The sequence below is a fragment of the Pinus tabuliformis genome, chromosome 5_1, assembly GCF_031772625.1.
Source record: "Pinus tabuliformis cultivar Carrire ecotype Pingquan chromosome 5_1, CPIR1, whole genome shotgun sequence".
Taxonomy (NCBI): domain Eukaryota; kingdom Viridiplantae; phylum Streptophyta; class Pinopsida; order Pinales; family Pinaceae; genus Pinus; species Pinus tabuliformis.
The window spans coordinates 237,234,633-237,378,811 of record NC_142305.1 but is presented as its reverse complement, the minus strand read 5'-3'; positions in this window follow the sequence as shown (position 1 = coordinate 237,378,811).

The window sequence follows — 144,179 nt, the reverse complement described above, 5'->3', positions numbered from 1 at the left end:
CTCCATTTCCCGTTACTTGTGGGGCCTTCTCTTTGTTCGATGTAGGACACGCTTTTGGTGAGGTGGAGAATGTGACGTGTCTTCAATTATTTAAGTTCCCAATGAGGCCATTCGACCCAAATGATGTGGCCCAAGAATTCACAACGAACGTCAAGATAAGAGTGTTCTCTGGAAGGAAAGATCCATTTGATGATCTATTCCAGAGTAAAAGCTCGCTCAAAGAAATCTTGCGGGAAGCTCAGTCGAGGCTATCTCCAGATGACCTCCAAAAATTCAAGTTATATAGAGAGAGAAGGCTTGCCAGTATTCCACTAGAGAGGCTGCGTCTACCTACCAGAGAACCAACTCCAAGCATCAGCCTCAGTGAAAACTCCAGCACTTCCAAATCCAAGTCCAACGCCGCGCAAGAAGCATCTGAGCATCCTGAAGAGTCTGTTCGCGACCAAGGAAAAAACGAAGAAACAACCAAAGACACAGCTCAGTCAAGTGCGATGTCTCAGCAGCAAGTTATCACCTCACCACCAAGAGATGTCCCCCCTCCTGTCATCGAAGCACCACTTGTCACGACAGAGCTAGATAAAGAGTGGGAAACCTTCAATGAATTGATCAATCTTGAAGGGACAGTCCCGAAAACACCTGTGAATAATACACAGGTGGTGCAAGAAGTCGTTTCGACCATGGTCAGTAGTGCCACAGAAGCTGAACACCTTCCTATCGCTCCAGCTTCAGAACTTCTACTTAACGTAGAAGAAATCCCCCCACTGGATGTATTCTATAGTCCCCAACACAAAGCAGTTGTAAGAAGACAGAGAAAGAAAAGAAAGCTTGAAAACACACTGTCTCAAGGAGCTGAACACTTGGACGTCTTATGGAAAGACCCCAATAATAATCCGACGGAAAATCTTACGAAGCTGTCTCAGATTGCAGGAGCGTATGCTTCTGCAACTATTGATAAGGCCTCTGAAGTTCAGCAACTATTAAAGGAACAAGAAAATCATATACAGCTGCTACAACAACAGTTGCAACAAGCCAACGCGAACACTGAAGCTTCCAGACAGCTAGAAAAGCTACAGGAAGACTTTCAACGGATGCAGGTAGGCTATCAAACGAGTCTCGAAGAAAAAGAGAAACAATTGCAGACTTTGCAAGAAGCGCACAAAGATGAACCTAAGCTGGCAGAGTTTATCTCAGAGTCTATCGGCCTGAACGAGCAACTACTGCAGCAACAGGAAGAGTTGGGACGTAAAATATCACAGTGGAGCCACTATTGTGCGCTGAGCGACAAAATCACCAGTCAAGTAGTGGATCTGCGGAGCGACTATGACCAGAAAGACAAGAGGGTGACAGAATATTTGACTTGGCAAGATGATGAGGAAGGGAAGAGAGCAGGTGCACCCAGGATTAACGAAAATCATAAAGAGTTGCTCTTTAATAAATGGGACGATCAAATCACAAGGGCAGAGCAGGCAGCAGAGACAGCAGCGACACAGGCAAGCACTCTTATCGACTGTGTAAATGAGAATTTACACAGGGCAAATTTAATTGCAGAGACCACCCCGGGGTACCTACCAAACAAGTTGCAACTGGAAACAGAATGGAGGCAGAAAGCACAGGCAAAAGGGAAGGCAATCCAAGCATTGGCCAGACTGAATTGGGAATGTTACTGGACGTATTTGGTTAAACCACACAGCCAATGGATGACGGTGAAGTGCATTACAAACGCAGCCGAGAAGTTAGCGCCAGCTCTTATAGATGTCGTTTTCGCAGCCCAGCTCAGCACAGAAATCAGTCAGCCGACTCTCCTCAAGCCTATGCTGGATACTTGCAACTTTAAAGATCAAGTCCATAAGTGATTTCATTTAGAATGTTGTTTTTTCTCTGTTTTAACTAGATTAGAAAAAGGACGGTCATTTGAAAACCGTATCCTGAAATTTTGTAATGATACTATTATTAGAATTAGGAAGTAGTATTTCAACCCTTCTCATGCATTTAGAGAAGGGTCCAGAAATTTGTCAAAAACTTGTCCTCGGAACATGCACTTCTGCACCCTCAGAGGAGGTTTTGATGAATGGAAGGATCGAGATTTATTTATGTTTGCATTTTAATGTCTGCTACTGATGTTGCACTTTTGTACTCTTGGTAGATGTTAGAAGTAAGTAGAGATAAATCGCCATTGCTTGAAGTTTGTGAGTGAAATCAGTCATAAATGGTACTTTTATCTCTTGACCAATTTCTGCTTATATTCTTAGAGTGATATTCAGTTTTAGTTGTTTATATGTTGATGTATGAATGTCTGGGTTACCATTTGGCACTTCTGTACAGTGGAATCATTTGTTTATGCTTGACATATGAATGACTTATTATGCGATATGTTGTTCACAACTGTTTTGCCTAACTTCTTATGCAAAATGGTTTATCTTAAATGGTTCATATTCTTATGATAGCTGAATGATCTTTATTACCAGTTATTGTTCGAAATCTTTTTAGATCGCATAATAGAAGAGATATATCCCGGGTTAGCGTAGATTAGATGTGTTGTTTTCATTAGATTACAGTAGTATAGAGTCTGTTTACTAATTAGATTAAGTTAGCTCTAAAAATACTTCCAGAATCAGCATAATCAAAATCTACACACACACACATAACCTTTAGATTGGGAAGCTGGTCCCATTATCCCCAGTCGGACCCGCTACACCAAACGGGCAAGGAGCTACCAACCAGGTTCCCGACCGGGTGGGTATCCCCCTTGTTGTTGACCTGATTTCGGGGCCCTCAACAACTGCACAAATTGACAAGTATGAAATGTATCAAGTAATCCTAGATCTCATATCGGACGTGAATTTATTTCCAAAACAAACATGGGAACACATGGGCAGATTCGTGCTACAGTGGTCTCCTATTCAGTTACGAATGGTGAACCAACAGAAGATCTTGCCCATGGGAAGATTGCAAGGGGTAACAGTAGATATTGAATGTGTGAGCGCGTGGGTAGATTTTGAAGTGATAGAGATAGTCAATGATAGTAATCCCTATCCCATGTAACTAGGAATAGACTAGGCCACTGATATGAATGGAGTCATAAATCTGAAGAAGCGCAAAATGATCTTTGAAAAAAAGTCACTACGCATAGTAGTACCGCTAGATCCAGTCGAAGGAGCGCGATACACTGAACCAGTGCGCGACGATGATAGTGATGACGATCTCGATTATATTTACAAGATAACCGCATGAGAAGAGGATTGGGTGAATCCAACTATGGATGGAAGGATTTCGTCGGAGCATGAAAGCTCCTACACTTCAGATTCAGACGAAGAGATAAAGCAATGGCAGAATAGATTGCACGAAGTAACAACGCTTAATTGCAACATGATGGTTAGATCACTGCACTATGTGACAATAGAGGCAAGGGATCTGCCTTCATATTATGGGTTGACAGCGGTGGATTGATTCTTGAACAAATTTGAAAGTGCAGTACCAGAACAGAAGCGGTTTGATGCTCTGAAGTGTGCACTGTGCACAACACCCGCACAACGGTGGGGTATGCATCAGGGAAGTTTTGAGGACTGGTGCGGATGTAGAAGAATGATGCACCTATGATTTGGGAAACCATAGATATAGCTAGTAGACAAATATGACAGACGAGATGATCTGCGTACACACCTTGCGAAATGGACCAAGGTCTACGGGGAAGAGCCACAGCCTGAATGGGTATATTTATTCTGTCATACCATGGATGTCATACCCATGAATTGGTATACTAAGACGGAGCTCTTCCATGGTACGAGTGAATAGGATGTCTTACGCAAGGGATTTCTGTTAACTTTCACGTTTGAAGATCGTTGGTCAGATACTGTTGATGATGCACTATAGGGAGTAAAAGTAGCTATCTTCAAAATACCCCAGGAGTCAATGGAAGTACTTCAACCAGAATGGACAACACAGTTGAGCTACGCGCTAGAGTGTTACAACGTAAATGTTGAGGAGGATGATGAGGACCCACGAAATATTAACATTTCAGAAACGAAGGTTGTCGCGAGATTCGAGGACCATCACTTGAAGACCCCGACATCACCACGCCGCTAAAGACAAAGCAGGTCAACATTGGAATGGAGGCGGAGCTGAAGTACACAATGCTTGGGGACTATTGGGATGATGCCATGGTGGATAAGGTTGCTGAGTTACTCCGCAAATACCAAGACTTGTTCCTGACCAAAATTACGAACTTAAAAGGGATCGTTGGCGACTTAGGGATGATGAAGATCACCCTGAAACCCGACGCGAAGCCAGTTAAGCAGTGGCCTTACCGCTTGAATCTGAAGTATAAAGAAAAGGTCCATGACGAATTAGACAAAATTCTTGCATCCGAAATTATTGAACCAGTGGAAGAATCCAACTGGGTGAGTCCTATGGTAATACAGGAGAAAAAACAGAAGGGCAAAATAAGAATATGTTTGGGTCTCAGAAAGCTGAACAACGCCTGTGTACACGATCCATTCCCAACACCATTCAAAGATGAAGTATTGGAGAATGTTTCCGGTCAAGAATCATACTCATTCACGGATGGGTTCTCAGGGTATCATCAGATCAAGATTGCACCGGAAGATAGGAGCAAAACAACCTTCGCAACAGAATGGGGCTGCTTTCAATACACCGTTATGCTGTTTGGACTAAAGAATGCGCCAGCTATATTTTCGTGCATCGTTGTGGCTGCGTTCAAAGAATACATCCACAAGTTCTTGGAGGTCTATCTAGGTGATTGGACTATCTTTGGATTAGTTAGGCACCATGTAGCGAGCTTACGCTTGATGCTAGATACTTGCCGCTGACACCATATTGCGTTGAACCTTAAGAAGTGCACATTCCTCGTTCCCTTTGGAAACCTGCTGGGACATGTGGTCTGCAAACAAGGCCTGATGGTGGACCCTGCAAAGATTGTCGTTATTCTAAATTTGGAAGCACCGTGAAGTGTTAAACAATTGCGCGCTACTTTGGGGCACATTGGATACTATAGGAAGTTCATCAAAAGTTATGCCCAAATAATAGTGTTGATGGAAAAGCTATTGAAAAAGGATGTTACATATTGATAGAATGAAGATTGCATGAAGAGTTTGGATGTCCTAAAGGGGAAACTGGCCTCCGCACCAATCCTGGTCTTCCCAAAATGGGATGTGGAATTTCATGTACATGTTGATGCGTCATGTATTGCGCTGGCAGATGTACTCACACATAAGGGCATGGAGGGCGTGGATCACTCGATCGCATTTGCAAGTTAGAGATTGTCCAAAGCAGAAAAGAACTATTCTACCATTGAACGCGAGGGGTTGGCAATGGTGTACGCGCTCCAAAAATACTGACACTATTTACTTGGAGGACATTTCAAGATGTACACTGACCATTCTGCGTTGAAATACCTGGTGAATAAGCCTGTGTTGGGGAGAGCATATGCAGATGGCTCTTACTATTTAAAGAATATGATTTTGAGGTCATAGTCAAGCTGGGACACTTAAACGCAGGACTAGATCACTTGTCACGAATTGAGACAGGTGAGGAACCAACGAATTTGGAGGAGGGACTACCTGATGCACAACTCTTTGCACTGCGCATCACGGATGAACACTTCAAAGATATAATCCATTTTCTAACAATAGGGATTGCACCAAAGGAATACTTAGTCCAACAGAAGAAGGAATCGATGGTGCGTGTGGTGGACTTTTCTGTCATCATGGGGCACCTCTACAAAATGGGAAATGATGTGATATTGTGAAGATACGTACCTGAATTTGAACGAGGTCAAATCCTTGCAGAAGCATGTGGGGGTGCTGCAGGAGGACACTATGCAGGACGCGCGACCGCACAGAAGATTCTTTGCATAGGGTTATGGTGGCCAACCCTGCACCAGGATTCAAAAGCACGCCGTAAGGCCTATGATATGTGTCAAAGGACTGGAAAACCATCACGAAGGGACGAGATGCCATTAAATCAACAAATGACATTGTAGCCATTTGAAAAATGGGAAATCGACTTTGTGGGACCGATCAAACCTTAGCGAAAGACAGGCGCGTGTTACATCATCACCGCGACAGAGTACCTAACATGATGGGTGGAAGCATAGCTGGTCAAGGACTGCAAGACCACTACGGCTACAAAGTTTTTGTTTGAAAACATGTTGAAACGATTTGGCTGTTCGAAAATCTTAATGAGTGATCGCAGAACACATTTCCTGAATGAAACCATCAGCGTGCTCACAAAAGAGTTCCAGGTGTATCATTAGAAAAGTACACCATACCATCCACAAGCTAATGGGACAGTAGAGGCATTCAACAAAATACTGGAGATTGTGCTGACCAAAGTATGTAACACGCAGTGAAATGATTGGGACCTACGTGTACCTATTGTATTATGGGCTTACAGGACAACATGCAAGAAATTGACAGGACAAACACCTTTTCGGTTAGTCTATGGCACGGAAGCTGTCATGCCGATGGAATACATCGTACCTAGTCTGTGAATAGTAGCACTCTCAAGCATGACGAACCCCAAAGCCCTAGAAGAAAGGCTCACAAAATTATAAGAACTTGAGGAAGAATGGTTTTTGGCTGGATTTCATCAGTAGGTACAAAAACATCGTGAAAAGGCCTGGCAAGACCACCATATCAAGTTGCGCACCTTCAAGGTAAACGACTTAGTGATGTTGTATGACAGTAAGTTTGAAAAAATTTCGAGAAAGTTTACTACATGGTTAAGGAGGTCACAGACAAAGGCGCGGTCCAGCTAGCCAAACTAAATGGAGAACCCTTCCCAAGCAAAGTAAACGACAGTCACTTGAAGCGCTACACGGGTGGGTCGACTATCTGACTAACCGGCCAAAACGCAGTCTTCGTGACCCGAGGAGCCGGACAAGGACATGGGACTATAAACACACACAGCAGATGCCAGTACCAAGGTAAGGACACAATTCACACATAGATGATTCAGAAGCAAGAATGCAACAAGTACAGCAGGCAGTAGCTCAGTGCGCTGCTAACATTCAGGCTGTTCGGGACTAGTTGGAGGGACTCCATGCCAAGATCACCGCGCCAACTGAGTGACTCAGGGATGAGTCATGATGTTTGTGTTGGGGGCCTGTTGGGCATCAGATCCCCCCACAGCATGTTTTGGGGCTCAAAGCCCAAGTTTTGGTCAAATGTATTGTAAGACTCCACGAATTACGGGCGCGGAGCGTGAAGTGTAGGTTGAATCATAGGGTTGTCCTATTAGGTTGTGTTATATTCTTTCCACGTGATTAACAGGGGGTTTGAAGGGCACCCGTAACCCCACTTTATGGGGTCTAGGGCAGCGCCCCGGAAAATTTTGGTTTTGGACCCTATGTTAGGTTGGGCGGACCCACCTATGGTTTTGTGCATGATTTTCGCACATGTTTTTTGGACGCGATGGTTTTTCGGTCCATGGTATTGGACGCGATGGTTTTTGGTCCATGGTATTGGATGCTTCAGCATGTATAAATATGTATTGTAACATTGAAAGGAACATAATGAAAAATCAAGCCGGTAGTCTCGGTTTTGGGATCGAGGAGAAAATCTCTGTGTATATGTATTTTATGTGTTCTTCTCTCGCATTATTTATTTTCTGTGTTTTAGAATTCGTATGCAGGTAATTTCTGTATGGGGTTAAAACCTACATTTGGTATTGGAGCAAATTTGGCTTCAAGGGGATGCCTTTGTTGCTGAGGGGTTTCGCTCGGGCCTGTGGTAGACCCTGTTCAGTGGGAGATCTGCGAGATCGATTCTGGTGGTAAAAGAAGATTGCGAGTAGTGGAAAGATAGAGATCGAGAAATTTAATGGTCAGAGTTTTGAGTTGTGGAAACTCAAGATGGAGAATCTATTGGTGGATCACGATAGATCCAGGTATTAAACCAACGGGAGCGTCCGATGAAGAATGGAAGAAGTTGGATCGGAAGGCAAAGAGCACAATACAATTATGTGTCTCAGATTCAGTATTGCTGAATGTACAAGGGAAGCTATGATGAAGGCTTTGTGGGACAAGTTAGGGATTTTGTACCAATCTAAGTCTCTGGTGAATACACTGTTCCTGCAGAAAAAGCTATATAACTTGAGGATGAAGGATGGAGACTTGGTGACAGAGTATCTAAACGCATTTAATACTGTAATAAATCAGTGAGCATCTGTTGATATTCAAATTCTAGATGAAGATAAGTGCATCAGTTTGTTGTGTTCTCTACCAGATTTGTGGGATAGTCTGGTTATTGCAATAGCTAGCAATGCAACTGCTTTGCAGTTTGATGAAATAGTCTCGGCCTTGTTGACGGAGGAGATGAGACGAAAAAATATGGAGAGCCAAAATGGTGATGCCTTGTCTGTACGAGGATGGTCCCAGAACAGAAAAAAAAATAAGTCATCGAGTGGGAGATCTAAATCTCTAGGAAAACATGTAAAGGTGGTATGTTGGAAATGCGAAAGGAAGGCCACTTTAAAAGGGACTGTAAATCTAAAGTTCCTGAAAAAGAAAAGGGATCTGATGAGGCTCCTTCTGCAGAGGCGAAAACCACCTCAGATGAAGGTGGGGATGTGTGCTTGGCTTCTTCAAGTACACATGTAGATCATCAGGCATGGTTGATTGACTCATGTGCATCCTTTCACTTCACTCCCCATAGAGAGTGGTTCTGCAAGTATGAGAAATATGATGGTGGTGATGTCTTCTTGGGGGATGACAGGAAGGCTAGAATCATTGGTCGTGGAAAAGTAAAGTTGAAGCAGCAAGGTGGAAGGGTTAGAACACTTCCGGGTGTTCTGTATATTCCTGCATTTGCCAAAAATCTGATTTCTGTTAGTAAGCTGGATGATGCAGGTGTAAAAATAGTGTTCGAGAAGGATACCTGCAAGATGGTTCAGGGAGCACTGGTATTGATGCGGGGAGTTCAAATTGGAACCCTGTACAAGTTGCAAGGTAGCAATGTTGTTTATGAGTGCAACAGTTCTGTAGTTCCTGAAAATGGAGCAGAAAATCTAGTGGTCTCTGGAGAAAATACCATGTTGTGGCATCAAAGGCTTGGACATATTGGAGAGAAGGGCCTTCGAATACTTCATGGTAAAGATATGGTAGAAGGTATGAGTAATAGCTCTCTAGATTTTGATTTCTGTGAAAATTGTGTATGTGGGAAGCAGAATCAAGTGAGTTTCCCCTCTGGTGGTAAGAGGGCGAAATATATATTAGAGCTTGTGCACAGTGATGTGTTTGGACCTGTGAAGGTTCCATCACTGGGTAAGTCTATGTACTATGTATCATTTATAGATGACTTCTCAAGGAATACATGGATATATTTCCTTAAGAAAAAATCTGAAGTCTTTGATAGGTTTAAAGAATTTAAGGCTTTAGTGGAAAAGCAGACAGAGAAGAATATAAAGGTGTTGAGGATAGATAATGGTGGAGAGTTTTGTAGTAAGGAATTTGAAGAATTCTGCAAGAAGTGTGGTATAACATGGCAGAAGACTAATCCATATACACCTTAGCAGAATGGAGTTGTAGAAAGAATGAACATGACATTGATGGAAAGGACAAGAAGCATGCTTAGTGGTGCCGGGTTAGGACAGGAATTCTGGGCAGAGGCAGTGGATACTGCATGTTACCTGGTCAATAGGTCACCTTCATCAGCGTTGGAGGATAATACTCCACAAGAGGTATGGACTGGTAAGAAACCCTCTCTTTCACATCTGGGGGTATTTGGATGTGATGCATATGTACATGTTCCAAAGGAGAAAAGAACAAAGTTGGATAGTAAATCTGAAAAGTGCATCTTTATTGGGTATAAGGATGGTTTAGAGGGTTATAAGCTTTGGAACCTAGTAACAAGGAAGGTTATGTACAGCCGAGATGTGGTGTTCAGAGAGGTGAAAGATGTTATTAAACATGAAGTCCAACCAAAGGAACCTGAGAAGATAGAGTTTGAGTTAAAGGAGGAAGAATCAAACTCTACAGTAGAGGATGAATCAGAAGATGAAGAGCCACAAAATCTGGCTGCGAGAAGATTAGTTCAAGAAAGAAGGCAGCCAGAAAGGTATAGTCCATCTACTTTCTGTTCAAATTTTGCTTTGTCTATTACTGATGATGATCCCAGAACTGTGAAGGAAGCAGTGGATTCAAAGGATGGAAAACTTTGGAAAGAGGCCATGGTTGATGAAATGGCATCTTTGCACAAAAGTGAGGCTTGGGATCTGGTGGAGTTTCCGGCTAGAAGGAAACCCATTGGTAGCAAATGGGTGTTCGAAAAGAAGACAAATGCAGAAGGAAAAGTGGAGAAATACAAAGCTCAGTTGGTAGCAAAAGGTTATTCCCAGGTGCCAGGAATTGATTTTGGTGATATTTTTTCTCCTGTTGCCAAGGTAACTTCTATTAGATTACTTTTATCTGTTGTTGCTGCTTTTGATTTTGAGGTAGAACAAGTGGATGTAAAGACAACATTTCTTCATGGGGATCTGGAAGAGGAAATCTACATGAAGCAACCTGAAGGCTTTGCGGTGAAGGGTAAGAAAGAACTGGTATGCAAGTTAAAGAAGTCTCTGTATGGGTTAAAACAGTCACCAAGGATGTGGTATCAGAAATTTGATACATTTATATGGGGACTTCGCTTCACCAGAAGCAAAGCAGATCACTGTGTGTATTTTAAATTAATTGGTGACCATGTTATTTTTCTGGTCTTGTATGTGAATGATATGTTGTTGGTTGGAAATGACAAAGAAATTATCCAGGATTTGAAGACCTAATTGTCCTCCAAATTCGACATGAAATATCTTGGTGCTGCAAACTATATTTTGGCAATGGAAATTAAAAGAGATAGGGAAAAGAGGAAGCTCTGGTTAAACCAGAGGAAGTATGTCAAGACAATACTGCAGAGGTTTAATATGCAGGATAGTAAATCGATGAAGGTTCCTATTCCTGTAGGTGTGAGGTTATCTGTTGAACAATGTCCCAAGACACAAGAAGAGGAAGAGGACATGTCTCGTGTTCCATATGCAAGTGTAGTCAGTAGCCTGATGTATGAAATGGTCTGTACTAGACTAGACATTGCACATGTAGTGGGAGTATTGAGCAGGTTTATGTCAAAACCAAGAAAGGAGCATTGGACAGCAGTGAAGCAGGTTTTCAGGTATTTGCGTGGCACTAGTGATTATGGTCTGTGCTACCAAGGAAGACCAGGATTGGATAGAGTGTTGTATATTTGTGGCTTTTTTGATGCAGACTGGGCAGGAGATCTAGATCAGAGAAGATCTACAAGTGGGTATGCGTTTAACCTATTTGGAGGTGCAGTTAGTTGGATGAGTAAAAAACGATCTATAGTGGCACTATCAACTACAAAGGCAGAATACATGGCAGCCACTCATGCAAGCAAGGAAGCAGTTTGGTTGCAGAGATTGTGTTCAAGTATGGGGTTAATACAGGAAGCTATAAGGATAGACTGTGATAGCCAAAGTGCAATTTTTTTGGCAAAGAACCCTGCATATCATTCAAAGACAAAGCACATTGATATTCAGTATCACTTTGTGAGGGATATGATAGAAGACAAAAGGGTGTTGCTGGTAAAGCTGGACACTTTGAAGAATACTGCAGATGCATTGACAAAATCTGTGAGCTCTGAGAAGTTCTCTTGGTGTAGAGAGACAATGGGCATTTCAGGGTTGGGAAAATGACTGAGCTCTCTTGTGGCCCCCTGTGGAAAGAAAACAACAAGTGAGAGAATGTTGGGTTATGTTATATTCTTTCCACATAGTTAATAGGGGGTTTGAAGGGCACCCATAACCCCACTTTATGGGGTCTGGGGCAGCGCCCCAGAAAATTTTGGTTTTGGACCCTATGTTAGGTTGGGCAGACCCACCTATGGTTTTGTGCATGATTTTCACACATGTTTTTTGGACGCAATGGTTTTTCGGTCCATGGTATTGGACGCGATGGTTTTCGGTCCATGGTATTGAACACGATGGTTTTTAGTCCATGGTATTGGATGCTTCGGCATGTATAAATATGTATTGTAACATTGAAAGGAAATAATGAAAAATCAAACTAGTAGTCCCGTTTTGGGATCCATGGGAAAATCTCTGTGTATATGTGTTTTATGTGTTCTGCTCTTGCAATATTTATTTTCTGTGTTTTAGAATTCTTATGTAGGTAATTTCTGTATGGGGTTAAAACCTACATGTCCACCCTAAGTGTTGTAATGTAATGTAATGTCATGTCGGCCTACCCATGGTCTGCGGACCAAGGGATTGTATAAACAGAGTGAGGCTCTAAGTTGTAAAGATAGCAAACTGGAGATAGATGAATACGAATGGTTTGAGCATAGAGTAAGAGTCTAAGTGTATTGGGTCATAGTAGCAGGAAGAGGCTATATAGTTGAGTGCGCAGAGCCCTAGTAGAGTCCGCAGCTGAATGTGCGAACCCCTACAACTGAGTGCGTAGGGTGGTGTCAAGTCTGTAACCTTGAATGAAGAATAATAAATAGAAGTTGATTCCAATTTCTATGCATCTGCTGGTATATTGCATTCTATACATTTATACTATTTTGTTTATCATGCACACTTATATGAATGTTGGATATATTGTTAATCATCACTAGTCTTATAGAGATAAGTTATGTAATCACATAATAACGGGTTAATAGTAAGGAACTTTGGTAATAATACGGATCGCGCCCGAGTAGGGCTACGCAAAGGCAACATCACAGGTTTCAAGGGGCTAATAGATACGCATAGCGACTTGCGCGCAGGGTCAAACCGCGGACCACCAGAGCTCATCAAACATCCCCGGGGTGCGAAAACCTAGTTCTAGCACCCTCCCATACTACTTCGGGTGAGACCTCAGTCCGCGCTCCACGGACTGTTGTTGAAAGGGCCAATAGTACTGATTTTTTTTGGCTAAATCACCTTTGAACCTGGGTCAGACCCATACAAGTTAACACCTCAATCTGGCCTGGTCATTGAGCCTTTCCCCTTGACCTACTGCTAGTTCCATCTCATTCAATGGATTATCATGCAACATCTTACACTAGGGGTTTATCATATTGATTTCGTCTTGTCATGAATGGATTACAGATACAAGAATTCTACCATGTTATGGAAAGATGATGAAGATGGAGATGAATAAGGAGGACATGCTAGATGAAACTTAAGGAGCTGAGGAGAAATTATAATCATCAGATAAGACGAGCAAGTAACCCTAAGGTATGATAGAAGAATAAAGATCAAGATCACATGAAGACTCCATTTGATTCACAACCCTTTGGAGGGTAGGTACAAATAAAAAAGCACATCTTTCATAAAGTTGAAATGCACCTCTTAGTGTAGTATGAAGGTGTTGTAGGGAAACCCAACACCCCCCCATTACTTAAAATAATGGGGACCCTTTCCATTAATTTTTGGCTAAGCATCTTTTATGATTTTAATTTAAGTTAATTGTATTAAAATTTTGTCATTTTTTCATTTTCATCGGATTTCTTTTTTTATTGTTTCATTGAATTAGAATTTCACTAACTTTCCATTGATACTTGTTTCACCTCATTTGGTCAACCGGTTTGTAATAGCACTCCTTTGAAGTCTGATCATTTTCTCGTGTGGACTAAAAAATGTAAATAAATGTATGATATTTCAATTTTTCCAATTAAAATCATCATTCATTGTGAATATTAACTCTCAGTTAATTTTTACTAGTTCTTTCATTTTTCATTAACAGTCCTACAAAATGACCCAACTAAATTGTACAACAGATGAAAACATGTTTTGGGATCTTGGTAATTTACTCCAATTTGTTATTTTAAAACAAATTGCCAAACCCAAAACCCCAAAATTGCAAAGTGGCTATAGTCCAATTTGTAGGACTATTAATTCACGTGGGCCCCACTTCACATATCTTCTCTTCCTTCCAAAAAAAATGTGATCTAAAAAAAATTGCAATAAAAATTGTGATATGCAATATTGCGATATCGTGTATCACAATTTCATTAAACACCTCAATTATTAACTTGTGACTCTGCGATTTGTTTTCATGCGATGGGGTTAAAATATATATATATATATATATATAAAGTTTTTTTGAACTCCTTCTACCTCCCGACTCACCTGCCTTACTTCACCTTCACGTCACCTGTCCTCCTCCTCACTTCATCCCTTATCCCTTTGTTGACTTACCTTATCCCTCCATAACCCTCCACTCCTTATAACTCCATACTCTCCACCCTCACATATATGTTATGGATAATGAATTATATAATATACTATTATATTAATATTATAATATTATTATAAAATATAATAATATAAAGTTTTTTTTAACTCCTTAGACCCCCTGACTCACCCGCCTTACTTTACCCTCACGTCACCTTTCCTCCCCACGCCTCATCCCTTATCCCTCTGTTGACTTACCTTATCCCTCCATAACCCTCCACTCCTTATAACTCCATACTCCCCACGCTCCTCACATATATGTTATGGGTAATGAATTATATAATATTATATTATATTAATATTATAATATTATTATATAATAATTATATTATTATATATTAATTATAATATTATATTATAATTATTATATAATAATATTTTGATTAATTATTTAATTTTGTTTTCAATAAATTTCATAACTTTAATTAATTAATTTTTGTAATTAAGTGATAATTGGAATTTAATTTAAGATTAGATTATAACTAAAAAAAAATTCTGATTTTTACTCCAAGCAACAAAATTTCCAAAATTTTGGTAGGTTTAACTCCCCAACTTTGGAAGCTCATAAATGGAGTTGTACTTGGCCAAATGAAACCCTCAACGGCTCATTGGAAAGATAAAATTATGGAGAAAATTTTTGAAGTAGTTTCATTTCCATATTTGATCATTTAATGTGTCTAAAATTCAGTAGAAGATCAAGCTTTGAATTTTTAAACAAAACTAATTTTTTGAGTTTAATTTTCTAGATTATCATTTGCCCATAGGTTCTTTTGAGTGCAGATCTATTCATCTGTGTTCCCCTTGACCAATTAAATCTTCACAGGCACCAATAAAAAACTCATATTTCTGTTATTTTAATTATGTAATTAAGTTTTGATTGGATTTGTTTTAATTCCAGATTTGGTATTTTGATTTTATTTTTCCATTTTAATTTAGTTTTGATTTGTTTTTGCAGGAAAACAGTTGAAGAGATGAGGAGAAGAAGATCTCAATCAATGAGAATGCTCCAGCAATAGAAGAATGAAATTTTGAGCCAATGAAAATTGATGGACAAATTTATTCTTCAACAAACTTTCTTGTTGAGAATTCTTTTGTAAATATTATAAATAACAGATTGTAGAATGTATAAAGAAGACTTCTCTTCTTTGCAATTCTAGGATTTTTAAAGCACTTATGTAATAGGAATTTAGAGTTGTAGGTGAGAGGAGAAAATCTCAAATTTAGGGGATTATTGAGGGTTTTTCTTTTGAATTTTGAATTATGTATGATGGGAAGAGCTTGCACTACTGCAACTCTTGTTGTAACAATAGAAGTTCAAAGATTGTAGAGGATTGTTGGAGACTAGAGCCAGAGTAAAGAATTCAATAAATTGGTATTTCTAATACTATTGTTTTAAATACTAGTTTCATTTTATGATGACAGGAATATGTCATTTTATTCATATTTGTGCACTATTATCGATATGAGTAATTTGTCTCAATTATATGTTATTATTTATTTATGCTTTTATGGGTTGAATTTTAATTTCTGAATAACTATTTACTCAGAAATCTCTCTTTTAATACTTATTTAACACATAGTGATATGTTGTGAACTATTTCCTCATATTATTTTTTAATTATTCGAATCACTGATTTAACAATCAATATCATTTCGTGAACTACTTCCTAAATGTTGTTGGTTGATTATTTTAGTTAAGAGGTCTCTAAATAGAATGTGTTTTGGTAATCATAATGTCAGTTAATTGAACTACTTCGTTAGCTTGATATTTATTATAAGCTAAACATATTTAAATCTCAATCATTTAAATATCTTGCTCTTGGTTGGGTTAGATCTATATCTTCTTAATTGAGATAGGTTTAGGATTTAGTTCCTTTTGCTTGCATTTTCAGATTAATTTAACATTTAGATTAATTCTACATTCCTAGAAGTCCTCTTCCCAAAGAGGTAAACTTTAGTTGTGGCGTGGATGAGCCCTAAATCAAATTAAGGATCACGTTCTTTCCTAATCAATAAGAAGACTAATATGATGTCTCTTCTCTATTGGTAGATGAAAGTCATAAAGTGAAGGTAATTGGACCTAGTTAAACTAGTCAGAACCACCATTCCAAACGGAAAAGGAACTACTTTAAGGTCTGGACTGGGTGGTCTACCCTATAGTGTTGTAGGTAGGGAATTTCTAGCCTTCAACATTTTTGGCACTAGAAGGAGGGCTTGAAACTTGTTGTCTGTTGGTGTCTTTGTGTTCTAACATTTTATTTTTCACAATGGCTACTCTTAAACTTCAAATTTGGAGTTGTAGTTCTAGATGTGCATCTACTAATACTCCACCAGAAGTGGTAAGACTCCTATATTAGAAAAAGTTTAATGGTAAGAGCAATTCTTCTACTTTTGATCATGCCTTTCAATTTATTAAAAGGTTTTCAACTCTTGATTTTCAATGAATCGATGAAGGTATTTTATGCAGAATCTTTACTCTTACATTCGCGAAACTGGTGTCAAACTCTGCCAGTTGCCTAAATTCACAGTTGGGATTAATTTATTACAATGTTCCTTCATAAATTTGACTACTATAACTACGAACATGTATGTGACGAAATTGAAGATTTACGAAGGTTTGAAAATGAATCTTTGATTGATTTTTCCATTCGATTTCGTTTAAATTGCTTGAGATTTAAAATTAAAGAAAAACCTTCGAAAGATGAATTATTAGATTGGTTTTAACATATTTACTCTCTTCATCCCATTCATAATCCATGTGAAATTATCTCAAAATATGCTCAAACTCCTTCAAATTCTATTAACATAATTGAAAATTCCAACATAGAGGTGCATACCAATCATGATGAAGTGGCCTCAGCCATGTATGATAAATTCTTAAATTTAGTACACACCTCTTACAATATTAATGATAATCATGTTAATGAACGAATATCACAAAGCTTGGAAAATTTCACTAATAAACCGCAAGAAGATACTAGCAACAATCTTGAAGAAAATACCACTTTGAAACCTGAAAATTAGTGTGCGTTAGAATCAGAAAATCAGAGCCTAAATCAGCAAGTACAAGAAGCCATTAAAGTTTCCAATAAATCACAATCTGTTGTACAAATTTCTGAATATTTTCATAATGATCAAATGTCAAATTCAGGGTAGCCAATTAACAATCTTCAAGAAAGCACAAGTACACAAATGAATGATCTAGAATCTAAAATTTTCAATGAACAAAATTTACATGCATCTACAAATAGAGACATTTTCAAATGCATTGTTTTGGATTCTCATTTCTACCTCTATCCTGGTATTTGTGCTGATAGCAATTTATCCCCTCTTCACTTTAATTTTATTTTAGAAAACAGACAGGTTGCTATAAATGATTTTCCTATTAGTTTTTATTAAGATAGAGCATCATTTAATGATCATTCTTCTAGCATAAATGAAAATGTGTTCCACATTCCTTCTTGTTTTGATACATTGGATAAAATTCAAGCGAACTCTAATGAATGTTGAGAAGTCATTTATGATAATTACTCTGATATTGCAGATTTTGATTTGTCTTGTTCTCAAGAGAATCCTCATAAGAAAGTTAAAATCACATGTGAAAATGAAGAACACTCTAACTCAGAAATTGTTTCAAATAGTTCTCATTTTCAAACAATTAATCATACTCATGATTTCAACATTCAAGAAACCATTCCAATCTATGATTTATATGATGATCAAGCTATCATTCATATTTGTAGTCATGATTCTCTTTCTAATTCACAAGTTGGTATTGAAAATCATTCTAATTGCATTATTCTGCCCAATCCTTGTGAAAAGGAAAACATTTCAAATCAACACCAATTGTGTTTTAACATTAATTTTATCAATTATGATTTAAATTCAAATTTGTTTTCTGTTTTCAGTTTTCGATTTTTAGATACTTTGTGTTGGCATATTGAGTTGTTCAATATTGAACACTCAATTGATGCATTGCCTTGATGGAAAAATGAAGATTCAAATTATAATCGTGAACATCAAGAGTTATTTCTCTTCTGATTCCAATTGATGTTAATTTCTTATCAATTACTTTTTTCTTCTCAAAAGCGGTGCTAAGAAGAGAGTGTATTTTCAAAATATTACCAGCAATCTAATTCAATTAATAATCTTCCATTATATCTAACAGATTTCCATCCATATTTCATAGACCCCTTTGAAAGACATTTGGAGAATTCTTCTACACTGAAGATTGTTACTAATTTAACACTTGCACATAACACTAACAAATTTATACAGGCCATCGTATCTAAAAGCTCATTTCCATGATCTGGCATGTCATCTTTTCTTTTTAACCTCTCCCAATGAATTATGGAAATCCATCTAGGTTTCTATGATCCAATTGAAATTCAGTTGGAAAGGACATTCCAAGAGAAGATGATTGTAAATAAGTTTCTTCCTATAAATATAATAGCAATGAATATACATTCTGCTTTCATATTTAGTTTTCATAGTTTAATTATATTTGTATTTTTGTTACTAATGTTTGACCTGTACATACATGTAGGAATTAAAATAACATAGTGGTTACATTGGAAGTATGACTATATCTAGTCATGTTTCCTTTATTAAGTTAGAAATAGGAATAGATTAATTTAAATTAGATTTGTTTTGTGTTTTTATTTATTTCATTATTGCAGGTTTTTAATAAGCAAGTAATGAATCCGTTTTCTTTTAGGCATCCCCTTTTCATTTTTGAAAAATCAGCTTAGAATATTTTAGAAGCTCTTGAATATTCAGATCATACATATTTGTGAAAGTACTTGATTTTTTTGTTTTGTAAAAAAATCGATTACATTGATCATATATATGAAAAAATTTCAATAATTTGCTACAGACTGACAATTTTTTTATTCACAAGTATTTATGAAAAAAGAGCTCATTTTCACCACTCTTGTCCTCCGATGTAAATTTCAGGTGGGTGAAATTTGAAAAGTCATTACTTAGCATTCTAGATTAAATAAGTAGGTGATGTTGAACATATGCAAATTTTGAGAAAATTTGGGAGAACTTGAAAATTCATGAGGTAAAGTTACAATCAAAATTCTTCCAGGTATGTGTTTATAGGTTCATCATCATCTATTGTTAGTTTACTTTTCAAAGGTTATTTCTTATTTCTGTTTTGTTTCATTTGCAGGTCTTCATTGACTTGATTGTGTAGACCTGAGATAAGCAAGCAACCAACCCTTTTTTAAAATCTGCAACATGTTCAGGGAAGTATTTATGATTTCGTCTAAATTTGAGGATTATCTAATTTTGCTTCTATTCATTGAAATCCTGATAAGTCTTAATAAATTCTCAGAAGAGTCATATCAGATCATTATATTTCATAACTCTCTTCATAAGAAAGTTCTGATAAAATTACTTTCCGATTAGATATTCTGACAGTTAATTAAATTATTAAAGGGTTATTTATTTAAAAGAAAGTTAAATTAGTCACTTTCTTTTTTAATTGAATACTTTAAGAAATCATCGGCCCCACAAAATGACACATCTCATATCACATTTTGCATATCGGAGGTTCTCAAATGAGCATACTCCAAATTTCTCCGATATCTCGAATCAACAATTTCCGATAAATGACTTCGCCAATATTATGATATCCATAAAACTCTGGACCCGATATGACATTTAAATTCAGTTTTAAAAGATATCGCATCTGCTCATAAATCATAATTTTGGTTGGGGAATATGCTTAAAAGTTTCAATGTCTCAGATCTGATATGAAATTAAATACGTATAATAAAACTATTGGGTTTGTACTTCATGACACATCGACATATCAACAATGTTACATCTCGTACTAAAATCTTTCGATCACTGATTTCTTATAAAATCCAAAGCCTGTCCCACCAATGAGCCACGTCATCTATCGCATTCCCACTATTGCAAAAAATAATATCGAAATCTCCGATATGCTATGTGACTATTCTCTGATATAGCAATCACTCCATTGCATATGCTCATATCACAATCCCGCTATCCCAACTCTTGTATCGCATTGCAAATCTCAAATGACACCTTGCCTTGACATCTTCCGGTGCGATAAACTCCGTTATATGCCTCTCTGCCATTATCTTTTAACCATTATATAACACTCAATCGCATATCAGAAAAAGGTGAATCTCGAAGCTTGGAAATTATGTATAAGAAAGAAATTTGTGATGCGAAACATCCAATGAGGCATTGTGTTGTATAAAAGAATTTAAGGCACTCTTGGGCAACCATTGTGGTAATTTAGAAATTGATAAGAAATTTGGAACAGGTAAATCTAATCGACCATGGTTAAATCATTTTTTATTTCTCTTATATTTAAGTTTTAGATATATCACTCTATATTTAATATATGAAATTCAAGACCTCTCCATCTTCACATCTGTATTACATTGTCTTGGATTTGGTCTTGATTCTGAATAATTTACAAAAAATCATGGAGTCGATATGAAACTTGTAGTATTAAGAGAAAATTCATCGTTGTGATTCATTAAGAAGCATATATTCGTTCTTATTTCTCATGGATTTGGTATACTTATGATTCCATAGACATAAAGAATTTCATTATTATAGTTTATTGCTTGCTTTAGTATAGATTTAATAAATGATGATTTTGGGTTAATAAGATTACAGTTAGTTCAAACTTCTTCATGCTTTTAATTCTAATTAAAGGAAGAAGTTATATTTTGTTGGAGAAAATGATACCTCTCAAGTAATATTAGATGCAATTCTCCAATGATAAGTTTCATGTGCCCACTTTCATTTATTTTCATTTATTTACTTTTGGTTTCAATTTTGTGTTTAGTTTTTGTTGATCTTGAACTCTGTTTTTACATGTCTTCATGAACCTTTCACACCTCTACCAGATCAGTTTTGAAGTTCATTATCTTTTGTTTAGTTTATTTTGAAAAGAAGTAATGATTCTCATCAAATTAGCTAAACTAGGGAGTTTCTGAACCTTTAGTTTGTTCCTTTAAGCATTACTTTTGTCAGAAAATGGTTAAAATGCTTTTTGCAGGTTTTTGCTTCAAAACAAGAAAGTTTGCAACAGACAGAGACTTCTCATTTAGCATATTATCTATCATCACTGTTATTCACCCTCTCCATTTTGAGAGCCTCATTTCTTATAACTTTGCAAGGGAAACAAATTTTAATCTCTTTTTTTTTGCTAAAGCAAGAGACGTGCCTTCTATATCATTAAATCAAACAAAATTTACAATATGTACACCACTCCACCAAACTGAGTGGGTAATGCCAAAAAGGAGAATTTTCGATAGAATCCAAGCCTACAAACCCCAACAGAAAACTCTTCCCACCCTTATGAGTACAAACAAAAATTTGCAATGGGAAATTTCGAGCACGTGAACTCTCCCCCAACAAAATTGCACCAACAAAAACCAAACTTGCCTTTTAATCATTGCCGTTCATTTCTTTTATCTAATCTAAAGTTGGAGATACATATCGCGTCAAGAAGAAGCAAGATAGTTAACCTCTAGACCCCACCAAACTGCTCGCTCAATCTAGATCGTCGATCTGCCTTGCAAAATTGTACGGCGGAACTGAAAATCGCACGATTGAAATGATCGACCTTTAGTGTGCGATGAGGGTGGTTTTTGGACCCAACCCTCATCCACATGTCTAGAGATGTATGGTATCGCTGCCAAATCTTAGAATCTTCCTTCGGTTGGGAAGTGGTGCGATCGTTCCGAAACCACTCTGGAAGTGGTTTTGAATCTCGCCACTGAAAAATTGGGAAATGATACCTCCCCAACGGATGTCGTCGATTCTTGCTTTCAACCTCTCTTCTTCCCAAGAAAACCTTGTGCCCGACTCCGGGGAATTTCAGGGAGGTGCTTGCCATGGCTACTGAGGCCGCCCCTGACCAGTCTTCCACCGAAGGCCTGACTGTCCAAAAAAGTGGTACTTGCAGAAATCTGCTCATTGAGAATTGGCTTCCTCCATCTTATTCTTATACACTTCTTTGTCCTCTTCTGCCTAATGATGGAAAAGTTCTCTTAGTTTGTTATGCGGCATAGCTAGCCATTCGTCGAGATTCTGTTGTCCTTACAACTGACACCTTGGTTGGCAAGAATATCTGCCAACTTGTTGGCCTTTCTACACACATGGATAAATCTGAGAGTGCGTAGTCCTTGAAGATGTCCTTGAATTTTATGGAGAACCCGAATTAACCTCCAATGTTTTGTGACTTTTTCCGGCCCTATTCCATTACTAATTCTCTTGGCCGCATTGATGACTAACTCTGAATCAGCTTCTATTATCACATTTTGGCAATTGTTCTATTTCAGAAATTCAAGGCTTTGCTCCAATGCCATTAATTCCGCCATGTTGTTGGTGGCTTTTCCTAGATGACCATGGAAGAGGGAGATAATGTTTCCTGTATCATCCCTAAGAACTCCTCCATAGCCTGCCATTCCTAGGTTACCTTTTGAAGCTCCATCGATGTTATACTTCAAAAAACCTTCCTAGGGAGGATTCCATAAATCTTTAACCTTTTCCCTCATAATTGTTTTCCTATCTAGTCCTTGTGGAATTAGCCCCTGCATGCCTAACTGCCTAATCATAGTTAACTCTGCTTCTGAGGGATGATTTTTGGGGAGATCCCTTACTGTAGTACTAATTGTTTTTGTAAGTTGTTTTAAGATCTGCTCCAATAGGCTCTGATAGGAATTCTTCTCTTTTTTGAAGATTCTTTTATTTCTTTCTTTCCACACATTCTAGATAATGAAGCTTGGCAAAAGATCCCAGGCTGAGTTAAGAACTTCATAATCCGAAAAATTATTCCTCCAATTGTTGAGGGTATTTGTGATACTTTCTTTGTCTCTGTCAGACTGTTTAAAGATGGTGGCAAAAAAATCCCATACCTTGGAGGTGAAAATGTAGCTATTGAGAAGATGCTCAATGGTCTCCTCTTGGGTTTCACAAAGCTGGCATCTGGAGGATCCCGGCATACCCCTTTTTCTAATATTATCCCAGGTTAATATTTTTCTTTGAAGAACCAACCACATAAAGAGTTTGATCTTCATCCAACCCTTATGCCTCCATAGCTTTTGCCAAGTACTATCCGGAGCTTGGGAATCCAGCCCAAGGAGAATACCTTTTGCTTCCTTAATATTAAAGTTGCCCTCTTTGTTGTTACCCCATCTTAGTTGATCCTACCCTTCAGTAACTAAAATCATCCTCTGATCCAGCATGTTCTTAAGGGTCTCTGCTTTGCTGTTAAGGGTTCTATCCTCTCTGCCATCTAGTTTCCTCCAGGTTCTCCATTTTCCTGTATTGTGAGAATGCTCCCAAAAGTCTTTTACCTTTACTAATCCTTGGTTTTCTATCTCATGTTTGAGGCCCAAAAATTCCTCTCTCAATAGTGTTGGTTCTTGTTGCCATTTTTCCTCCCAGAATAGTGCCAGATCTCCCTCTCTAATTTCCCAAAAACTGTTTTTTTGAACAACCCCTCTGTTCTCCCAGGCCTTGTTCCATATGGGAGAGCCCTTCATGTTTCCAGACATTCTTATGATATCAGAAGAAGGCCAAGAGCTGGCATATTTTTCCTTCCATATGCTAGCCCATTGAGCCTTAGGGTCCTTAACCCACCGCCACCAAAGTTTGGCCCCCAAAACCTTATCTAGGATCTCTGGATCATCCAATCCTAGTCCTCCTTGGTTCTTGGGTTTACAGATCTTTTCCCATGAGACTAAAGCCCATTTTTTCCTTGTTTCCTCTTTTCCCCAAAGAAAATCTCTTTGGATATTTCTAAACTACTGTAAAACACCTTTTGGAGCTACGAGAGCTGAAAGCATGAAGATTGGGATAGCTTGGAGCACTGCCTTTGCAAGAACCAGACTGCCTCCCATATTTAATGACCTGATTGCCCATTTCCTGACCTTATCTTGCATCTTAATGATTAACGGTTCCCAGATGTTTTTGAGTAAAGGTTTAGCTATTAGAGGGACTCCAAAATACTTAGAGGGGAGGGAGTCTCTTTGAAAGCCCAAAATTTGGAGACATTTCTCTGAATTGCTATATGGGTGTTAAAGAAAAATATTTTTGATTTGGAAAGATTAACTTCCATACCTGATGCCAAAGAAAAATCCTTCAAAATTTGTTTGTAGGCTAGTGCTTCCTTGACTATGGGAATTCCCTATAATATGGCATCATCCACAAATTGTTAATGAGTCAAAACTTGTCCATTCTCCGAAAGTTGGAGTCCTTGAATTTTTCCCGCTACTCTAGCATGCTTAATGGACCATCCCAACCCTTCCATCATGAGGATGAAGAGAAAAGGAGAAAGCAGATCTCCTTGTCTTAGTCCTCTAGAAGGAAGAAAAATTTCTGAGGGAGAGCCATTAACTAGAATAGAAAAGCTGGAGGAAGTCACTAGGGCCATGACCCATCTGACCCAATTATAATCAAAACCAAATGTTGTGAGCACTTTCTTGATGTATGTCCAATTCACTTTATCATAGGCTTTGGCTATGTCCAGTTGCATGATCATACCCACTTTCCTTTTACTGGTTAACGAGTGGACCACCTCGTGAGCTTGAATGATGTTATCTAGAATTTGTCTACCTTCCACATAACCCGACTGTTCCCCCGAAACAAGTGTAGGAAGCAAAGGTTTGATTCTATTGGCTACAACCTTGGAAATTATCTTGTAAACTACATTGCATAAAGCAATGGACCTATACCTCTCCAGCATTTGAGCATTATCCTGTTTTGGAATTAGGGAGATGAAGGAGGTATTGAGAGCTTTCAAAACAGTTCTGTTTAGCCTGGAATCTTCCACTACCCTAACAATATCCTCTTTGACAATATTCCAACAAGCTTTGAAGAAATCCACATTGAATCCATCCAGACCCGGAGCCTTGCCATTTTGCATTTCCTTGAGGACCTCACTGACTTCCTTTTCAGTTACAGGTCTGTTGAGATTACAGTTATCCTCTCTGGATACCAACCTAGGGATATGTTTAATGAGGTCCTTGATGAAAGGTTCCCTTACTGAAGTGTTTTCCTGAGCAATACCTCGGAAGTGCTTAACTAACATTGCTTCTATCTTTTCATGGGATTGATGTATCTGCCCATCCTCGTCCTTGATCGAAGAGATCCTGTTGTGAGTCCTATTTGCTATGGTTGATCTATGAAAAAATTTAGTGTTACGCTCTCCTTCTTTTAGCCATTGAACTCTTGATTTTTGTTTCCAAAAAATTTCCTCTTGATTACACAACTTTTCCCATTCTTGTTGATGTTTTTCTACTTGATCATTTCTGTTCTTATCAAAGCCTTCCTTGATCAAGGCTTGGTTAAGCTCCAAAATTTTATTTTCCACCGCTTTCTTTCCTGCAAAAATGTTACCAAATTCATTCTTGTTCCAGGCTTTCAACTTCAGCTTGATGTGCTTTAATCTCTTGTGTAGCAGGAACATTGTTGATCCCTGAGTCTGCAAATCCTCCGCCCACCATTTTTCAATGTTGCTAGTGAATTCTGGGTGAGAAAGCCAAATATTTTCAAATCTGAACAGTCTATTCCTTGGGGTACCAACACCCTTTATCTCCATTTGAATCGGCCAATGATTTGAGCCTCCAAAGGGAAGAATTCCTGCTATTAAATCCTTGTCAAGAAGCATGAGATCCTCAGAGATCATAAATCTATCTAACTTGGAGGCTACCTGTGAATCCCCTCCTCTTTTGTTGTTCCATGTGCAGAGGCCATTGTTTGTCTCAACATCAACAAGCTTCATGTCTTTTGAAAAGATTTGAAAGGCAAAGGAATCTTTATTTAAAGCTCTTGTACCCCCCTTTTTCTCCGAGAGAGATCTTATCATATTGAAATCCCCTCCTAAGACCCAAGGTATTCCTGCATGTCTGACTCGGAGATCCACCAAGGATTCTATGAACTTGATTTTGTCATCTAACCTTTGAGGGCCATAAACATTCGTAATTAGATAAGTGTCCCTATCTCCTACTAGCTGTATAACCACTGATAAATAATTTCTTGATGCCTCCGCATCAATTATTCCAATTTTTTGGGGATTCCAGAGAGTTAGGATACCCCCTGCTGTATTTTCTGCTTTAACTTCTAGAAACTCAAATCTACTGAGCCATTTACTATGTATTTGCCTTATTTTTTGAATGGAGCATTTCGTTTCTTGGACAAAAATTATATCCGGAGCTGCCTGTTTCATTCTATTACTCAGCATTCTCTGTTTTCTCTTGCTTCCTAGACCTCTAATATTCCAAGTTGTGAACTTCATAATTAAAGATTGGTAAAGGAGTAACTGGTTAGATCTTTCATCTTACTTGAGTCTACCATGAGCTTTCCACATTCCATCAATAGCTCGTTATGCTTCTTCCTTCCTCTCTTTTTCCCAGGATTTCTCGGTGCTAACCCCGGAGTCGTCTTTACGGCTTTCACCCCTTCAATACTTTTCCTTTCAATGTTGTTTCCTCCCTTCATACCCTTTACCTGAGTTTTCCATAAGAATAACTGCTATATTCAATTGAACTCCTCTTGTGGTAGTGATTCTACCCCGCCAGTTGCTCCCTGAATCAATAAGCCTTCTAAATCCAGGTTTTCTCTGTCAAGAATATCCTGTAGCTCAATATCCTCCATTTCCATCTCACTCTGGGTCATTTCCTGATCCATTTCCAGCTCTGATTCACTCAGCATGATCCCTTTCTGTTTTTTGTTTTCCTATGTCTGATCTTGTTCTTCTTCCTTCTCCTTATTCTCGTAACCTTCGTTCATTACTTGATCTTCTACTGATAATTCTTCCTCCTCTTCAAGAACTTGGAACTGGTTCTGACTAATCTTTTGTCCTTCCTTTTGGTGTTGCTTTATCCCTTTTCTGCCACTCTTTCCTTTATGAACAACTTTTTGAAAGCTATCTGCGTCTTTCATTGTGTTAGTTTTGCTTTTGTTCTCTGCTTTGCTGAGAGGGTAGCCTCTAAGAAGATGTCTATGCTCATGGAATTTATGACATCTAAATGGAATATGTTCATAGTCAACAGTCTGCACCCATTCCTCATCCAAAACCTCCAAGATGACTTCATCCGAAAGGGCTCCGGATAGATCCATCTCCACACAGATCCTAGCAAAGGAGGTATATTTTCCCCTCCTTGTGGCTTCAGAAGCTTTGACAAATCGTCCTAGTTTATTGCCTATGGCAGCTAGCGATTTTGTTTGCCAATAGTCCAGAGGTAGAGAATAGAGTCTAACCCAAACCAGGACTGAAGTGAAAGTTTCCTGCTCTGGTACGAAGTTCATCATCCATGGCCGCATATATAGCCCTGCTGCATAGAAGTAGGGCCCACCTTCAAATACTCTGTCTTTGTCTTCAATATTCACGAACACCACAGTAAAGAATCCCTTTGACCCCAGATGAAGATCAATGCTACCTTTTGTTGAGTCTTGAAAATGTCATTCATTTGCATTACACTTTCACTATTATGTCCATTATATCACCTCCATTTCACCTCCATTTCACTACTATGTCACCACATTCATCCCACTTTCATTATCATTGGGCCACCTTTATGTTTTTCCAATCTTTATTATTTCTAAGCCTTTTAAGTGAATTTGTGGTTAAACATTAGAAAATAATGTGCATATGCTTATACCTAACAAATGGGTTGAGGTTGTTGACATGTGTAGGTTGAAAGGAGACTTCTAGAAGACCCTTATGTGGCACCCCAAGGCCAAATTCGAATTTGGTTGGAAAGAATCATGGGATCATGAGGATATGTGTCACATCTCCTAATTGTATTGTAACTCTAAGAAGACATGTGTCTTATCAGTTCCTATTTTGATTAGGACTCTAGAGGTAGAGGGAGAGATTCATGGACTATCATTAATGAGATGGCTCTCATATTTTTGTATAAATAGGAGATCTCTCTCCTTCATTTGTTAGTCTTCCCTTTTAGTCTTTTCTTAGTCCTTTTAGCTTGTTAGTCCCATGGCTTTTGAAAGCTTTTGTACTTTGTACTTTTGAAGAAATTGAATAAAGCTTTGATGTTCTCAACATGGAAGGAGATGTGAAGTAGATGTCATGGAGCATATTAGGATGTAAGTAGAGTAGATTTCATTTTGTAAATATTGCTTTGTAGAATGTAAGGTAGATTAGATTTTTCATTCATGCAATTTTAATTCATGCAAGTGTGTTTAATTTTGCTTTGATTTCATGACTAATGGCATATGTGATCATCTTGTCTATGTTGCTGACCTTTATTTTTCTAGTTTGATTTTCATTAGTATCATTTCTTTAACTTGCACTTTACTTTCTGCTCTTAGATATCAAGTTGTTCATCTATTGATGGTTCTTTTTTCATAATCAAATAACTTTATTGGAGCCAAAATATCACTTAGTACAGCTTGGTTTAGTTTGCTTTAAGACTCACATTGCTGACTTGTTCATAACTGTTATCACATGATAAATCTAGCTGAAAGGCAAAAAGGTTAAGAAAAGGTTAAAGTAGTGTGATTTGTCTCCTTTATGTAGTGTCACTTAGATTTCACATTTCATTTTCATTTTAAATCAGCAGCATAGATACTGGGCCGATGTCATTTAGTCCTTTATTTGATGTTTTTATTTTCCTTTAAGCATTTGATTTCATAGGTGGAAGGGGGCCCCTGCCTTGTATAGTTGTCACTTTAATTTCTTGCATTTCTTTTTCTGATTTTCATGTATATTAATGTACAGTTTGAATTACTGCATTTTATTTTCTTTTTAACATGTATATTATTGTACATAAATTGCTTTCAAGTTGATTGTAGATTAGTGATGCACATAGCGTTTTAATGAACTAATGACGTGATAGAATCATCTTGTCCTTTTGCTGAAGCAGCAAGGATACTGGGTCTCATAGTCATTCTCTCATTATTTGATTATTGCATTTTATTTTGATTGAACTAGTTGTATATTTACACTTTTGTTTAAATACTAACTCCATCAATAACATGTTTTAAGTTCTTTTGAAGTGCTAAGTTTTGGAAGTTACCATTAAGGACATAGGCCTTGTCTTGAAATCTTTATCCATACTTGTCCTTTAAAAGTATTCTTAAGACCTTAGAAAACTAGCAAGAACAAAACCCCAAAAACAAAATAAACTATAAAACAACGAAGTAAGAGAAAGGTTAACTAAGCACATATTGTGCACCACACTTCATCAGTTTACGATACCCGGATTGATAATTTATGTAGAGCAATTTAAGACATTAAATTGACTAGACATTTTGGCGCCGTTGCCGGGGAAGTGTAATTAGGAGACCTTATTTCTTACATCTGAAAAAAAAAAATTAACAATTCTTGAATATGCTCTCCTCTTGCACTTTGTGTGATCTGGAGGATCAGAAAAAGGATTGTTATGTAAAAAAAAAAAAAGAGACAAAATAAACTTCAACACTTCAATTGATTCAAAAAAAAAAAAAGGAATAAAAAAATGAAACTCAACTACTTTGATAGGTTCAAATTGTCCAAAATTGTCTGGTTATGGTTTGTAGTGGTCTTTAAAACACTGTATCCTGTTTTAATAGGGTTTTGCAACTTAGCTGCGGAAACTGCCCTGATTCCGCAGCTAGCTGAGAATTCCACAGCTGTTTCAAGGTCTAGCAGGTTACAGGCATCCAATGAAAAAACCAACCACATGGGCATCTCCAGAATTGTCCCGACATGGATCCTATCCTAGTCACTCAGCTCAGATCGATGAAAAACCAGCCTAGGACCTCAGTCAAAGTCTTGTTTTTAGCATGTTTTTATTGAAGTATTTGCTGAAATTGAAAATCATTAATCCTTTTTATAAAATTTTACAATTTCAGAGAAGAAAAAAAAAGAAAAACAATCTATGGCTATCTCCATTCCTAGTTTTCGTTGTGGCTTCAATAAGAAATCTGCCTCCCTGATCAAGCTTTGGCCTTAAAACGAACCTGCAAAAGCATTACGTTCCCTTTAGTTTTTTTCATGTCTCTTGCAAACAGCAGCATCAAATCAATTTCATCTCTGTGTAGGCTCTAAAATTAGAGAGAGAGCAGCGGTATGCAACAACATTGCATACTGTTTATCCCTATACATGTGTTTTTTTTTTTTGGTTTGTTTGTTGAGTAGACAAAAATTGGCAGAATTGTCAATTGTCGTTGGTAGTGGGAATGTTTGGACTTTTGATGATTGCACCTCCGCCTCTTATCTCCATCGCTGACCCAACTATTGAATCGAATTCTGGATCTGCTTTATATTAGCAGCAGCCTCTTTGAATATCTTGACGGTCTTTTTGACTCTCTCTATGCTCGATGCTACTATCAACTTATGAAACATGGCTATAGCTGCTTCCTTTGCTGGCTACTGGTCTTTGCTCCCACCCGCACTTGACTGGCGACGCTTAGGCTGCTAGAGATATAACTGGAGCTTGCTTTAGACCGGGAAAGTGGAAGTTGCACGATATCTAATCGTAGCTGGCATGTTAACTGGCAATGCTTAAGCTGTAATAAAGTAACCTGGTGTTTGTGTCCTGGCTAAGCTGCTGATGCGGTTGGAGAGAGACCTGTTGATGTCGATAATGCTGCATGGCGTGAGGTTCTAATAAAACCACCATTTCAAAGGCCGAATGCAACAATTTAGAACAGTAAAAATTGATAACTCAGAAAAAACGTAAACACAGAAAAAACGTCAAACTTAGAACGTTCGATTTGCCCAAATGGAGATGAATTTCAAAAAACTAAAACATGGGTTTTTTTGCCAGGTGGGTTAATTAGATAACCCAAAAACCGTTTGAGGAAATTCGTGGCAGTCTCGGAGAAATCTTTGGTTCTTTGGAGCCTCTTTCTTGCTGCCGCGTGAAAAAAAAACTGGAGTTGAATTGATTAACAGATAATTTGAATGTGTTCCACATGCCTGAGGAGGAGAAATCCAAATAGGAATCTCATGTGCTGTTATTCAAGCTTGATTGCATGTGTTTAATAACTAACAGTCCCAGGCAACGTGTGACTGTGTTTCAGTTTCAGCCATCAATAAAGACGTGTTTTAAATTCATACGGCTCTTCATAGCCGCATAACTCCCGCTGCAAACTCCACGCTTCAAACCTTGATTACAGTCCGTTTACCAATAGTTTTTCAGAGGACTTCTTTTCATTCGTTTGAATGCGTGGGAGTGGAAGATTGTGTGTGCCTCACATCCTACCAATGTATGGATTTTGCCGTTTACAATTTAAAGGAAGATACATGGAGTTGGCTTCCCACTATAGATGCAGGGGACGGATGTCCGTGTCTCATGAAGTTTAAACCCAGGCCCGATATGAAGGGGGTTTTTTTTTTTTTTTTTTTTGGGAAAATTGTTTACCGGGGCCTGTTTGGGAGGGCTATTTTGCATTTATCGGTGAAGACAGCCAATTCCAAGATTGAAGACTCAACAAAACATGGCAGTTTTCCAAACAAAGCTTGGCAGAGCTGAACCGTGAATTGCACTAGTTAAGTTAGTTGTCTTGAAGGGGCACATTTTTTTTTTCTCTTCCACGCACACAGCCACTCCATTTCACAGTACTTTCTACACTCTGCACTTTCCGCAGCCAATACAGCATTTTCGCAGCCAATACAGCGTTTCCGCAGCCAATCCCAGATTCCGCAGCTGTTTTGTTAAACTCTAGGTTGCAGGTGTCATCAGGCAAAACAAGTCACATGGGTAGCTAGGGAAATGTCAGTACATGGATGGTGTCCTATTCATTCGATCAAATTTGATGAAAAAGACCCCGGTCAAAGGGAAGTCAAATTGTGTGTTATCACAAAGTTGCCACACTGAGTCGCCACACAAGTCGCTGCATGTCAAGAAAAAAATAATAATTTTGAATCAATGAAATGAACAAGTTATTTTCTCACTTTTCTGAAGGTATTGATTAATTTTGGACTGATAATGAAAGATGAATGGCTAACTTTTTATTCAAGATTTTTAGCTACAGAGCTGTTCCCCAATTCCGCAGCCAGAAAAACCTCATTGTTCAAATCAGCCTATCTTTCTCATACAAAATCAGATTTTGATGATTTAAGTACCATTGGAAAGATCTCAACAAGATCTATACAATGAGAAATATATCATTAGAGTTTGAAATGGCAAATAATGAAATAAATTGCTGAAAAGAAGCAACATCAACTTGAGGCACTAATTCCAAAGCAGGTATAAATTCTTTTGATTTTTCCTTTGAGAACTTGTTTCATTAATACAAATTCTTAGTTTTGTGTGTAAATATCATAACTAGAGAGATTGATCACCTCTCTCCTTTGATAATCTTACATTCCATTGCAGAAGAAGTATTAGTTTTTTTGCAGGTTTCAGGAGGAAGGACAAATGACTACAAGAGAATGGTGTCTCTCTAAGAGACCAATTTGTTTCATAAGAGGATGATCAGCAACAAAGAGGAAATATGTTGATGCAAAATCAGATCCAAACACTTGAAAAACTTTCAGATACTATTGTCTCCATCACATCCATCCATCACATCCATACTTCATAATAAACCATTCACCTCATTCCACTCCATACTTTTCACTTACATTCACATACACTTTCCATCTCTTTTGTCCATTCATAACCCACAAATAAAAGCAAGAGGCTCATTCACATGCTTATTGCCATTGCCATTTCTGTTCTCCATTGCCATTTTCCATTCCTTGTCATTTTCATTCCGCAAATAAGCCCTGCTTCAATGCAAATTATTGAGTCCATAGTCTTTTGAGTCTAAGTTCTTTGTAAAAACACCTTGAGGCTTGCATGCCTTAATGGCAAGTCCTCATGCTGACAAACAATGGGAATACATTAATGTCCCTTGTTCGTTAGATCTTCTAGGTGACTCGACATCAGCAAATTCATTCGTACCTAGCAAGATGTGTTTGGGCATCTTGACTCTCATTGTCATCAATGGTGAGAGTTCTCGTGTTGACTAGTGGCATCCATTAATGGCCACTAAGCCAACAATTTCCTACTATGTTCGACATCAGAACATCTTTTCACATAGTAGGAATTGTGCCAATGAGTTTTGAAGACATGAAGACTATTATTTTCAGCATTTTGGAGCAGATTCAGCAAGTTTTAGTAGAAGCAATAAAAAGTCATCTTATCTCTCTATACATGACTCCTCTTGTTCAGCCACTTGAAGAAGAATATGATCAGAAGTTTTCAGCCACCACACATACAACTCATCCATTCCAAAGGGTAAGTGAAGGTACGTCATTTTCTAACTTTTGACCATAGAATTCCATAAAAAGCTAGAATGATAATTGTTGGAAAAACATTTCTCTTCCTCATTTCATAAAATTGCCAATACCATCAGTTGGGGGGGGGGATACATTCATACTCATATTTTTCCATGTCCATATCATATTCAGGAGCTCACATACTTCCAACATATATTAATTATTACATTGCTATTATGAGCATACAATGGCTTTTGAAAAAGTGCTTAAAGGATAAATTGGATACAAACAAAATCATGGTTGTCACACAAGAACCAACCATCATGCAATCCAATAAAGATATACTTTGCAACAATAATCAAAATATCATTATGCAAAGTTCAAAGATCAAAATAGAAGGCAACAAAAGAAAGAAAAAAAAAAAAAAATGGTTGTAACACAAGAACCAACCATGTTGCAATTCAAGTGAAACACTTTGCAGAAATATGAAGTTATCAAATGATATCATGCAAAGTTAAGCCAAAGCTCAAGGATCAAAAGAGAATGTAATATATATTGTATGAGGACATGCAATAGCTTCAGTTGGGGGGTATGTTGAGTCTTGAAAATGTCATTCATTTGCATTACACTTTCACTATTATGTCCATTATATCACCTCCATTTCACCTCCATTTCACTACTATGTCACCACATTCATCCCACTTTCACTATCATTGGGCCACCTTTATGTTTTTCCAATCTTTATTATTTCTAAGCCTTTTAAGTTAATTTGTGGTTAAACATTAGAAAATAATGTGCATATGCTTATACCTAACAAATGGGTTGAGGTTGTTGACATGTGTAGGTTGAAAGGAGACTTCTAGAAGACCCTTATGTGGCACCCCAAGGCCAAATTCGAATTTGGTTGGAAAGAATCATGGGATCATGAGGATATGTGTCACATCTCCTAATTGTATTGTAACTCTAAGAAGACATGTGTCTTATCAGTTCCTATTTTGATTAGGACTCTAGAGGTAGAGGGAGAGATTCATGGACTATCATTAATGAGATGGCTCTCATCTTTTTGTATAAATAGGAGATCTCTCTCCTTCATTTGTTAGTCTTCCCTTTTAGTCTTTTCTTAGTCCTTTTAGCTTGTTAGTCCCATGGCTTTTGAAAGCTTTTGTACTTTGTACTTTTGAAGAAATTGAATAAAGCTTTGATGTTCTCAACATGGAAGGAGATGTGAAGTAGATGTCATGGAGCATATTAGGATGTAAGTAGAGTAGATTTCATTTTGTAAATATTGCTTTGTAGAATGTAAGGTAGATTAGATTTTTCATTCATGCAATTTTAATTCATGCAAGTGTGTTTAATTTTGCTTTGATTTCATGACTAATGGCATATGTGATCATCTTGTCTATGTTGCTGACCTTTATTTTTCTAGTTTGATTTTCATTAGTATCATTTCTTTAACTTGCACTTTACTTTCTGCTCTTAGATATCAAGTTGTTCATTTATTGATGGTTCTTTTTCCATAATCAAATAACTTTATTGGAGCCAAAATATCACTTAGTACAGCTTGGTTTAGTTTGCTTTAAGACTCACATTGCTGACTTGTTCATAACTGTTATCACATGATAAATCTAGCTGAAAGGCAAAAAGGTTAAGAAAAGGTTAAAGTAGTGTGATTTGTCTCCTTTATGTAGTGTCACTTAGATTTCACATTTCATTTTCATTTTAAATCAGCAGCATAGATACTGGGCCGATGTCATTTAGTCCTTTATTTGATGTTTTTATTTTCCTTTAAGCATTTGATTTCATAGGTGGAAGGGGGCCCCTGCCTTGTATAGTTGTCACTTTAATTTCTTGCATTTCTTTTTCTGATTTTCATGTATATTAATGTACAGTTTGAATTACTGCATTTTATTTTCTTTTTAACATGTATATTATTGTACATAAATTGCTTTCAAGTTGATTGTAGATTAGTGATGCACATAGCCTTTTAATGAACTAATGACGTGATAGAATCATCTTGTCCTTTTGCTGAAGCAGCAAGGATACTGGGTCTCATAGTCATTCTCTCATTATTTGATTATTGCATTTTATTTTGATTGAACTAGTTGTATATTTACACTTTTGTTTAAATACTAACTCCATCAATAACATGTTTTAAGTTCTTTTGAAGTGCTAAGTTTTGGAAGTTACCATTAAGGACATAGGCCTTGTCTTGAAATCTTTATCCATACTTGTCCTTTAAAAGTATTCTTAAGACCTTAGAAAACTAACAAGAACAAAACCCCAAAAACAAAATAAACTATAAAACAACGAAGTAAGATAAAGGTTAACTAAGCACATATGGTGCACCACACTTCATCAGTTTACGATACCCGGATTGATAATTTATGTAGAGCAATTTAAGACATTAAATTGACTAGACACCTTTAGGTTTCCAGTGGTATCTGATCCAAGTTTGTAAAGCTTTTTCAGTGGGCCATAGCCCCATGAATTTGCATATTATTGCGTAAGTCCACATGTGATCCCTGTGCGCCTGTAGCATTGGATCATTTTAAACTACTCTAGGAGTGATTTCAGCTTTGGGTTTGCACAGACCCTTCTGATTTTTGTCTTTTATTCCCTGTTTTTTGTCATTTTCCTCCTTGTCTTTTGCGCCCTCATTCTCCTTCAATTTGGTGCTTTATGTTTCCTCCTCCCTGTTTTTTCTTCCTTCCTCCGCATTACCTCTGCCTTTTTCTGGAGGTTTCTTACCCTTGTTGGCCACCACCTCTTTGTAGGAGGGAGTGGAGCTCCCTCCTCTGTGCCCATCCATGGAGAAAAAACGCTTCAGAAACCTGAAACCCTAGTCTCCTTCGCTGCTCTCGTAATCCCAACTTCTTTACCCTCGAAACAAATTTTAATCTCAACATAGGAAGGAAAGTACATATACTTATTTTCTTTTATCTCTTTTGTTGAGACATTTGTATAAGTAGTCTTGTTGGAATTTATCTTTTAAATTTGATTTTTTCTTTGAGTTTTTTCTTTCTTCATTTTTATTTTCATTTATTGATTTCTTTTCTTACTTTAGTTTATGCATTCTTTTCTTATCACTTTCTATTTTGTTTTGATTTTGGTGACTCTACCATGATTTATGCGAAATACCTTCTTCTTACCAACAATGATTGGCATACATAGGAAAATCTCTTAACTCTATCTATTTCAGTGGGTTTCATTTATCATTAAAGGCATATCATGTTGGAAATATTGGAATTGATGTCAAGTTAAGTTGATTGATTAATGTTGATAAATGTTTTTTATGTCACTAAGCACATTAGTGATAATTTATGTTGAATGGAAAGTGTACATAAATGTTGAATGATGAATATAAAAGGCTGAAAGTGATGTGAAGTGCAAAGGCTATGCTAATCAATGAGAAAGATAAACATTAACACAAAAGATGGAATACATATAATTGTTTGAACAAAAAATGTAGATAATCTAAATCTATTTTGTCTCCTATAATTATTTCTGAATGAGTTGTTAATTCAACTCTATTCTTTTTTACAAACAATTTTCTAAACTGAAAATGAAATGAAAATCTTTTGAGTAGTTTTGGAAGTCCAAGAGACTATGTTTCATTTCATATTCCTCCAAAGAATACAAACAACCAAGAGGGTTTACTTATAAAATAGATAATGTGGAATGAAACAAGGTTGGTTTTTTTTTTTTTTTTGGTTTTATGGATGGAAGTGGTCTACATCAGAGAAAGGATGAGAAGTAGTAGAAGAGAAGAAGAGTGAAGAGAATGACCAGTTCAACAGAAAAATTGACAGTAGAATTAGATATGAGGTAACCATAACTTGTGACTTGAGAAATTTATATTCTTTCCTATGTTGTAGTTTGAAAAAGAACATGTTGTAGCATGTTGAGGTAGGAGCCTCCTGTGGGTTGTATCCTGCAGAAAACTAGTGGGAGTCAAGCTTTTGTTGAGTAGGAGCCTCTTATAGGTTGGAGCCTACAAAATTTTTGATGTAAAAAGTAGTAGCAGCTTGCCTTCACATCACTTTCAGCCTAAAGTTTGGGGTCTTCTCCCTTCAGGGTTTCCATTTATATCAGGTGCCTTCATGTGTTTGATTCTTGCATGTTGTATGAATGCATTGAAGTCTTGATAAACATATCAGCAAACCACTCTCCTTGAAATCTGCAAAAGAAATTCAATAACTATTGAGCACAAACATAAATCATTAACTACATAAGAAGAAGATTAAGTTGAGAAAAAATAAATAATTAAATTACTCATTCACCCCCCCCCCCAGTAATTTCCAATCTTAAATATCAATTGGTATTAGAGCCAAGTTCCTTCAGTAGTAGTCTAACAACTAGAAGGAGGTCCTAAGTAAGTAAAATGGCTAGCCAAGAAGGATGTTCAACAAATAAGGCCCCTCTATTTACTGGTACAAACTATGCCTTCTAGAAAGTAAGAACGAAGACATATTTAATGTCTCTAGGAATAGAAGTCTAGTCTATTGTGTTGATGGGGTATGAAGAACCAAAGGAAACCACTAGTGATAAAGATGCCAAACTGAAATTTATAGCTAATGCAAAAGCTATGAATGCACTTCTAAGTGGTCTATGTGAGTTTGAATTTATCAAAGTAATGCATTGTGAGACAGCTAGAGGTATTTGGGATAAATTAGAAAATATTCATGAAGGAGATAAAAAGGTGAAGATGGCCAAATTACATAAATTCAATCCTAAGGTTTCAACTATAGAAGAAACAACAAACTTTGATATCTTGAACTGAGATCAATTACATGGCTCTTTGACATCATATGAGATGAGAATTCCAAAAGGAAAGACAACCAATAGAGAGGCAACTTTCAAGGCAAACAAGCCCACAGAAGAAAAGGAGCGGTCGTGCTCAGGTTCTGATGAGGAAGAAGCAAAATTCATCAGAAGGTTGAAGAAAGGCACAGGTAAGTATAAAGGAAAACTTCCATTTAATTGTTTTAATTGTGGAAGAGTGGAATACTATGAATCAAAATTCCCTTTTAAGAAAGAGGAAAATTACTTTAAAGGGAAAGAGAAAAACAAGTCTAACAAATGTAGAAAGAGAGGCAATTCAAAAAGAAAAATTTCTATGCTCAAGAAAATAGCAGTGGATCTGAAAGCTCTAATGAATCCTCTACTGAAGATGTAACAAGTGACTAATTGCCTTGGAAGAACTTGAAAAGGATTGACACGAATATGAAGAAAAAGAAGAAGGTGAGGTAGACCTTGAGGGGGAGTTAATCAATGACCTAGATGAAATAGAAAGGCTTAAACTAAAGAATACAAAGTAGAAAGAGATCCTATTAAAATATGTAAAGGAAGAATCAAATCCATAAGACATTATCAAGTTGAAAGTTGAACTTGAAGAAGCAAATAAGGTGGAAGACATTTTACTGCAACAAATAAAAGAGTAAAACCTAGAGTGTGAAAAATTGGAGGAAGAGGTGGTATGTCTAAAGAAAAAACTAGAGAAAGCTCAGAATGAAATAAACATAAATATTCAGCAGATAAAGGGATCTGAAAAATTGGGTGTGATATTGAATTCTCAAAGGTCTCCACTCATAAAAATAGGTTTATGTTATGAAGGAGAATACAGTAAGTCTAAGGTAGAGGATAAAAGGACAATCACATTTGTAAAAGCTACTAGGAGAGAGGATGACAACTCACATAAATCTAAGAATAAAAATTTGAGAAATGTTTACACATCAAGTGAACAACTGCAAAGGGACATTGTCAATGTAGTACAGAAAGAAAAAGAAATGGACAATCAATACACAACCTATTAGAAACCTCACTTCTTCAGAAGACAGGGTTATCAAATGTCAAGTTGGTTAGATTCACAAACAACATCCTCTACCAGGTACATATATTTGTTTTATGGATATTGTTATTACTATAAAAATTTTGGACATAAAGCCATAAATTGTAGAGCTTATGTCAGAAGAATTGATTTTGGAAATTTTAAGATGAGAAAGAATGGATTCATGAATGTTAAAAAAAATATGAATCTAGACAAAAATGCATTTGCTCCATTCCTTGATATCACTAAATGTTTCTATTGTCACAACTTTGGGCACAAGACATATGAATGTAAGCTTAAAAACAATAGATTAACATCTCAGAATATGCATAAAACAATTGGATGCATGCAATGGAGAAAAAAGGTAGAAGAAAAGAAACTTGACAAGTGTGACTTAGTTTTGTACACTAAAGATCAAAATAATAAATGGTATGTGGATAGTGGCTACTCTAGACATATGGCAGGAGATAAAACCAAGAATGTTTCCCTGAATGAAAATAAAACTAGAAATGTCACATTCGGTAATGATGGAGCAGGTAGAAGTAAAGGAAAGGGTATAGTCTGTCTAAACAACGGAAGAGGAAAGGCTCAAGATGTATTGTTTGTAGACGGTCTAAAACATAATTTATTGAGTGTAAGTCAGATGTGTGACAAAAGTTGTGATGTTCTTTTTAGAGCTCAAGACTATGAAATCAGGTCAACATATATATGGAAGGTTTTGGCTAAAGGAGTTCGAATTGAGAATAATGTATATATCTTGAAAGAAGAGAATGAGGAATGCTACATCAGCGAACAAGATGAGTCTTGGCTATGGCATAGGAGATTGGGGCATATCAACTTTGATCACATCATCAAGCTCAGCAAGAAGAAAACAGTGAGAGATCTACCAACAATAAAAAGGCCTCAAAACACTATCTACAAGTCCTATCAAATGGGAAAACAAACACTGCAAGACATGAAGGTAAATTTTAATGAAACTATATCTATCAAGTGCGACAATACAAGTGCAATAATCATTTCAAAAAATCTTGTGCTCCATTCAAAGACTAAACATATCCCTATAAAGTACCACTTTCTTAGAGAATAAGTGGTTGAGCGAACAGTGAAGATGGAGTACATACCCACAAGGGAACAAATAGCAAACATATTTACAAAACCCCTTGCTAAAGAACCATGTGAATATTTGAGTAACAAGCTAGGGATAGTACCTACAAGACTGCAAAGTATATGAAATCGAGCACAATCTAAGGGGGAGATTATAGGAGCAAGAAGGAATAATGAAGAGGAACACAAAGCTTATGATCATGACAAGAATTTGGAGGAAAGAACAAAATCATCATCAAAGTGGGAAATCAAGTCACGTTCTCTAGGATCTATCAACATCAATTAGGTTCACCATTCAAAAGTCCACTTTTCAATGAATTTTCTTTTCGCTTGTATATATCCAATGCATAAACATGTAAATAAATTTCTACAAGTAAACACAGTACTAGTACTTCTAAGAAAAATTCATATCTATTCAGATCATAGTGAAAGTTCAGCATAAACTATTGTATAATTGCATCATCATTTTTTCTCAGAAATTATTCATTATCTAAACGAATCAATGTACATTATGATGATCCCAACTAAATATTTGGTGTATAAAATCCTGAGAGCCATCCAAGATATTATCATCAAATGGAGAAGAAGAAACTATATACTTTTATGTTTGGTTTAGAGATGCATTCACCATGAAACATCATGTGATCTACATCAAAACCTAGTCATTGGAAATCTCCATGTGAAGTCTTCTATTCCAGCAACTAATCAAATTTTGTGCCAATTTCACTGCATCACTAGGATTTATTTAAATCCTTCAGCACTGTCTTTGTGATCACTACTATGAATGCTCAAAGAAGAAAAATGAGTTTATCAACAAAAGATGAAAGGTTAGAGAAATTGTAGTGAAATAATTTTCCATCCCAAAAGGAAAATTTGGAAATCATCCTGGCTCATCAATCTCATTTCAAGCAGCCACAGACGGTTGAAGAAAATGAGACTCTGCAATGTGAAATTCCTTAGGAGAGAATTCTTTCAAATTAACACATTGAAGAACTCAATGTGGAAGTCGGTATTCAAACTTATTGTATTGCAATTATTTTTATGAAAATGACTCTACAATTGAAGGCCATGAGTGATTGAAACACTATGCCTCATTTAAATTGTAGCACTTCATCTTTACTGTTATTGTCGTAATAAGTTAAACAATATTGATGCTACCTGATCAAAGTGAATCTATGGAGGATTTTTTTTTCAAAAAGCATCATCTGAATTGAGGCATTGAGATGCAATTTTTAGTCATTCAACTCCAAGAGAATTTAGAAAATAATAAAATGTCGAAGAGGAGACTTCCAGTGCATGCCATTGAAAAAGGAATCACTAAGCATTGATCATCCTCTTGCTCTAAAATCATTAAAAGAAAAATGGGGAAGGGAGAAATACAATAAGGAAGGTAAAAAAAAATTAAGTATAAAGAAGAAAATTGGCATCCATCAAAGAGAAAGGAGAACCAAGCACTCAAAATGATTCTTATATATCACTATAATATACCAACAGTAAGAAGGATAGAAACGCAAGGACAAATAAGAGTAATGGTTAATTGCAATTATGAAGGTCAAATTCTAACTGGAGCAGATATGTCAAGGTCAGAAAGACATGACCATACTTAGTATTGACAAGCAACAAATTGAAGCAGCGTTAAAATTACCTGAGATATTATGAAATCTAATGAGCCAATGGAACAATTATGTGTAGGAGGCTAATAATGAACATTGAAATAATTATTTGCAACGGTCATATATTCCATGACAACATTTTCTATTGGAGATTTAATGACACACACAATGGTGGTTAATGAACAATGAAATAATTATTTGCAGCGCATGACAGAGAAATATTTATTTGCAGCACTCATATATTCCATGACAAAAAGTTTATTGGAGAAGTTAATGACATAGACAACATTGGTTGGTGAGAGTTTTTATGCCCTAATCCGAACAATATTGGAATAAAAGGAAATATTAATGAGTTGAGATATCACTTTGAAACATTAAAAGAATTAAAAGTTGAGTTGAACATTAGCGTTGAAGTTTAATAGGTTGAATAAATGCGTTATTTTAATGGATGCTGGGGAAATTGCTATATTAAGGAAAATGTATTTACTACATTGAAAATGAAGCGACATTAATGTATTTAATACATTGAAAATGAAGTAGCGTAAATGAATTTACTAAATTGAATATGAAGCAGCATTAATGTATTTAATACATTGTAAATGTTGAAGCAGCATTAATGTATTTAATACATTGTAAATGTTGAGATATTAAAGAAGTCGATTTAGGGTTTTGAGCCCTAACCTGTAATAGGCAAGATGGTGCGCTAGTTAAGCTTAAGCCATGATTGACAGAATTATATAAATATGAATTGGCATAGTCCAATTGAAGGTGTCTTTCAATAATGTTGGAAGGATAGGATGCTGCAGTAGCACTGGAGTTTGCCTAGAATTTTGTAACAGGTCTTTCTTGAAAGTAATAAGAGAAATCTGAAAAAGAATGTTATTGCGTGCTGGGTATTTACAAACATAGTTTACATATGGTCCCCAGATTCTAGTTGTTGATAGATGTTGGGGAATTTGCAGAATTTTTTTTACTAGTTTACGGGTTTATTTGGATGTCCAGAAATAATTTCTTCTACCAGCGAAGTTTTCATCTTGAAACAGTGGAAATACTCAAATATCGAACTTCTTATTTGAAAGCAGCTCACTGTATCTTATTTGTAGCCTCCACCAAGAGAAAAATAGTATTATTTTCTCTAACTTTATTTTTGCAGCAAAAGAAAAATGCAAATTTTACACCCAGAAAAACCTATTAGTTGCTGTCAGAAAACGTATCATTTGCTCAACCTGAAAGTTTACTCCTCCAACCTATATTACTCCATCTTTGTGCTTCAACGTATAATATTTCACCTACTTTGCTCTAGCAATTATCATTTCAACTTGTATGCTTCAATGATTATCATTTCAAGGTATATCTGAATCCTCTTTCTTTGAAATCGAATATGAGAACAATATTATCATCCATTAGTGTTTAATATTATCATGTTGGACAGAGCGCTCAAAATTATTATTGGAGAGTGTTAATATTGGAGTATGGCTTCATGAATATATATATATTTTGGAAGGAGAGCTTATATATATTGGAATGGATATTTATTGAACTATTTATGATATATTGAATGGATATGTAATTGATTGGAGTTAACAAAATCATGAATGGTTTGGAGGAGTACACAGTTTTTTGAACATTTGGTTTGCAATATAAATGGCTATCAAGAAAAACCATGAGTTATCTCTATAAACCATGGGTTCATTTAATGATGAGTGGAATTTACATATGGGTATAATATAAATGGTTATTAAGAAAAACCATGAGTTGTCTCTATAAACTATGGGTTGATTTAATGATGATTGGAATTTACATATGGGTATAATATAAATGGTTATCAAGAAAAACCATGAGTTGTCTCTATAAACCATGGGTTGATTTAATGATGAGTGGAATTTACATATGGGTATATTTGGTGTTTTTTTACCATGGTGCATGAGATCTTATTTTACATATAAATCATTATTGGAATTACTCAAGCACGATCAAGCAATTGCAAGTGAATATTACCATAGTAAATAGCTTTGGTGAATATTATCTTGATGAATATGTTGGTGCTCTGTGTTGCTATATGGCTGAGAATAGACTATGGGACATATTGCATTGGTATTTGTTGCCTATTTGTTGGGGTTGTTGATTGATGTATTACAATACATGGAGCATTGGAGCAGCATTAATACAAACTTTGGAGCAGCGTTAATACAAACTTGGAGCAATGTTAATACAATACATTGTTGGCCATACTTTTGTTGGTAGCTACAACAAAATCCAACCATGGGAAAAGGTCTATCCAAGCATTGAACACTATATTCATGATGCCCCTTCCAGCCATTAAAACATCTGCTTTAGATGTTGACAATGAATGCAACAAATGTTGGTGTACTACAAGAGAAGATCTTTGTAAGCCAGCACAAAGAGTGAGGGAGTTCCACAAAAATTATATTTGTAAGAAGAGTTCCACAAGCAAAATATAGATCCATTGTTCACAACTATGAAGAGGAGAATCATTTACATGTTGAAGTTATTGGCATCAATTGTCCCCTAGATGTTGTCAGACTATTGGAAAAATGAATTGATAATGCATGCAAGCCTGTGCAAGCACAAAGCGAAATTGCAGCTCATGTGATCATATCCTAATTTGTAGATTGTGCATTTGAAGTCCATGCTAGAACATTTGTCTCAGCTTCTATTGACAGGTCTAAAGAAGGCTTATCTCAAGGAGTACTGCTATGTGATATTTCACATTGAAAGTTCATCTATTATGTCTGCAATAAGAACAAATGTTATCAACAGTCAAACCATATGCAGTTCGTATTAGTTATAATGAAGCCTACCTTCAGATGCATTTATACCTAATAGTCTATGTGTTTATATTCTCTCACAACAATATGTGATGCACTTCTTATTTGGAGAGTTGTGGCTATCTAGTTGATACAGTAACCATAAACATGATCCTCAGTTATTATGGTACTTAACAGGAGTTCAAAAGCATTAAGACATGGCTTAGAAGAATGCAAGTTGATAACAATGGTTTGTCCATCAGGAGATGTAATGCAGTTTCCAATTATTTCCCTATTCTTATATTATTTACGCTTTTGCAAGAGGACATTTCTCAATATAATGTATTTCTCATGCATGCCATGCTTTCCTTACAAAGTGTTCTCTCAACAGTATTCTTGCAACATTTTACAGAGTGTTCTCACAACAATATTTTGCAGCGCTCTTACAATGTTAAAAATTTATGAAGCATATTTGGAGCAATATTTATATGTCATATGGAGTGGCATTCATTCAATGATAGTGTCAACATTGTTTATGCAAAACAAGACATTGCAGGTTATAGAGCATTAATGCAATGATGACAGCTACACTAAGGATTTTTTTTAGGCTACAAGGCATCTGTAACCCCCTTTCCATTGATTTCAAAGGGGGAGGAAATCAGAGGAAGGAAGACACTTCGCAGCATGAAAAGGAGGAAGACAAATGAGTGGAGTTGCCATCAATGGAAAAGGGGGAGATTGTTGGTAATATTGGAATTGATGTCAAGTTAAGTTGATTGATTATTGTTGATAAATGTTATTGATGTCACTAAGCACATTAGTGATAATTTATGTTGAATGGAAAGTGTACATAAATGTTGAGTGATGAATATAAAAGGTTGAAAGTGATGTGAAGTGCAAAGGCTATGATTATCAATGAGAAAAACATTAACACAAAAGTTGGAATACATATAATTATTTGAACAGAAAATGTAGATAATCCAAATCTCATTTTTCTCTTGTAATTATTTATGAATGAGTTGTTAATTCAACTCTATTTCTTTTTACAAACAAATTTCTGAACTGAAAATGAAAGGACAAGCTTGTGAGCATTTTTGGAAGTCCAAGAGACTATTTTTCATTTCATATTCCTGCAAAGAATACAAATAGCCAAGAGGGATTTCTTATAAAATAGATAATGTGGAATGAAATAAGGGTTCTTTTTTTTTTATGGATGGAAGTGGTCTGCATCAAAGAAAGGATGAGTAGTAGCAGAAGATAATAAGAGTGAAGAGAAAGAGCATTTCAGTAGAAAAATTAACAACAGAAATTGGATATGAGGTAACCAACACTTGTGACTTGAGAAATTTATGTTCTTTCTTATGTTGTAGCTTGAAAAAGAACATGTTCTAGCATGATGAGGTAGGAGCCTCTTGTGGTTTGTCGGTTACAGAAAACTAGTGGAAGTTGAAGCTTCCTTTTAGGTAGGAGCCTCTTGTAGGTTGGAGCCTACAAAAATTTTGATGTAAAAAGGAGTAACAACTTGCCTTCACATCACTTTCAACCTTAAGTTCGCGGTTCTCCCTTCGGGGTTTCCACTTATATCTAGTGTCTTCATGTGTTTGATTCTTGTATGTTGTATGAATGCATTGAAGTCTTAATAAATATATTAGCAAACCGCTCTTCTTAAAATCTGCAAAAGAAATACAATAACCATTGAGCACAAACATAAATCATTAACTACATAAGAAGAAGATTAAGTTGAGCAGAAATAAATTACAGATTCATTCCCCCCTCCCCGCCCTCTCAGTAATTTCCCATCTTAAATATCATATCTTTATGGAACCATAATACCATCTTGCTTCAAATCTTTTTCATGGAGGAACTCACATCATTACTAAGTGATTGAGTTTGCTTTTTGAAAAGAAAAACTGATTTGAGTTTAACACAATGAATCCTTCCCATCCCTCCACATAAAAGCCTCTGATTTATAGTTCTAGGAAAATAATTTGGAGTTAACATTAAGAAAGTATTGTGTCCATTAAACATAAATATCTATTATCATCCCACCTCTTTCGCTCAAATACATCATAAACTAAAAGCTTGCAAAATGCGCTTATCAAAAGGGTGACTAAAAGAGGAAGCATGGGAAGTACAAGTAAACCAATCAGGGCTATGAACGCTTGCTGACACCGGGACTAGGCTTGTATGGCATAAAAGACAACTTCTCCAGGGTACTTCTCAAGCTCACTTGCAGTGAAGTGATGTCAAAGACCAATCATAAAATGGATATATGCTTTATCAAAATCTCCTACCTCTACCTTCTTCTATATTTCATATGAGGTAGTTTTAAAACAAATTTTCCCAAATTTGGATTCACGACTTTTGCTTGAATTTTTTTTAGTACTTATCTTTATAAACTAATATTGCTTAATTTATTTATGTGGGACCTAAGGAAATGTTTTATGGTTAGAATATTTCATGAACTCCATTATTTTTAACCTTTAGGTAAATTAAAGTTCATTATCCTTAACGAGAGATAACTAGTTCTTCTCAGTGTGTCACCATTGTTTTAGGGAAAACCCAACACCCCTTTCCATTAATTTTTGGCTACGCATCTTTCATGATTTTAATTTAAGTTATTTGTCTTACAATTTTGTCATTTTTTTGTTTTCATCGGATTCCTATTTTGCTTGTTTCATTGAATTCGAATTTTCACTAGATTTTCATCGATACTTGTTTCCCTGCATTTGGTCAACCAATTTGTAAATAGAACTTCTTTGAAATCTGACCATTTTCTCGCTTGGACTAAAAAATGAAATAAATGTATGATATTTAAATTTTTGCAATTAAAATTGTCATTCATTGTGAATATTAAATCTCAACTAATTTTTACTAATTCTTTCATTTTTCACTATCAGTCCTACAAAATGACCCAACTAAATTGTACAATAGATGAAAACACATTTCAGGATCTTGATAATTTATTCAAATTTGTTATTTTGAAACAAATTGCCAAACCCAAAACCCCAAAATTGAAAAGTCTATATAATCCAATTTGTAGGATTGGTAATTCACATAGCCCCACTTCACATCCCTTCTCCTCCTTAAAAAAAAAGCGATCAAAAAAAATTTGCGATTGCGATATTGCATATGGCAATTTCATTAAACACCTCAATTATTAACTTGCGACTCTGCGATTTGTTTTCATGCAATGGGGTTAAAAAAATATTAATATAAAACTTTTTAAACTCCTTATACCTCCCGACTCACCTGCCTTACTTCCCCCTCACATCACCTTTCCTCCACCTCACCTCACTTCATCCCTTATCCCTCCATAACTCTTCATTCCTTGTAACTCCATACTCTCCACCCTCCTCACATATATGTTATGGGTAATTAATTATATAATATAATATAATATTAATATTATAATATGATATAATAATAATAATATAATAATATTTTGACTAATTATTTAATTTTGTTTACAATTAATTTAATTTTGTTTTCAATTAACTTCAAAAATTACTTAATTAATTTTTTTAATTAAGTGATAATTGGAATTTAATTTAAGATTAGATTATAACTAAAAAAATTCTGATTTTTAGCTTAAGCAACAGAATTTTGACGGTTTTAACTCCCCAACTTTCATAAATGGAGTTTTACTTTGCCAAATGAATCATAGGATAGCTCATTGGAAAGATAAAGTTATGGAGAATATTTCTGAAGTAGTTTCATTTCCATATTTGATCATTTAACGGATCTAAAATTCATCAAAAGATCAAGATCCGAATTTTTAAACAAAACTAATTTTTTGAGTTTAATTTTCTACATTCTCATTTGCCCACAACTTCTTATGAGTGTAGATCCATTCGTCTATGTTCCCCTTGCCAATTAAATCTTCACATGTATCAATAAAAGCTCATATTTCTGTTATTTTAATCATGTAATTAATTTTTGATTGGATTTGTTTTAATTCCAAATTTTGTATTTTGATTTTATTTTTCCATTTTAATTTAATTTTGATTTGCTTTTGCAAGAAAATAGTTGAAGAGATGAGAAGATCTCAATCAATGAGATTGCTCCAACAATAGAAGAATGGAATTTTGAGCCAATGAAATTTGATGGAGCAAATTATTCTTCAACAAACTTTCTTGTTGAGAATTATTTTGTAAATATTATAAATAGCGGATTGTAGAAGGTATAAAAAAGACTTCTCTTCTCTGCAATTCTAGGATTCTTAAAGCACTACTGTAATAGTAATTTAGAGTTGTAGGTGAGAGGAGAGAGAATCTCAGATCTGGGGGATTATTGAAGGTTTTTCTTTTGCATTCTGAATTATGTATGATGGGCAGAGATTGCACCATTGTAGATCCTGTTGTAGCAACAAACGTTCAAAGATTGTAGAGGACTGTTGGAGACCAAAGCTAGAGTAACAGATTCAATAAATTGGTATTTCTAATACTATTGTTTTAAATACTAGTTTCATTTTATGATGGCAGGAATGCCTCATTGTATTCATATTTGTGCACTATTGTCGATATGAGTAATTTGTCTCAGTTATATGTTATTATTTATTTATTATCTTATGGGTTGAATTCTGATTTCCAAGTAACTATTTACTCAGAAATCTGTCTTTTAATATTAATTTAACAAATAGTGATATGTTGTGAACTATTTCTTCATATTATTGTTTAATTATTCGAATTACTGATTTAACAATCAATACCATTTTGTGAACTACTTCCTAAATGTTGTTGGTTGATTATTTCAGTTAAGAGGTCTCTAAATAGAATTTGTTTTGGTATTCATAATGTCAGTTAATTGAACTATTTCGTTAGCTTGATATTCATTATAAGCCAAACATATTTAAATCCCAATCATTTAAATATCTTGCTCTTGGTTGGGTTAGATCTATATCTTCTTAATTGAGATAGGATTAGGATTTAGTTCATTTTTCTTGCATTTTAGGATTAATTTGACATTTAGATTAATTCTACATTCCTAGAAGTCATCTTCCCAAAGAGGTAAACTTTAGTTGTGGCTTGGTTGAGCCCCAGATCAACTTAAGGATCACTTTCTTGCCTGATCAACAAGAAGGTTGATCTGATGTCTCTTCTCTATTGGTAGATGAAAGTCATATTTTAAACCATTAGAGATAGAGAGAAGGTAATTGGACCTAGTTAAACCAGTCGGAACCACCATTCCAAACAGAAAAGGAACTGCTTTAAGGTATGGACCGAGTGGTCTCCCCTACAGTGTTGTAGGCAGGGTAACTTATCACTATCATATCATTATGTCTTCAATGACGTGTATGGTCGTAAACACTAAAAGTCATTTCATGTGTTTTCTCTAAGTGTTTTTCTCCCTTTTGCCAGATAGGCACAATGTCATCTTTTTTGCATGTTGGTTGTCGCACTTTATGCATAAGCTCATTCTGATGGTTTCAAGGGCCCATATTTGTGTTTACAAGTTGTATTAACCATATAAACACCTATCACACTTATTCACAAAGTTTTGAGCATTGTTGCACAAGTGTCGTCACAGTCGTCATAAAGTATATCTTAGGTGTTTCTCTTGTCGTAGTTGGTCATGAAGCAGTCACACACAAGAAAGAGTTATTTTCATGTGTCATGGTTGATCATTGTTGTTGAGTCATCAAGTATTATAAGTGTTAGGAAACAATCGAAGCTTCATCACTCCACATATCAGTCTCACTAGTCCAACACTTAGCCTTTTTCGAAGAAGCTCCCCGACCCTTCCACTTGGCTTCACCTAGCCTACCTAGACCACACATTGCATAGCTCCAATCAATAGGATGTGACCTTGACCCCTAGATTTGTGCAATGTGTAGTTATTGTCTCCCAGGACTGCTGCATTGCACAATTCCTAAGCCCAAGACTAGCCTTCCCTTCCAGAATTGCGCAATATTTTCAGTCAACCTTCCCTTCCAGAACCGCACAGAAGATTCCTTTAGTGGTCCTCCCATCATCCTGACCCATTGTCTCCCAAAACTACGTAGAAGTAAGTCATCCTTTCTCTCCAAAACTGTGCATAAATCATCCGCAGTGGCCCCTCCTTCAGTCAGACTCACTCATCTCAAAAATTGCGTAGAACACAACCTCTCAACCTATCCTAAACTACACATTACACAGTTCCAAACCTCAGGCCTCATCCCTAGCTAATAGTACTGCGTAATACACAGTCCCTAAGCCCCCCTTCCAAACTTGCAACTCAGTTTTGGCTCAGTACCTGTACTATAATGCACCATGTTAGGCTAGGAAGTTTTCAGGCTGATGGCATCTCGTCATGAGTGAATTATAGATACATGAACTTGGTGGGATGATTAATAAGGAGATGAAGGAGGAAGACATGCAAAGGACATTATTGTAGTTGAGCATGCAAGCTGATCTATCAAGGCAAAAGGACACCAACTTGTGACCACAACCCAAGACTTGAGATCATTGAAGATTCCTATCACCAAGCCATGAGGAGGTGGAAGATAAGAGTATTCTCAAGCAAACATCATTCACAGCAGCAACAATGACTTGACATTGCCACATCACCAAGCAGTCCATGTCAATAGTGTCATGTCATGTCATGTCATGAGTGGTCATATGCCACATCACTATTGTGGACCATGTACATTATATTCAAATGTATTGTAAAGTGGAAGTCCAAAGGACACACATGAATATGGAGAGTCATGTAAGTTGAAAAGTCATGAGGGTAGTCAAAGAGTCACAAAGGGGAAGCATCACCCCTTGGTTATATATACCCCCTCATTGCATGATAAAAGTAATTTTTCACCTTGGCTCCTCCTGTAAGGAATTAGAGAGATCAGCTAGTTCTTTGAGGAGCAAGGAGCGGCTCAAATGTTCCACTATTGGGGCTAGTGATGTACATTTTAAACATGTGTCTTGGGACCCTTACTTAATAATAGAATCCTCTTATTGCCAACACGTTCTTCATACATGGATTATGAATTTTTGTAATACTATTCTGTGGATGCTTGTATTTCATGTTTTCTTTCACATGTACTAAGATAGTTGAACTATTTCGATTATTTTAGTGCTTATCTTATTGAGAATGTATTGTAATAGTTGTTATTGTTGTCCCATCCTTGTGAACTATTCTGCGAGATACTAGACATATATCTTTCCTTGTTTATTGGTTGTAATGACCGCCACATCCACAGTGGACTATTCCGCTAGATTTTAGACAAAGCCTTTTGGTTCATGTGTGTCTCTTCCTGGGTGGTACTATTACCTGTCACTTAGAGGCTCACTTTTCTCCTCCCCTTGGCAGTAGAGGAACCTTGACACAAATGCAACTGCACACTCACCAGCCACATCTCCCTTGCTTTTCGAGAACATAATTGCATCACTCTCTTGTGCTGATAGCTAGAGCCAAGGCAACTCTTTAATGATTTGGGAACCAAGCCTTTATACCAGATGGAACTCCTACACCAAATGATGTGAGCTCTGATTGGGACTTCATATCGAGGAGATCCCATTGGTTGATAGATTTCCATCACCATCAACAAAATGATGTTAGAATGAGGGCTAGACAATAGGCTATTCCTGTTGAGTCTAGATTGAATCTCTTATTTAAAATGGTTGTTCCTAAAATCATAATACCAGGATGTTTTTCTAAAGAGCTTAATTGTATTGATATGTAGTTATTCATAATTTGTCTAAATTTAAGTTTGATGGTGAGGGTGAATCAACTTTTCATGAACATCTATTTCAATTTGTTCATCTTTGTCTTTCTAACAAAATACATGCAAATATGTCATGTCTAGATTACTAACCGTCACATTCCAACTTCGTGTTAGTCAATGGTGGCATACATTACCCATTTCTTCTATCCATTCATTCAACCAGCTTTCCAAGAATCTTCATAAAGCCTTCAATAAGTATAACTGTCGATATGTTTGTGGAAGAATCAATCTTTTAAGAATGAAGCCTGATGAATCAGTTGAGGGTTTTTCTGATCGATTCCTTCACCTATGCTATGTTATTCCTGAAAAGAACATGAAATGGGATTTCTTGAAACAAGAGTTTGAGTGCTTGGTTATTATATCTTCATACAGTGAACCTGAACCCCCTGATTTTTCTACTTCCCCAACTCTTGTGAATCATGCGACACCTCTAATTTGAGAGGAGGGATTTACTAGTCCTTTTGTTATTTTTCCTCCTCCTTTTCCAATTTCAATAGGGGTGCCTCTCTAAGATAAATATCCAAATCAAATTCCCAATCCATATTATCATTATTCTTCCATTTTTCATGACTTAGATTCAATGGAGGAAACTCTCGAATGGCTTATGAGGCCTATGGTGAAGATTAACTCCTCTGTTCCACAAGATGATATCACTGTTCACAACTCTAGTCTCAAAGCTAACCCAGATTTTTATTATCCTCTATCATCTACATATCCTGACTCTTTGTACCATGACCCACTTGAGAAATCTGTTCCACCAGTTAGTCTTCCACACTCTTGATTTTCACATTGTTGGTTCAAATTGCGGTCAAGTATAAGGCAGTCACTCTACATAGGTAGAGGAGTAGGAAGGTGAAGGTGATTTGAATATTTCATATGCATTTAAAGATCCTTCATGTCAATATGATGTGCTTCTGTTCTTGGATGATTGTCAATCTACCAATATTGGTAGTGAATCAAATATAATCAATTATTTTGAGCAATCTGTAGCCTTGGGCAACAATCATTTTGATGAAGATAATTTTACGGGTGTACTTAGTAATGAATGTTGAAGTGCATCATCTGATTTGTTGGTTTCTTATGAAGATCTTACATTTGATCCAAAATTTGATTCGGTTAAAGAAGGTGTGTTTATTGAAACTTCCTCTTCATCTCACTAGCCCTTGTGCTCTACCATCCACGATACATCTACTTGTGATGGAGGTACTCTATGTTCTTCAAGTCCATCATCCGATGAGTTAACCTCCAAATTAGCTGAGTTTATCCATGGCACAAATGAAAACAATCAAAACATAGAGTACCCTTCCCATCCCTCATCATCTCTTTTCTTTCACAAATACAACTCTTCAAATAAAATTTCTCATGAAATTTCCCTGATTCATTTATATTTGAATTTTCTATCAGAAGAGCCACTCCACTTGAGTAATATGATTGTTGAAGTTGAAAAATCCACTGAAACCTGTGACAAAGATGGCTGCCATCCAGTGAGAAGAATTGAAACCAACAACAACAGTTATCCTCAAACCATGCATGATTTGGTTCAAGCTTCAAAATGCGATTCTACAATCCAGGAAAGATTCGGGACCTGTCATGGAGTCGAGGCACTTCAACTTCCATTAATGGTTATGTCAGGATCTTGCAACTCTAGTAAGCGCCCCAAACTAAGTCAAATATGGTTTCTCTGGTGCAATCGGTCTCTATGCATCATTTCACTTTATGTAAATTTCCTTGTGAAAAATGTTTGGTATTTTGGGTGTGACCTTTCAAATTTTTAATATTTTTCTTATGACTAAATTCAAGAATCTGTTACAGTTCATTCATCTTCATGAAAATATCTCACATCAAACTCAGGTTGGGAATGTGCATCTCTCATAGAGTCATGGAATTGTGAAGTTGATCATTCCAAGGACTATCTTTTCTTGAAGGAATCATGCTTATCAAATTTATCCCTTAATGGTCAGCTCTTAGGTCTTCTTGCAAATTTGATGTTGCAAATTTGTCCTCTCATCACACCAGAAATCCTCTTGAGTGATAATGAATGCAAAATTTGTCTCATGAATCAAGTTCTTCTTTGTTCACCATGTCCCAACTGGTCTCATGTATTTGTGGTGTTGGCATCCTTTTTAAACTCTTTTGATGACTACGATGCTTGTACAATTTGTCACCAGTTGCAGGAAAATGGTTTGTCATATTTGGCTCGCAAGGAACTTGGTTTGATTATTCATATTGATTTGTCTTTGTTTATTGCAAACTGGGAATCTAATGCTTTAATCAACTCATCTGATCATTTTTATGTCTTTGGTGACTGTAATTCAGCTTCTCATTTTCCCATCACCACTTCTATTGACAATTGTTTCACATCTCTTGACCTTCATCGTTCAATATCTCACTATTCAGATTTATGCCGAGTAGTTGAAACACTTCAACCTTCGTTGATAGTTATGTTGGATCCTCACTATCTCAATGTGACTATTGAAAATTATCAGATATATTCTCCCATGAAAGGTTCTCATTATAATCCCATGCTTCTACTTGAAAACTCATATTTTTAAATATTTCAAGAGGGTTGTCATGAATTGTATGATCCTATCGCTGAATGGTTGGAACAATCTTACCTGGCAAGCTCTGTTGCAAACAAAACGTTTTGATCTTCCCTTGCACTTGCTAAAGAGTTCAATGTAGATGGAGACACATCAGCGATAAGCCTCCAAGGTTTTTTGAAATATGGTATTCATTGTGAAGGTAAGAATGAAAATTGGATGAAAATAGTGGTTGTGAAACATCTTTCTACCCGCAAGAAAGACCTTCATTTTCTTGTTCAAGTTATTCTAGTTCTTATCTTTTTTGTTGCACATTTCTTTATATCAGCTTTAACTTTTCGTATCTATGTGAATGCAAGTCAGGAGAGACTACGGTGGATTCACTAGAAATTTCATTATACGTGACCCCGGCCTTCTACTTGTTAGGTTAGGAGTAGGATTAGCTGCATCCTAGGTTTCCCTCTCTTGCACTCATTCTACACTCCTTCCCTGTATTATGTCCTCGTTTCGTTATTCTAGTTCTACATCATGTTTCTCTAGCCATTTTGTTCTCTTGTCTTCTGGTTTTGTTCCTTGTGGTGTGTTTCCTTTCTTTTCGCCTTGTTTTCTTTCTTTTTGAGTTTCTCCTTTTGTTTTTATCATGCGAATAAGTATTCTGCCTGGACATGTTGTGGCTTCTTAGTATGTGTGTGGTTGAAGTCTAAAGAGTCTTGTGAAACTTCATCATTTGGCTAGCCTTATTTTTATCTTCCTTGTGTTGGTTACATATTTTGGTTGATGAAGTCCTGACGGAAAATATGATCCATCTGTAAGGAGAGTTTTAGTCCAACCATGAACCCACATCTAGTCCGGAAACCTCATGCCTATACTTGGTTTTCTCCTTTGGTGTTCTAGAGCTTATCCAACTAGTAGAAATAGAGAAGGGGAAAAATATAAATGAGAAAACCTAAATCAAAGATCTTTATATGCTTGTCTGAAGGAACAACCTCTTATGTTCTCAATAAGTCGAGATCCCTCTTCTTCCCCAAAATAAATAAATGCCAATGTATAGTTCTCTTCAAATAAATAAGCAAACAAAGGTGAAAGAAGAGAAAGGTTTCTTGGGCAGAGAGGTGAAGCAAGAAAATTCGGTGTGGTACTGTCTAGGCTTGCTGGCAGTGGAGCAATGTTTGTGTTCCTGCGTGACTCCACTGGGGTACTATTTAGGCCTGCCGACAGTGGAGCAACATCAGCGATGAAAAATTATACTCTGAAAATCTTAAGCTTCCAACTCAAAACATTACGATTATGTTGAATCTTATGTTGTGTTCGACCGAAAAGGTATATAGGGGACAATGTATAGTCATGGGGTGAGAGGAAAAGGCTGAATTTATCTACATTATGAATCAATACTCCCTAAAGAGCCAAGGCCTTGCACGAAAGAGTTAACCAAAACAAAGAACCTAGATTATGCTAGTGTGTCACCAAGTGTTGTAGCGATTGCAACACCCTCCAAAATTTTGGCCTACACTAAAATTTTGGAGCCTACTGTTGATCCTGTGATTGGTCGTTCCTTATTCAATTATTGGTTAGCTGATGATTTCAAGCTCCCTTCTTGGATCTCAAGTGTCGTCTTCAGGCATGGGAATTATCGCGCATCATGCAAAGGGGAGTTTTGGTTTGCTTCAAGGGAAAATCTTTGTCAAAATGATTTTTTCTCATCATATAGACATGTTTCACACACACTTCCAAATTTTCACACACTATTACACAAGTGTCATCATTATTATCAAAAAGTCTATCTTCAGTGCCACACTTGTCGTACGCTGCCAGAAATATCATTGAACTAAGGGAAGTATGTTTTCATATGTTTTGTATGATCTATGTGATGCCACCAAGTGTCCAAGTGTGTGGTCACTACCAATTTCTATCACTGTTCATATCAGTTCCAATAATCCCACACTTAGCCAAATTACAAAGGATTCCTAGCAACCTAGCCTCATCCATCCTTCCTAAACTTCACACTTCACATCTTCAACTCTCAAGCTTTTCCATTTTCTGATGGGACTACGCAATGCACAAATCCCAACCTTCCTTGCCACCCAAAACTACATAGATGCCTCTCTCAGTTGCCCAATCCCCCTTTCCTCCTGAAACTGCACATGTTGTCCTCCCAAGACCATATCCCACCTCCTCGACTCCATACTTTAACTGCACAATTTTTTCACCCAGTGGGAATTATGTAATCTTATCCCTTAGTCTAGCCCAGCAAATGAGCCTTCCCCCTTGACCTACTACCAATTCCAGCTCAGTAAATGGATTATCATGCAACATCTTAGACTATGGGTTTATCAGACTGATGTCGTCTTGTCATGAATGGAGTGTAGATACAAGAATTCTACCATATTATGGAAATATGATGAAGAAGGAGGACATGGTAGATGACACTTAAGGAGTTGAGGAGAAAAGATAATCATCAAATAAGAAGACCATGGAACCCTGGGTATGATAGAATATCAAATATTAAGAACGCATGAAAACTCCAACTGATTCACAAGCCTTTGGAGGGTAGGTACGAAGAAGAAAACACATATTTCATGAAGTTGAAATGAACCTCTTATTATAGTATGAAGGAAAACTTATCATTTTCATATCATTATTTCTTCAATGACATGTCTGGTTGCAAACACTTAAAGTCATTCCATGTGTTTTCTCTAAGTGTTTTTCTCCCTTTCACTAGATAGGAAAGATGTCATCTTTTTTTGCATGTTGGATGTCACACTTTATACATAAGCTCATTCTGGTGGTTTCAAGGGCCCATATTTCTGTTTAAAAATTTCTATAACCATATAAACACCTGTCACACTCATTCACAATGTTTTGAGCACTGTTGCACAAGTGTCATCACGGTCATCATAAAGTCTATATTAGGTGTCACACTTGTCGTAGTTGGTCATGAAGCAGTCACACACAAACGAGAGTGTTGTTCATGTGTCATGTGTTAGCCTCCTATACCAATAGGTTCTCATCTCTCATGATTGACAGTGGAAGTGCCAAAAATGCTCACCTTTATTGCCATTAAGGTTCCATTTTTGTGAAGAAAGCAGACATGTTAAAAAATGTAAAGAGGGTATGCCTTAAAAGAAAAATCAAAGGGCAAGAAAATGAATTGGTCAAAGAAAAAATAAAAGAAATGAACCCCAAACAAAGACCATGAAAGTGGCTAGTCCAAATTGCCACTACTACTTTGATGGGTGGCCCAACAGCTCAAGCTGGGCCTCACCATGTTTTAAATTGCATGTTGTAGACTAGAGAGGAAGTACCTGTTCAAACAGTTCAAGCTTGACAGATGACTAGGTGGATAGAGAAAGAAAGGAGCCCAACTGCTTAATCTGGGCCCTTGGAAGTCATAAGGGTAGACTTAGATAGGAGGGCAACAAAAAGAAAAGAGAATTATCAGGGTTTGCAAGGCTAAGTGCACCCATACAAAGGAAGAAAAAATACAAAGGAAGAAAAAATGTTAGGCATAATAGGCAGTGTAGGCAGTTGAAGGTTGCAGAAAGCAAGATCCAAGCATATCACTTGGAATAAATCACAAGATGTCACCATCAGGAGAAAGGCAAGAGCAGTGGCCTATTTGGCATACTACTAAAACCATCACTAACTTCCCTCCTCCCCTTCAAAAGGTTCTTACTAACCTCCCCATGAGCACTGCAGGATCTGCCTGATCAGTCCTCTTTACACCCTTCATTTGTACAAATTTCATGTCATAAATGACTTCTTTCTTTGAGAAGAAGCCACATTTCTTGTGTAAAAATTCTTTTCATTTTGATCTACTTCCTAACTAAGTTTGACTCCTGAAAAGCTTAGTAACTATCACTTCCCATTCTCATTCCCCTCCAAGTACTAACTACTAACTCTATCTACACTAAATCCCCTATGTTCCCCTTTCCCTATTATTATAACACCATGGTGTATAAACCCCTAACATGTATAAATATCCCCCCTTCAGCATTATAGCTGAATAGCAGGTCTAAGGGAGACATTAGTCCACCAGGGACTATGGTCAACCCTGCTTTGGGAATTACTCTAACCCCTGGTTAGACTAATAGCCCACCCTTAACCCTCATCTATACCCTTTGTTTCGAAAAAATTCATAAACTACCCATGCAAACCCTTTCCCCCCACTCAAACCTAAGCCTAACCCTTTGTTGACCCCCCGAAAGATTAATTCATACCCCATCAAAACCCACAGAAAATCACTTAACCAAAGTTCCGACCCCAAATATTAAACTGAATATTTAAATCCGTCGGCGGGTGCCCCCACCCCAACATGCACGACAGGTCGGGGCGCCCGCCAGCCGTCCATCTCCCACCCCCCTTCATCCAACGATGGGCAGGCATTTTCAAATCTCGACATGCCTCCCTTTAACGTCCGGGGAGATGGCGGTATTGGTACCCGTACATGGGATGCGTGGCAGCCGGCGGGGTTGTTCGGAGCCCCCCTCCCCGATACCGCCTTCGCCCAAAAGCGGTGCGGGGAGACCGCTTACCACTTTCCCCGATACCGCCCCTCTGATGGCGCGTCACCTCCACGTCGTCATGACGTCACGTCACCGACCCCCGCCCCCACGCCTCATAGCCCTCCACGTAACCTTGCCACCCCACACCGCCCGCCACCGTGTCCCGCCACGCTGGCCTCCAGCTCAGCGCCCACGTCACCCTCCGTACCCCAGGCCCGCCATGACGTCATGCTGACGTCATCGGCGGAAAAGCGCCAATGACCTATTTTGTCCAAATTTGTCGTTAAAACGCGCGTTTTCGACCATTTTATGTCATTTTCAAGCGAAAAAGACAGAGCCGTTGTAAGCCTGTTCAATGCGAAATTACCTCTGAACCGCCAAATTCAAAGTTGCAGCTGCCACAACTTATCAATTCAGCTACATTGTGCACCCGTTGTTCAACCCGAAGGTTTTCCACACTGTTCATCCAGGTATTCACCACAATTCTCTTATTTTGCCACTGTGCATGCCGTTTCTCTGCAAATTCTCCATTAAGCACCTGTTAAATCCCAAATTGAAGATTGTCTACTACTTAATTTGGAACTAAAGCAACCCACATTGCCCCAGCTCCATAATTTGATATTGAAACGATAAATTCACGGTCTGAAATCTACAAATCCATCCGCGAGCTGCCCGGCATTGTTCCCTTTTGCCAGGTGCATGCCCAAAGCTGCATTTCACCAATTTGAATCCTGCACACCCTTTGCTTTCCATCTCCAGTAGTCACCATTCCTGTAAATTTACCAAAAGAACAGCAGAGGCAAGTCTGCCTAGCCTACCTATTCCACTTTGAAGAAATTTTCCAGCATTATCTACACTGAGTCTGCCAATTGAGCTTTGAGGAACCTTGCAAGCTATTACACTTACCTTGTTCAATTCAGAAATTACATAATGGCTGCTCCTGCACCCACAGCTCTCAGTGTTGCCCCCATAAATGCACCAAATAAAGACCTGGAGTCCTTACCTCTTGCTGACAGAGATTTTCTCATTCAAGACTTTGTAGGTGATAGGAATCACTTGCAGACTTTCAGGGAGTTGAGAGATGACTACCTAAACAATAATGACATATATGGGATATGGGAATCCAATCTCCCTTACTACTTCCTCACCTCTATCAATATCTTTCCAGAGATTATCCGCCTTTGTGCTGAGAATTATGATGCCAGTCAAAGAGCTGTCAAGTCTCCATCTGGGAGCATCCTCTTTCACATTAATGCTGAGTCCATCAACCAGATGCTCAATTTCAAACAAACTCAGCTGTTGTTCCCTTTCTCCATGAACTATCTGCTAGATACAGGTGCCAAGATGTCCACTGCTGACATTCAGAAAATCACCCAGACATTTATGAGGCCAGACCGCCAACCCACAGGGCCACCTCCCTATTTGTATGTTCACTTTACCGAGGTAGGCAAGCTCTTGTTGGACATGATTGCTTATGTGCTGGGGTCCAAAACTAGCGAATTTGTTGATGAGACAGTGCTGGTATTACTAGCTACCTATAGCCCAGGCCAACCTCCTGCCTACAAATACAATTTTGCCAAGTTCATAGCCAACAGGATACATGAGCAGCTTTTTAAAGTAGACAGGGAGGACATCTTCAAGTATTCATCTTATATCTACCACCTGTTCATGTACTATCAGTCCGAGGCTTTTCCATGCCACATTAAAAAGCTGGATTCTAAAGGAGAAAGAAGATCTGTTATCTTCTGGACATCTGTATTCCACCGAGTGCAAGGTTCACCTTATTCATATTGTGAATTCATTGATCAATTTGTTTACCCAGTCTCTTGTTTGTTGATGAGGTCCCCTCCTTCCAGAGTGTCATTTGAAATGCAGAAAATCCTGCAGCTCTCCAAGAATTTTAAAATAGGTGATTGGTACCTATACCAGGATCATATAGTCATCAGAATCTATGGCTGTGAGCTCTGTCCATACAGGCTCCCAAAATATGTGCCCATGAGACTGTTTGCCTTGGAGTATTATAGGCAGCTCATTCACTCTGACCTCACTCACTTTCACAGCTCCAAAAAGAAAGCCCATCTCAAGTTCAAACACCACCTGGGCCCCTTTATTATGAATAAAAAAGAGGGATGGCAAGATGCTGAACTAATCCTCGAAGACAAGTACAAGCTCTCAAAAAGCTTCCGGTGGGTCCCTTATGACCCTGAAGGCTTCATCACTGCTAGAAGAGTCAAGTACAGGCTGCTAGGCTATGAGCATTGCAAATATCCACACATTGAACAGTATGCCAATCAGCAAGAATGGAAACTAGATACATTAATTGAAAAATTGACTGAGGAAGAGATAATGCAAAAGAATGTCAAGGATTTGGAAAAGACTCTTGACTTAGATTCTGTGCAGCAGGTACCCTTCAAGCGACCGCACCCAGTAGGAGAAGGGACCTCGGCCACAACAACTGCACCAACCACACAGGCACCTTCTACAGCAGCACCAGATACAGATAAAGGTAAAGGAATAATGGGTGCTGAAGAGGAAGCACTAAAAGAATAGCCTGCCCCCTCAAGTGGGCAGCAACAAGAGCAGACCCCCCCTCCACAAACTGAGCCACCAGCAGCTCCAATCTTGCACACTCCAGCACATGAGGAGAGGAGTAAGAAAAGAGACAGAGAAGAGTCCACTCCTGCAAGTGGATCCTCCCAGCAACCTGAGGCCAAGAGGCAAAGGGTTGATTCCCCAGAAGTAGAAGAAATCAGTGAAGAAGTCCTTGACAGCTCAAGGAAAGATGGGGAAGCCAGCCAGCAAACAGGTACGAGCTCCTTTCAGCAGGAGCAGGGAGTGCAGCTTGGCTTGGAGGTGTCATCCTCCACTCAGCAGAGCAAGAACCCTACAAGCACTAAGGCTTCTTTCAGGGAAAATTTTAAGAACCCCCCCCCTAAATTTATAAATATAATAAATGGGCGAATCTCCATGGTATATAGGAAAAATGGAAGGCGATTTGATCAATAATATAATATGTATATATAATTTTTTGGCGAATCTCTCACCAGGCATGGCGAATATTTTACTCAATTATAAAATCTTGTACGATCTTGGCAAGTCTTTCACTAAATAATAAAACTTTGTATGGATTTTCCCCTTTAAATAGTCTATGCTCACATGAATACCATGGTATTACCATGGGTCAATACCATGGGTTATCATAAACCTGGAGCTTAAAAATTACTATTTGTAATTTATAAAAATTAATAAAATTAATAGTTGATTTTTATTTTATTTTTTATTTTAACCAAGCTAAAATGTTTAACCTACATTAAATTACAACATCCATTTTTACTCTTGACCAAGCCCCAAGAGGATCAAATATTTTTTCACTCTATGCTAGTTTGCATATCACGATATTTGATACCTCTCGGGGGTTAGTAGATCCAGAGTAAAGATGGATCTATGCTGGTTTAATTCCCCATTTAAATAGGCTACATTCCAGGTGAATACCATGGGTCAATACCATGTGCCATTTTTATTTTTATTAATTCTAATATGAGGGTTAATAATGGTTTTTTGCATGGTATTAATAACAATCTAGTCCATGGTATTTGTCCCATAGTATTTTGCCCATAGGTTTCACCTAAATATAACCCATTTTTTTGAGTGTTTGTAAATATAAGGTGACTTATGGAGTAAATATAATAAATGTTTTATTTGTTTACCATACCTCTCGTTTATTTATATTTTTATTAATTTACCATACCTCTGTTACAAATATGGTATTTGGCCCATAGGATTCACTTAAATAAAACCTCTTTCTTGAGCCTTCATAAATAGAATGAGGGTTACAGACTAAATATAAAAAGAGGTTTTATTTATTTACCATACATCTAGTTTATTTATATTTTTATTTATTTACCATACCTTTTGATTAAGTATAAAAAGATGTTTTATTTATTTACCATACCTCCACTTTACTTATATTTTTATTTGTTTACACCAGGTGACTTATGGAGTAAATATAAAAAATGTTTTATTTATTTACCATACCTCTCATTTTTTTATATTTTTATTAATTTACCATACCTCTTTTATAAATATGGTATTTGGCCCATAGGATTCACTTAAATAAAACCTATTCTTGAAAATGGGCGAATGGATTCACTTAAATAAAACCTTTTCTTGAAAATGGGCGAATGGAAGGTTGTAACTCCTAATATCAAGGGCTAAATTTACCTTTTTTACCCTCTCCCTTAAAATAAGGTGGGCTATTTGAGGTGATTTGTAAAAATGTACTATGATACAAAATATTCGCCCACTAAAAATTTAAAACCCCTTAATTTCGCCAAAGGGCGAACATTCGCCCCTAAAATTATCCTTGGCTTCTTTCAAACAAATAAAGGCACAAAATGACTTACTGAGGGTAGAAGTGTATAAACAATTTCTAAATGCAACACCAGCCCAGCAAGAAAGGCTGATGTCTGTTTACGACCTTCAAGAGGAGAAAATGATCCTCAGTCACTTTAAGCCTAAGGTACCGCAGCCGAAATCAGCTGCAGATTTTGTAAGGACAAGGGTGGAGGTCATGGCCAAGGACATTCATCCCATGGACCAAATAGAACTCCACAAGCAAACTGGAGAAATGGTCTATGCCACCTTGGTGGACAAGGCAACCATGGCCCATGAATTAAAGGAATCACTGAGAAATACCAACATTCAGTTGGATTTTGAGAGAATGTCCTCCATGGCCAAGGACAATAGAATAAAATCACTGGAGGACATCATCATCGACCTAGGACATGATCCTAAGGATCCAAAGGGCGTAAGGGCCCTCCTGAAGAAAAGAGAAGATGACCTTAATGCACTAAAGAAAAGGTTAAAGCTACTGCCCAGAGAGCACCCTCAAACAGCTGAATTACAGAAGGAAAAGGAGGCTAATGAGCAACTGGATCTTATAATGCAGCTCAACCAGAAGGTCCTTGATTTGGAGAAGGAACTTGAAGGAGCACTACAAGATAAGCAGGGAGAATCCACATCCCAAGCTCCTCCAACTACTTCAACCACTGCAACAACAACAGAGGCAGCAGTAGCCCCTGTGACAACCACAGCCACAACAGAAGCAGCAACAACAACAGCTCCAGACTCCAGTACAAGCATGGAAGAATTGACTAGGGCTATTAAAGAAATGGAGCTCCAGGCCACTGAGATAAAGCAAGCCAAGGAAAAGTTGGCAGAGATAGAGACCAAATATGATAAATCAAAGATGACTGTGGCAGAGCAAGGAAGAGAAATAAAGGCCCTCAAAGAAAAGATAAAGGCCTTGGAGAAGGAGCTTAATCTAGAAAGTGCCATGGCTGAAATAAAAAGAATTCTGTGGGCCAGAATTGACCAATCCATCACTAGACAATGGAAGTCAATTAAAACTGTACATGAACAAATAGATTTAATTGGCCAAGCACAGATAGAGATTCAGAAGGCCAAAACGGTGCTGGGAAACAGGCCTGAGTAGGCCAATAGAATGATTGATTTTTTGAATAACCAGACTAAGGAAGAACTGGCAGCCTTCGGCATTATCAACAGAATAGAGGCTGTCCTTACAGCTAAAAAGGTGCTAACTCTCAGGAATTTTGTACAAACCGTGGAGAGGAAATGCTATGAGATACAGGGTGAGGTGGATGAGTACAAACTCAAAATGGGAGCACTGCAACAAAAGGGAATGCCCAGCCTACTAAACGGTGCAGGAAGACTGATCCCCCGAGAGCAATATGCCACCAGAATGTCGAATTATATTGAAAATCCAATCACTGCATCTGGCAATACTTCTGAGGAAACAGGGCCTCCAACAGGGCAGAGCCTATATAATAAACTTGAAGGTCTATTTTTCATTGAAAATGAAGTAAATCACCTTTTTGAGATTCCTCCAAATTTTTACAGATATACAGAGGCAGATGAAACTTTAGTGAAGATTCGAAGACATCAAATGCCCAAGGAGGATTGGTGGCAGGCAATGCTTCAAATTTTACCACAATAGCCTCAAGTCCTCGGTCATTGCCAGCTCCAACTCAGCAAAAGTCAAAACAGCAGAATAAAGACAGCATTTAAGGCAGCTGAAAGGTGACTCAGCATATGGACAACGACAGCAAGCCAAGAGATAAATACGCAATTTTTGGACAGCATGTCCCCAGCTGACTCCAACAGCCACAAAGTCAACAGTTTTTGACCATTTTGGACAGCTAAGGCACTGAAGAGTTACTACAGCATTTACTTTCTCAGCTACCATGCTCCAGGAGTTGGCCCGATATTAATGGAACATTTACTCATCAGCTAGATATTTTCTTATGTAAATTATGTATATATACCTCCCCTGGCAACGTATAAGGGGTTGGTGATTTTCATTCTGAGGCAAATGTATTGTATACTTTCAGATTATCTAATGAAAAAGGCTAGAAAAGCTCAGTGATTTCCTGAATGTTTGATGTCTTGGTGATGCTATGCGCGCTGTTCCAGAATTCCTGTGCTGTCTGATGGAACAATAAGTTTTCTCAATCCATGTTTTGTTTTCCTATGTTTATTTAAATCATATACATGTTTCATTAAACTAGCAATAGAGAAAAGGAATAGTACAGGAAATGTTTGGTTACACCCTGTACTCAATCTCTATTGCTGAGAATGTTTTCTTCAGAATTGATCATGAACATGAATTCTTAACTGCTCATGTTTTCATTAATTCTATAAATATGAATGTTATCTAGAAATTCTTCACTGCTTCTAAATAATATTCTCACTTTCTCTCCATACCAGTTTGTTGAAAGATCCTTAATTGCCTTTCATACCCTGGTTACATCACACTTAAATCACAGATTTAAAGAATTGTTTCTCAGACACCTATCTGGCTCTGCAGCATCACTATGGTAACAACACAGACATATCAAGTAGATCAAGCACCACTGACTCCATGCCCAATGGCCTAGAACACCCTGATAAGCACATATATATCTTGACTGAAGTCACCATCCAGCAAATTCCTAAACAAAACCTCGAGCATCATAACTAGCCTAAAATCTCATACAAACAAAGTTAAACCATAAAGAGAGAGCCCTCTCTAGTCACAGGTAGGCTAGAACCTATGACCAAAAGATTGGTTAGTGGTTACCTCGGTCGCATTCCCTTGGGAGTCAAAGGGAACAACCTGAGTGATAACATTATTGGCGACTCCACTGGGGAAGAGCGTATTTTCAGCTGCTGTCTATTCTTAGACAGTGGTTCAAAAAGCTTAAGCAGTCCCTTAAAATAGTTCTAAAATAGCCCCAAAAAATACCAAAAACAAGTTCAGAAGCTGGCTCCTAAGAAGAGAACTAGGCACACCAGGTCAAACCCTGACCCAAATCCCCCACCTGTTTTCGATAATCCAAATCTGATCCCTAAAAATCTTAGGAACCAAAAGGAACCAGAACAATCTCCGGAAGCTAGCCCTGAGGCAGGTCAACGGAGTTTTATTCCAACCCCTGCTAAGCCATCTGTTCACCCTCATACAACTCATTCTCCCCCCTCTTCATCATCCACTTCTCAAAACATATTGTCCACACCCAACACACAAACTGGTGTTGTTACCCCTGTTGTCCCAGTTGTTCCATTTCTACCAGTTGTTCCATTTATTCCCCCAAATATGGCTAACCGTTATGCACCACTTCAGTTACCGGGCAATCCTAGGGCTATGCCTCAGGACTACCAAAGCAAGGTTACTTATTTTGATGGAACCAGTACATACACGGCCTTACAGCATACTAAGAAAATGCAAGATTACTTTGAAAACTATGAGATAGATGATGATGATGTAAGGATGAAAATTTTTGTCCAAAGTCTGACAGGTGAAGTAAGGACCTGGTTCAGGGCCCTCACCCCAAATTCAATAGCTGATTCATGTGCCCTTTATCAGTCCTTTTTAAACCGATGGGAAAAGAAAAAGGACCCTCTACACATTCTATCTAAATATGACACCATAAGAAGAGGCCCACAAGACACTGTCCTGGACTATTGCACTAGATTCAACACTATTTATAATTCCATTCCTCAAAACCTTAGACCTCCACCTGATTTAGCATTGATTAAATTCCCTGATGGCTTTGATGCTGATATGGCATATCAACTGAGAGAAAGAGCCCCTGCAACTCTAGCAGACATGCAAAATATAGCTGTTAGTGTAGAGGCAAATCTAATTGCCAAAAGAAACCGGGCCAGAACCGAAAGGAGAACTACTTTCAAAGAAGAACCCTCATCATTCGAGCAAAAGCTAGATGCAATCATCAAGGGGATGGATAGACTTGGAGACAGGGTAGAAACCATAGAAAGAAAATCATCATGGGAAGGTCAAACAAGCAATATTAGAAACCCAAATTTCAGAAAGAATCAAAATCCTAATGTTGGTAGGACTGATCCTGACCAGCATGTCAGACCTCCTTTTCAAGAGAATTATGCTGAGGCTTCAACATCTAGTGAACCTAGTGAGGACCCTCACATCAACCTAATGGGGTTGGACAGTGAAAATCAAGTCTTTTTGACACAAGAAGACCAAGAGGTTTACAATGACAATCAATTCCACACTAAATCAGGAGAATCCTTCGACTATAAAGAAGGATATGATGCAGCTGTGTATGAGGTACACAAACAGTACAAACTAAGGAGTAGAACAATAGATGTACCTACACCCCTCAAACCAAAGGATAACAAACAACCAAAAAAGATCAATGAAAATACTACTCTCCACAAATCACTTGATAGCTCAAACTCACCTGCCACAGAAGTAACTGTGGAGGACATTTCAGAGCAGCAGTCCTCCCAAATTTACCCAGGTCTATCCCATCCATCAAAGACAAAGGCAGATACTCCTCTGGGAAACAAACAGGGCACCAGTTTCACTCAAAATGAACCTAACTATGAGCAAAAGACACCTGATAACTCAGCTGAAAAGGAAAAATGTGTTGCGCTAAATACCAAAATTCAAATGGAAAAACCTTTTAACTTAGAAACAGAGATAAGTAAGCTAAAAATATCAGTGCCTCTTTCAGAACTAGCCAAACATGACATATACAGACAACAGATTAACAAATCACTCCAAATATCAGACAATAAAGATGTTGTGAATGTCCTAGATGATCAACCAGAGTTGTTGTTCGGACCTGAGGTTAATGGAAAAACAGAGAATGGAGGGGTGCCACCCTTTTATGTCAGTCTAAACATTCATGATAAGGTCCTACATAATGCAATGTTTGATTCTGGGGCCTCACACAACTTAATGCCCAAATCTGTGATGGAAAAACTTGACTTGGACATCACAAGACCCTACAAGGATCTATTCTCATTTGATTCAAGCCAAGTCAGGTGTTTAGGCCTAATTAAAGACTTATGTGTCTCCCTAGTTCAATACCCAACCAAAACTATCTTGATGGATGTAGTGGTAGCTGACATACCCCCTAAGTATGGCATGCTCTTGTCCAGATCTTGGGGGGCCAAACTTCAAGGATCTCTACAATTAGATATGTCCTATGCAACTATCTCAGTCTTTGGGCAGCCAAAGAGATTATACCGGGAGACTTTGATGAAATATGTGGTAAGCAGTCAAGACAAGCCCCAAAACTTCCCAATCTACTCATTACACTCTGACATGGATTCATTTATTCTCTACAATGCCGACATCTGTCACAAGGCCTATTCTGAACTATTAATGACAGTAGAGACCGAGGAGTTAGATGAGCAATATATTTGCAAAGACCAAGGGACCATGGGCATAGCTGATAAAAAGAGTGAAGAACTTGATGTTCCAAGTAACTTGCAAGAAACCAACCTACCCATGATCCAACTTTCTAGTGATCCCAATCTAAATCTTGATCATGAAACCTTATGGTATCTAGAATTTGATGGCTCTGTAAACAAGCTAGGAGCTGGGGCAGGAGTCTGGATCCATAACATGCACAATGACCAAGTTGAGGGCCATGCATACAGACTAAACTTTCGATGCACCAACAACATGGCTGAATATGAGGCCCTTCTGTTAGGTCTGAAACTTATAAAAAATCTAGGTGCAACTAAAGTTTCAATCTTAGGAGATTCGGACTTGGTCATACAACAGATGAAGGGGAATTTCACCACAAATGATCTGAGGTTGAAAGCATACAAGGGAGCAGCTATCCAAGTACTTGAGAGCTTCTCACATTCACAATTAACCAAAATTTCCAGAGAACTCAATCTACATGCTCACAGTTTGGCAACTTTTGCCAGCACTTGTAAGTTGCCTTTCAAAACCAATCATACATTTACTGCTGAAATCAAACACAGACCTTCAGTTCCAGATAATATCAAGAATTGGCAAGTCTTTGAGAATAATACACAGATAAATAACTTTCTCACTTTAAAGGAAGAATTTTCTGGTATGAATATTGACACTAGCACTAAAGATGACCAACCTCAGTTATGCACAATTACACAGAAAATATCAGCTGAAACAGCTGATTTAGTTTTGCATCCTACCACCTTTGACAAAGAAACTATACAGGAGTTGAAACAATCAGATGAAGAAGAAATGGTTGAAGCAGAAGATGAGGTAATTGACCTAAAGGACAATTTTCTGCCCATAGGTCTTACCCCTTTGGAGGATCTGTTTGATTCAAATGATATCTCAAGAAAACCGAAAATGCAACCACTAAATGCTAAAATAGAAGATTGTAATATTGGGACCCCTGAAAATCCCAAAATGGTCAAATTATCCAAAGCATTACCACCTGAGCAGAAACTGAAATACATTGAATTATTTAAAGAGTTTCAAGATGTCTTTGCCTGGAGTTATGAGGACCTTAAATCCTATGATACATCAGTTATCCAACACACTATCCCTCTAAAATAAAATCAAAAGCCTTTCAAACAGAAGCTTAGAAGAGTCAATCCAGTCCTACTTCCCCTTATTGAAAAAGAAGTTAAGCGTATGTATGAAGCTGGGATCATTGCCCCAATCAGATTCTCAGAGTGGATTTCAAATCTAGTGCCTACTAGAAAAAAGACAGGGGAAATCCGACTATGTGTTGACCTGAGAAATTTGAACAAAGTATCTCTCAAAGACCATTACCCCCTACCAAAAATGGATCATATCTTGCAAAGGGTAGTGGGAGCTGCTAGGATCTCTTTACTGGATGGTTTCTCAGGATTTAATCAGATTCTAGTACACCCGGATGATCAAGACAAAACTGCCTTTACAACACCTTGGGGAACATTTAAATATGTCAAAATGCCTTTTGGACTTAAAAATGCAGGGGCCACATTCCAAAGAGCAATGGATATTGCCTTTGCCAAGGAAATTCATGACTTCCTAGTTGTCTATCTTGATGATTTAACTGCCTTTTCAAAATCAGATCAAGAACACTTAGAACATTTAAGACAAGTTTTCACAATTTGCAGAAAGTATGGCATATCACTAAACCCAAAGAAGTCACTATTTGGGCTAGAAGAAGGCAAACTCCTGGGCCATATAATCTCCAAAGATGGTATTAGGATTGACCCGGACAGAATTCAAGCTATCCTACAAGTACCTCATCCAAGAAACATCAAAGAACTACAAAGCTTTCTAGGAAAGATAAACTTCTTGAGGAGATTCATTCCCAACCTGGCTGAACTCATTAGACTGCTAAACAATATGCTGAGAAAGGATTCCAAGGTCAAATGGACTATGGAAGCTAAACAAGCCTTTGAGGATATCAAGAGAGCATTGACAAACACACCAGTCCTCACAAGCCCTAGGTTTGATCAAGATTTCCTGATTTTTTCTTTTGCTTCTGAGCATACTATTGCTGTTGTGCTGTTGCAAAAAGATGACCAAGGATGTGAAAAACCCATTGCATTTTTCAGTAGAGCCCTTAGGGATGCTCCTTTGAAATATCAGATCATGGAAAAACAAGCCTATGCATTGGTAAAGGCCATCAAGGAATTCAGAATTTATATCCTTTACTCTCACATAATTGCTTATGTTCCTAATGCAGTGGTCAAAGATATTCTAACCCAAGATGGAATTGAAGGCAAGAGGGGCAAATGGATTGCCAATATCTTAGAATATGACATTGAAATTAAACCTACCAAACTGATAAAAGGACAAGGCCTAGCTAAATTAATGACTGAAACCAATTTTCAAGCCCTTGACATTAATGAACTGGACGACGAACAGGAGATGGCGACTCCACAGATCAACCAAGCCTTTATGCAATCTCCCTGGTATACTGATATATGTTTTGTACTATTGAACATGCAAGCTCCTCCAGGGTTGTCCAGAACTAAGAAAAGATTCTTAAAGATGAAAGCATCAAAGTTTTGTATTATTGACAATGTGTTGTTTTCGAGAAATCATGAAGGAATCTTACTCAATTGCTTAATAGAAGATACTAATAATGTCCTCAAATAATTTCATGCAGGTGACTGTGGAGGACACTTATACTGGAAATCCACAGCTGATAAAATCCTAAGGGTTGGATTTTATTGGCCTTCCTTGTTTACTGATGTGAAGAAATTTGTAATGTCTTGCCATAAATGCCAAATTTTTTAGGGCAAGAGGAAACTACTGCCTTTACCACTCAAACCAGTTTCAACTGAGAGACCATTCCAGCAATGGGGTTTAGACTTCATTGGTGAAATTCATCCTCCGTCCTCTGGCCAGCATAGGTGGATTCTCACTGCTACAGATTATTTCACCAAATGGATAGAAGCCATCCCCTGTAGGCAAGCCAATGACTCCATTATCATACAATTCCTAGAAACCAACATCCTGTCCAGGTTTGGCTGTCCAGACAAAATCATTATAGACAATGCTGCAGCTTTCAAGTCCAAGAAAATGATTAATTTTTGTCACAAGTATCACATGACCCTAGGTCATTCCACTACCTACTATCCTCAAGGTAATGGCCTAGCTGAATCTTCCAATAAAAGTCTCATCAACATCATCAAAAAAGTTTTGGAAGAAAACAAAAAGAATTGGCATAAAAAGTTGGTAAATGCACTATGGGCTGATAGACTGACCACCAAGAGATCAATTGGCATGAGTCCATATGAACTGGTCTATGGGCTAGAAGCAAAGTTTCCTACATCTCTAGGAATTCCTGTGATTAAACTGCTGCAAGAAATACAAGCTGAGCCCAATGATATCCAAAGAAGAATTAATCAAACAATTCATTTACAGCAAACAAGAGAAGAAGTCTATCAAAGAACTCAAGTTCTACAAGAAAAGCTTAAAAGAGTATTTGACAAAAGAACCAAAGCTGAAGATTTCTATATAGGAAATAAAGTATTAAGATGGGATTCCAGAAGAGAGGACAAAGGCAAACATGGTAAGTTTGATTTTTTATGGAAGGGACCCTATGTCATCTATGCTATACAAGGAAACAACACCTATTTTCTAAGAAGTTTGGATGGCTCAAACACTGAGGAAGGCCCAGTTAATGGGAGAATGCTCAAGCATTATTTTGACTCCCTTTGATCAAACACTAAACAGGCATGTATTGTACATAAATATTTACATTCCCAGTATTTTCAATTACAGCAAATAAATAAAGCAGCAAGTGCATCATATTTTTGAGAATACTAGGATGATATAGTATGATATTTTTGGGAAATATGGATCCTGGCATTTGGACAGCAAGGAAAGCAAAGGGTAACTATCAAATCAGGAAGAGAAAGTTTGAGAAACAGGTAAAAAACAGATCTGCAAAGTCACAGCAAATCAGCTTACTGGGTGCTGCCTGCAACTATTTAGGATCATGACCATTGGGCTCCAACAACAGAGAAATTCAGCCAGCAGCAAGGGAGCAGAAACTCAGGCAATCTGACCTGCTGTTCTTGGCTTTTCACCTGGAAAAGCCATCCCCAAGTGGAGCCACTATTAGCCTCCTATACCAATAGGTTCTCATCTCTCATGATTGACAGTGGAAGTGCCAAAAATGCTCACCTTCCATGCCACTAAGGTTCCATTTTTGTGAAGAAAGCAGACATGTTAAAAAATGTAAAGAGGGTATGCCTTAAAAGAAAAATCAAAGGGCAAGAAAATGAATTGGTCAAAGAAAAAATAAAAGAAATGAACCCCAAACAAAGACCATGAAAGTGGCTAGTCCAAATTGCCACTACTACTTTGATGGGTGGCCCAACAGCTCAAGTTGGGCCTCACCATGTTTTAAATTGCATGTTGTAGACTAGAGAGGAAGTACCTGTTCAAACAGTTCAAGCTTGACAGATGACTAGGTGGATAGAGAAAGAAAGGAGCCCAACTGCTTAATCTGGGCCCTTGGAAGTCATAAGGGTAGACTTAGATAGGAGGGCAGCAAAAAGAAAAGAGAATTATCAGGGTTTGCAAGGCTAAGTGCACCCATACAAAGGAAGAAAAAATACAAAGGAAGAAAAAATGTTAGGCATAATAGGCAGTGTAGGCAGTTGAAGGTTGCAGAAAGAAAGATCCAAGCATATCACTTGGAATAAATCACAAGATCTCACCATCAGGAGAAAGGCAAGAGCAGTGGCCTATTTGGCATACTACTAAAACCATCACTAACTTCCCTCCTCCCCTTCAAAAGGTTCTTACTAACCTCCCCATGAGCACTGCAGGATCTGCCTGATCAGTCCTCCTTACACCCTTCATTTGTACAAATTTCATGTCATAAATGACTTCTTTCTTTGAGAAGAAGCCACATTTCTTGTGTAAAAATTCTTTTCATTTTGATCTACTTCCTAACTAAGTTTGATTCCTGAAAATCTTAGTAACTATCACTTCCCATTCTCATTCCCCTCCAAGTACTAACTACTAACTCTATCTACACTAAATCCCCTATGTTCCCCTTTCCCTATTATTATAACACCATGGTGTATAAACCCCTAACATGTATAAATATCCCCCCTTCAGCATTATAGCTGAATAGCAGGTCTAAGGGAGACATTAGTCCACCAGGGACTATGGTCAACCCTGCTTTGGGAATTACTCTAACCCCTGGTTAGACTAATAGCCCACCCTTAACCCTCATCTATACCCTTTGTTTCGAAAAAATTCACAAACTACCCATGCAAACCCTTTCCCCCCACTCAAACCTAAGCCTAACCCTTTGTTGACCCCCCCCAGATTAATTCATACCCCATCAAAACCCACAGAAAATCACTTAACCAAAGTTCCGACCCCAAATATTAAACTGAATATTTTAATCCGCCGGCGGGTCCCCCCCCCCCAACATGCACGACAGGTCGGGGCGCCCGCCAGCCGTCCATCTCCCGCCCCCCTTCATCCAACGATGGGCGGGCATTTTCAAATCTCGACATGCCTCCCTTTAACGTCCGGGGAGATGGCGGTATTGGTACCCGTACATGGGACGCGTGGCAGCCGGCGGGGTTGTTCGGAGCCCCCCTCCCCGATACCGCCTTCGCCCAAAAGCGGTGCGGGGAGACCGCTTACCACTTTCCCCGATACCGCCCCTCTGATGGCACGTCACCTCCACGTCGTCATGACGTCACGTCACCGACCCCCGCCCCCGCGCCTCATAGCCCTCCACGTAACCTTGCCACCCCACACCGCCCGCCACCGTGTCCCGCCACGCTGGCCTCCAGCTCAGCGCCCACGTCACCCTCCGTACCCCGGGCCCGCCATGACGTCATGCTAACGTCATCAGCAGAAAAGAGCCAATGACCTATTTTGTCCAAATTTGTCATTAAAACGCGCGTTTTCAGCCGTTTTATGTCATTTTCAAGCGAAAAAGACAGAGCCGTTGTAAGCCTGTTCACTACGAAATCACCTCTGAACTGCCAAATTCAAAGTTGTAGCCGCCACAACTTATCAATTCAGCTACATTGTGCACCCGCTGTTCAACCCGAAGGTTTTCCACACTGTTCATCAAGGTATTCACCACAATTCTCTTATTTTGCCACTGTGCATGCCGTTTCTCTGCAAATTCTCCATTAAGCACCTGTTAAATCCCAAATTGAAGACTGTCTACTACTTAATTTGGAACTAAAGCAACCCACATTGCCCCAGCTCCATAATTTGATATTGAAACGATAAATTCACGGTCTGAAATATACAAATCCATCCGCGAGCTGCCCGACATTGTTCCCTTTTGCCAGGTGCATGCCCAAAGCTGCATTTCACCAATTTGAATCCTGCACACCCTCTGCTTTCCATCTCCAGTAGTCACCATTCCTGTAAATTTACCAAAAGAACAGCAGATGCAAGTCTGCCTAGCCTGCCTATTCCACTTTGAAGAAATTTTCCAGCATTATCTACATTGAGTCTGCCAATTGAGATTTGAGGAACCTTGCAAGCTATTACACTTACCTTGTTCAATTCAGAAATTACATAATGGCTGCTCCTACACCCACAGCTCTCAGTGTTGCCCCCATAAATGCACCAAATAAAGACCTGGAGTCCTTACCACTTGCTGACAGAGATTTTCTCATTCAAGACTTTGTAGGTGATAGGAATCACTTGCAGACTTTCAGGGAATTGAGAGATGACTACCTGAACAATAATGACATATATGGGATATGGGAATCCAATCTCCCTTACTACTTCCTCCCCTCTGTCAATATCTTTCCAGAGATTATCCGCCTTTGTGCTGAGAATTATGATGCCAGTCAAAGAGCTGTCAAGTCTCCATCTGGGAGCATCCTCTTTCACATTAATGCTGAGTCCATCAACCAGATGCTCAATTTCAAACAAACTCAGCTATTGTTCCCTTTCTCCATGAACTATCTGCTGGATACAGGTGCCAAGATGTCCACTGCTGACATTCAGAAAATCACCCAGACATTTATGAGGCCAGACCGTCAGCCCACTGGGCCACCTCCCTATTTGTATGTTCACTTTACTGAGGTAGGCAAGCTCCTGTTGGACATGATTGCTTATGTGCTGGGGTCCAAAACCAGCGAATTTGTTGATGAGAGAGTGCTGGTATTACTAGCTGCCTATAGCCCAGGCCAACCTCCTGCCTACAAATACAATTTTGCCAAGTTCATAGCCAACAGGATACATGAGCAGCTTTTTAAAGTAGACAGGGAGGGCATCTTCAAGTATTCATCTTATATCTACCACCTGTTCATGTACTATCAGTCTGAGGCTTTTCCATGCCACATTAAAAAGTTGGATTCTAAAGGAGAAAGAAGATCTGTTATCTTCTGGACATCTATCTTCCACCGAGTGCAAGATTCACCTTATTCATATTGTGAATTCATTGATCAATTTGTTTACCCAGTCTCTTGTTTGTTGATGAGGTCCCCTCCTTCCAGAGTGTCATTTGAAATGCAGAAAATCCTGCAGCTCTCCAAGAATTTTAAAATAGGTGATTGGTAATTATACCAGGATCATACAGTCATCAGAATCTATGGCTGTGAGCTCTGTCCATACAGGCTCCCAAAATATGTGCCCATGAGACTGTTTGCCTTGGAGTATTATAGGCAGCTCATTCACTCTGACCTCACTCACTTTCACAGCTCCAAAAAGAAAGCCCATCTCAAGTTCAAACACCACCTGGGCCCCTTTATTATGAATAAAAAAGAGGGATGTCAAGATGCTGAACTTATCCTCGAAGACAAGTACAAGCTCTCAAAAAGCTTCCGGTGGGTCCCTTATGACCCTGAAGGCTTCATCACTGCTAGAAGAGTCAAGTACAGGCTGCTAGGCTATGAGCATTGCAAATATCCACACATTGAACAATATGCCAATCAGCAAGAATGGAAACCAAATACATTAATTGAAAAATTGACTGAGGAAGAGATAATGCAAAAGAATGTCAAGGATTTGGAAAAGACTCTTGACTTAGATTCTGTGCAGCAGGTACCCTTCAAGCGACCGCACCCAGTAGGAGAAGGGACCTTGGCCACAACAACTGCACCAACCACACAGGCACCTTCTACAGCAGCACCAGATACAGATAAAGGTAAAGGAATAATGGGTACTGAAGAGGAAGCACTAAAAGAACAGCCTTCCCCCTCAAGTGGGCAGCAACAAGAGCAGACCCCCCCTCCACAAACTGAGCCACCAGCAGCTCCAATCTTGCACACTCCAGCACATGAGGAGAGGAGTAAGAAAAGAGACAGAGAAGAGTCCACTCCTACAAGTGGATCCTCCCAGCAACCTGAGGCCAAGAGGCAAAGGGTTGATTCCCCAGAAGTAGAAGAAATCAGTGAAGAAGTCCTTGACAGCTCAAGGAAAGATGGGGAAGGCAGCCAGCAAACAGGTACAAGCTCCTTTCAGCAGGAGCAGGGAGTGCAGCTTGGCTTGGAGGTGTCATCCTCCACTCAGCAGAGCAAGAAGCCTACAAGCACTAAGGCTTCTTTCAAACAAATAAAGGCACAAAATGACTTGCTGAGGGTAGAAGTGTATAAACAATTTCTAAATGCAACACCAGCCCAACAAGAAAGGCTGATGTCTGTTTATGACCTTCAAGAGGAGAAAATGATCCTCAGTCACTTTAAGCCTAAGGTACCGCAGCCGAAATCAGCTGCAGATTTTGTAAGGACAAGGGTGGAGGTCATGGCCAAGGACATTCATCCCATGGACCAAATAGAACTCCACAAGCAAACTGGAGAAATGGTCTATGCCACCTTGGTGGACAGGGCAACCATGGCCCATGAATTAAAAGAATCACTGAGAAATACCAACATTCAGTTGGATTTTGAGAGAATGTCCTCCATGGCCAAGGACAACAAATAAAATCACTGGAGGACATCATCATCGACCTAGGACATGATCCTAAGGATCCAAAGGGCGTAAGGGCCCTCCTAAAGAAAAAAGAAGATGACCTTAATGCACTAAAGAAAAGGTTAAAGCTGCTTCCCACAGAGTACCCTCAAACAGCTGAATTACAGAAGGAAAAGGAGGCCGATGAGCAACTGGATCTTATAATGCAGCTCAACCAGAAGGTCCTTGATTTGGAGAAGGAACTTGAAGGAGCACTACAAGATAAGCAGGGAGAATCCACATCCCAAGCTCCTCCAACTACTTCAACCACTGCAACAACAATAGAGGCAGCAGTAGCCCCTGTGACAACCACAGCCACAACAGAAGCAGCAACAACAACAGCTCCAGACTCCAGTACAAGCATGGAAGAATTGACTAGGGCTATTAAAGAAATGGAGCTCCAGGCCACTGAGATAAAGCAAGCCAAGGAAAAGTTGGCAGAGATAGAGACCAAATATGATAAATCAAAGATGACTGTGGCAGAGCAAGGAAGAGAAATAAAGGCCCTCAAAGAAAAGATAAAGGCCTTGGAGAAAGAGCTTAATCTAGAAAGTGCCATGGCTGAAATAAAAAGAATTCTGTGGGCCAGAATTGACCAATCCATCACTAGACAATGGAAGTCAATTAAAACTGTACATGAACAAATGGATTTAATTGGCCAAGCACAGATAGAGATTCAGAAGGCCAAAACAGTGCTGGGAAACAGGCCTGAGCAGGCCAATAGAATGATTGATTTTTTGAATAACCAGACTAAGGAAGAACTGGCAGCCTTCGGCATTGTCAACAGAACAGAGGCTATCCTTACAGCTAAAAAGGTGCTAACTCTCAGGAATTTTGTACAAACCGTGGAGAGGAAATGCTATGAGATACAGGCTGAGGTGGATGAATACAAACTCAAAATGGGAGCACTGCAACAAAAGGGACTGCCCAGCCTACTAAACGGTGCAGGAAGACTGATCCCCCTAGAGCAATATGCCACCAGAATGTCGAATTATATTGAAAATCAAATCACTGCATCTGGCAGTACTTCTGAGGAAACAGGGCCTCCAACAGGGCAGAGCCTATATAATAAACTTGAAGGTCTATTTTTCATTGAAAATGAAGTAAATCACCTTTTTGAGATTCCTCCAAATTTTTACAGATATACAGAGGCAGATGAAACTTTAGTGAAGATTCGAAGACATCAAATGCCCAAGGAGGATTGGTGGCAGGCAATGCTTCAAATTTTTCCACAATAGCCTCAAGTGCTCGGTCATTGCCAGCTCCAACTCAGCAAAAGTCAAAACAGCAGAATAAAGACAGCATTTAAGGCAGCTGAAAGGTGACTCAGCATATGGACAACGACAGCAAGCCAAGAGATAAATACACAATTTTTGGACAGCATGTCCTCAGCCGACTCCAACAGCCACAAAGTCAACAGTTTCTGACCATTTTGGACAGCTAAGGCACTGAAGAGTTACTACAGCATTTACTTTCTCAGCTACCATGCTCCAGGAGTTGGCCCGATATTAATGGAACATTTACTCATTAGCTAGATATTTTCTTATGTAAATTATGTATATATACCTCCCCTGGCAACGTATAAGGGGTTGGTGATTTTCATTCTGAGGCAAATGTATTGTATACTTTCAGATTATCTAATGAAAAAGGCTGGAAAAGCTCAGTGATTTCCTGAATGTTTGATGTCTTGGTGATGCTATGCGTGCTGTTGCAGAATTCCTGTGCTGTCTGATGGAACAATAAGTTTTCTCAATCCATGTTTTGTTTTCTTATGTTTATTTAAATCATATACATGTTTCATTAAACTAGCAATAGAGAAAAGGAATAGTACAGGAAATGTTTGGTTACACCCTGTACTCAATCTCTATTGCTGAGAATGTTTTCTTCAGAATTGATCATGAACATGAATTCTTAACTGCTCATGTTTTCATTAATTCTATAAATATGAATGTTATCTAGAAATTCTTCACTGCTTCTAAATAATATCCTCACTTTCTCTCCATACCAGTTTGTTGAAAGATCCTTAATTGCCTTTCATACCCTAGTTACATCACACTTAAATCACATATTCAAAGAATTGTTCCTCAGACACCTATCTGGCTCTGCAGCATCACTATGGTAACAACACAGACATATCAAGCAGTTCAAGCACCACTGACTCCATGCCCAATGGCCTAGAACACCCTGATAAGCACATATATATCTTGACTGAAGTCACCATCCAGCAAATTCCTAAACAAAACCTCGAGCATCATAACTAGCCTAAAATCTCATACAAACAAAGTTAAACCATAAAGAGAGAGCCCTCTCTAGTCACAGGTAGGCTAGAACCTGTGACCAAAAGATTGGTTAGCGGTTACCTCGGCCGTATTCCCTTGGGAGTCAAAGGGAACAACCTGAGTGATAACATCATGGGTGATAAATTTTGTTGATTCGTCAAGTATTCTAATTTTTAGGACATAGTCAAACCTTCATCACTCCACCTATCAATCTCACTAGTCCAACGCTTAGCCTTTTCTGAATAAGCTCCTCAACCCTTCAACTTGGCTTCTGTTAGGTCCCTATAATACTAGTGTATTCCCTAATTTTTATTGTTAGTGTAGCCCCCTTATTTTTATTTTTGTTCCCATGTAGTCCCCATATTGTTATTATTGTGCCCCATAGAAGCCCACTATTGTTATTGTTGTGCCCTTACATTATTATTGTTATGTCAGCTCTGATTATATTGTGACCCCTTAGACTCCTATATATAGAAAGGAGGTTTTGTCATTTGAATCATCCAATAATTGTTCATTTATGTAATATAAAGGAGGTTTCCCCCTTGAAGAGGCTAATTTTGAAGTCGTTGATCTATCTCTTCTTCTATTTTGTGAGTTGGTTGCATAACATTTGGTATCAGAGCTTTGGATTTTAGGGTTTCACTTCTTCAAATAGGTCATCTTGGAATTTTCGCTATAAAAATTTTTCTAAGAGGCTTCAGAAGATAAACATTTTACCACGTGGAGCCGAAACCTTATAAAAGTTTGTGTAAAAAATCATGATCTTGGTTTTCTATATTTTCAGAGATATGCTGTGAGGAAGTTAGGGTTTTTGCGGGCTCCAAAATTCTGTCTCAAACAGATGACCTTGGGAAAATCGTCATAACTTTCGTTTGAGGAATGGGATTTGAATTCTGTAAAAAGTGTTTGAAATTTCATGGACTGTAATTATTCTTATAGCAATTTCAGGCCCAAAGGTGGAAATAATAACACGTGGCATCTCGTACAACTTCGCTTTACTGAACCAATCCATAATCAGGTCATCGTGGGAGATTTGGAATAACTCTTTTTTGAAGAATCCAATCTCGGTCAAAATTGTGGGGTTGGCAAGAGGACTCATAGAGATAACACAGGAAGAAATTTCAAAACTTGGAGATCTGAAATTACAAAGTTACAACCGTTTCACGATCAAGCTCCCAAAAGAAAGAAAATGGTGTGTATTGTTTTTTTTAAATTGCATAACTTTTGTTTGAAAAATCAGTTTGAAGTGATTCAAACGAAATAGTGAAAAATAGATATCATTGTCTGATTTCAAAATGGCTCAAAGCAAGAAAATGGAAACACCTAGTAATCAACCAGAAATCTCTACTATGATGCATGAAGAAGAGGAATAAATGCAACATGATATATCAAAATTACGAGACCATGTGCAACAAATTTCGATCTCGCAAAGAGTAACCAAAAATGAAATGGAAGCTAATATGGATGGTTTGAAGAATATTTTAAAATGAGACGTCAAAGGTTTGAAGGATGGCATGGAAGAAAAAATGAAAGGAAACATGGAATATTTGAAGAATGGTTTAAAAGCAGACATGAAAGTTTGACAAAGTTGCTACAAGAAATTCTTTCTAATGGTGAAAAGGTATTAGATGAAACTCATGATGAGAACAAAAGAAATGTTAGTCATGATTTCATAGACTCTAACGTTGGATTGAAGACCCACCATATTCCAAAGACCGATATGAGGAAGTTTGTTGGCAAGGATCCAATAACATGGATACTACAAATGGAGTAATATTTTGATCTTCATAATGTGCAACAAACACAAAAGGTACGCATTGAAACTTTATATTTAGAACCCAATTAGCTTGTATGATATCGATGACTTTGTTCTCATAAACCACTTGTCACTTGGTCATTTTTTACGAAGTAAATGATAGCACATTATGAGGATACAAAGAGAAACACCTTCTTTAGCTAATTGATAAATCTCAAACAAAAGGGTTCAATGGTGGAGCACATTGAAAAATTCCAAAAATTGAATATAAGGGTAAATGATATTTCAGAGGAGCATAGGATTTATGTATCCATAGGGACTTTAAAAGATAACATCCAACATGAGGTTCACCTTTGGGAACCTGATTCATTGGAAAAGACATTCAGGTTGACAACATAAATTGAAAGAAAAATTATGGCATCAAGGAAGCCTACCACTCACAACTATAAAGATGGAAGCGTTGTTGCTCCTAGACTTCCACAACCTACAAGGTTGACACCACGACAATTGGAAGAAAAAGGAGAAAAAGGGATTTGTTACAGTTGTGATAGAAAATACACTAAGGTCATAATTGTGCTGAGAAGAAATTAACTTACATAGTTTGTGAAGAGGAGGAAGAAAAGGAATAAGAAATGTCAAAACAAGAGGATATACACTAGGAACCAACCCTGGAGAAAGAATAAATGAATCTGACCATATCTTGTAATGCACTGGCAAGAATTACCACTCCTCAAACTCTCAAGATAGAAGAACATATCAAGAAGAAAAAGGTAATAATGTTTATTGATTCGGGTAGTACCCATAACTTTATTCATTGTAAGATAGCCAAGGAATTGAATTGCTTCATATATCCAGCACCAGAGTTCCAAGTGATGGTTGAAAATGGAGGAACCATAAATTTCTCTAGAAAGTGACATAATATCAAGTTATCCATGGGAGAATATGTATTGAATAGTCCAATGCTTTCCATTCCAATGGGTGATTTTGGTGTTGTACTAGGAGTCCAATGGTTACAATCTTTGGGTACAATAGATTTTAATTTTCAAGAAATTTTCTTGGATTTTTTTTTGGAAAGGAAATGAAGTTGAATTAATGGGTATTGCAGAGAAACCAAGAAATATAATCATCTCTAATGGCATGAAAAATCTTCTAAATAAATAACAATGGGGCATAATTGCACAATTATGTTCACTAGAGGTTCAAACATTGAAATCTTCTATTTCTCCAGATCTCCAAAAAGTCTTGGACAATAATTCCAAGGTATTTGAGACTCCCAAAAAACTCCCACCTATTTGTGATCATGACCATGCTCTTCATTTGATTCTAGGAAGTGTTCCTCCAAACATCAGTCCTTATAGATATCCCTATGCCTTACGAGTTGTCCTAACCATATAAACACCTGTCACACTCATTGACAAAATTTTGAGCATTTTTGCACAAGTGTTGTCACGATCATCATAAAGTCTATCTTAGGTGTCACACTTGTCATGGCTAGTCATGAAGTGGTCATACAAAAGTGAGAGTGGTGTTCATGTGTCATGGGTGATCAACGTTGTTGAGTCATCAAGTATTCTAAGTGTTAGGAAACAATCGAAGCTTCATCAATCGACCTATCAGTCTCACTAGTCCAGCACTTAGCCTTTTTCGAAGAAGCTCCCTGACCCTTCAACTTGGCTTCACCCAACCTGCCTAGACTACACATTGCACAGTTCCAGTCAGCAGGTTCTGACCTTGACCCCTATATCTGCGCAATGTGTAGTTCCTGTCTCCTAGGACTACTGCATTGCACAATTCCTCAGCCCAAGATCAGCCTTCCCTTTCAAAATTGTGCAATATTTTCAGTCAGCCTTCCCTTCCATAACTACGCAAAAGATGCCTTCAGTAGTCCTCCCCTAATCCTAACCCACTGTCTCCCAGAACTGCAAAGAAATATTCCACAGTGGCCCCGACTTTATCCATACTCACTCATCTCCAAAAAAGCGCAGAAGACAACCTCTCAGCCCAGACTGAACTACGCATTGTACAATTACAAGCCTCAATCCTTAGCCCTAGCTACTAGGACTATGCAATATGCAATTCATAAGCCTCCCTTCCCAACTTATAACTTAGTTCTAGCTTAGTACCTGGACCAGAATGAAACATCTTAGGCTAGGAGGTTTCTGGGCTGATGTCATCCGTCATGAGTGAATTGCAGATACAAGAACCTGGCGGGATGATAAAGAATAAGATGAAGGAGTAAGACATGCAAAGGAAATTCTTATAGTTGAGCCTGCAAGTTGTTCTATTAAGGAAAAAGGACACCAACTCATGACCATAACCCAAGACTTGAGATCATTGAAGATTCATATCGCCAAGCCATGAGGATGTGGAAGACAAGAGTATTTTGAAGCAGACATCATTCACAACAGAAATAGTGACTTCACATTGCCACATCACCAAGCAGACCATGCCAATAGTGTCATGTCATGTCATGTCATGAGTAGTCATATGCCACATCACTATTGTGGACCATGTACATTATATTCAAATGTATTGTAAAGTGGAAGTCCAAATGACACACATGAATATGGAGAGTCATGTAAGTTGAAAAGTCATAGGAAGTTGAAAAATCATGAGGGTAGTCAAAGAGTCACAAAGGGGAAGCATCACCCCTGGTTATATATACCCCCTCATTGTATGAGAAAATGAATTTTTCACCCTGACTCCTCCCATAAGGCATTAGAGAGATCAACTAGTTCTTTGAGGAGAAAGGAGTGGCTCCAATGTCCCACTATTGGGGCTAGTGATGTACATTGTAAACATGTGTCTTGGAACTTTTTCTTAATAACAGAAGCCTTTTAAGGCCAACACATTCTTCATGCATGGACTATGAATGTTTGTAAGACTATTTTGTGGACGTTTGTATTTCATGTTTTCTTTCACATGTGCTAAGATAGTTGAACTATTTCAGTTATTTTAGTGCTTATCTTATTGAGAATGTGTTGTAATGGTTTTTATTGTTGTCCCATCCTTGTGGACTATTCTGCGGGATACTAGACATATCTTTCCTTATTTGTTGGTTGTAACGACCGTTGCATCCATTATGGACTATTCTGTTGGATGTTAGATGGAGCCTTCTAGTTCATGTGTGTCTCTTCTTGGGTGGTACTATTACCTCTCACTTAGAGGCTCACTTTTCTCCCCCCCCCCCCCCCCCACCCTTTGCAGTAGAGGAACATTGACATAGTTGCCACTGCAAACTCACCAAGCACATCTCCCTTGCTTTTCGAAGACACCATTGTATCACTCTCCCGTGTTGATAGCAAGAGCCAAGGGAAATATTTAAGGATTTTGCAACCGGGCCTTTATACCAGATGAGACTCCAACACCAAATGGTGTGAAGTCTGATAGGGACTTCATATCGGGGAGATCCCCTTGGTTGATGGATTTACAACATCTGATCCAAATTGGATCCTTAAACATTCTCTAAGATTTCATGATTGTTTCAAATTATATCAAGCTTCAAAATCTTATGGATATCAAGTTTATAAGAAATAACCTCTAAACAATGGCAATTTATGGTTAGCACGAAACAACGAGGACCCTCGGTTGAAGCGCGCAGACCGTTGGCCCATGGTGACCGCGCACTGGCACAAATTGACAAACAGGAGGTCAAATCCAAAAACAGAGGTAGTTTCTAATACGCGATTAGCGCTAATCGTGTATCGCAGGGTGTCCCCCTTAGTGAAGGAAAACCCCAAGTGCTCGGTCACGAGGAAAACATAAAACCGTATGGAAATTGCTGATTCCGTTATAAGGCGGGTCCCAAGCTAAAACCGGCAGGGTATCAGAAGGGCTTCAAGTGGAAAATGGGTTCGACCAAGTCTCACTCGATGCCATACACTGGGTGACACGCATCCAGTAGATTAGAGGGAAAACTGCTCACATCGGATGGGTAAAGGGCATGCTACTTACCTGCCTGATATGGACAGAGACAGTAGGATCTGGAGGCTCCAGATCAATGACGGAGAAATGATTCGATGGATGACCGGATTTGACGGGGAAAGAGGCTGAGTCATATAAGATTTGAGGTCCGGCATGACTGATGAGTTAGCATAGGAATCATTTTCGCACGCAATCTTGGAGCAATGGAAATAACAACTGTTCAAAGAGAACTGGCACTCAGTTCATGAGAAAACAAGTGGCCACCTCCCTGTGAAACGTTACACAGTGATGATGACGTAGAGCAGGGGAATTCAAGTGGACAGAGGTAGGAGATCCAGAGAGTTGGGAAGCGAAAACGAACAGTCAGGGAGCAGATTGGCTTTAAGCCACGAACAGACAAAGAGTAAAGGGGGTAGAGAAAGAGAAGCAGAAAGCCAAAAGGTGTTGAGTGATAAAAGGTGTCTTTTTAACTCCTATTTATCCTACATTAATTATCAATCCGGGTAAGATTTTCTATTTCAAGAGTGTACACAGTATGTGGCGGAAATTTCTTCAAGAGTAATGTTTCTAAATTGCAGTACAGTGCTTTCAAATACAAGAGTAAACGGATGATTGAAATAAAACTTACTTGCAATTAAAAGAAACTCAATGCTCTGAAACCAAATCATTCACTCAGAAGATTAACAGCAATTATCAGTCAAGGATACAGTAGCAATAACTCCTTCCTCTTTTAACTGATGTAAATGAAATCAAATATAAATAAGATCCTCAATCTGAGAACTCTGACAGTAATAGCCAATGTCCTTTACAGTTTTTGATCTCACACTCCACACTGAATGACCAATTGGAAATGACAATGAATTAAATCAATAATTTTGCTGATAGAAATGGGATAACTATGCTAACTGTAACAATGCTGAAAGGCAAAACCAAATGCTTGTAGAAAGGAAATGAACAGCAATGCTATTTAGTAGAAATGAATAGCGGAACTTATGAAACTGTAATGAACAACAAAGTTAGTTTACTGGAATGAACAACGAAGCTCTGTAATAAAAATGAATAGCATAACAATATAGTTGTAGAGAATAATAATCTTATTATGACGAGAAGGAATAGCAATGCAATTCAGTTACAACATATATAATGGAGCAATTCATTAAATCTAGAAACAAGAAACAGTAAAGCAATGCGATTCCAATAAACAAAGATCAAATCAAACCATCACACAACAGATATTGTAAAGGAATGGTACATAATAGCATGTGGATACACCAGGGCCGGGCCCTTAGCCACTAGTGAAGCACTGCCAGACTACTTCAGTATAGAAGAAAGAACAACAACCGGATTATGTATTAATCATATGCAAAAATGGTTACAGCTAGTCGTACTATGTTTTAATCAATGAGAGTCGATGATTAAAGTGAAAATACAATAGTAAGTTTTGAATAATGATGATGATGATGATTCATTCTATTATTTACAATCGTTGCCCCTTTTATAATGGCCAGGTAGATAAAACAGGAATAGCATATAGACTAGTAATAGTGATCCCTCAGGATCAAGAGATCCTGAGGGATCCACTCAATCTTCTAACTTCAGTTAACTCTTTGTCTTTTGCACTAATGTTGTGATCTTTTCCGTTCTTATCCTTAACTGCGTGCTCCAATCTTGACCTGTTGTCTGGATACGACTTCTTGGTGAAGGAACAACAGTTACTTTGTTTTTTCTTTTCCTTCGGAATGGTAATTTCCCATTTCTTCTCTTTCCTACATGAGAAAACACAATAATTAACTAAATTGCAATAATCAATAACTCCTTAGTTTTTGCTAGAATTCTTTGATATATTATCATCTTAGTATATAAAGGAGATATGATTCAGGAGAAAGATAAGGAAATAAATGTCAAATTCATACCTTTTCCATAGCTCAACAAAAGGCAAGAAAGAAGTGAATTGCAGAGAACAGAGAAGTCGAGCTAACCTGTAGAGCAAAGGCAGCATCAAGCAGACAAAGACAGAGAGAGTCCAAGAGTCTGTGAAATCCAGAGAAGGCTTGAGAGGTTCAAGCAACTCTTCTGTGTATACCTGTCAGGTATTGAGTACCAAATTGGACTCATACCACTGAGACCAATTGAGGTCAAGATTCAGTAAGGGGAGTCTGTGTACTCTAGAGACTTGGGGAATCCAAGTACAATCCTACTGATCATCTTATGTTAAGTGAGACTCAAATTGATCTCCTTATTGTAAAAACTCTGCTTTAAGACACAATAGAAAGGCCACCACTGAAGGCTGGACCAGGAGACGTAGCCTAGGAGGATTGGGTGAACTCCTTATTAAATTTGTTGTGTTTATGTATTTTCTTACTGTGTTCTCTTACTGTTTCAGTGTCTATGTATTTCGCAATATTATTGATCCGTTGCATAAAATAACATAGGCACACCCCAACACTTGAGTCTGTAATACCTTCATTATTTCTCTGAGGTCATTTACGGGTGATTTCAGATCAAGTGGTATCAGAGCTCATAGTTGTTAAGGTTAGACAAGCTTGTGCTGGATTTTTGTTGTTGAATGCTAACTAGATCAAAGCTTAAATTAGGAGAAGGAGAGTTGGTCAAAACTAACCCGGAAATTGGAAGAGCCTATCGTCAGAAGAAAATGTCAGAAGAAAGTCCCTTGGGACCAGAACCCCAATTTATAGATAGTTTACAGGCCATGAGGTCCATGGTAGAGGAAATGTATAGGGACTTTAGGAAACATAAAGATGAAGATTCATCAGGCTCCAAACAAGATAAAGGAGAAGAAGAGTCTCTCCTCCATGACCACTCAAAAGGCAAAGGGAAAGAAGAAAACTTTCTCATTCCTCCTAATAGCCCTGAACATAAAAAGAAGACATTTTTTATTAAATTAGATGTTAAATTTGATTTACCAATATATTATGGAGAGTTGAATGTAGAGAAGATGGATAATTGGATCAGACAAATTGATGTTTATTGTAGAGTGCAGAGTATCGACTCAGGCAAGAGTAAGATTCAGCTGGCCAGCCTACGCGTCGGAGGCACTGCCTTGGTGTGGGAAGGCAGGACACAAGCTGACATGAAGAAACATGGTAAGATTCTTTCTTTCTGGAGTGAATTTGTTTCTGCAATCAAAAAACAATTCTATCCACTAGCTTACATGTAGCAAGCCATGATGAGTTGGCAAACTCTTCGCCAATTGAAAGGGCAAAGTGTACAAGGTTACACCCAAGAATTTAGGAGAAGAGCTTTGATTCTAGGAATTTCTTTAGACTCGCATGAGACTCTGTTGAAGTACATAGGTGGTCTACACAGCTACATGAGGCACACTATCCTCATGTTTAATCCCACTAGTATAGATGAGGTATCTGTTCAAGCTACGCATCTAGAAGCTAGAGGAAAGATTGGGAACCCATAAGTTGGGGGATCATCTAAGCCCATTGCAAGCAAGAATAAGGAGAAAAGAAAATAGAAATGGAAAGAGAGGAAGGCCAACACTGCACATAAAAGCAAGTCTTCATGCACTCATTGTAAGAAGGATGGGCATGATGATGAGAACTGTTGGATCCTGCATCCAGAGTTGAGACCTAAGAAGTTCAAGGGAAAGAAGAAGAAGACCGCTGCAGTTATTCAGAAAGATTTGGGGTCAGATTCAGGAGATGAAACAACAATTGCAGCCACAGGTATAAAAGGTTGTCCGCTTTAGAGAATGCAGAAATCAAGAAGTAGGTGCAGGAGTTGCTCGAGAAGGGGTTCATCAGACCTATCACATCACCATGTGGGTCTCCAATCGTTTTGGTGAAAAAGAAATATGGTGCGTGGAGAATGTGCATTGATTGCTGAGCATTGAATAAGATAACAATAAAAAATTGTTATCCCCTTCCTCGCATAGATGATCTATTAGATCAGTTAAAGGAAGCTGTTTATTTTTCCAAGTTAGACTTGCATAGTGGATATCATCAGGCCAGAGTTGCAAAACAAGATGCATGGAAGACTGCTTTCAAAACAAAGCAGGGATTGTATGAGTGGCTGGTTATGCCTTTTGGCTTAACTAATGCTCCTGCTACTTTCATGAGAATAATGAATGATGTACTCATACCTTTTCTTGATGATTTTGTTATTGTATATCTGGATGACATTCTTATATTTAGCAAAACATGGGAAGAACATTTAAAGCATGTTAAGAAAACACTAGATGTTCTTAAAAGAGGAAAACTTTATGTTAAACTCTCAAAATGTGAATTTGGCAAAACATCTTTGAATTATTTGGGACATATAGTAGGGGGTGGTGAATTGAAGATAAATCCCTCTAAGGTGGCAGTCATTGTAAACTGGCCTAAACCCAAATCTGCTACGGAAGTTAGAAGCTTCTTAGGAGTAGCACAATATTGGAAAAAGTTCATTTCTAACTTTTCCTTAATTACAACTCCCTTACATGCTTTAACAGGATTGAACAAGGGGTTTCAGTGGGGAGGAAAACAACAGAAAGCCTTCAACACCTTGAAAGAAAATATTAGTACAGCACCAGTACTAGCACTACTCGATCTTCAAAGACCATTTGAGATCCAAACGGATGCCAGTGACTATGGCATGGGAGCAGTGTTGATACAGCACGATAAACCCATATGTTATCATTCTGAGACTTTTAATTATGTAGTAGTTAACTATCCCACATATGATAAAGAATTGTATGCATTAGTGCAATGTGTGAAAAATTGGAAACATTACTTAATGGGCAAAGAGACAGTTATACATACTGATCATCAACCACTTCAATATCTACACTCCCAAACTAAGTTGCAACAATCAAGACATTATAGATGGATGGGTTTTCTACAACATTTTCATTTAGTCATCAGATATAAAAATGGCATACACAATAAAGTTGCAGATATGTTATCTAGACCAATTATAAATGCATCTACTATACTTAAGCACAATTCACTATTGCATGAGAGCTACATTGAACAATATGCTCAAGATATAGATTTTAAAGATGTATATGCAACTTGAAGTCAAGGCAAATGTGTAGAAGAATTGGATTATCATATTAAGGACCAACTCTTGTATCATTGTGGGAAGCTATGCATTCCACAAACTGAAAGAGTAAAGATAATTTGAGAAGCACACACTTCTCTAATATCAGGTCACTTTGGTGTAAGTAAAACAGTTTCACAGCTGCAAAGATTTTGTTATTGGCCAAAAATGAATGAGATAGTTTCTAGATATGTAAGAGGGTGTACCATGTGTGCTAAAAGAAAGCCCAACAATAGAAGACTAGGCTTGTACACTCCACTACCAGTTCCTTCTCATCCTTGGGAAAGTGTTTCCATGGACTTTGTTGGAGGACTGCCTAAATCTAGGAAAGGTCATGACTATTTGTTGGGTCCCTATAATACTAGTGATTACCCCATTACTATTGTAGTTATACCCCTTATTAATATTGTTGTGCCCCTATTTCCCCCATATTGTTATTACTGTGCCCCATAGAATCCCTCTATTGTTATTTTTGTGGCTTTATATTATTATTGTTAGGTCGGCTGGATTATATTGTGACTCCTTAGACTCCTATATATAGAAAGGAGGTTTTGTCATTTGAACCATCCAAGAATTGTTCATTTGTGTAATGTAAAGGAGGTTTCCCCCTCGAAGATGCTAAATTCTAAGGCGTTGATCTATCTTTTCTATCTTTTCTTGAGCTGGTTTCATAACATTTGGTATCAGAGCTTTGGATTCTAGGGTTTTGCTGCTCCAAACAGGTCATCGTGGCATTTTCGCTATAACTTTTTTTCTTCGACGGTTCAGGAGTTGCACAAAAAACCCATTTGAGAAGAAATCACGCTGAACCTCGGGTCCGAATTTCAAAGCTTTTCGCGCTATATTTGTGGAGATATGATCTAAGGAAGTTGGTCTTTTTGCAGACTCCTGAATTACATTCCAAATAGGTGACCTGGGGAAAACCATCATAACTTTCTCTCTGGGGATAAGATTGAAATTTCGTAAGAAGGTACAGAAAGAGGATGGACTATAGTTTCTTGTATGTATTTTTTAGATCCAAAGGTTGAAACAGTGATTCGTGGCACGTCGTACAAGTTCGCTCTACTGAACTAGTCTATAATCAAGTCACTATGGGATATTTCGCATAACTCTTCCTTGGAGAATCCAATTTGGGTCAGACTTGTGGCATTGGAAAGAGGACGCAGAAGGCTACTACAGGTCACAATTTCAAAACTGGAGGATCTGAATTTACAGAGATACATCAGATTCAATATCAGGCTTCTACAAAGTGAAAAAAGGTGTGTAGTTTTTTTTTTAATTTTTGCGTAAGCTTGGTTTGAAGGAATTCAAAGGGCATAGTAAAGCATTATTATCGGTAACTGATGCCCTGAGGAAAGAAAATGCAAACACCTAGTAAGGAACCTGAAAGCTCTAGCATGACTCATGAAGAAGAGGAAGAAATGCTACATGATATATCAAAATTACAAGAACAAGTGCAACAAATGTCACGCTCACAAAAGCTAACAGAAGCTAAGATAAATGGCGTGGAATCTAAGATAAAGGGCATGGAAGCTAAGATGGATGATTCGAAGACAGATATGAAGAGAGACATGGCAGTTTTGAAGACAAATTTGAAGACAGACATGGCAGATTTGAAGACAGATTTGACAAATTTTCTACAAGAAATACTCACTAATGGTGAAAAGGTTGTAAAGGAAACTCATGATGTGAACAAAAGAAATGTTAATCATGATTCCATAGACTCTAATGTTGGATCGAAGACCCACCATATTCCAAAAATCGATATGAGGAAGTTTGATGGCAAGGATCCCGCCACATGGATATTACAGATGGAGCAATTCTTCGATTTCAATAATGTGCAAAACACACAAAAGGTACGTATGTCAACTTTATATTTGGAACCAAATCAGTTTGTATGGTATCAATGGCTTTGCTCTCGTAAACAATTTATCACTTAGGCAATTTTTACGGAAGAATTGATAGCGCATTATGAGGATACAAAAAGCAACACTTTTTTTAGCCAATTGATAAGTCTCAAACAAAAGGGTTCAATAATGGAGCACATTGAGGAATTCCAAAAATTGAACATAAGGGTAAAAGATATTCCAGAGGAGCATAGGATTGATGTGTTCATAGGGTCTTTAAAGGATAATATCCAACATGATGTTCACCTTTGGGAACCTGATTCATTAGAGAAGGCATTCAGGTTAGCAAGAAAAATGGAAAGAAAAATTATGGCAACCAGGAAGCATACCACTCACAACTATAAAGACGGAAGTGTTGTTGCCCCTAGTCTTCCACAACCTATGAGGTTGACACCACAACAATTGGAAGAAAAAAGAGAAAAAGGGCTTTGTTACAGTTGTGATAGCAAATACACTAAAGGTCATAAGTGTGCTGAGAAAAAATTATTCTACATAGATTGTGAAGAGGAAGAAGAAAAGGAGCAAGAAAGGTTAAAAGAAGAGGATATACTCCAGGAACAAAGCCTAGATGAAGAAAAAATAAATCCGACCATATCTTGTAATGCATTGGCGGGAATTACCACTCCTCAAACCATCAAGATAGAAGGACAAATCAAGAAGAAAAAGGTAATAGTGTTGATTGATTCAGGAAGCATCCACAATTTTATTCATTATAAGGTAGCAAAAGAATTGAATTGCTTCCTATATCCAGCACCATAGTGTCAAGTGATGATTGCAAATGGAGGAACAATAAATTGCTCTGGAAAGTGTCATAATATCAAGCTATCCATGGGAGAATATGTATTGACTAGCCCAATGTTTTCCATTCCAATGGGAGGTGCTGATGTTGTACTAGGAGTCCAATGGCTACAATCCTTGGGTACAATAGCTTTTAATTTTCAAGAACTTTTCATCAAATTTTCTACGGAAGGAAAGGAAGTTGAATTAAGGGGTATTACAGGGAAACCAGGAAAGATAATCATCTCTAATGGTATGACAAAGCTTCTAAAAAAGGAGCAAAGAGGTGTAATTGCACAATTATGTTCGCTAGATGTTTCCACATCGGAATCATCTATTTCTCCAGATCTCCAAAAAGTCTTGGGCAATCATTCCAAGGTATTTAAGACTCCCAAAGGTCTCCCACCTATGCGTGATCATGATCATGTTATTCATCTGATTCCAGGAAGTGTTCCTCCAAACATCAGGCCATACAGATATCCCTATGTCCAAAAGAGTGAAATTGAACGTATGGTTGCAGAAATGCTAGAGGCTGGTATAATTCAACCAAGTCAAAGTTCTTTCTCTGCTCCAGTAGTATTGGTGCACAAGAAGGATGGATCATGGCGCATGTGTCCGGATTATAGGGAGCTCAACAAGCTCACTATTAAAGATAAGTTCCCCATTCCTGTCATTGATGAATTACTGGATGAATTGCATGGATCAATTTACTTCACCAAGTTGGATCTTCGTTCAGGATATCATCAAATCAGAATGAAGACTGAAGACATTCTGAAAACAGCATTTAGAACTCATGAGGGTCATTATGAATTTTTGTCATGCCTTTTGGCCTTACCAATGCACCTTCAACATTTCAAGGTTTGATGAATTCAATTTTCAAACCATTCCTTAGAAAATTTGTGTTAGTATTTTTTGATGATATACTAATCTACAGCAAGTCTTGGAAGGATCATGTTGAACATGTTGACAGGGTGCTACAACTATTGGAGGAGAAACAATTATATGCAAAAAGATCCAAATGTTTCTTTGGAGTCCAGGAGGTGGAATATCTGGGTCATATTGTATCTCATGAAGGAGTTAAGGTAGACCCTAGCAAAATTAAAGCCATTAAGGAATGGAAAATCCCCACATCCATAAAGCATCTGTGAGGATTTCTCGGGTTGACAGGGTATTATCACAAGTTTGTTAAGAATTATGGGAGAATAGCAGCACCTCTAACAACATTATTGAAGAAAGATGCATTTTCATGGACTCCAGAAGCAATAAAGGCCTTTGAACATCTTAAAGAGGTAATGTGCCAAGCACCAGTCTTAGCTACACCGGACTTCACAAAAACCTTTATTGTGGAATGTGATGCTTCAGGAAATGGAATTGGTGTTGTTCTAATGCAAGATGAAAGACCCATTACTTTTGAAAGTCGTCAAATCAAGGGAAAGTTTTTAAGCAAAGCTATTTATGAGAAGGAAATGTTGGCAATACTCCATGCACTTAAGAAATGGCGACCCTACCTAATGGGAAGACACTTCAAGGTAAAAACGGATCATGATAGCCTTAAATACTTTTTAGAACAAAGATTATCCTCTGAAGAGCAACAAAAGTGGGTCACAAAGATGTTGGGTTATGACTTTGAAATCATCTACAAAAAAGGGAAGCAAAATGTGGTGGAAGATGCACTCTCAAGAAAGGATGAGGATGTGGAAGCATTGTTGTGCGCCATTTCTATTATCCAACCAGATTGGATAAATGAAGCAAGGGAGGAATGGAAGAATGACGAAGAAGTGTGGGCACTTATTCGAAAGTTACAACAAGATTCCAATACGTCTAATACATTTAGCTGGCAAAATGATTCGTTATGGTACAAAGATCGCTTATACCTCTGTAAGAATTCCCAGCTAAAGCAAAAGATTCTTATGGAACTGCACACTTCTCCCTTAGGAGGGCACTCAGGATTTTTAAAAACTTACCACAGGGTTAAGAAGGAATTTTTTTGGGAAGGCCTTAAATCAGATATTCAAAATTTTGTGGATAGGTTCAGCAAAATGTGTATTTCGATACCTTGTAATAAACAGATTACAGCGGAACAAACTGCAAAATTGTTCTTTCAACACGTATGGGTTCATTTTGGATTACCCACTTCCATTGTATCTGATCGAGATTCCCGATTTGTTGGGAAGTTTTGGTCGAGTCTGTGGGAACTGATGGACACCAAACTGAAGAAAAGCACAACCTTTCATCCACAGACAAATGGCCAGACAGAAGTGGTCAACAGGACAGTGATCTAGTTGCTCAGAGGCTATTGCAGCAAGCATCCCAAACTTTGGGATGAACATTTGTGTTATGTGTAGCATGCTTAAAACCGAGCAAAACATTCTTCCACACATAGATCTCCTTTTGAGACCTGTTTTGGTTTCACATAAAGGTCTCCCTTGGATTTTGTCTTTGGTAAAGACATAGCAGTTGATGGACATAGTGATGTGGACAAGGCAACCAAGTTCAATGAAAAAATCCAAGAGATTCACCAGGCAGTACAGGAACAGCTGGAAAAGAGCCAAGCCAAATACAAGGCAAGGCATGACAAGCATCAGATGGAGCATAATTTCCAAGTTGATGATCAAGTTTGGCTATATATCAGCAAAGACAAAATGCAAGGTGAAGGTAAAAAGCTAAATCCAATAAGGTATGGACCTTTCAAGATACTTGAGAAAATTGGTGAGAATGCTTTCCGCCTTGATTTACCAGCTTACATGCACATCTACTCAGTCGTTAATGCAGACAGCTTGAGATTATTTGAACCTTCATTAATTGAAGATCCCGAAGAGCAGAGTCAATTGCCTTCTATTGATGATTTGTTACCTGAATACCTCAATGAATTGTAGGAAGACACAATTTTGGATAGGAAGGTGAGGACGACGCGCAGGGGAGATGTTGAGTACCTTAGGATTGGACTCAAGGGTTCAAAGCCAAGCAGTGCAAAATGGATAGAGATTGGACAAGTGAGACAGCTATACCCTCACTTAGTCGATGCTTGAAAACCAACTTTTGGTGGTCCAAAAGATTTTTCAGTGGGAAGGCCGTGATCTGAATTGGATCCTTAAACATTCTCTAAGTTTTCATGACTGTTTCAAATTATGTCAAGCTTCAAAATCTTATGGATATTGAGCTTATCAGAAATAACCTCTAAACAATGGCAATTTGTGGTCAGCACGGAACAACGAGGACCCTCGATCAAAGCGCGCAGACCGTTGGCCCATGGTGACCACGCACTGGCACAAATTGACAAACGGGAGGTCAAATCCAAAAATAGAGGCAGTTTCTGATATGCGATTAGCGCTAAATCGCTTTAACACAGGGCGTCCCCCTCAGTGAAGGAAAGCTCCAAGCGCTCGGTCATGAGGAAAGCATAAAACCGTATGGAAATCACCAATTCCGTCAGAAGGCAGGTCCTGTGCTAAAACCGGCAGGATATCGGAAGGGCTTCAAGCGGTAAGTGGGTTCGACCGAGTCCTACCCGATGCCATACACTGGGTGACACACGTCCAGTGGATGAGAGAGAAAACCGCTCACATCGGACGGGTAAAGGGCATGCTACTTACCTACCCAATATGGACGGAGACCGTAGGATCTGGAGGCTCCAGATCAACGGCGGAGAAATGATCTGATGGATGACCGGATTCGACGGGGAAATAGGCTGAGTCATATAAGATTTGAGGTCCGGCATGACCAATGAGTTGGCAGAGGAATCAGTTTCACGAGCAATCTTGGAGCAATGGAAATAACGACTGTTCAAAGAGAACTGACACTCAGTTCATGAGAAAACAAGTGGCCACCTCTCTGTGAAGCATTACACAGTGATGATGACGCAGAGCAGGGGAATTCAAGTGGACAGAGGCAGGAGATCCAAAGAGCCGAAGTGGAAATGAATAGTCAGGGAGTAGATTGGCTTTAAGCCACGAACAGATAAAGAGTAAAGGGGGCAGAGAAAGAGAAGCAGAAAGCCGAAAGGAAAGAAAGAAGTGAATTGCAGAGAACAGAGAAGCTGAGCTGACCTGCAGAGCAAAGGCAGCATCGAGCAGACAGAGACAGAGAGAGTCCGAGAGTCTGTGAACTCCAGAGAAGGCTTGAGAGGTTCAAGCAACTCTTCTGTGTATACCTGTTAGGTATTGAGTACCAAATTGGACTCATACCACTGAGACCAGTTGAGGTCGAGATTCAGTAAGGGGAGTCTGTGTACTCTAGAGACTTGGGGAATCCAAGTACAATCCTACTGATCATCATATGTTAAGTGAGACTCAAATTGAGATCCTTATTGTAAAAACTCTGCTTTAAGACACAATAGAAAGGCCACCACTGAAGGCTGGACCAGGAGACGTAGCCCAGGAGGATTGGGTGAACTCCTTATTAAATTTGTTGTGTTTATGTATTTGCTTACTGTGTTTTCTTACTGTTTCATTGTCTGTGTATTTCGCAATCTTATCGATCCGTTGCATAAAATAACATAGGCACACCCAACGCTTGAGTCTGTAATACCTTCGTTATTTCTCTGAGGTCATTTACGGGTGATTTCAGATCAACATTATTAACACTATTAAATATATGTTCTTAAAGAAAACGAATTGCCATAGTTAGACTCCAAAGGACATGGCTTCATTTTTTAAAGGAAACACCTCTTTTTGTATTCTAATTGTAACAACATGATTGCTTGACAGCCAAATAAAATGGCCAAAGTTCAACTTATAAGCCTTGCAAATATGAAAGACCCACATGTAAACCTTATGTCTAAGTATTAAAATGAAAACATTAGAGAACTTAGGAGTATTAAATATATATATTTTTAAAAAGGCTTGCCCTCCACGATAGTAAAAAGGGCATATAATCTACCTACGTTTGTGAAAACTCACTATTATTAGTAAAGGAGAATGTGTAAATCTTGATGGAGGGCCAGGGGCATGGATCGATGGATGAATGGACACATGCGGCTCAAAAACTCTATTAGCAAAAAGGTGGGACCCACTCTTATTCATATTCAAAAACAGAGAAGGAAATTGCCTTCGCTCCATGTAACGAAAACACATCCTCGGGTTTTTAAAAATAATTAATGGTGGGTTAAAATAAATACATAATTATTGTTTGTTCCCCAAAGGTTGTGGTGGGGCCCGGCTTCAGATCACGCACATGACCGCGAGTTCCACGAGCTGGAGGAATTGACACGAGCACTAGTGACTAAATGCTACCCGTTGTTGGTCGTCCACCGGCACTGCAAGCTGGTCGGTGCCTACACGCGAAGAGCCGACCGACACGTGTATGCTTGACTCGCCTCATAATTGCAATGGTCGGTCGAGATAATCACGGCGCACGGCACAAAGCGATACTCTCAACAACCGTCGACGGGAAACTCGAAACAACGGTGGATTCGTAACCCCGTTGTGAGAAATAAGGACGTGCCGTTAAAACCAAAGGCACAACAATGGTGTAAAGCCGTCAATTTGCCCCTTTTTGGGGATTCTCAAAAGAAGAAGCCGGGAAATTAATTTTAATTTTTTTTAAGTTTAAAAAATAAATAATTGATAATATATATAATAATAATAATTATTATTATTATTCAATTTTAAGGTCACAATCAAGTCAGCCGCCAAATTAGTGTATCGGAATTCTTTGTTCTTGGGATAAGGGATTCACTTCCGCGTAGCAATTTGATTGCTAAGTCTATGAAGGTATACATTCTCTACCCCTTCTGGTGTACCGTGACCTCTTAGGAGGAAACACGTGTTCTTAACCATTAAACCCACTCAAGATGTCACATTATGATTATAGGTTAAACTTGATGGGTATAACATTTGTATTTTCTTTTTAAGAGTCAAATAGTAGCAATTTTTAAATCTACATATCATTACTAACATGTAATATTTTTTAAAACCTTCAATTTGATAAATGAGATACAAATTTACTTGTATTTATTTTGTGTATATATATTTGTGTGTGAGGGGTGTGTATGAGAGAGATATATCCATGTATGTGTGCATATATATATATATATATATATATATATATATGTATGTTAGATAAGATCCATCTTAATTTTGTATCTACCAAGCCCCTATAAAGATCAAATCTCTTAAAGTGAAAACTTCTTTTAAAATGAAAATAAATATGATTCCGCTGAGAGTTAATACGGATCTAGGCTTTTATGTGTGTGTATATATATGTATATTTCTTTTTGTTAAAATTTATTTCATGAATATATATATATATATATATATATTAGTTTTTCCTTCATATATTTGAAACGCTTGTTAATTTTTATTTCCATAAAATTTATCTCACACAAAAACATTTTAACTATGATATTAATTTACGTATTTGAAATATTTATTAATTTTTATTTAAATAAATTTTATTTCACACAGAAGCATTTTAACTATTATATCAATTTAAGTAATTTATATATAAAAAAAACTTATTATTTTTCACTTTAAAAAATTTAACTCACACAAAAACATTTTTAACTATAATATCAATTTACTTAGTTATTTTTCACCTTGATAAAATTTATTTCACACAAACATGTTTTTTAACAATGATATCAATTTATGTAGTTTTTGCAAGAAATATTTTAGTGTTTTTAAGTATTCTAATTTTGTGTAACATTTTACATGTAATAAGAGTTGGCTTTTGTTTAATCAGTTTCACACTTTGACAAATAATTTTATATGATTCTTTTGCATTATAGGGAAAACTTGATCTAAGATTTTTTGTGTAACGTCTGGTGAGGGATCAAAGCTAAGCAAAATGAGAAATGGGGTGTTGGTAAGTTTTATAGCCGTGTGACTTTGTTGTCCCAAATTTATGAAGCTAGGTTGAATTTACATAAAAATAATCTTATTTCATTACTATATGTTACACATTACATAGTTTAATATTTTTTGAAGAATATGCATACCTTAAATTGAATTTTTGAAGAACAAACATACCTTAGTTAATTTTTTTGGCACCAATACTCCTTCACCAAAAGAACCTTACTCTTTTTCTTTTCTTGAATTTTGTCCATGCTTAATTTCTTTCTGTGATCAATAATATTATTGTATATAGGTTTTTTTGTTTTGTTAAAATGTTTAATTGAGTCGACATATTCAATATTGTTCTTTATTTTTCATTAATTAGCTGACATATAATTTTAAAATTTTTTAATGTAATGTTACATGACAACATATCTCCCTCACAAATTGGGTTGTAGAGTGTCTCTCGAAATAATAAATAATTCTAAATTGGACTAGAGAAAATAAAATAAAATAGGCACAAGATGAAACTCCAAGATAAGAACATATTGCATGCTAGTTATTGCTAAGTAAACTCAACTTAGAGTCAAAGTTGATCGGGTCATAGTAGTGGATTTGGGCCCATGGTTTTGTGGTTGCCCATGAATTGAATGTAATCAAGCCTTTAAAAGGCTTGGAAGACTTTATTGTAATGGGCTTGGAGGCAAATGGTGAAGGCTCACATGGCTGGCTTGGCCTTGTTTTGGCCAAGGGACTAATGAAATTTCATTGGCTAGGTTTATCTCTAGAGTTGGAGTTTTCCCAGGATAAACGACGTGCATATTGTGTTTATGTTTGAGTTTTGTTGTTGATTATTTTTTAATAATTCTCTTGTTAAATATATGTCTTCGTGGTTAATATTTTGACAATTATAGACTCTAAGATAAACATAAGTTGTGCACTCACTAAGCAAACTATGGGTCATTTGACATGCTAGAAAAAACTTGTCTTTATCCTAACTCACATCATGTAATCCCACACCTTGCACCCTGAACCCAAAGGTTGAAACTCACGTGCTCACCCATGGGCCATATGTATGGTATATAAAAAGGCTATGGGGTTATAGTAATTAGATAGAAGGGCCTTTTACTTGTTCAATAGGAATAATGAAAGTGACATAACAATTTCTTGTTAGATTTTGAGAGTTTTCATTTAGTTTGTTCGGTGTTAGTATGGTTATGATAGATCCCAATTTTTATAAAATGGATCTATTTAGTGGTTGGAAATGGAGATTTCAAATGGAATCTTTGGGCCTTTCAAATCTTAAAATGTTGTCTAGATAGATATGTCCTTACTTGTGAAACAATCATGAGTTTCTTCAAGACACATACCTTATATATTATTATTGCTTGAAATATTAGAATCCTCCCAAATCTCTATTTAAAAGTAATAGTGGGTTCAAATTTGTTTTATTATTTATAAGTGTTTTTTCAATATAACTTATCACATTAAAAGTTGATATCAATTGCTTCTCTTCAAAATACATTACAACTAAGGGGTTTGGGCATTCTAATTGAGAGCTTTTGCATAATAATTCAACATGACTTGCAAAAGATCTAAAAAACAATGACCATACATATTTATCCTAAACCATTGGCTAGTTTCAAGTAACAAACATGATTCAATATGTTTGTTCTTTAATGTGTATATCTATGATTTTACTTGGTTCCATTATGCTTTATGGTCAAGCTAGAATTGATCAAATAAAACACAAAACTTATATCAATAAAAAATTACTCTCAAAAAATAATAATAAAATAGATATAATAATAACATTTAAATGAAATGCATAAATATGTATAAAATGTCATGTGACTGACAGTTTGAAAAAGAAACCCACCATAAAAAAATTACTAAGTTGCAATTTTATACCCAGATTGCAATATTATACTAAGTTGTAATAGGAATAGTTGAAGGTGTTTGGTGTTTATTTTTTTAAATATATACAATAATTTTATTCAAATTTATAAATTGAGGAAATATCAAAATAATAGAATGTTTAGCTACATTCTTTACAAATATGCTTCAAAATGTTAAAAAAATTATTATTAACTTTTTTTTCATTAAATATGTTGATATGGATAAGGTTGATGGATAAAATTAATAGATAGAGTCAATGGATAAGGCCATGCTAGTACATTATGATGTCATGTCACTACCTTGTCATTACCTAGTTACTACCACATGTCATCTTACATGGCAACACATGCTAAAAATAAAAAGTGCTATAAATGATATTCTTCTTAAAGGATAGGTAATGTGCAAGTACTTGACACCCCCTTGAACCACAACTAGGATGTGCACACATTGAGTCTCAATGATTTCCAGCCATGTTAGGTACTCAAATACAAAACAAATATTTGAGTCCCAATAATTTGCAACAATGTTAAGTATTTATTTACAAAACAACTTATGCAAAACACAATATGGCAAAGGTGAGGTAAAAAGGGAAAAACCCATGGACAAAAAAAGTTTAACCTCTCTCAAAATATAATGCATACTATGTCTGCTATGTAATTGTTATGAAGAAGGATGGTGTTACTCATTAACAACCCTATCATGGATCTATTCTCTCATCTATCTTGTCCCATCATGTGAAAATCCCTTAGCTACGGGTTGAGCCATGTACTTTCTTACAATAATTTGAGAGAAAGGAAATTTTTAGTCCGCAATGTGGAGTTACCACCATATCGAGGCCCCGATTAGACCCCAATTAGTGTTGAATCATCCATCAATGACCAACTAATGGTACTAAAGATATTAATTCAGGAATCCATGGTTGAAGAATGTGTTCATGCTTGTATAGATTATTTAGCCAAGAGGCCATATTTGAGTATTTTAACTTTAATCTATGTTTAATTAGGTATTAAGTCTAATTAAATTAATGTTAAACTAGTTTTAACCATTTTGTTATGTTATAGTCTTTATTTAAGCATATGGGGTCAGAGAGGTGCAATAGGTAGTAACCATCAAAAGGTGTTGGATACTAGATTTGGGTGTTTAAATCATAGTTTGGGTTTAATCGAGATTAAACTTTCTTATTGATGTTCAATTTGTTCATCTTTAATTACAAATTAATGATATCATTCGGGAATCTAGGGTCTAGTAGGCGCAAATGTTACTTCCTCTAGCAATGGGTCAGATAATGAATTTTCCATTTTATTTTTATTAGTTGTGATTATCTTCCCAGATTAGCCTAATCTGATAATTAAGTACACTTATAACAAAATTTGACGATTTGGGGTGTGGGGTATGTGAAGTGTTCTTGCTTGAGTGGGAGTTAGGATGGTCATAGTAATTAATAATCATTAATTAATCATGATTATGGATTTAACTTAATTACGTATATTCATTCTTTCGGGAAGTGGAAGATGTAAAAAGTTTTGGTCCTCATGCACGCCCAAATGGGTAGATATCAAGTAGAACTCAAAATTATTTAAAACATAGTGCAATTAGGCGTGGAGTTCAATAATTTTTTTAAACAATAAAACAAACACGCATTGTCGGGCATTTAGGGAAGAAAAGGAACATCACATGGAAGGATAAGGTGGATATTGAATGAGCAGATTGACGAGGAAGAAATCCATAATTTCCAAGGAAAAAATAAACAAGCAAAAAATCAAAACTTAAATAATATCCCCATTTATTTTATAAACAAATGGGGGTTGTTGTACACATGACAATAAATGGTAGCACGCTGGGAAGAACCAATTTTCTCGAAGAAAATAATGTTGATCATAATAAGCTCTAAATTGTGATTTTAGAAATAATTGCAAGTATCTGATTAAATAAATGAAATTTTAGATAAAGATAAGTCAAATATTAGAAGTACTCACACTTCATCTTGTAGTTTTCTAAGAGCTAAATTATGGAGTTCATTAATCTCTCTCTCTCTCTCTCTCTCTCTCTCTCTCTCTATATATATATATATATATATATATATATATATATATATATATATATATTATAAAAAACCAACTACTTTCTATTAAATAAAAAGAGGTCTACATATAACATGCATATAGAATATGTTCCAATATATGCCCCATATTACATAAGACTGATAACAAGATACAGGTTGCATATGCCCCTCAAAGAAACCCTATAGGGAGCACTAAAAACAACCCAACGACAGCCATGCACTCATCATTCTAGCAACACCAAAAAATTCTTTGATCAACAAGATAACAAATCGGAAGGTACTTTGACTGGAAATATAAACAATGCCAAAAGATACTCTGACCAACAAGGCCATAATAACGTTGGAAGATATTATGACCAACAAGAAAAGCTTGGAGATGCTCGAACAAGATTGAAAACAAAACTAGGCACATATGCCATAGAAAAACTTGAGCAAGGCACAACCCACCCTAATAGTTGTCAAACATCTAGCTCAATAGGGTAGCGAAAGGTAGAGCTGAAAGGCTCAGTGAAAACCTGACAAGAAACCCACGAAGCAAAATCCATGAACACCAGGGCACTGACAAACATAAACTCCAACAGAGAGAAAACCTGCAAAAATGAAACCACCGAACAATAAAAGGAGAGTAGGGAAGTGGAGAGAAGACAACGCTCAAAACACCAGAGCTGAAGAAATATGAACACCAACATCCTAGTGAAATACCATAGCTCCAGGGGTGGTAATGGTGGTGACAAGCAGCATTGAAGACACCCATGGCAGAAGCCCCCACTAGCGGAAGGAAACACCAACGACAAACTCCATAATAGATAAAACCGGAAACAAAATCTGGAGAAATCATAATGATGTTGAAAAATCACACAAAACCCCTGAAAGAGGCAAGAAAACCAACCAAAAAAACCAACACCATATTGGTAGAGGCCATAAGCTAGCAACTTGAAAACATAAACCAAGAAAAGGGAAGCAACATCATGAAAGAAAGGGCAGTGACGACTAGGGTTCTAGCCTTTGTGCCCTCTCCCTCTTCATAGTGGAGCCCGAACACACCAAATCATAAGTTGATCTCATGTAATGATGAGCTAGACCAACAGTCAATTTATTAATATATTAGGCATTAGATGATTCTAAATTAGAAGTGTTAAGTCCAACATTAATATCAACAAAACAAGTTGCATGCATTTGTTCCTCATCTCTTTTTAACCCAACATTGCTTCGTTTCTCACAAGCATCCATAGCCTCGACAAAGGTGCCTTAACATCATATAAGAATTGACCTACTGTCTACGAGTGTCCATAGCCCTACTGGGTTTCCTTATACTTCCCACATTTTGTATAAATTCTTCCAAATTCATATTTGTTTTGATATCCTTTTTATTTGTAGACTTGTATCTTGGATATACAAGAAGTGGGGTGATGCCAGAGTTCACTTTGATGATCAATTTCTTTGCAATATTAATAATTTTAGCATAGAACTTTGTCATACATTATTAGTGTTTACCTTATTATTATGTGTTTGATAAGGTGGATTAAGCTCTTGTGGAAAATAAAAGATTAACATTTTTCAAAACCAATGATGACTTAATATAAGTACCCAAAGACTTATTATAATTATCATTTATAGCTAAAGAGCTTAAATTAGTCCAATAAAAATATTCATAGACAAAATTTCCCCATTGTGCAACCATTAGTTGGGAGCCAATTCAAAATGAGGAATTCAAAATTTATAAAAAATTCAAAGTCATTAAAAATAAAGAAAATATTAAATGATCATAAAAATAAAAAAAATAGTTCCAAAATAACTAAAATGAAACAATATATACATATGCACAAAGCTGATTGCAATAATTCAAGAAAAGAATTTCTTTAAAATTTGGTCGTTTCACTACAAGGAAAACACCTTCTAGTGGAGGTTATAATGTAGGTTTTTAGTGTTATAAAATTCGCAAAAATTGTCAAAAAAACATCTGCTAAAACATCCGTTTGTGATAGCAGATATTTTAGCATAGATTATAATGTAAATTCATCACAACTAAAAAAATCTAGGTGGTTAGAGGTTTTAGCAGATGTTATTTTTGCGGTGCACTTCATGGAACAAATAGCACTAGTGCGCTACATATATAAAAGCACCATGTTGCATACGTAACTAAAAGCACAGATGCGTTGAATGAAAAGAACATCGGTGGCTGAAATGTATACCCCCCAATGCTTATATATGAAAAAAACATCTTGGTGCATTACTTTAAGGAACAAAACCGAGGCATGCAAAAAATAATTGCAGTCTCGGTGCTTTTGTTTAAACTAGTAGCACTGATGTGTATTGTTTGTCTAAACACACCGGTGCGTTAGTGGTATAAAAGAACTGATGTTGTTAATTTTGACAACACATCAGAGATGGAAATCATATTTTGTAGAATTGAGGTGTTATTTCTATGAAAGCACTAGTGCGTTAAGAATTACAATGCATTGGGGCATTAATTGCAAACAATACCGGTGATTGAAGAATTAAATGCCCCGGTGCTATCATTTTTTGAGAAGGCACCAGTCATGCAAAAATATGTTGTTACAATGATTTTATATAACATAACCCACCAGTGCATTTTTATGTTATGGACACACCATTTTTTGTTTGAAATTTTCTCTTTTTTGGAAACATCGACATGTGACAGTGCAATTATTGTAATTTTTTAACTCTGTTATTCATCGAAAATTGACATATTCATATAAATTAAAATTTGATTAGTGAATTTGTATATGATGTTTGGATTAATTTGTTATATTAGAAGATTTTACATCTCTTCATTATAATATTTAATCATCCATATATTTAATCAGTGGTGTAACATTTCATTGTGACATTGGATAACACAATAAAATAAATAAAAATATATTTTATTATATATCAATAAGAGGCTCTTTTTCATACAAAATGGGATTATTATTGGTAACCCCTTATCTTTCAATTGGGACATTATGTCCATTATGTTAAACAAAATCTATGATTTTCACAGACAATTATTTCAAAAAATACAACTTGTTGCATTGATATCCAAATAGATCACCATTTTTCACCAAAATTGTTGTCAGTGTTCAAGCTACTTCCATGACTTGGTTTATTTGGAGGAATGTTTTGTTGATTGCATCTTGTTTTTGTCTTCTTGATCTTGTTCCATCTGCGAACATAAAAATAAAGTGTAGTGAGTGTATCTACATTGGTGAGAATAATGAAAATTGAAATAAATAATATGCATCAATGTAAATCGAATAACATTGTGCCATAGCAAGAAGTGACTCATAAATTGTGCACATGGTTTCAAAACCAAGACTCATGCCTTATTGCAACAAGTTGTCCGCTGGCGTAGTTCCATACTTTGTTTCCTGCATGTTTTAAACCCCATTATAAATCATAAATTTAATATAACATATTTTTTGTTCTATTAATTATAAATCGAGAGAAATAAAACAACATATATACTTACAAATTCTACAATTAATTTTTGATATCCCAACACATACAACCCTTATTTAACCCGATGTCAATCAATTCGTATGATGGCTCTTCTTTGTATGTTAACACTTATTTGAAGACATTCAAGGATGGTTGTTGTAAAATAGCTTAAAATATAGAAAAATGAAACCTTGAGTTGTTATAAAGAAATATTAACAATTATTCATAAACTTTGAAATCAACCATTTTCTTCTTTATCATCCTGTTGAGATGGGGTCCCCTAGGGTCAATTTTGGGGCAAAAGCCCAGGTTTTGGGCAAAATTCCCAAGTATTATTGTATAAAATGTAAAGTCTCTGCAAGTTGTGGTCAAGGAGTGCGTATATAGTCAAAGTGTCATAAAGGGTTTTACCCTTCATTTATGTAAGTTGAGTCGACTTTTGAAGATCTACCCTGGTCCACAGACCATGGGATTGTATAAATAGGAGAGTCTTAGAGAGTCTAAGGCTTATAGATAGGTATGATGATGGAGACGAATGTAATGGGTCAATAAGAGTAAGAGCGAAGAAGTCTTAAAGTAGAAGGAAGGCTCTGCAACTGTGTGCGCAAAGGCCTAGAGTAGAGTCCGTAGCTAAGTGCGCGGACCCTTGCAGCTGAGTGTGTAGGGAAATATTGAGTCTGTAAGTAGAACTAAAGTATTAATAAAGAAAATTATTCCATAAAGTCCCATGTTTTTTCTATTTACTTCTGTTATGAATGAATGTGCTTTATGTTGTGATGAATGATGAGTTTATGAAATAATGGTGTATTCATGTGCAACTTTGCATGATTGATATTGTTACCTGAATGCAATCACTGTTAACTGTTTACGCGACGATTATCTTATTGTATGTGGAAGTTATTAAACACTTAAGTCGATCTGAGTAATCATTGGGTTAAGAGTAATCTTTGATGTGTGTACGTAGTTTATTCACATATTCAGGGTCTGCGAAAGACAGTCATGGACCTTCGTAGAGGTCTAGAGGCTGATTAAGAGAGTTGTATCGATAAGCCATAAAGGCTTATCGAGCTGTGATAACGCAGGTTTAGGGCATAAAATGACATTACACTAATCTCTGGGTGCGGAAACTTGGTTCCAGCATCCCCTTGTACTGCTTCGGGTGAGACTTTAGTTCATGCTTCGTGGATTGATGCCAAAAGGGCCAGTAGTGTAGGGATTTGTTTGGTGAAACTAACTCTGAACCTAGGTCAGGACCCAGTAAGCCAACACATCTTGTTTTATGTGCTGAATGAGTTCCATTTTGTTTTCTTTTTTTCAAGAAAATAATTGAAAATTAAGATTTAATACTAAATTATTTTTTTATATGTACAAAGTCAATCATGATTACATACATTTGAAGCATGTTGTTGTTGAGATGGCTCCTCTTATGATGCAATTATGCCCATTTCTTTGACCATCTTCTTGTACACTTTTTTGGACATTCTTATTAACACGTTTCACATAACAACTCATTGATCATTTGGGATTTTCAAAATATTCCTAAAAAAGGCAATAAACTATTTTTATATTGTAGAATTGAGGCTTCTGTGATCCATATCAAGTTATGAGAAAATTCTTTGGTGCAAATCACATTATGATATATTCGTCGACGCGTTTCAAACCAGCAAGTGTGGTTCATATTGATATATGAAAACTAAATATAACAAAATCAATATTAATATATGAATGGTTCGTAGTAATATATACATATAATTCTAGAAAATCATTTTAATTAGGAATATTACCTTCTGAATGATTCTTTTTGTTGTTGTTGTATATTTTGTTATTTCAAGTTTGACATATCTCATTGACCATTTCTATGCAAACACTTCCTGTAGTTTAGATATAATTTGGTCCTTAGAATCACTGGATTGATTTTTGTATTATAAGTGGAAAATATGTCTATATATTAGTTCCACTAGATCCCTCATAGTTTTGTAAAAAATTCCTCCCCTTTCATTAACCTCCAACACCACTCCATATGAGCTAAGGACCAATTCATCATCATTTACATGTTATATAATTTTTCTTTTCCGAGAATGGCATTGAACCTTTCCTTCGTTGTTTCTCTCTGTAGAACATTACACATATATGAATTAATAAATTGCTTTAAACATGTTATCTAATATTCTTAAGTATATTATTAAAAAAAAACCACATATTGAATAGTATTTTTTCATTCACCTAATTCATCATTTTGCTTTTTCTATCAGGCTTTTACACTCTTCTACACTTAGATTATAAATAATCTTATCGATCTTCTTCATTTTGTGGCTCTACATGACAGACACCAACCAATACATATTATTAGTATAATTTGCATATAGTTCAAACATATTAATTTTGTAAAGAATTTACGAAGAACTTGCTCTATCTACTTTTTTTGATGTGCTATCATTGTGTCGATCAATATTATTATTACTTGACATCTTCTCAGATATTTTTTATCAATATAAAACATGTACCACTCATTAAAAAAGCCATTAAATATATTTTACAAATAAATCAAATAATTTTCAGCAAAATTCAACACTTTCATGGAAGATTATTATTTTTAAATAATTTTAAATTATAATGGTGTGATTTGTAAGGCTAAATGGGCCACAATGATTTAACAATGCTATTTGGAAGAGGTGCACCTGTGCGTTATATTACACGAAGAGCAACAATGAACAGACTAGACAAAATTGAAAATGTTATAATATATCGGTGCATTGTATTTTTTTTTTTTCTCAATATGACAACTGCTATTATTGATACAAAAAGTTACAGCAAGGCCTTGGCCTTGAAAGTTCAGCCTGTTGATGGCATTTTACAAAAAAACACATAAGATCAGTGCAGTTGGAATCTTTAGCTGTGTGTAAACTTCTTCTACGACACATTACAGTTTTGAACAGTAACAAAACCATTACATTTGCCAGATAGCGCCCTGAGATGAACAGAAACATGGACAGACCGTGCCCTGAGACAGACATAAACAACTGGTGTATGTAGTAACGACACATTGACAAGCAGGAACCTGAGCCAAAATCATAGCAACGAAGACACACAGAATTATGCTAGGTTAGTCATCATCTGTAGTATAGGCCTCCTCGACAACCAAACACCCATACCGTAGAGAGTCCTCCGAGTCCGAATGAGGAGCCACCGAGCCGGTGGGATCGCCACGCACGGACGCACCTGGGCCAGCGGGGTTGGCCGGATTCAGCGTCGAAGCATTCTCCATGACTGGGCTCAAGTGATCCTCCAGATTTACAGTCCGTTGTTCTGCAGTTGCTTCAGCTTGGGCCGCTCCCAAATTTCTGTTGTCTTCACGCTTTTCGATAGTGACTGAAATAATGAAAGTAGCATTATCGAGCGAGCAAGGGAAACGATACCGCGCAGTATGGTGAGCAGCATGTTCACATACTGCATCTCCAGATCTACCACGACCCCTTCCTCTTCCGCTCCTCGTAGCCGGTGGACTGCGCCGCTCAGGTTCCAGAGTGTCGGAAGATCGCTGCGAGACTGCTCGACCACCGGAGCCCCCTCTTCTGCTCAGTAACCTGACTCTTTCGCGCGACATTTTTGCTTGCTCTGAGCTGGGTAATAACGGAACTTCCCAATAACCATACAAACTCTGCACATTAACCGGTCTATGAACCCCTGCAGAGTGATTCAGAGAAACACCCAGAACTGGAAGCAAAAACTCAATAGTGGAATGCATTGAAGATGTTATGCAAAGAGAGTTTAAGGAGTGGCAGGACGCGGCGTGCGAGACGACGGATGAGCGCAGTAATGGCCGCATTAAAGAATTTTTGCAGGCCCATCTCCCTTTCCTTGCGACCTGACTCGTGGCGTATGTGGGCTGACACTTGCCCATGTGATACGCCGCCTGTATGTCCTTTGGACAATTAATCACCCGCATCCGGGGATATCGGTGCATTGTATTACAAAGGGTGTACTAGTGCATTATGTTGTACAAGGCACACCGCGTAACATATATCCATTTTTTTTTAAAACAGACAAGGCTGACAAGGTTAGATTTAATGCAATAAGTGATTCCCTTACTTTACATGCCAAACACCCTATATATAGTAAGTACACAAAACCATTAAATCTAAAATGTCTAAAATGGAAAACCCTAATTGCAAAGTGGTAGAGAAAGTTAAATCTTAACGTGAAATTTTGTAGGAAGAAGAAAGGGTTCGAGGTAAGTATTGATTTTTTTCTTATAAATTTTAATTAAATTTAAAAGGAACAGTAAATTTTTTACTAGTAAAATCAATAGTAATTTTTTTATTATATGGGGTTTTTAATTTTTATCTATTTATTTATTATAATTATTTTTTAAATTTTTTCTGAATTGTGAATAAATGTAATAATAATTGTAAAAATAATTAATAGTAAAATTTAAATTTTTACTGTGCAGGGTTTTGAGTCAATCACCATACCTTTCAAATTCTGATCTTTCTACGGTTTTGCTGCTCCAAAATATTTGGTTGCTGCACATTTCTCCTATTATGTCTCTCTTGCAAATCACTCCTTACGAAAAATAATGAAATAGTGAATAACATTCTACTATTTAAAAGACTTTATGAAATTATATTTCAAAAAATTAATTGCCGCTTGTTTTTGAGGTTCAAAAAAAGAAAAAACAATGTGTTTTTTTTCTTTTCAATTTATTCGAACATTGGTGTGTTCGATAGTCAATCGCATTGATGCCTTTAAAATCAAAGCACACTGACATTGTCAGGGTGCCAAAATTTTTCAATGCATCGACATGATACAATTATTTTTTATTTTCGAAATCCTAAAATGGTGTGATTAATTATTTAATGCAACAGTGTGGTTTGTATTTAAAAGCATCAATGTTGAAATTGTTATAAGAGCATCAAGATGGTTGAATTCATTTTTATTTTTTAAAATTAGAAAATAGGGGTGTACTGATGTTTTTTTTGAAAAGCATCAATGCGTTTTTGTACAAGAGCACCGATATGATAACATTTTTTGGAATGTCAGAAGCTAGTACGAGTTTATTTAAACACCCTGGTGCTAGTATTATTTAAACGCATCAATGCACTTTGTTATGATAAGCGCATCGATTGGGTTTAAAAGCTATCTAAAATTTTATTTTCACATAAAATGAGATATTAATCTCAAATTATCCTTTAGAATGCATCCCCATGAATTACAATAGTTCATACTATACATTTTCCACTTAAAGTTGTCTTATTCTTGAAAAATGTTTTGAAAACTATATTTACATTCAGATTATGGTTGTATGGTTCTTGAGATTAATTTTAGGTATGCACACAAAATTTTATTTCTAATATTTCTCAAATGCAAGGACAAAATCTCAATAATATCAAATGGAAAATTCTTCAAGTTCTTGCTCGTTCCATACTATTGTTCAAATCCCTTCACAAAGTTCTCCCTTTCCATCTCCAGTAAGTTCACATTTTATTTATATTTTAATTATCTAATTGATTCTTTTTAATCCTTGTCAATTTGAATAAAAATGTATTAAAATTTGCAAGATCCTAATTCATAATCGAGTTCAGATGCAAAAAATATTCCTCTATTTCAAAAACGTTGGAAGATCTTATTAGGAACAACATATCACAAACAGTTGGCAGATGAGAAAGGATAACCTCTTCACCCTACTAATTGGAACATGACATCTTCCAGCCGTAATCCTAGATCAATGATGGTAATACTTGTTTTGTATAATGTAATTTCAACAAACAAATTGCATTTACATGCTTACTAATATCACTGATATTGTACTAACAACTATCGATATTTTTTGAAATTAGGATTCTAGGATGAGCGACCCACCTACCAGTTTCCAGTGCAGCCAACTACAACATAAACTCGAGAGAAGGTTGCATTAAGAGAAAGACTTGGAGATGAAACATAAAAACAATGGTTGAATCAACCACCTATTCAATTCCCGCCACGTCTAGATTCACCAATTAGGAATGACTAAAACAATAGTAGTTCTTCATCACGATTTGACAATGGAGGCAATCAAATAGAGGTTGGTATGGACGATTACTTATGGGATACAACTGCCATGGAGGAAATTTTGTTAGTAAAAGTGTGCTCAGGTGGGGACAATGATGTTTCTATACAACTTGAAAACAAAGTTTGGCATGTTGAATGCATGTTTCTCAACAATATTGAAGTAATTCACCTACATGATCAATCAAGTCCCTTATATTTTGAGAAATATTGTCACACAATTAACATAAAAAATGGTTGATTTTACGAACGTTAAATATTGACATTGTACAATTATATTCCCCACCAAATGCAGGTTATTAAAAGATAATGCTCTTCTGAGTGATAATGTCTTGCTGGGTAGCTACGAAGAGGAAAAACAGTGGTTGAAAATGTTAGGTGTTGAGTACATATCATATCATGCATGTCTGAATGATTTCATTCTATATACAGGAGGAAATGAAGATAGAGAAATATGGTTGAAATGTGGGCATGATAGGTACCATAATTTAAAAAAATGAGTAAATCACATGGTCCTCCTCATAATATATTTAGGCACATGCCTATAATCCCAATTATTGAAAGGCTCTTTCGTTGTAAAGAATTAGCTATGTTGCAAGGATGGAATGTCTCACATAGAAGTGAGTAAGGAATTATGAAAATTCCAATAGATTCAATAACTATGAAGGATATAGAGGATGCATGGCCTAGAAAATTCAAGGATGAAGTACGAAGGATGGATAGCCATGGATGGAATCAACCAATATCCTCCAAAACACCATCTATTTTTTTTGGCCTATAGTAGTGATCAATAACAATATCCTCCCAATATTGTCTGTGAAGAATGAACATCTTATGTTTTGATGGTAGACACACGCTTGGGATCAATCACCACTCCTTTTTCTGAAATTATATGGCCCAATAGTTTTCCTTCTTTGATAGCAAATAGAGACATTTTAGGATTCAATGATATTCCAAATTTTCTACACCTGTCAAAAACCTTCATCAAGTGCCTTAGATATTTCTCATCAGATTTAGAAAAAAGAGTTATGTCATCAAGATAAATGACCACAAAATTATTTACTTGACCCACAAAAGAAACGTCCATAGCTCTCTGAAATGTTGCTCCAACATTGGATAAGCCAAATGGCATTCTAGCATACATGAATGTACCCCAGGGTGTAGTAAAGGTTATATTCTTTCTGTCGACTGAATCAACATTTACCTGATTATAGCCTAAAAAACCATCAAGCATAGAAATTTTTTGTGCTCCTGAAACCATTTGAAGTAACTGATCCATTTTGGGCAAAGGATAGTTATCCTTTAATGATGCTTTGTTCAAATTTCTAAAGTCCACACAAAGTCTAATTTCTCCATTCTTCTTTCTAACAGGAACTAAATTTGCAACCCAATTAGAATATCTAAGAGGGAGAATGATCTAGGAATATATCATTTTCTTAATTTCCTTTTCTATATTTGGTAGAAGAGTTGGATTTATCCTCCTAAGTTTTTGTTGATAAGGAACCACTTCTGGCTTTAAAGGAATCTTATGCTGTATTAATGAAGTATCATAGGTTTTTAGATCAACATAGGTCCATGCAAAAACATCCTTATAATTTTGAAGTAACTTAATATATTGAGCTTTGATCTTAGGATCTAGAGATGCACAGATTTTGATGTTTTTAATATCATCATTTGTTCCAATATTAATTTCTTCTATGTCATCTTGTGAAGAAATGGACTGAGGGTTTTGGAGGACATCATTTTGATTAAACAATTTTTCTAAAGGAATGAGGCCTTTGGGAATAAAATTGTTAGACAATTGAATAATTTCATGATCAACAATTTTTGAATTGAAATTTGAAGTATCATTTCCATTTGTATTTTCATTTATTTCTATTCTATCTTCATCAATTTGTAGAACTGAAAAATCATCTATAACCTGTAGAAAAGATTTCAAATGTTCATCATCTTCAAATATCTGCCAGTGTTTTAGATTGTCTGGGATGGATGGTCTGTACTTGACTTGTATTTGATAGAGTACATTGGTCTAATCAGGAATTTTAAATGAACTAGCAGAAATAGCTAAGGCATCTGCATGAATATTTTGATTTCTTGGAATATAGCCAAATTAAAAGCATGAAATGAGTTTTTGACTGAATCCCAAACTTCATTTCGATAAGACCTAAGTCTAAGATGCTTAGTTTGGCAAATATTTCTCACTTGTTTGACAATAAGTTCTGAATCAGTAAAAACACTTAAGTTTTGAACCTTTAAGCTTTTGGATAATTGTAGTCCCAAAAGGAAAGCTTCATATTCAGCCACATTATTTGTAATTTCAAAGTTGAGTTTGCATGATTGGGTGATATTTTCTTTTTTCTGGTGAAATTAAAACTACCCCAGCTCCTGCTTCGTCTTTTGTACAATAACCATAAAAAATAGTTTCCATACATCAATATGATTTGGTACAGGACTTTCAATTACATCTTGTATTTTAACTTGAGTTTCATGAATTTGGTTTGAAGAGAGTTGAAAGCAACCAAAATCTTGATCAATTGTATAAATGGGATGGTTCCTTGGCTGGTCTATTTTGCAAATAGTGTGCACAAATCTTACCTCTCTATATAACCTTAGTTGTTCTTCCCCATAAACTGGAATAGTGTCATAAGACATATCCATCTGAAGAGTTCCCCCTAATTTGGCACAACAAGACCTAGAAAGGAGCATTCCAAATTTGAGAGGAATATTTGTGACGACTATATCAAGCACTACACTTTTCACTGGAATTTGGGCAAGGGTGACTACTAAATCCTTCATCAATCCTAAGTAGGGCACCCTTTTAGAATAAAAGGTGTACAAGTCATGATAGGATCTATTTATGTCAAGTTTCAAATGGTGCATGAAAGTTTTTGGCATGAGGTTATGTGATGCTCTAGAATCAAGCATACAATTATATAACATGGAATGATTTGTCTTAATAGTTACATAGAAAGGAGGCACTATTTCATCTATCGTATCTGAGCTAGGACCAAAGAAAACTGCTGGTTTTTCATCTTGCAGACTAATGATATCACTTTCAGCATCAACCGAGGTGTTTTGTATCCATTTGGAGACTTGATTTTTATTACCAGGGTTTTTGGAAAGTTTTGAAAGTGGAATTGGGATTTTAACTCTTTCTAACTCTTTTTCAACATTAAATGTAGTTAAAGCATTTTTATCATTTTGAGTAGCATCAGATGACTGATTTAATGGTTGAATAACAATAGTTTGAGTTTCAGCAGCTTTGGTACGAGGTTCAATTATTAGAGTCTCCTTATGAGGTCTTCCAGGGCTGGGTCTAGGCCTAAGATCATATCTCTTGTTCAACTTTGCAATTAAAAATTTAGAGAAGACATGGTATTTAGAAACCTGTGAGGATTCTTGATCTTCTTGAACTTGATTTTGTTGTGAGAGAGGAATTATAACTGTTTGATTAGAAGTATCCATGTTATTGATATCTTCAGTAATAGTCATAGTATTTGTTATCACCCTAAAATCTTTGTCTCTAAGCTTTGGTAAGTTGCCTTGTTTCTAATCATAGTCTTATAAGTTTTGAGTCAGCTCATCACAATTAGTGTCATTCTCATTTACAAACCCTTCTTCTAGTCATGGTGTTAAAGGGTCTCTAGGTCATTTCATGCTTTAAGGGTTAGGTCATAAGGTTAGAAGTCTTTTAAGATCATATCTCTTTTCCAAATAATGTTTGACAGCCTCATTCCATGTTTTAGAAGTCTTACCAGGTGTTTATAAGTCATATCTTACATCATTTTGGAGAAATTTTGAAAGTAGCTACGAAATCACTGAACTAGGAGTTTTCGTAGCGCGCTACGAAACCCCTGTAGCAGCCTGTTTTAGCAGAAAAACTGTTTTTACTAGTTAACTTCCAAAAGCTTTCCTGAGCAGCCGAGAACTTAATTATGCAAACTGAAAGAGGCTTTTCTTCCTAACATGCTGTAATACATAAACCTCATTCAGTTTCTTCAATTCTATTCTGAGGTGGGAGAAATTTATGGTTAAACTTGCGCTACGAAACTGCTGAAAGTCAAGCTTTGTCTTCTGGTTTTAGCAGTCTTTTTCAAGATCCGTTTCTGGTTACAAGAAGATGTATTTTGGAATTCGGAGGGAGGTTTCTCTTCATAAACTCTCCAGATACAATAACCTATCTCAATTTATTCATAAGTGTTTTCAGTTGGGAGATACTAAGCTTTCATTGAGACCCTACTTTCAGAAAACGGATTTTTCCTATTTGCCACGTGTTTTTCAAGGACAGTTTCTGGACAGTTGGAGAAATGTTTTAAAAAAACCAGGAGAGGTTTTTGTTCTAGACAACATGGGCTACAAAAACCTCCTTCAGTTTCGAAAATGTGTCATGAATGAAGAGATAAAGGCTCTGTCCCACGTGCCAATTTTCAAGGATCTAAACCTAAAAACAGGGAAACATGTTCCCTAATTTCTAGGGTTTGTCTTCAGCAGTCAGATGACCACGTGGGAGGCTTCATCAAATTCGAATTCTTGAGGTTGCAAGTTGTCAAATAATGCTTTAAATGCTTAGATAAGGTTGTTGAATCATGATAAGGAGTTACACTCCTAGTTGTATTAGGTCTCTAGGACTGCTAGTTAGGTGTCATTTGCATTTAATAATTAGTTTTATGTATCCATAAGTGTCATAGTAGGATGAATTCGAATTCCCCTCATGCTGGAGGAGGAATCTCAGTTATGTAAAGAGCTCTATATATAGAAGAAGATCTATTGTACAAAGGGTTGGAAAATGTTAGAGAAAAAGACTACTTTTGTAAATGATATGCAGGGATTGATATATACAGAAGTAGTTGGACTTTTCTGAAGCTGAGATTCTTAGTGTACTTCAGTGAACTTCATCTTTTATCTTTGAAATGCTTTACTTCCATAGTCTTAATGCTTACTTCTCAGGATTCATGAAGGATTTTTTATGTTCAGAATATGTGATGTTGTCCTTTCCTTAATTCTTATAGTGGTATGGATGTATAATCACTCAGAATTCACTGAATGTGCTCTGACTTCCTGTATACATTCATAAACTGTGTGGTCCCATATGAGTTTATGTTCTGAACGTTTAAATGCTGAATGCCCTGACTTCCATGTAGGTATTAAACTTTGATCTATCACTTTAAATTCTTTCCTTTTGAATACCTTGATGTATCATTACTTAGAATTCATGCCCACATGCTCTGACTCCTATGAACTTCAAGTTATTGAGACTTTCTTGAATGTGTCACTCTTTCATTGAAGTATATACAAGCCTCAGTTTTATAAGAAGAGCTATTTGTTATCCTTATCTCTGTCACTGACTCCATAGCCCAATGGTAGCAAGTCTCCATCTTCCAATCTACAAACATATAAAATCACAAACCATAGAGTTAGCCATCTATCCATATCTTTAATCAATATCATTAACCCTTTGAGAGAGCCCTCTCAGGCTAAGGAGGCTAAGCCTTAGCTAAAAGATTGGTTTGAAATAGTTACTTGAAGTCTTCCTGGTCTGCAGCCTTCCAGGGCCTGATTTTGAGATAACAGTATTTTCATTAGGTTGCTGGTCATCTATCAGTAAAGGAGTGGGAACCTACTGATCATTATTAGGTCTCTGAAGAATTTGTGATTGTGGATTCCTTTAATACTAACCTTGATTTTTATTTTGGGGTCTAGTAACTGTTTGTTGAATTGTCCTAGGTTGAGTCTCAATCTTGGAAATTATATTAGATAGATTTCTAAGAAGAGAAGTTATTTCATCTATTTTAGAATCTTTTGTTTTAGTCTTAGAAGAACTAGAGGAACTAGAGGCTTCTTGAATAGATTTGAGTTTTCTTTGGGCCTTTTCCTCTTTAGCTTTCAAGGAAGTCGAAGCAACCCTATTTTCTTCCACCTCTAAAACATTTGTTTGCATATCTTCAAGAGTTCTTGAAGTTCTCTCTCTTAGCATTACAACAAAATCATCATCCAAGGCTTTATAAAACCTATACTTAGCTGCTGCTACAGGGGGTTTACAATTAAGGGGCATCTTATGATAATGTTTATTGAACCTTTTGATAAAATATGATACAAGTTCACCAAAGTTTCTTTTAAGTTCTTCAAACTCAGTCAGAAAGTAAAGAGGATCTTTATTTACACCCCATTGATTTTTAATTATGTTAGTAAGCTCTTCCAAATTTCTAATGGAATTTACAAGTAAATACCTAAACCAGATTCTTACATTTCCGTCAAGTGACTATACAAACAATCTCATGTAAATACTTTCTTGTTTGATATTCATGTTGCCTGCAAAGTCTAGAAAAGCTTGAGGATGGTCCTTAATTGAGGGACCGGTTTCTCCATTATACTGGGGAAGGTATTTCAAGTACCCAGCTGGGAATGCATCGACGTTAGCAGGTAATACTAAAGCTGTATATCTAGCCTATACAATAGGTCAGAATGCCATAGTAGAAGGTGGTGTATGAGGTGTTTGTGCGAATGAAGAAGAAGATGATGAAGAAGAGGAAGAATATGGTGATTGAGGGTGTGTGTTACTATGTGGAGGTGAAGAAGGAGGGGATCTCCTGAATAACTTTAAAGGAGTCTTAAGAACTAACTTTAGGACCTATGAATGAATACCCTCTTTTGTTTCAAAGAGTGGATTTGAATATATAGAGAGGGTCTCTTCAGTTTGTTCAAAAGTAGAAGCTTCAGGTCGTTCAGAAGTGGAAGGAAATGAATAAGTGGTAGGGGATATGAAATATGTGGGTTTGTATTCAGGTAAATGAACACCCAAGTCAGACTTAGTTTTAGGTGATCTTGGTGGTAGTGGGGGCTCTTGATGCATTTCAAAAGAATGAACGAGGAAATCTGAATCTAAATCAACTCCCGTATCTAATAGTTCAGAAACCTAGGAGGTATTTGTGTCCAATCAAGATCGAATGAAATATTACTAAAAGGATCAAATGATACTAAATCTTTAGATTGCAAGGCTGAAGAGGAAGAAGAAGATGGTTGATGTCTCCTTTTAGAACTGGATTTTCTCAGAATGTTTTCAGGATCTGATAGAGGAACTAAATTAGATTCCGAATTAGATCTGGTGTGCCTTAAAAGGTGCCAATTTGGGCTAGTGGAGTCGCCAGGTGAAGGATTTTGACCTTTCTAGACCTTTAATCACCTTAAAGGAATAGAATGAATATCTTTGCCCCAAGAAAAAATGATGAAATTATAATCCTCGGCAACGACGATAGATTGATGTTGTATCTCTAAGATGATAATGGCCAACTATCATGTCAGAGCATCTAAGATAATTGTTTTGGGGGTTTTGTTTTAATTTGGAGGACCAATGAATGAAACAAATGTAACACTGTAATGCCTAACCTTTTGAATAATATTAATATCAAAGTAGAGGGCTGCGAAAAAATTTCACACAGTGATATAGCTTGAATGGTGGTGAGCAGAAACAGAGAAATAATATGATTACCATAGTTTTTAGATTGAAAACTAAATAATCATAATTATGAAAACCTTTAAACGATGTTCAGAAGGCTTAAGAGAATATGCTTATGATTATAAAAGATGTTGATGATTTATTGATTCAGAGGGAATTAATTAAACATACAATCCATTAATTCATTCTTTTTATAAATTATCACTTTAGAAGCTTATAGGAATAGATTAACTCAATCATTCCTACCTAGTTATCTCTGTAAGACATAAGAATATGAAGAAAAATATAATGAGTAATACTGGAAAAACTTACAGGAAACACAAACTGTGTAAAACAAAATTCAGAATCCTTTGCTTTGTATTAATGATCCAGAAAAGTCAAGTACATCAAATGTTTAGAACTACTTCTCCAAGGGTGCAACCCATAATAACTCGTGAAGAGAGTTATTTATACAACAGTAGAACTAAGAAAATATCCTAAACTATTTTTACAAAAATAGATTATTATAAAATCAAGATAAAGATTGCTAGTTGATTTGGCACTATTTTGATGTTGTGATGTTAGTGACTATCATTGAAAAAAAACTGAAAATTGTTGAAGTTGGCTGAATGTTCCTCCAAAAGCTAAATGCTGTTTGATTTTCATGTTGGATGTCATATTTACTTATGACCTTTCATCTGATACACTTTGACTTTGGTGACCTGTCAATATCCTTTACTGTGCTTTTTACTTTTACTATACATTTCAAATTTTTACTGTGTATTTCAACAGTAAATCATTTAGTTTTTTCCATGTCTCAGCATCTGGTAGTTGGATATTGATCATCTTTCTGTATATTTCATCTGTTTTTCTTTTAACTATATTTCTTTATCTGCCTCCTCTGTTTTAACATTTACTGTGTAAATTGTTTCTTTCTGCTCTGTCTCTGGTTTAAACAAAACTTATGTTAAGGAAAATCATCCGAATTCATTTCTTGAGAATCTAGAACAAACAGGTTTTTAACTAGTATAAAAACTATTTGTCCAAGTCTTATATGATCACTTGCAAAAATAAACCAATAGTTAATAAAAACACAGGTTGGCAGGGAGGTGATAATGGCTTCAGGGAATAGGAAAGTGTGTGGACGGAGTCCTGGCAGTGTTTGGAAGGTAATCAGAGGTCAAATTGGGTTGCAGAGGTTCAGGGTGGCACAGAAAGGTTTAGGCATCTTTTAGTGAAAAAACTAGTGAAAAGAGTGAAAATGAGGGTCTTCGGAATTTTAATGGGTAACGTTTAAAATTTGGCATGGAAATCGATAAGTGAACAGTGGATGGTTTCGGCCTACGCGAGGAGGCAGTATTAAGGTTCATTGCACCGCTTTTGACACTCGGGTGGTTTTTTCATGAGAGTACGCGAATTCATGCGGTGCTGACATGTAGCCAAAAGGGGCTTGAGCAAAACCATGAATCTCGCGTGTTCTTGGGCTTTTAATTGTCGGACATCGGGAGTGTGCGATATGGATGTGGGTCGTTTGATTTTGAAGCGGATGATCGGATAGTTGTCGCATGATCATGATGCACGGAGAGAAATCAAGCGGAGAATAGCGGGGCCCGGGGGATAATTACAAATAATCATAATTAATTAATGAATATAGTGTGGGTTAAAAGTATAATGGGTTTAATAAAGTTGGACTAGGGTTTAATATGGTGGGGGTTTATTAACTGCACCAAGGGGGTGGGTTAAAATGTTTTATATATTGGGAAAATGTGAATATAGCATAGTTAATTAAAATAAACTGGGTGGAGACAAAGCTTAGGATAAAGGGTCTTTATAGGTTAAAAGGGATTTTTCGAGAAAAGTATGAATGACAGAGTTAAAGTTAAATAATGCGGAGGGGGGAATACAAGTTAGGATAAGGGGGGTTTTATGGGGTTTTAGGAAAAATAGGGAAATTAATAAGGGGAAAGTGATCTTTTCAAAGGGAATGGGCTTCACACTAGGGAAAAGGGGTTTTGGGTAGGGAAATGACCTTTAGAGGGTAATTTGCTAGGAAAATGTGTGAAACCAAAGGGAAAGGGTGAAAATGAAGGGAAAAAGGGTATTTTAACAAGAAATGATGGGATAATGGGGAAATTAGTAAGTATGTAGTGGGGGATGAAATGAAATGAGGGGAAGTTAATCAAATCAGCTAGTGAACATCTTTTCACTTTCATAACTGCTCCTACACACTGAAACATTAGATCAAGCATGATAAATGTGCTTATGCTTTACCAACCTTGTACTTCTACAACCTTTCTTCTGCCTAACCTTTACTTATCCTAACATTTTTTTCTTCACTTAGTTGGGTGCATTTAAGCTAGCAACCCAATATTTCTTTTCATGAATAATCTACCTCTATACCTTATTCTCTCCATTGGCTTAGATTAAATTGTTGAGCCAATTTTATTTTCTACCTATGATAATCAATTTAAAACAAATCCAATTATGATTAAACTGTGTAATTGTATTAAATAAACTAGTGCGACATCTAAACAAACTTCACACAATTATTATTTTCAAGAGTGAATTAAAGTAAAAGTAGTGGCATTTAGATGTTGGTGTTGAGATTGGAGAAAATAAGGAAGAAGGGGGGCTCTGCAATTTGAACTAGGGTTTGGTGTTGGTAACCATGGTGGGTCATGGAGGAGGGAGTTCTGCTCCCTCCTACAGTCAAATAGCTACAAACAGAAGCAAGGAAACTAATATGCATCACTTCAAGAAACCAACGGAGGTGATAACTGAGGATATTAACACATGAAATATCAAACCTCACGAACAGAGAGAAAATCACGAGGAGGATAGCAGGGAGAAGAGGAAGGAGGGCAATAGTCAGAAAGCTGCACCTTCAAGGGTGACAGGGGTTTGAAAACCCAAGTTGATCATTACTCCTTAGGTCATTTTAAGTGACCCAGCACTACAGGTGCACAAATATTACATGGCGGAACACACGATCATATGCATATTTATGGGGATTTGGCCGACGAAGAAGGCCTCACATGCATGGATAAAGAACTACTAGAAACCTAAGGGGGAAATAAACCTTCACCTTAGATCCAAGGGCTTCTTTATGGTGGTGTTCACGAGCTCAGAAGATAAAGATAGAGTGTTCGAGGGAGGACCCTATTTTTACACTGCTGTAGGCCTTTACATGCGACCATGGGTGATGAATTTTGCCCCAGAATGAGAAACGTTCACTTCAGTACTGGTATGGATAAGACTATACTCCCTTCCTTTAGATTATTGGTTGTCGGAGTCTCTAAAGGCTATTGGAAACAAACTAGGGCATTTTATAAAGACATTAGAGGCGACATTAAGAGGAAAATACACTTCCTTCACTTAGATTTGTGTTGAAATGGACCTATCCGGGGCACTCCTAGATGAGATCATTTTGGAAGTTTATGATGAACAATGGGTGCAGGCGGTGGACTATGAGCATGTCCCATTTAGGTGCTGTAAGTGCCATGAACACGGGCACCTATATAGAGGTTGCCCATTAAAAAAACTGGAAAGCAACAAAAAAACAACCAGAAGCAAAGATCTTGAGGGTTTCACTAAGGTGGGGGGTAAGGGGAAAGGAAGAAAGTGGTACCAAAATAAAATCAATGAGGACGAGCAACTGAGCCATAATAGTCTCAAAATTTCAGAAGAAGAAGTTGGAAACAACGGGGAAAACCATAAATCGAAAACTAAAACCAATGAGAAGGATAGGGATACTAGCATGGAGGACATACCAGAGAAAAACCAATAACAGGATGATCTACCGAGCATTTTGGAGCTCAGTATGGACCATGAGATGACCCCAAGTGAGGGGGGAATGGAGGACCATGAACTACAGGAGATTCTTGAGAGGGAGAACTTGGATCTAGAAACGTTTCTGGAGCAGGGTATTACCAAAGGAGTTGACTCCCTACCAAAAGAGGAGTTTGATAGGGTTCAACATTTTTTCCTATGGAGATCCCAAGCTTAGGGTTCTGGAGTCAAAAGAAACCATGACAACCTGGAAAATAGAGGGATGAAGACAATGGAGGAAATATCGAGGCACTCTTCCAAGAACTCGGGTAGGAGAAGAGTAAGGAAGAGACAGAATGAGTTGCTGACAGAATGTGGAAAACTCATGATCAACTCAGGTAAGATGAAAGATCTCACCAGTTACTCTTTTACATACCTTTCTTAATGAAGCTTACAACCTGGAATATTAGGGGCCTAGGAAGTAAAAGGAAACAAAGAAATCTTAGCAGTAGAATAAAAGAAGAAAAACTAGATATGGTTTTCATTCAGGAAACAAAGTGCTCGATGAATAAAATCAGAGAAATACATAGCAAATGGTTAATCAGGTATGAGTATCTAGAGGTAAAGGTAGACAACTCGGTAGGACTTCTTATGCTTTGGGATTCCCAAAAACTTGGAATCTTGGATGCAGAAGTGTCTAGGAACTATCTTTCACTAGTAATACAACCTGTGGGTGATAAGGAGATTTACATGCTTACAAATATCTATGGTCCTCAAAAATTAGAAGACAAACTCAAACTTCTCACTTCCCTTGAGGAGCTAAGAGAGAGATATCCTGATATGCCTTGGATTCTGGCACGGGATTTCAATATGATCAGATCTCTTACAGAGAAAAAATGGGGTACCAGAACACTAGGCAGAGACTCCATTGCCTTCCATAACTTCATAAATAACATGAGATTAGTGGATGCTGAAACAATAAATGGTACTTTCACCTGGAACAACAAGAGAGGAGGGGCTTCTCAAGTTGCCTCTAAACTAGATAGATTCATGATCTTAGAGGACCTATTTCTCACAAGCCCTGACATGTCAGCTTTAATCCTTCCTTTTGGAGGCTCAGACCATTGGCCTGTCCAGCTTGAAGCCACTTTTATGGGTACACCAAGGAACAGACCTTTTAGGTTTGAAAATTTCTGGCTCTCTCACCCTGACTTCACCAGCAACATTGAGAAATGGTGGATGGAATATTTTCCCTTTCAAGGCACTAAAATGTTCATGCTACAACAAAGACTTAAACACATCAAGGCCAGACTCAAAGATTGGAACAAAAAATAGTTTGGTAACATTTTCAAAGCCAAAAAAGAAGTTGAACAAAAACTTCAGGGTATTATTCAGCTCATAATCACAGATGGTTTTACCGAGGAAAGGAAAACTCAAGCTGATTCTCTTAAGAAGGAATGGGATGATAGGTGCAGGCAAGAGGAGATTTTCTGGAGACAGAAATCGAGAGTTCAGTGGATTAGAGAAGGGGAAAGAAACACAAAGTTTTTTCATAAATCAACTTTGAGTCACAGGTCACATAACAGAATTTCAAAACTTAGAGATCTTCAAGGGAATGAGCTCGTCACCCACAAAGAAATGGAATTTGTCCTAGTACAACACTTCCTTAGCATTGCAAAGGAGCCTCTCTTAGACAGGTCACAGTTCATTAACAAATTCACAAGGTACATTCCCAAGTTTGTAACAAGGGAAGACAATCTTAATCTTAATAGGCCAGTGTCTGAAGATAAGGTCGTGAAGCTATCAACGAGATGAAAAATGGGAAAGCTCCTAGCCCAGATGGTTTCAATGTGGACTTCTTCAAAGCATGCTGGAAAACAATCAAACAAGACATCCTTGATGTAGTGCAAGACTCAAGAAGATCCAAATTGGTCCCAAAGGCTCTCAATGCCTCTTTCATAGCTTTGATTCCAAAGCAGGAAAAAGCTATGACACTAGAAAAATTCAAACCCATATCTTTATGTAATGTGGTGTACAAAATTATTTCCAAAGTGATCGCTAACAGACTCAAGCCCCTTCTTCTAGCTCTTATCTCAGAGGAGCAAACTGGTTATGTGGAAGGAAGACAGATTCTCACAACATCATACAAGCTCATGAGATGGTACACTCTCTTAAGAGCAACAAGAAAGCTAGTATGATCATACAACCTGACCTAGCGAAAGCTTATGACAAGCTAAGCTAGTCTTACATTAGGCTAGTGCTGAAAGCTTATGCTTTTGATCAAAATTGGATTAGATGGGTTATGGCTCTTGTATCCACGACCAGTTTTTCAATCCTGCTTAATGGCTCACCCTCAAGAACCTTCATGCCTTCTAAGGGTCTAAGACAAGGAGATCCGCTCTCCCCCTTCCTCTTTGTGCTCATGATGGAAGGGCTAGGAAGAGCGATAAAAATGGCAAGTGTTGAGGGAAGAATCCAGGGTTTGAAACTCACCATAGATGGAGTTGCTTCAACTCACCAACAATTTGTGGATGACACTATGTTGCAGGGCATTCCCACGGTCAAGGAAGCCAAAGATTTTAAACAAATCTTGAATGACTTTGCTATGGCCGCTGGTACAGAGGTAAGCCTTGACAAATCAAAATTTTTCTTTTTTAACACTGACATTGCTATTTAGAGAAACCTTACTAGAATTCTAGGGTTCCAAAGGGATCAGTTACCCTCTAAGTACCTTGGAATGCCCCTTACAGACAAACCTCTAAGCAGGGGAGTGTGGGAGCCGGTCATTAACAAACTATAGGATAGGGTCAAGAAATGGACATGCAGATCTTTGAATTTAGTAGGGCGCCTTGTGCTCACAAAATCTGTCCTGTAGGCCATACCCATTTTCATGATGTCAGCTCTTCTTACTCCTAAGGGAGTTTTGCAATAGATCAGGAACATTCAAAGGGATTTTCTTTGGGGCAAAGGGGAAGAGAAAAAGAAATGGGCTTTGGTAGCTTGGGATAAGCTTTGCAAACCTAAGGCCCATGGAGGTTTGGGGCTTCATCACCCTGAAACCCTCAGTAGAGTTTCGGGTGCAAAGCTTTAGTGGAGGTGGCTTAAGGAATCATAAACCCCATGGGCCAAGATTTGGAAATAGAAATATGCAAATAATTGGTAGGAGAGGAATCATATTCAAATGTTTGGGCTTGTCAAGGGCTCCCACATTTGGAATCTTGCTTGGGAAAATAGCGGCATTGTCCAGTAGCACAACATCTGGGAGATCAGAGCTGGGAACTTGACAAAATTCTGGGAGGACAACTAGAAACAAGAACCATACCTGTTTAGGGAAGAACTAACCAATCTCAAGAAAGATACTAACAACAAAGGTTTATGCATGGTAAGTGACTTCTAGGATTAGGTAAGGAACAATGGCAAATGGAGAGTATGGAAGGATCTAGGCTACAAGGAAGGGAGCCCTTTGAAATCTCAGGCAGACTCTCTTGCTATGGACTTGGAACAGAGAAATATTCTGGTATCATCCGTGTTTGACCAACTTAGATGGGGAAGAAACACAGAAGGTAACTTTAAACTCAAAGAAGCCAAAATAATAGCCCTAGGGTTTGATTATCAAAACCCTGATAAAGTATGGAAGGACCTTTGGCAGAACCCGCATTGGATAAAAATAAAGTTGTTTATGTGGTTGGTTCAACAAAACAAAATTCTAACTTGGGAAAATCTTTTTAAGAGAGGTTTTGTTGGCCCATCCAAATGCTATCTATGTGGTTCACAAGAGGAGACGATGGAACACTTACTCAACCTCTGCCCATTCACCTTTACCTTGTGGGATTGGGTGGCCTCAATCTCTAGACAAACTGATAGGGATGGCCTCAATATTACCAACACTTTGAAGAATTGGAGAAAAGACTTCTCAGGTAATGAGATCATCAACAAATCTTGGACTCTGGTTCCAGGCTTCTTAATCTGGGATGTCTGGAAAGAATGTAATGGCAGGATTTTCAAGAACAAAACTGGCTCAACCCAGAACACTATTGCACAAATAATAAGACAGCTCAAAGACATTGTTGGTGCCATGTTAGGGATACCTTGTGAGAACTCGAGTCTGGCCTAGGACGCTAGTATACTACTATAGTTCGGCCTCCAAGTTCTAGTTCCCTAGAGCATACACAAAGATGTGAGCCAGATAAATGTTGGTAAAGACTTTTGGCAACCTCCTCCTCATGGTTTCTTGAAAATTAACATAGATGGAGCCTCTAAAGTTAACCCAGGGATGGATGGTTTTGGTGAGGTCATAGTCATTTGGCGGAGCTCATGGCCTTAGAGCAGTGCCTGGAAATACTAATTGGGTCAAACTCTCATAATTCCATCATTGAAGTAGACTCTGAATTGGTTATTAATGTGGCCAAGAAGATCTGTAATGGAAAAGCACCTGGAAAAGTTTCAAAACATTGGCGGCTTTTGCAAATCTTTCAGCGAATTCACTCCCACCGTAAAACCCTGAGAACGACCAGCTTTGTTCATGTGCGAAGAAAATCCAATATGATAGCTGATCGTATGGCGAATAAAGGAGTGTCTTGCAAGGAAAGTTATAGCAGGTATGCTTGGGATTCGACACCCTTGGGGAAATTGCGTGAGGATTGCCAAAGACAGGTGGCCAAAGACATGGAAAACTTCCAAACTATTAGGAATGAAAAAGAAGGAAGACTAGTGGTAGCAGGAGAAATCGAAAGCGTAATTCATTCTTAACCGTTGATCCCCAAAGGAAAAAAAAGACAAAGAGAAGGAAAATGCTCAAAACAGAGCTTTCTACAGGGGAGAGGCACTTGGTAAACAACAAGCCACTTAGAAGGTCCCTAACCATAGACCTTGATAGCCTTCGTCATTGAATGGCCATCGGGTGGAAAAGTAATCGAAGGTTAACTATTCAAGCAGACTCAAAGTTTTTTAGATTCGTGGTTTATAATCTTCATTGGGTCCGAAAAGAAGGTAAAGACCATGCAGGTTTCCGTTCCGATATCTTGGAGGACCGTTAGATCAACAGGGGCTTAATTGTGTGGTTTTTGGGTTCTTAAAGTGATTAGAGCTTAAGTTTCAAATTGGACCCGAACATTTATAAACTAACATCTCACAATCCTTATTGGGTTCATCAACTAGGTAAAAGGGGTGCATGTTTCCAAGCCGACAACCTTCGTGACTATCAGATCTCACGGGATCTAGATCGAAAGGACATCGGGCCTCAACATAGGAGGAGGCTAGGCCCAAAAACAGACCTGAAGTTTTACACTTTGACTGTTTATTTACCCTGCCGATCCGTAAAGCTGATAAAGGCCGAGCTCACCTTTGATGCAAATTCTATAATAACCGTCAGATCACTGGGGGTCTCATTGAATGGCCATCAGGTTGGATCATGGATGATGACCTATTTTGTAAGCCTCAGGTTGAGGGTTGAGGGTTTATTTAAGTTTATGTAGTTGGTTACTCTTCATAGGGTTAGCCCTTGTTGGTCCTTACATTTGTAAAGACATGTAACCTATGTAATCTTTCTTGCGGTTAATAGAAGGCTCCACTCTTATTTGACCAAAAAAATAAGTAGTGGCATTTAGATTTGCAACACTTTTAGAGTTTATTGCTTTTTTCATTTCTCTCTAACCTAACATTTTATTTTTTCTTTCATTTTTTAGGGAAATTATTCTAACATTTTCTTTGATATGGACTTATTTATCAAAACATTTCCTAACATTTTTATTCAGTATTCTTTTTGTCCATATCCTAGCTTAACATTTTTTGAAAAATATTTTCATTTTTTGGACTAATTTATTTTAACTTACCAAAACCAAAAAATGCTACAACATTAGCTCCATCTAGGGACTGCTTTCTCCTGTACAATGTAGAGAACTTGCAGATCCATGTGCCTTCTCCTTAGGCTATGGAATCTTTTGCTGTAAGAAATCACACTGACAACTTGAAAAGTAAAAGAAACCAGAGTTTTTACAATGGTAGTAATGAAATCTACTTCAACTTCTCAGTACTGAATGTAATGTTTGAGAAACCTTCCATTTACAGGATAAGTGGAATATAGCCTCTCAATAGTTTGTAGCACAAAAGTGTTGTTTCCCTTCACTTCAGTAATTTCTAAAGGTCCAAACCACAGGTTATCAAACTTGCCATGTTTTCCCTTTTCTTCTCTCCTGGAATCCCATCTTAGAACTAGATCACCTTCCTTGAAGTCCCTTTCCCTGGCTCTTCTGTCAAACAGGCTCTTCATATTATTCTAATACTTTTTCAATTTGTATTGAACTTCATCTCTGTTTTCATTTAGTTCAATAATTTGATTTATTCTCCTTGAAAAATCATCAGGTTCATCTATTGAATCCTGCAGGAATTTTAAAATAGGGAAGGCCAAATTGGTAGGGAAGATTGCATCTTTCCCATAAACTAACTGGAAAGGAGATTTTCTAGTAGATCTCTTTGGAGTAATTCTATTTGCCCATACTGCATAAATTAAATGAGAGTCCCAACTCTTTTTATGATCTGCTAGAGTCTTTTTTATTACCTTTACCAGACTTTTATTTGAGGATTCTGCAAGGCAATTACCTTGTGGGTAAAATGGAGTTGAATGATGAAACAAAATCTGATATTTCTGGCAAATCTCAATCATTTTAAAACTAGAAAAAGTCGCTGCATTATCAGTGACAATTTGAGTTTGTCAACCAAATCTAGATAAGATTTTCTCTTCAATAAATTTGATTACTACTGAATCAATAACATTTCTCACTGGGATTTCTTCCACCCATTTAGTGAGGTAGTCTGTTGCAGTGAGGATCCATCTATGCTGATTACTTGAAGTGGGATGAATCTCTCCAACAAAATCTAATCCCCATTGGAGAAAAGATTCTGAGTCTATTGATGGAACCAATGGAAGAGTTGTTAATTTTTGCTTACCAGCAAACATTTGACAAGGAACACAACCTCTGACCTTTGCTCCTACTTGTAAGAACAATGTTGGCCAATAAAATCCTCCCCTTAATATCTTATATGCTGTTGCTCTCCAAGAATAATGTCCTCCACAAAATCCTGTATGAAATTGGTTAATGATTCCTTCAGTTTCTGATTCTGTTAAACATAATAACAAAATATTTAGTGGGTCTTTCCAGTACAAATTTGCATTTATGATGCAATACTTGACTGCTTTCAATTTGAGAGTTTTACACTGGCTTTTGGAGAATGATGTTGGACATTCAAAATGGATCAAGAAATTTACAATGTCTTGGTACCAATCTGACAACATAAATTTGTCATCAATGTATAAAGGGCGGATCTGATCTGAAGGTAAAGGTTCTTGTGGATTCTTTTCTTCAGGATGAAGGGAAGGTTCTTGTGGATTCTCCCCTTCTGCAAGGATAGAAGGTTCTTGTGTATTCTTCTTATCTGAGGTTTGAGAAGGTTCTTGTGGATTCTTCCCTTTTGCAAGGATAGAACGTTCATGTGTATTCTTCTTATCTAAAGTTAGAGAAGGTTCTTGTGGATTCTTCCCTTTTGCAAGGACAAAAACTTCTTGTGAATTCTTATCTTCAGGATGAAGGGAAGGTTCTTGTGGATTCTCCCCTTGTATCTATAAACAGAATTGATTCCTAGCACTTTATAGTTGGATTCAGCTAGAAGCTTAGCTAATCCTTGGCCTTTTACTAGCTTTGTAGTTTTGATAGTTAAATCAAACTCCAGTATTTGAGTGATCCATCTACCTCTCTTTCCATCAGTGTCTGGTTGAGTTAAAACGATTTTCACAACACTGTTAGGAACATAAGCAGTAATAGGAGAATGTAGGACATACATCCTGAATGATTTCAGGGCTTGAATAAGGGCATATGCTTGCTTCTTAATTATGTCATACTTTATCTCGACATCTCTCATAACCTTATTGAAAAAGGCTATGGGTTGGTCATGGGAATCTTCATTCTTTTGTTGTAGAACAGTAGCAAGGGTTGTTTCTGAGGCAAAGGAAAAGATACTGAATGGTTTAGTGTAATCAGGGCTGGCCAAGGTGGGAGCTTCAGAGATAGCTTTGTTTATCTAATCAAATGCATGCCTGGAAGAGACAGTCCATTTAATTTCCTGATATTTTCAGAGCATGTCAGTTATATCTTTTACAATCTCAACATAATTTGGGATGAATCTCCTTAAAAAATTAATCTTGCCTAGAAAAGCTTGAATCTCCTTCTTGCTTCTAGGCAAGGTCAATGTTTTAATGGTAGACACATGCTTGGGATGAATCACCACTCCTTTTTCTGAAATTATATGGCCCAACAATTTTCTGTCTTTGATAGCAAACAGAGACGTTTTAGGATTCAATGATATTCCGAATTTTCTACACCTGTCAAAAACCTTCAGCAAGTGCCTTAGATGTTTTTGATCAGATTTGGAAAAAACAGTTATGTCATCAAGATAAATGACCACAAATTTATTTACCTGAACCACGAAAGCTACATCCATAGCTCTCTGAAATGTTGCTCCAACATTGGATAAGCCAAATGGAATTCTAGCATACATGAATGTACCCAGGATGTAGTAAAGGTTGTCTTCTCTTTGTCTGCTAAATCAACATTTACCTAATTCTAGCCTGAAAAACCATCAAGCATAAAAATTCTTTGTCCTCCTGAAACCATTTGAAGTAACTAATTCATTTTGGGCAAAGGATAGTTATCCTTTAATGATGCTTTGTTCAAATTTCTAAAGTCCATACAAAGTCTGATTTCTCCATACTTATTTCTAACAGGAACTAAATTGCATCCCAATTAGAATATCTAAGAGGGAGAATGATCTAGGCATCTAGCATTTTCTTAATTTCCTTTTCTATAGTTGGTAAAAGAGCTGGATTTATCCTCCTAAGTTTCTGTTGATAAGGAACTTCTTCTGGCTTTAAAGGAATCTTATGTTGTATTAATGAAGTATCACAGGTTTTTAGATCAGCATAGGTCCATGCAAAAACATCCTTATAATTTTGAAGTAACTTAAGATATTGAGCTTTGATCTCAGGATCTAGAGATGCACAGATTTTGATGTTTTTAATATCATCATTTGTTCCAATATTAATTTCTTCTATGTCATCTTGTGAAGAAATTGACAAAGGGTTTCGGAGGAAATCATTTTGATCAAACAATTTTTCTAAAGGAATGAGGCCTTTGGGAATAAAATTGTTAGACAATTGAATAATGTCATGATCAACAATTTTTGAATTGAAATTTGAAGTATCATTTCCATTTGTATTTTCATTTATTTCTATTCTATCTTCATCAAATTATAGAACTGAAAATTCATCTATAACCTGTAGAAAATATTTCAAATATTCATCATCTTCAAATATTTGCCAGTGTTTTAGATTTTCTGGGATGGATGGTCTGTACTTGACTTGTATTTGATAGAGTACATTGGTTTGATCAGGAATTTTAAATGAACTAGCAGAAACAACTAAGACATTTGCATGAATATTCTGATTTCTTGGAATATAAGTCAAATTAAAAGCATCAAAGAAGTTATAGACTGAATCCCAAACTTCATTTTGATAAGACCTAAGTCTAGGATGCTTAGTTTCGAAAATATTTCTCACTTGTTTGACAATAAGTTATGAATCAGTAAAAACACTTAAGTTTTGAACCTTTAAGCTTTTGGCTAATTGTAGTCCCAAAAGGAAAGATTCATATTCAACCGCATTATTTGTAAATTCGAAGTTGAGTTTGCATGATTGGGTGATATTTTCTTTTTTTCTGGTGAAATTAAAACTACCCCGGCTCTTGCTCCATATTTTGTACAAGAACCATAAAAAAATAGTTTCCATACATCAGTTTGATTTGGTACAGGACTTTCAATTACATCTTCCATTTTAACTTGAGTTTCATGAATTTGGCTTGAAGAGTGTTGAAAGCAACCAAAATCCTAATCAATATCATAAATGGGATGGTTCCTTGGCTGGTCTGTTTTTCAAACAGTGTGCACAAATCTTACCTCTCTATGTAACCTTAGTTGTTCTCCCCCATAAATTGGAATATTGGCATAAGAAATATCCATATGAAGATTTCCCCCTAATTTGGAACATCAAGACCTAGAAAGGAGCATTCCAAATTTGGGAGGAATATATGTGACAACTATGTCAAGCACTACACTTTTCACTGGAATTTTGGCAAGGGTGACTACTGAATCCTTAATGAATCCTAAGTAGGGCACCCTTTTAGAATCAAAGGTGTACAAGTCATGATAGGATCTTGTTATTTCAAGTTTCAAAAGGTCCATGATAGTTTTTGGCATGAGGTTATGTGATGCTCTAGAATCAAGCATACAATCATATAACATGGAATCATTTGTCTTAAGAGTTACATAGAAAGGAGGCACTATTTCATCTATCATATCAGAGCTATGACCAAGGACAACTGCTGGTTTTTCATCTTGCAGACTAATGATATCACTTTCAACATCAACCAAGGTGTTTTGTATCCATTTGGAGACTTGATTTTTATACCTAGGGTTTTTGGAAAGTTCTGAAAGTGGAATTGGGATTTTAACTCTTTCTAACTCTTTTTCAACATTAAATGTAGTCAAAGAATTTTTATCATTTTGAGCAGTATTAGTTGACTGATTTAATGGTCGAATAATAATTGTTTGAGTTTCAACAGCTTTGGTACGAGGTTCAATTATTGGAGTCTCCTTAGGAGGTCTTCCAGGGTTGGGTCTAGGCCTAAGATCATATCTCTTATTCAACTCTGCAATTAAAAATTTAGAGAAGGCATGGTATTTAGAAACCTGTGAGGATTCTTGATCTTCTTGAACCTGATTTTGTTGTGAGAGAGGAATAATAATTGTTTGATTAGAAGAAGTATCCATGTTATTGTTAGGACCTCATATTGTCCCTTTTTGACCATACATTTTGCCATGATATCATCCTTTCCAACCTATATTTTAAAGTCCTTGTTAGTGTTTTAACCCAATTATCCCAAAGGTATGCAATGATTCTTCTCATCACTATGCGTTTAATTATTTAGCATATAATCACGATATCTTCATAGTTAATCTTTAAATTGTTAAGTTGCTGAATAGTTAAAGAATGATGTGCAGTCCGCGTTGCAGAAACTACTTGGAGTTTGCAAGACTATTTTTGCAGTTGCTGAAACAGTAAGAATGACACGTAAATATCGAAGCTGAAACAGTTGAGATTTGCATTCTAAATTTTTACAGCAATAGAGGAACCAGAATGATCACCGAGGAAGCTGTTACACTGGATGGAACGCCCATAATCTAAAGATAGTATTATTGTAACAACATTTTGTTGATGGGAAACTGATTTCCCTATTTTTGTATAATGGGTTAAAATAGAATTTATAATGTAAATCTTTTGTAATATATGTTTCCTCTTTATAAAGAGGAGACATCTACATTAGAGGGGGATGAACATACTTTGGAAAAGGCTCAGTTGAAGGAACAGGACTAGAATCCTTTTTGTAATATGACATATTGATGGATGGATAAAATTTGGTTCTGAACATCTTTTTCTAGTTCTTGTCTCTTGGGGAATCTTGTGAGAAGGACAGGGCCCACCTTCATCACAAGATTCACCCATTTTACTTCTGTAGTGTGTTAGGTGTGTCTTTTATTCATGCTTTGTTAACGGAACTATTTACTGAGTATCATTTTGCTGAAACTTTGTTTTCCTTTTCAATTAATTGTTGCAGCGTTTATTTTATCACAGTTCATTCATGTGTGTTGCAATTAGATTTACAGAGCAAGGTGGCAGCTTGATAATCAGGAACAGGTACTAAAGGTTCCCACTTCGGGAATAGGGTCCTGTTCTCTGTTACAGCATAGCCAGCACTCTCCTGTGCAGATTGATTCTTTAGATTCCTTTCTTTTAAGCATTCTTTGGTAACTGTCTGCAATAGGTTGTTTTGCTGTAACTCAGAGTGGAACTTCAGTTTGTTTAAGGCAAAGTGTGACCAGTTTTTACTACAACTTTTGTTGCTTTTAAGATTGAGTACATACAGTACGTAGTTGCCTTTGAAATAACAAGACTTCCTCGGGTTGAAAATTTATGTAGCACTTTGTTGTTTAATTCAATAAGCAATTAAAGTGACCAATAGTTATTGATATCTTCAGTAATAGTCATAGTATTTTCATCAGGTTGCGGGCCATCTATTAGTAAAGGAGTGGGAACCTGCTGATCATTATTAGGTCTCTGAAGAATTTGTAATTATGGATTCCTTTTATACTGGCCTTGATTTTGATTTTGGGGTCTAGTAACTGTTTGTTGAACTGTCCTAGGTTGATTCTCAATCTTGGAAATTCTATTAGATATATTTCTAAGAAGAGAAGTTGTTTCATCTATTTTAGAATCTTCTATTTTAGTCTTAGAAGAACTAGAGGAACTAGAGGCTTCTTGAATAGATTTGAGTTTTCTTTGGGCCTTTTCCTCTTTAGCTTTCAAGGAAGTCAAAGCAGTCCTATTTGCTTCCACCTCTATAGTATTTGTTTGCATATCTTCAAGAGTTCTTAAAGTTATCTCTCTTAGAATTACAACAAAATCATCGTCAAAGGCTTTAGAATACCTAGACTTACCTACTGCTACAGGGGGTTTACAATCACGGGGCATTTTATGATAATGTTTATTGAACCTTTTGATAGAATCTGATACAGGTTCACCAAAGTTTCTTTTAAGTTACTCAAACTCAATTAGAAAGTAAAGAGGATCTTTCTTTACACCCATTGATTTTTAAATATGTTTGTAAGCTCTTCCCAATTTCTAATGGAATTTATAGGTAACTGCCTAAACCAGATTCTTACATTTCCTTCAAGTGATTGTACAAACAATCTCATGTAAAAATTTCCTTGTTCGATATTCATGTTTTCTGCAAAGTCTATAAAAGCTTGAAGATGGTCCTCAGCTGAGGGAACAATTTTTCCATTATACCTGGGAAGGTATTTCAAGTACCTAGCTGGGAATGCATCGAGGTTAGCAGGTAAGACTAAAGCTACATATCTAGCCTATACAATAGGTCAGAATGCCAAAGTAGAAGGTGGTGTACGAGGTGTTTGTGTGGATGAAGAAGAAGAAGATGAAGAAGAGGAAGAAGAAGGTGATTGAGCGGGTGTGTGACTATGTGGAGGTGAAGAAGGAGGGGATCTCCTGAATAACTTTAAAGGAGTCTTAAGAACTAACTTTGGGACCTATGAATGGATACCTTCTTTCGTTTCAAAGAGTGGATTTGAATATATAGAGAGGGTCTCTTCAGGTTGTTCAGAAGTAGAAGCTTCAGGTCATTAAGAAGTGGAAGGAAATGAATAAGTGGTAGGGGATATGAAATCTGTGGGTTTGTATTCAGGTAAATGAACACCCAGGTCAGACTCAGTTTTAGGTGATCTTGGTGGTAGTTGGGGTTCTTGATGTGTTTCAAAAGAATGAATGAGGAAAGTTGAATCTAAATGAACTCCCCTATCTAATAGTTTAGAAACCCTAGGAGGTATTTGTGTCCAATCAGGATCAGATGGAATATTACTAAAAGGATCAAATGATACTAAATCTTGAGGCTAGAAGGATGAATAGGAAGAAGAATATGGTTGATGTCTCCTTTTAGAATTTGCTTTTCTCAGAATTTTTTTTGGATCTGACAGAGGATTAACCAAGTCAGATTCCTAATGAGATCTAGTGTGCTTAAAAGGTGCCATTTTGGGCTAGTGGAGTTGCCAAGTGAAGGATTTTAACCTTTCTAGACCTTTAATAACCTTAAAGGAATAGAATGAATATCGTTGCCCCAGGAAAACTTAATGAAATTCGAATCCCCGACAACGATGCCAGATTGATGTTGTATCTCTTAGATGATAATGGTACACTATCATGCCAGAGCATCTAAGATTATTGTTTTGGGGGTTTTGTTTTAATTTGGAAGACCAATGAAGGAAACAGATGTAACACTGTAATGCCTAACCTTTTGAATAATATTAATATCAAAGCAGAGGGCTGCTATAAAATTTCACAAAGAAATAATATGATTACCATAGTTTTTAGATTGAAAACTAAATAATCATAACTATGAAAACCTTTAAACGATGTTTAGAAGGTTTAAGAGAATATGCTTATGCTTATTAAAGATGCTAATGATTTATTGATTCAGAGGGAATTAATTAAACAAACAGTCCATTAATTTATTCTCTTTATAAATTATCACTTCAGAGGCTTATATGAATAGATTGAAACTCAATCATTCCTACCTAGTTATCTCTGTAAGACAAAAGAATATGAAGAAAAACATAACGAGTAATACTGGAAAAACTTCTAGGAAACACAAACTATGTAAAATAGAATTTAGAATCCTTTGCTTTGTATTAATGATCCAGAAAAGTCAAGTACATCAAATGTTTAGAACGACTTCTCCAAGGGTGAAACCCATAATAACTCCTGAAGAGAGTTATTTATACAGTAGTAGAACTAAGAAAATATCCTAAACTATTTTTACAAAAATAAATTATTATAAAATCAAGATAAAGAGTGCTAGTTGATTTGGCACTATTTTGATGCTATGCTGTTGGTGACTATCGTTGAAAAAAATTGAAAATTGTTGAAGTTGGCTGACTGTTCCTCCAAAAGCTGAATGATGTTCGATTTTCACATTGGATGTCATATTTACATATGACCTTTCATTTGATACACTTTGACTGGTGACCTATCAATATCCTTTACTGTGATTTTTACTTTTACTATACATTTCAAATTTTTACTGTGTATTTCAACAATAAATCATTTAGATTTTTCCATGTCTCAGCATCTGGTAGTTGGATATTGATCATCTTTTTGTATATTTCATCTATTTGTCTTTTAACTGTATTTCTTTATTTTCCTCCTCTGTTCTAACATTTACTTTGTAAATTGTTTCTTTATGATCTGTCTCTGGTTTTAAAAAAACTTCTGTTAAGGAAAATCATCCGAATTCATTTCTTGAGAATCTGGAACAAACAGGTTTTTAACTAGTATAAAAACTGTTTGTCCAGGTCTTATATGATCACCTGCAAAATAAACCAATAGTTAATAAAAACACAGGTTGGCAGGGAGGTGATAATGGCTTCAGGGAACAAGAAAGTGTGTGGACGGAGTCCTGGCAGTGTTTGGAAGGTAATCGGAGGTCAAATTTGGTTGCATAGGTTTAGGGTGGCATAGGAAGGCTTAGGCGGATTTTAGTTTAAAAACAAGCGAAAAGAGTGAAAACAAGGGTCTTCAGCATTTTAACGGGTAACGTTTAAAATTTGGCGTGGAAATCGATAAGTGAACAGTGGATGGTTTTGACCTACGAGGGGAGGTGGTATTAAGGTTCGTCGCACCGCTTTTGACACTTTGGTGGTTTTTTCATGAGAGCACACGAGTTCACGTGGTGCTGACACGTAGCCAAAAGGGGCCCTAGCAAAACTACGAATCTCACGTGCTCTTGGGATTTTAATTGTCGGACATCTGGAGCGCGTGATATGGATGTGGTTCATTGGATTTTGAAGCGGATGATCGGAGGGTTGTCACGCGGTCGAGATGCATGGACGGAAATCGAGCAGAGACTAGTGGGCCTCAGGGGATAATTACAAATAATCATAATTAATTAATGAATATAGTGTGAGTTAAAAGTATAATGGGTTTAATAAAGTGGGACCAGGGTTTAATATGGCAGGGGTTTATTAACCGCACCAAGGGGGTGGGTTAAAAGGTTTTATATATCGGGAAAATGTGAATATAGTGGAGTTAATTAAAATAAAGTGGGGGGAGACAAAACTTAGGATAAAGGGTCTTTATAGGTTAAAAGGGTTTTGTCGGGAAAAATATGAATGGCGGAGTTAAAGTTAAGTAATGCAGAGGGGGGAATAAAAGTTAAGATAAGGGGAGTTTTATGGGTTTTTAGGAAAGATAGGGAAATTAATAAGGGGAAAGTGATTTTTTCAAGGGGAATGGGTTTCATACTAGGGAAAAGGGGTTTTGGGTAGGGAAATGACCTTTAGAGGGTAATTTGCTAGGAAAATGTGTGAAACCAAAGGGAAAGGGAGAAAATGAAGGGAAAAGGGTATTTTAACATGAAATGATGGGATAATGGGGAAATTAGTAAGTATGTAGTGGGGGATGAAATGAAATGAGGGGAAGTTAATCAAATCAGCTAGTGAACATCTTTTCACTTTCACAACTGCTCCTGCACACTGAAACATTGGATCAAGCATGATAAACGTGCTTATGCTTCACCAACCTTGTACTTCTACAACCTTTCTTCTACCTACCCTTTACTTATCCTAACATTTTTTCTTCACTTAGTTGGGTGCATTTAATCTAGCAACCGAATATTTCTTTTCATGAATAAGCTACGTCTATACCTTATTCTCTCCATTGACTCAGATTAAATTGTTGATCCAATTTTATTTTCTACCTATGACAATCAATTTAAAACAAATCCAATTACAATTAAACTGTATAATTGGATTAAATAAACTAGTGTGGCATCTAAACAAACTGCACACAACTATTATTTTCAAGAGTGAATTAGAGTAAAAGTACTGACATTTAGATTTGCAACACTTTCAGAGTTTATTGTTTTTTTCTTTTCTCTCTAACCTAACATTTTATTTTTGCCTTCATTTTTTAGGGCATCTATTCTAACATTTTATTTGATATGGACATATTTATCAAAATATTTTCTAAAATTTTTATTGAGTATTCTTTTTGTCCATATCCTAGCTTAACATTTTTTGAAAATATTTTCATTTTTTGGACTAATTTATTTTAACTTACCAAAACCAAAAAATGCTACAACATTGGCTCCATCTAGGGACTACTTTCTTCTGTAGAATGCAGAGAATCTGCAGATCCATGTGCCTTCTCCTCGGGCTATGTAGTATTTTGCTGTAAGAAATCACACTGACAACTTGAATGGTAAAAGAAACCAGAGTTTTTACAATGGTAGTAATGAAATCTACTTCAAATTCTCAGTATTGAATGTAATGTTTGAGAAACCTTCCATTTACAGGATAGGTGGAAGATAGCCCCTCAAGATTTTGTAGCACAAAAGTGTTGCTTCCCTTCACTTCAGAAATTTCTAAAGGTCCAAACCATAGGTTGTCAAACTTTCCATGTTTTCCCTTTTCTTCTCTTTTGGAATCCTATCTCAAAACTATATCACCTTCCTTGAAGTCCCTTTCCCTGGCTCTTTTGTCAAACAGGCTCTTCATCTTATTGTAATACTTTTTCAATTTGTATTGAAATTCATCTCTATTTTCATTTAGTTCAATAATCTGATTTATTCTCCTTGAAAAATCATCAGGTTCATCTATTGTATCGAGTAGGAATTTTAAAACAGGGAAGGCCAAATTGGTAGGGAAGTTTGCATCTTTCCCATAAACTAATTGGAAAGGATATTTTACAGTAGATCTCTTTGGAGTAATTCTATTTTCCCATACTGCATAAATTAAATGAGAGTCCTAGCTCTTTTTATGATCTGCTAGAGTCTCTTTGATTACCTTTACCATACTTTTATTTGAGGAAGGCCATTACCTTGTGGGTAATATGGAGTTGAATGATGTAACAAAATCTAATATTTCTGGCAAAACTCAATCATTTTAACACTACAAAAGTTTGTTGCATTATCAGTGACAATTTGAGTTGGTCAACCAAATCTAGATAAGATGTTCTCTTCAACAAATTTGATTACTACTGAATCAGTAGCATTTCTCACTGGAATTTCTTCCACCCATTTAGTGAAGTAGTTTGTTGCACTGAGGATCCATCTATGTTGATTACTTGAAGTGGGATGAATCTCTCCAACAAAATATAATCCCCATTGGAGAAAAGGTTCTGAGACTATTGATGGAACCAGTGGAAGAGCCGTTAATTTTTACTTACCAGCAAACATTTGACAAGGAACACAACCTCTGACCTTTGCTCCTACTTGTAAGAACAATGTTGGCCAATAAAATCATCCGCTTAATATCCTATATGTTGTTGCTCTCCAAGTATAATGTCCTCCACAAAATCCTGTATGAAACTAGTCAATGATTCCTTCAGTTTCTGATTTCGTTAAACATAATAAAAAAATATTTAGTGGGTCTTTCCAGTACAAATTTGAATTTATGATATAGTACTTGACTGCTTTCAGTTTGAGAGTTTTACACTGGCTTTTGGAGAATGATGCTGGACATTCAAAATGGATCAAGAAATTTACAATGTCTTGGTACCAATCTGACAACATAAATTTGTCATCAATGTATAAAGGGCAGATCTGATCTGAAGGTAAAGGTTCTTGTGGATTCTTTTCTTCAGGATGAAGGGAAGGTTCTTGTGGATTCTCCCCTTCTGCAAGGACAAAAGGTTCTTGTGTATTCTTCTTATCTGAGGTTTGAGAAGGTTCTTGTGGATTCTTCCCTTTTGCAAGGACAAAAGTTTCATGTGTATTCTTCTTATCTAAAGTTTGAGAAGGTTCTTGTGGATTCTTCCCTTTTGCATGGACAAAATTTTCTTGTGTATTATTCTCTTTAGGATGAAGGGAAGGTTCTTGTGGACTATCCCCTTGTATCTCTAAAATAGAATTGATTCTGTGCACTTTACAGTTGGATTCAACTAGAAGCTTAGCCAATCCTTGGCCTTTTACTAGCTTTGTAGTTTTGATAGTTAAATCAAACTCCAGTATTTGAGTGATCCATCTACCTCTCTTTCCATCAATGTATGGTTGAATTAAAACGATTTTCACAGCATTGTTAGGAACATAAGCAGTAATAGAAGAATGTAGGACATACATCCTGAATGATTTTAGGGCTTGAATAAGGGCATATGCTTGCTTCTCAAT